We start from the raw sequence: 103576 nt of genomic DNA, 5'->3' as shown, positions 1-103576 counted from the left end.
CGTGGTTTTTATTGCTATAATTTAAAAGTTATCAGTCCAGGCTTCCCTTGTGGTCTGTGGAGAAAGCTGGGCCCTCCCAGAAGGGCCTTGTACCTTGGATCCCTCCATAACTATGTCAGCAGGCAACTATTTTAGAATAAATGCTCAGTTCTGAGGTGACTGACAGGGGGAGATGAGCGTCCTGTCTCCTGTTCCCATCCATTCCTACTGCCCACCCTCCCCAAAGGTCTGAGATACAATCTCTCTCTGCCTGGCAGGATGCTGGGCTGTCTTTGGTAATCCTGTGGTCTGTATATGTGAAAGGTTCAGGTGAAATCCAGGGAGTTGCTCTGGTGTCTCATGAAGGGCAGAAAAGTACAGTTTCTGATCAGAAAGGGTAAAATTCATCATTCTGAAAATACTGCTCTGATTTGAGATGAGGAGCCCTACTCTGGCTTTTCCTGTCAGCATGCTTTTTAACAGCTACATACATGGAACCTCCCTGCAGCCCAAWTGAGCCTCACCTTCAGCTCTCACCTTCTCAGTGTTCCTCCTCCCCCTTCCCCATCCTTGCCCCAGTTTATTTTGAACAAAGGTGTCTGGGGTGTCTTGACATGCTGGGCTTTCCAGTGGTGTGACTCACTGAGAACCTGATTGATTTTGTTAGCAGCAGTGGATGTGCTCTGGGTATCCTGCTGTGCCTGTTGCTGCAGTCTCTCCTTACAGACATCACAGTGGGTACCTCCTCAGCATGGACAAGTGCCACAGTAGCAGGTCTCTCATGTGAAGGAATAACATGAACAAGCCTCCAGTGGTGCTAGTTTTCTCCTGAGCAGTGAGGGGGAAGGAGAAAACCAGTGATTGCCTTGTCCTCCATCTCAAATCTCATAATGTTCGTTTATAGCAGGGTCTGTTGGTGAGCTGCGGGGTGTGTGGGAGAGAAAGCTGGCAGGCTTCCTCTAGCACATGCACAGGGGAAGGTGGGGACTGGGAATTCCCAACTACAGAGAGGCAGTGGGAAAGTGGAGGGCAAGGAAGTAGGTGTGCTTTGGAAAAGGTCAGAGGCTCTTCTGAGGTATCTGAGACACCGGGGGGAGGCTGTCATAAAGCAATGGCACCAGCAAGGCACAGGGTGCAGCTTTCCTGGGGAGAAGACCCCCTCCTTTACATTCCATCATTACAGCTGCTGCTTTATGGCATTAACTATTCTTCAGCTCGTTGTAGGGTGGCTTGTGCCAGATGGGAGCCAGATGGCCCTGGGACCTGTGTAGGCAGTGGCTTGCAGCAGCTGGTGAGGGCACTGTAGTGCGAAGACTGCGCTGTATCTTCCTGTCCATCATCRCTGCATTCCTCTGCCCCCTTCTCTGTTAAAATCAGCCTCTTCCTGCTGCACAAACAGCTCTGCTTTAGTGGTGTCCTGTCGAACRGGGCTAGCAGTGCTGAAAATTGATGCTGCCTCTGCTATTTAGACTTAAAGAAATATGTGATACATGAACAACAGATTCCTCTGGGCTTTGCAGTTGCCCTGCCCTCCAGGAAATGTAACAGCTGCCAGCAATATATGAACAGAACTGAGTATCTTAAACCACACAGYATGTGACAGTCTTTTTGCTATGCTACCCAAGAATTAAAATGTTTGTAGGTTTTGACATTGTCCAGATATTGCAGGAAATTTTTTGATTCCCTTTGCATATATTTTCTGCAATACCCTTGAGGTCCATCAGTGCTGTCAAACTGTTTCTTCATCAGTCTCATGGGTTAGCCAAAACATCCTCATAATATTCCTAAGCTGTTCACTGACTGAGCACTCAGATYGCAATTCTAACTGGGTCATCTGTAAGACTAAAAAGAATGAAGAGAAAATCCCTGGAGCCTGGACCCCTCAATCTTCCAACCTGTTGAGCTCAGCTGAGTCCCACTGGAGGTGAATGGCACTACCTCATCTGGGAGATCCCAAATCCATGGACTCATTTCTACATTTTTCTCTTCATTATCAGCCACRGTGTTCCCAGTTTTTTCCAGCAGGGATGGAAGGTACAACCTTTTCCCAGCAGAATTTTCAGTTCAAGGTTAGGATGTATTTTTGTTTCCTGGTAAGTAGCACAACCAAAGTGGACCTTCAGGAAAAGATTGTATATGGGACCTTTTGAATCTGATGAAAGAAGAGATGAGGGGACAATGGAAGAGAAAGAGATCCAGTTGAACAGTAGGATATGTGATTTTTGCTTTCTGTGGATGGATTGCTTTCTCTGCTGGGAACCTTTCAGTGCTTTGCTTTCCATGGGTTGGAAAGGAACCATGGAAAGGTTTCAAGTTTTGACAGGTATCTGGGTGCCCAGGACAAAGAATGGCAAGGAAACTATGACTATAATATGCTTTGGAAATGCCACTACTTGCTGATTTTTGTGTTGATAGAATCATACAATCACAGCATATGCTGAGTTTGGAGAGACCCATCCAGATCATTGGGTCTGCGTCTTGGCCCTTCACACAACACCCCAGGAGTCACACCCTGTGCCTGAGAGCATTGTCTAAATGCTTCTTGAACTCAGACAAAGCTCGGTGCTGTGACCACTAGTGTTTTTACCTTCTAGACACATCTGAATATCCAGACCTGTAACTCAGCTAAACCCTGACCCTACCTAACTGCAGGTACCTTAGTACAGGAACCAGTGACTTAGAGATGCTGGCCATACCCAGATTTTCACTCTCCACTGTTGTTGGAATTTACTTGAGATTACCCTCAACCTTGAAGTCACGGTTCTGTAGGGGAATGGAAGTAACATTGTGTTTTTTCTGTGTCTTCTCRCAGAAGTGGAAGATGAAAGGCAGTTTCCTTCAACACTTTGTCAGCGGTCTCTGCCTGGAAAACCAGACTGGAAGAGTGGTGACCAACCCCTGTCAAGCAGGTGTACCTGGCCAACAGTGGGAGCTGCTACAAGCAACATGATGGTAGCACAGAGATCTCCTTGTTTGTTTGTGCATGAGACTTGGAGAGCAGAGGAGGATCAGGAAGGGAGGAATGGTTTTGTATGTCTGACCCTAAATGTTTTCGTTGTGCCCTTCAGTAAGCCACTGTTTCAGCTGAGCACTTGATGGTTTTGAGCCTTTCAAAGAAGCTGGGGATGAGAGGGATCAGGAGAGTTGTTGAAATCTTCCCATCTGTTGTCTCTTGTAGCTGATGCCTACATCAGCTGTGCACAGCTGCACCTAGAGATAGAGGAGGACCCAGCCCAAAACCTGCAGTGACCAGAATTACCTTGCAGCTCTCCATATCCTTTCCTTTCTCTGCATCCAGAGTTTACAACCTTCAGTCCAGCAGCTTAGGCTCTGCTTGTACAAACATTGGTAGCTCTTTGGYTTGCCTGGCTTTTTGCTCTAACACCATGCATCATTTATGCACATGTCCCTCATCAAGGACTGGCTGAAGAGTCGTCATGGTCAGTGGAGAGGCTGGGAAAGGGCTGTCAGATCCTGGGGCAGGTTTGTCACCTCTTTTTGGTGGGCCCATTCCTTCCTCTGCCCACAGTAACTGCTCTACAGCCAAATGTGCTGAGGCTGGGGCGATGGTGACGAGAGAGATTGAAAAGGGACAATATGTTTTAGCAGCGTAACCATGGATTGTTTTTGGGACTATTCCGTGTTGAATTCTTCCTTCCAGCTTTTTTATGTGTGGAAAGCCAGCCCTGTCTCCAAGAGTGACACAAGCCTGCAGGTTCAGGGTACCATGTTCTGGGGGAGCCAGAGAGGTGCCAACACTTAGGGATGTCAGGGAAGCTGGGATTGTTCTCTGGCTGCTCATCSTGGTGCTACCAGCTACTGCCCACTGCAGTCACACCGAAGGTGGTGCCCAGARCTGCGTGGGCAGCACACACAGACAGATGTGCTTGCTGTGGCTCAGGCTGTGGCAGGAGCCCACCCAGATCCCCACTGTGAGAGACAGGAGGGGACAGCYCCTAGGTCATGGCAGACTTCCTGCTGGCTGGGCCGGGCCGCAGTCCTCATGCCTGCCTGTCCAGCTCTGCACAGCCCCTGTGAACACAGCCCCACCCAATCCCCCTGTCTAGTTGCTTTTCTTCCTCTYTTTGAGAAAGATGAGGCAAAAAGGCTGGGCTTGCTATGCTTTTGACACCCCTCTCTCTTCCCAGCGGGCACCCTGGGGAGAAGTTATTTGGTGAAGCTGAAAGTGCCCCCTGCACAAATGCTGCCACCATGCAGGCCTGCCCTGAGAGGTGTCTCCTTTGTATTCTGGGAATACCAGAGACACTGGTGTCTCTTGCTAACATCCCAGTCCTGCTCCCAATTACCAGGCAGCTCTAGCCGAGTGTGGGTKTTCAAACCTGGCCAAGGGATGCTTACCTAGTCAAAAAAATGCAGTCCCCATAACCTTCTTCTAACTAGATTTGTGAAATTTTCCTCTTGAGCTAGATTTTGTAAACCAATCCTCCTTTCCAAGAACCTGACAGGGGAACCAGATGGTGGGACCACTTTCATGAGGCAATTCCTTGCCTGGATCCTTTCTGATCTGGTGTAGAAAAAACAGGTTGTTCGTTTGGGATCTAAACAGCTGTTTGCTTTTGCTCATGTTTGTATTTCTTTTTAATTCTTTGTAATAGCYTGGTGTTAGCCCAAACAGTTGACAAAAGAACAGATAATGTTCTTYCTACATTGCATGTGCTTAGTGTGAAAACTGGACAATGATTTTTGCTCTTGGTTTAAAAATATTAAATCCATCCTGTGGCGGGAGCTCTTTTCCTGTCTCCCCCTTCACTTTGACATCAGCTCCCCATCTTGGCACTGATTAGCCAGAGTGCCTGCACTGTGAAAGCTCATGAGGGAATTTCTTTTGATCCTTGCAGAATGGTGCAGCTGCTCTTCTGTGTGGAAATGAGGGTATTGACTCTGCAGTGATTTCTCTTTCCCTGTATAGAGATGCTTTGAGCTGGAACCACTGGGGTCAGGAGAGGGCAGAGAAAGGAGGAAAATAGCCTAGGAATGGAAAGAAAGCAGGACAGACAGACCCATTGAGGGAAGAGATGCTATTCTATTGGCTACTGAATTTTAAAACGAGAATATGCAGTAGGAGACAGGAACAGTCAAGTTCTTACATACCTGGCTTGAAAAACRTTGATGCAAAGACAGATGAAGGGCCACTGAGCAGGTACTGTACGTAAGCTCCACATACAATGAAGTGTGAAAGCATTACATATTTTCATCTAAAGGGAACCTAAATGGACCATTGACCTGCCCCCATTTCACTCTCCAGCAGCTCGTGGGCTGCAGCTAACAGCATGTTCACTCCTCTACCAGGTGCTGCTTTCCTCCTCCCTGCTCCCACTCTGTGTGCAGCTTTCTTGCAGTTCCTTCTCCATAACCACTCTGGGACAGGACCCAGCTCCTCTACAAACGATGCTCCTGACTGCTGCAGACACAGAAGCTCTGCTTACAAACAGTCTCCAAGCTCTGGGCCAGCCCTAACTCAATGGACTCTTGTCAGCACGATGCCCACTGCCCTTGACTGTGTTTGGCTCCAGTGCTGGAGGCTGCTGCCTGCTCCTGGAGCAGCCATACCTGGACTGGCTGTGTTGATTTGTGCCTCTCTTCCTACTGCTCTCCTCCTGGCACAGTGTGAACTGGCATCCTTGGGCTGTAAGCTGGGGCAGCTGAAGGCTGGACACTCTCCTTCTTCAGGTGCCCTGGCCTGGGGRAGGAAAGGCCAAAGGTGGACATATGCTAGATGTCAATAACTCAAGTTGCTTGTGGAGTYTGAAGTTTAATTTTTTAATTCTACCTGGTTTTGGACATGTTCTCCTGAAGTCCCTCCCAATTGCTCATTCTTCAGTCAGCTAAAGCATTGCTTTAGCTCAGTGTAAACCTCCCCACACATCATCTTTTGGAAGCCATTGGTTTCCAATGTATTTTACCAGTTGCTGAAATGGAGGTACATTACAAAAGGCTGCTGTCAAGCATGGGCAAACTGAACAACTTCTTGGAATAAACAAAGTYTTGTCCAAGCTCATTATTAGCATACTTTCCATTTCCCTTGAAGGGAAGGATGAACAATATTATCTCTGTTTTTTTTTTCTCCTAAGTCCACACAGTGCCATGTTTTGGAACAAGTTTGTGTTAGGATTTTTTCAAGCAAACTGTCTATTTTTAACAGAACAAGCAGCTGCTCACCGTTGTTTTCCTGTTTACTTTAAACAGTTCCCTAGACTGTCAATACAGAGCATTTGCATTGGTAATACCTTTAAAGAAAGCTGTTCTTGTATCAGAGCATCCAGTGTAATTTCCTGTGCTGTGAACCAATGGAGGTTTATTTAAGAGGAGCTGAATCTACTGTTGTACAGAAATCAATTACAAAAGGTTTATTTTYCCCACTCACTTATAAGTTGCACTTTGCCAGATGTTAATTTATGTGGAACCCAGATTAGTTTTCCTTTTTCTTCATAAAAAAGCATGTGCCAGAATCTGTTTAATGCCTGGAATAAAATCCATTTTGAAATAAGCGTTTCAGCCTTTTCTTATTCCCCTTTGCTTCCTCTTTTGGAAAAGAGCATCCTTTCTCGCCTGGTGCCCTCCTCTGTCTCTCACTGCGTTTGTTCCCCTGATAGACAGACCCCAGTTCTTTGCATGGATTCRTGGATTCTTCAGGAGGATACTGTTGGAGCTGGCACAGATGTGACTAGGATATGATGATGTACCTTCATCAGTTGAATATGGCCTTCTCAACTGGATAGGGAGACAAGTATCCTTCCTGGCAATTAATGGACCAACTTACATGCTGAAAGAAAGAGCTGAGGTTGTGGGGAATCAATTCTTCCTGTTACTTCCTCCTTGGTATTTTCCTTAAGCTAGCAGCTTGCCTGTTTTTTACRTAAGGCTCCCAAAGACCCTTCTGCTTCTGGCTTGAGGGTGAAGAAGCATCACCACCACCCACATAGGTCTCCTGGCTTGTGCATTGCTGAGCTTCAAATATTGTGATTCCCCAAGGAGGCTGGTGAGCTTTTCTAACCTCATATTATTTAAAAAGAAAAGTAAATAAAAAAAAAGAAAGAAAAGGAGGGGGGGTAAAAGAGAGGGAAAAAAACCTCAGCCAGCATTGTCAATTTGTGGACTTTGAGTTTAAAATCAGAGCTCAATAGCCTGCCAGTTCACCTGGCAGAGTTTTTTTCAAACTAGAATCAGCTGGGTCTGCCTCTGCAGAAAGCAAGCTGTGCCAGAGCATCTGTGTAGGGAAGGAGGGTGAAGGTTTGCTGGAARTCTGCTGGTGTGGGGGGATCCAGTGCTTTTCTGTGCTGCCTGATGCTTGAGTGCTGGGGGAGCTCAGTAAAAACAGAGAGGAGTTGTTTCTCTGTTAGTGCTGCTTCTGAGGCAGGACATAGTTGGGCTGTGTCCCTGAGCCCTGCCATGCACACCCTGAGTGATGAGCACCAAAGTGCCCTGGAAACCAGGAGGCTCTCAGGCTGTAATGATGGCTGGGAAGACTTTAATCAGCCCTGCCTAGGAAAATGATGCACTGATCTTCTGAAGAGCCAACTGGGGGATTGGGAGGGAAGCAGAAATGAGTGAGAGACGGGCTACCCTCTGAGGGAGGATAGGGTCAGACAGGCAGTGGTCTGACACATACATAATGCACAGAAGAGTTTGGAGCAGAAACAGATGCCTCTGAAGGGACCAGAACCCAGACTGGGAAAATTTATATGCGAGTCATTTCTCTGCTGGAGGCTGAAAACATAGAGGCACCATGTCCACAGCAATCATACAGCTGGATCAAATTCAGCAATGCTTTATCTAGAAAAGAAAACAGTTGTTTGGATTTGTTGTCTGTTTGTTTAGTTTGTTTTTTTTAAATACTCAAGTACTTCACTTTAGAAATCACAAAGCAGATCATTTTCTTAGAAATAGAGGTATTCCCCAGGCTACATTCAGTAGCTACATTCAGTAAATCTAGGTACCAAGGGACCATAATTTTCTTGTTTTGTTTGTTAAAAGGGGTTTGCTTCATGCAGAGACCTGATGGGAATGTCTCAATTCTCAAGACCCTCTGTTGTTGGGCTGCAGGGTGTGTGGAAAGGGATCTCTCTAGGCCTTTAAATGGACTTCTTCAGCATTTTAGAAGTACATTCTAAGTTCAGAAGCATCTGGAAACCCGACTGCTGCTCTTCCCTCGGGCAGGCATCCTAACATGCTCCCTGCATCCTTTCTCCTTTGGTCTCTACTGCTTTGTGAGTGTCCAGATTRGAGCAGAAAAGCTCCTGTATCCCTCCCTTTTAGGTTGCCTGAGATTCATTCTTTCATSATGACTCGTGAGAACTTTAAACAGAAGCAGAGAAGCCCTGGAGAACTGCAAATGGCGAAATTAGATATTTAGATCTACCTGAAGCAAAACTTGTTTTCAATGCGTTTGTTTTGCTGCTATAGTAGCAAAATCTGCCGTGCAGTGCCCTTTGAAAATAAACAGGATATTTGCAGCATGCTGGGCTTCTGGCTCAGCWTCTCCAGTAAAGAACTCTGTGCCCATGCTCAGGCAGGAGGCATTGTCCCTCCCTTGCTCTCCCAGCTTGGGTGCAAGGTAGCAGCCATCCACGTTTCCAGGGCTTTGTTTCTGTAAAGTGTTTTGCAAACGCCTGTGATACAGTCCAGAGCTGTGTTAAAAAATGTTCCTTTGCTGCAGCACCTTGCAAAGGAGCCGCTGGGCAAGGGGAGCCTGGGGATGGGAGTGACGTGAACAACCTTTTGCTTTTTTGGCTGATCTGCATCTGCTTGCAAAATGCTGCTTAAATCTCACCAGTGACTGACCAGTAATTAACACCAGGCCAGAACAAGGTAATATTTATGTGCTGAAAATGACACTGGTAAATGTTCAGATTTGCCTGGTTTTGAGACATCCCATCTGAATGGAAATAGCTTCTACTTGATTTATTGATGAAACTTGTGCTTTACAAGTCGGAGTCATTAAAATAAATTCAGCTTCATCTGTACTGCATGTTGGGAAAATAAAGAATGAGAGAAAACAAAATAATCCACTTGGGACAAAATTATGTTTTTAATGTGATTTTGGTGGAAGCCAGCTTCTCTCTCTTTGATTTCCATGGAAACTGGTACAGCTTACCATTGCCTGCAGCAGAGCTGAGCTTGGCAGTAACAACCGCGGCGGTGCACTGGGTGATGAGCTGGCCAGTGCCTGGGGAAGGCACAAATTCATGAGCGTGAAGTGGACAAAGCGGGTTCACTGACCCAAAAGGCCACCCGTGGATCCCTCTGCACCTCCTGGTCTGTCTGCTTTATTTTCCCAGTGTCTCTTCTCCCTGAGTTTTGTGTTCAGAGAGCAGGGCTGCTTTGCCTTTCCCCATCTCAGACTCAGCTGACGGGTRGATCTCAGTGTCCCCTTCTCTGCAGCAGCCTCAGCTCCTGGTAAGCACGGTGGCTGTTGCCTGCCAGGATGGCTGTGAGCTCCAACAGGCTTCATCCCAGCTCTTGAGTTCCCTTTTCAGCTCTTGCCGTGGCATTTCATGTCAGTGCCCCATGGGGCTGCCCTGGGGTCTCCTGGGGGTTGTTTGGTTCTAACCTCTAGTCCAGCTGCTTGGGTGATCAGGACTGGCCCTGCAGTGTAGCTGTATTTTGGAAGTGCCCACAACAGTTAAAGAAGTGGGACAGCTGCATACAAAGTACAGAGAATGGTTTATTTGAAGASATGACATATTTTACAGTTCACCAGAGTTCGTGTGAATTTCTTTACCCACCAAAACACCTTGTTTCCCAGTTCTCCCAACATATGATGAGGGCAAACCAGAAACCGTGTCAATGCTGATATGTTTTGAAGGTGATGGCTTGCATTTGCGCCCTTGCTGAAGAGAAGSAGTGTTGTTCCCAGTGCTGTGGTGAGCAGAAAAGCAGTGAAAGGGGAAGTACTGAAATAAGTACGAGGATGCTCAAATGCGGCCATGTTTCCAGTGTAGGAAAAATGGGAAGATGCTTGATGAACGCCTTTCAGCCCAATCAGTAGTAGAGTACCAGGGTAAAGAAGAAAGATGTGAAAGGAGTAGGAGTCTTCCTGTGATGGCTGGGGGTGTTTCTAGTACAACGCTGGTGGGTCAGGCTCTGGGGACAGCACAGACCTGTCTCTTGTTTCTAGTGCCAGCTGCCCCCAGCCCTTCTGCAAGCTGTCCCATTTCCATTTCATGAGACAGCTTGGCCCGTGCCAGCCAGCCAGGACCTGCAAGAACATGTTCAGACTGTGACTTTCAAGCCTGGTCCCACTGGAGGGATGTTACACCACTGTCAGCAGGGTGCACTGGTGTGAGTGTATCTCAGGCTGCAGCAGGAATGGGGCCCTGGGGTGAGCTGAGGCTGATGTCCCAGCCCAGTCTTGTACCCCCCTGCTCCTCTCCTTGCTCTGGACATTGTTTCTTCAGTCTTGTTTCTCTGGATCTCACTGAGGATCAGGCAGACCAAGGCTGGCCAGGACTAGAACTTGAACTAGATCTTTTCCACCCCCATTCCAATGATTCCTTACAAACATAAGAACCATCAGTACTACAGCTGCAAGTTCAGTGGCAAGAACATAAATAGAGGCAGTTAATTCTGAGTTTTGCCTCATCTTTAGGAAGGCCAGAGCGAAAAAAATGTTCTGCTGTCAGCTGTGACTCTCAGTGACTGCAAACCAGTCACATCATCCCCATACTGCAATAGGAAGTGAACTTTAATTCAGCCATCTCAGAAAAGCAAATAGCAACCATTTTTGTTGGTGTTTCCTAATAAAGCTTCTCCTGTGAGTTTAGTTGACTTTTTTCTTTGCTTGATCATCGTCTGAGGTCTCTGTGCTTGTGGTGCAGCATGGAAAAAGGAAGCCCTCCCTCAGGCACCAGCCTTAGCACTGACTGGCACCACAGCTGGCACTGCCTGGAGCTCAGGCTGGGCTGTACAAGATGCTGGAGTCACCGTGCTGGTGCTGGGGCAGTTTGCTTGTCCTGCTTCCCTTACTGTGACCACTACAGCAGTGACCACCCTGCAGCTGGTCTGTGAACCTACACCCACAGCCCTGCCTGCCCAAGAAATTCTTGCACTATTTAGTCCTTGTGTGTTCTGCCATCACCTTCACTTACTTYCTTTCTGTCTTTCAACAGATTTCATGGGTGAGGAGACTGAACAGAGAAACATTTTTCTTAGCAGAAATTGATGCTGGGCTTTCTGCTCACTGCTGCATTTTTCTTTCTCATTTTGCAGGATTGTGTGGATGTTGTTCATTAGTGCATACACTTGTCAGATTTGGGAGACGGATTCAGCCTGAATTGTTCCTGCTTGGACTAAATTTCTGTTTGTGTATTTTAAGATTATTGGCTTTAAGAAATGTGAGTGGCTGGGAGAATGCTGCTGKGCAGTCCCTGGCTTTGTGGCAGAAGCAGCAATAAAGAGCTGGACAAAGGCAAGTGTGAGAYTGAGGGCTGGAGGGCAGCTTGGTGGTTATCCTGCTTGGCATTTCTTCAGCAACAGACACAGGGAAACTGGTAATATAAATCTTGAAGAGGCTGCTAGGAAGGAGAGAAATACAGCTAGTCCTTGAATAGAAATGCTTCTGTACTAGCAGCATTTGGGGAATGCTCTGTACAGATCCTCCCTGTGTCCAGCATCACTTCCCTTTTGAAAAATCCTACCCATCTCAAGGTGTTAATCTGCAACGCTGCTTAATACAYTGATACTTCTGCGCATTGAAATCATCTSAGTGACAGCTGCAGATGAAGRCTGGACTGTGTTGGTTTGTCACCTTTGCTGCTCAGCRAGCTGCAGGGCTGGGAGCATGCCAGTGGTGTTTCAGCRACTCAGGCGTGGAGGGATCTATTTGAACCAGAAGTMRTTTTCTTCAGGCCATTTCTCAGGTTTTTGAGGGAAAGTAGCAAATTGTAGCAGAGACTTATTCCAAATTGCTAGGTTTGTTCAGCCTGGTGTATGAGGTTTGCAGGCTGCTTTGTCCTTTTGGCCCGAGTGGTTTTAATCCATGCCCTCGACCAGGTTTACCAGTACAGCACAGCCTGGCTGTGGGTGGAGATGCTCAGCTGCCACAGGGGAGTTGGGACCTTTGCTTTTACCTCCTGCCGTATCTGGGATTTTCATGGAGCCTTTTCCTCCAGGAGTTTAGCCTAAATCACTCAGCGTGTGAGAGATGATGATGTGGCAGCCTGTWGATGAACACAGGGAATTAAAAATGCAACAGACTAAAAGACTAAAAAGCRTACCAAAGGATCTTCTGCTTGGGGTGGAATTTTGGAGTGTGACTTAGAGTCGAGTTCTTTCACAGATCCTCTCAGGGCTTCAGTGCTGTGTGTTCAATATTTTGTATTTTATCTCTCTTAAACGCTACTGTGCAGTTCCTTAACTGTAGGCTGCACTATAACGCTGTTTACAAGGACAACGGATGATGTCAAAGTCCCTTTAATTACCCCAAGYTGAAGTGTCACCTCTGCTTTTTTTCTGAGGATATGAAAGCAATGTTCRAAGAGACCCACTTGGTACCAGAGCATTTTTCAAGGCAATCAACTCTTCCAAGCTCTTCTTCCCCCCAAGCAATCTAAATGCTAAATAGATCTTTAAAATAATTACCATATCTAAGACGAGGAGCCATTTTCCCCTGCAAACACCTGATGCTCATTAGCAACATTTAGTGTCACTCATCACTTCTGTTTACTCTAAACTTTGGTGGCAGGAGTTTGTCAGGTGTCTGCAAGTTCTGAGCCTATGCTGAAGAGTCTGAGGAAGACTCTAGAGTACAAATCCTTTGTCTTGAGAGGGAAGAGGTCTMTATGTCTTTGAAACTCTTCCATTTGTCCCATCCAAATTTCATTTTGATCTTATTAAAAATAAATAGTGCCAGTAAAGTACACCAGCCTGGCACCCAAATTGGAGATGAGCTTAACCCAGAGCAGCAGGGTTGTAGAAAGGTTGGCTTCCAAGCTTCTCTTTGCCAGGTTAGAACAGGACACAGCAGCACCCAGGAGCCCTTGGCAGAAGCAGCAGGTGTCAGTGCAGCCCCTTTGCCCGGGGACATCTGGAGCACTCCTGAGCTGTGAATGCCCCGGGGCTGCCAAAGCTTCCTGCAGTGGCTGTCCCACTGAGCAGAGTGTCCTGCCAGGGGAAATCCACAGGAGGGCTGCTCGCTGTGCCTCATGGCTGTCAGGAGTCACTCCCACCCTTTACCTGTGCACAACAGACTCTGGGAAACCGAGGGTTCTCAGGGTAGCTGGAGCTATTCCTAGCACTGCCTGCTAAAGCTGTTCTACTTTGGACTTCACGTGACAATAAAGCTTGGTTTGAACCAAAGGTGTATGATTCTAACCTATGGTTCAAGAGCTTTTAGTCTCTGGAGCAAGGTCTGGACCCCAAGATTGCTTCAGGAATTACTTTTGCATTTTTATTCAGCAGCTATTTAATTTCAAGCTCATAAACAGCCTTTGGAACAGAGCCTGGAATGCAAGACCTTCCTGTAAACACCCCAGCTGCTACTAGAAAACTACAATTACTTTGGTGCAAGAGGCTGTGTTTCCATTCTCTGAAGATCCTCTGCATTAACTAATTAGCACTGTTTACTGCTAGTTAGGGTGAGTGTCAGGTTTTTGATATTCCATACCAAGGATTTCAAAAAAGCCTCATCTACATTCAGTGTTCTGTCCTCTAATCCCTCTCGTCAGCCCCAGACAAGCCTATACAGCTAGGAGAAAARCAAAGAAAGCAGTGACTCTTGTCTTTCCATTTGCAGTGACTGTGTTTGGAGAAGGCTTATCAAATCAAGCGAAATGGAGGAACACTTTGTTTGTGAGTTCTGTTCGTGCTTACGGAGGTGGTCTGAACACAGCTGAGACTGGGGTGCTTCTGTGTGGGTGTTGAAGCAGATCCTGATCTTTGTGGAGACTGAAATACCTGAGGTGTCTCCAGCTTTGGACAATAATCGAATAGAGACTTTTAATTCCAAAAATCTAATGATCCAAATGATTAAAAACCCACCTACACCCTTTGGATATGGGCTTCTGGACACCGTACATCATCTGGGGTGCAGCCTGGAAAAGAGGTTGAAATYATCTGCCTTTGAGTGGTGTTTTGGCTAGGATGCCACACATCCCTCTTAATGCACACTTCTTAAACTTCWTATTCAAATGTCTCATTTGAATATTGTGTGCTTCATTACCACAGGGGTTGTTATCCTGTAATACTCTGCAAACAAGGCTGCAGGTCTGGAGTGAGYGGAGTTGACAGGACCCTTTCATGGGTGTGCTGTGCATGGTAATACTGTCATCTGTGACCTCTGTGAACCTGGAGCCTCCAGACACCATGTTCATTAGTAAAAAGGATGATAAAATCTCAAAGGGTTTTTTTTTGGCTCAGAGGAAAAGCAAGCACTGGTGTAGAAATTTCCTCTCAATTAGAWAGTAATAAAACCTGACCCAGAGGACTGTGAGCATGTGTGAGAAGGGTTATTTGGGGGCTCTCCCTCATACCCCAGGGTCCCCACCAGCTGATCTGTTCAGTCCCATCTTGATCTGAACCATAATCCTAGCAAGTGAGTGAAACACACAGGAGCTAGCAGGAGAGGCCTGGTGCCTGCTGCAGTGATGAGTGACCAGGCAGATCCTGAAAGCTGTAAAAGGTTTTCAGAAGATCAATATTCCCTGTGCACTYGTTTCTAATTGGGCTTTATTGCAGGTCTCTGATTCATGTAGTTCATTAAATGGACTCAGATGGAGTTTCTATAACTGAGTTTATACTCCTAGGGCATAGGATCAAAATAGCAGCAGCAAGCAATTGCCAAGGCCCCTAGAACTCTYCTGGAGAAGTAATTGCAAGAGTGCTGAAGCATTAGACTTCAAAGAAATGTGAATGTGGCTAAATTAGTATTATTAATTACATCTAAGTTTACAAAAAGAAGTTATCTGCCATGTTAAGGGTCACTTAAAAAACCACTCAGTGCCATGAAGTACGTGGTTAAACTAATTTATTGTACCACTTGCATTCTGGGACAAGTATTTTCTGAGTTTTCATGAAGCCCATGACTAAACAGCTCCTAAACAATGAGTGTATCAGCTAGAATTACATCATCTCCAGCTCTCATTCTCAGGACACCATGCTCAAAACATCAAACTTGTGGAAATAACAGGGAAAATATATGGAAAGACATGGAAAAAAACCCCACTACTTTTCTGCCTTAGGTCTGCATAAACCCTTTYATCTTCCCTGCAAAACATCTGCAGAAGATGTTTGTCAAGTAAACAGAAACAACCCAACAAGCCCCCCCAACAGTGGAGTGCCTGTGTGTGTCTGATCAGATACAAGTGCCACAAAGCCCAYTATTAGCCTCTTTCTGCCAATGATCTACACCAAGTGTTTAAGGAAAGAGAACAAGGAGATTGCATGTTGCTACTCTCCCAAAACGCTGGCAGAGCCCTCAGTTACTTYTGATGCACTGACACCCGGAGCCAGGGCTGTCATCCTTGCATTTAACAGCCATCGGGGATTTCTCCTTGCAAGGTTCATCTAAGTAGATAGGAAGAAGGTGTRTTTTCATTCTCTGAGGATCCTCTGCATTTACTAATTAGCACTGCTTATTGCTAGTTAGGGTGAGTGTCATGTTTTTGATGAAGGTAGAGCAGGAGATACCAGTTAGAGGGATGCAGGTGTGAGGAGGGAAGAGGGGGAAGTATGAAAGTGCTCAGCAGTAAGCTGCTCAGCTGGTATGGGACTGGAACCTGCATTTCACTTTCATATTCCTCCAGGAGCTAAAGGAGAGTCTGGGTAAGACACACAGGTAATTTTTTCAATCTGAATTATGTGTTAGATACATTGAGGYTGAACCTCTCTCTATTTTCCCTGCAACTGGACTGGAGTGATGTCTAACTCGTAAAGACAGCATGCCTGGAGGTAGTCATGAATTTTCTATAGAAATAGTTTAAACAGAGAAGTCAGATTTACGGAGCTTAAAATSTGTTATTTGAGGTGTCCTTGGGGGCAGGTGGAAGCTGATAAAAATTCTGCTGGCTGCTACTCCCCAACAAGAAGCATCTGGGCTCTAAGTGAGCTGCCTAGGTGTCCTCTGCCTGAGGAGAAGGGGTCTGAGGAGTGAGGCAGAAATGGAAGCYGGCACACTGAGCAGAGAGCCGCCTATGCAACATGCTATCAACACTTTTTGTCCATTAATTATAAGATGGAGGGAGGTGCCATTTTCTTTGGGTTTTTCAGAAGGGAAATACCTCCTGGAGCTATGGCTGACCTGATTTGGGTGCCTTTCTGCCAAGGAACAGAGCAACACAGTTAAATGTAGCTCCCACTCTGCTTATTTCAGACAAGCTTTGAGTTCCCTTGAATAGCTGAGGTAAGTGTCCTCATTAGGATCAAATACTTGGTTATTCTCATGTGTTTCTTTCTCAAGCTTTCTAGCTGAAGTTATTACATTTTATTGGACTAACGAGTGCTTTTACTTGGAGATGATAGCAGCAAAGAGGAGAGGGTGCACTGAGTGATCACCAAACAATTGTGTCGTAAACAGAAAAACAAAACATGCAATTTTAGGGGGCATTAAATGATTTATTATGGGTTAAGACTAAGGCAGTATCATTACTACAGTATGAAAGACTGGTAATTTTTATTTAGAGCTGCAGATGCAGTTATTTAATTGAACAAGGTTCAAAGACAGGAAAATCTACAGAAAACCGCTAGGATTAGCAAGAAACAAACATAAAGTGGATAGAAATTGAAATTAAACTCACTAACCCAGAATTTAGAAGGATACTAATGAGCTGAGGAGTGTGTTCTAGAAGACCATTGCAAGGCAGGCACTGGTCTGGTACTAACAAAATTTCTGGAGATGATGAGGATAGAGAAAAAACAATTCTGTTTTTGAAAAATGCAGTCTGAAGAGGGGACTTGAACATTGACTCTGCTTTTTCTTTTTTTCCTTTTTTTTTTTTGTTTTGTTTTGTTGAGGGCTGGAAAGGTGTGGGAAGTATGCAGGGTTGCATCTGGGTGGTAAGTCTGGATGATCTCTAGGAACTAAAGCTCTGTAACAAGGTATTATTGTCAGTGTCCCACGTGAACCTTTATTCATATGAAGAGAATGAGAATTAAATCAGATTTGACTGTTCTGACAGTATTTCTCACTGTCTTTCTCACTGGGGAGCAGGTGCACTTTCTGTAGCCTAGTGAATACTACTCTTATGTCACCCAAATCCAGGTGTGTACAAAATTGGTGACAAAACCCTTGCTAACACTCACCAGGAATGGCACTCACAACATGCCAGTTTTACTTGTGTGTCATTGCAAACTAAGCACAAAGAATTGGAATAAMACCTATGAATTGGAGCTGTGCCAAAGCTTCATGCAGATAAACCATTCCTACAGGCATGGTTCAGATTACAGTAATGAGAAAACTAATTCCTAGAATCGAATGTTTTTCTGTAACAAATCAAGACAGGTTTTACTTTAAATCTTTTCAGACACAGTGAGGAAGAAGCATGTATTAATGGTTGATAATAGAGAGCTGCCTGGTACTATGCAAACGCGGACATCTCCATTSAGCGAGTTTCAGTGGTTCATTCAGAATCATTCCCCTGCTGTTGCCATGAATGGCACCTTGTATTTGGGCAACACTAAGTTACATTATAGCAGACAATGCACTCAGTGTAGAAAACCTGAGGGAATTGACTAGTGTGACAGAGGTGCAAAAGAATTTTCTATTTCAACAGATTTACTTTTGCAGTTTATCTATAGCTAGTATAAATTATTTATCATTTTACCTTAAGACAAATACTGAAGTCAACACTTTCAGACTTCAAAGAGTGAGTGGCTTCAGAGAGTGAGATGCATAATGAGGCTGAGAATCTCAAGCCTCCCCCACAGCCCATGTCCTGAAGAAATGCTGACTTTGGCTCCCTGGTCCCCCAAACATTCCCTGGCCTCCTCAARCTATCATAATGGTAAAACAATTTGTTCCAATGTGCACCAGGGTCTAGAAGACACCAGTTTCACAGCAGTTGAAAAAACAGGAGCTTTTAATTATTTTGCACTTGTGACCCAGCTACCCTTGTTTTCTGTTTATTAGCTTTTCTGATGAATTGTTTGAGTTTACAGTGTAGCTGAGTTCCAGAACAATCAGACCCTTACCTTACTCAGAGGGGATTGCAGATTGCAAATGTACATAACTGGTTATGTACTCTAAAGTCAAGCAGATGGAGGTTTCCCCTCTTCCCTCTGAGAGTAAGTCAACCTAAGAAGTGTCCATGCATTCAGTGCATCRTGAAGTAGCACAAATTGCTTGGCATATGGTAACGAGAGCCCAACCAGCATCTTTGCAACATACCCTTTTCTAATGCAAGGGAAAAATCTGATAGTTCTTTCAACCTTAAAAATACTGTGGGTAGTCACGTCTCCTCTTGCTGTAARCAGGTTTAGAAGCTACTAAGGAAGATAACAAGGTGGCCTTGGCTACTACTTTTTTTATCCACTGTATGTTGACAGTGGTGGTAAGCACAAAACCAGACTGATCTAGCAATGGTGCTCCTTTTCCTGCTGTGCTTATCATGCATTSTGTGGAGATTTCAGTCAGTTTTAAAAGAACGTGATGATAGAATTAACTGTAGACAAAGATTTTACCCACCTAGCTTATTTCACCCTCAAAGCAGGAATACAAACTCAATTTTGCTTTTCCCAATTCCCCTGCAGCCTACTGAAGGAGGCTGCAGAATGGGATTTCTATAAGAGTGATCCTGTTATTATTGTGGTCTCAAATACAACTAAAATTTTAATCTTAGTGGGATTACTCCCCGACTCAGTACATTACTGACTGGCAGGAGCATGCAATAGTAGATAAATTGGCATATATAAAAAGCACCTGCTTATCTACTGTGCTTGTTCTCAAAATCTCAGGTTGTTTTTTGTTTTTTTGAGGGACCAGCTGCTCTGCTTGTTGGTGCTGACTAGCGTCCTATCATCCCCTTCTCCACAACACCCAGTGTTTCTTTTGCAGATACTGTGAAGTAGCATTATGCCTTTCAACAGCAGGGAACTGCTAAGATTAGCTCAGCCATCTCACATAACTTCACCCTACTGTTTACTTACTGAACAGCCATGCCACAAAATGAATTGTGCCAGTCTGGTCATGCCTCAACTTGAAATCCATGGCAGGCAGACCAGGAACTGTGTGAGGACTTCTGGAGGCTGTGATTAACAAAGAAGCAGCATGCTCATGGCTCCACAAGGCAAGCAGAAATCAGGCAAGCACCTCTATTGCTCTGCAATTCTGGCAAATAGATGAGGGCTCATATCCCTCCTTAGTGTGAAGCAAGGCTTCCTCAATGGACTTGCCTTTCAAAAATTTAAGTATTTCCACACTTCAAAATACTAGGTCTCTGGATTCCATTCTTAATCCCTGTTTTAAAATACTGTACCACTCTCCTGCAGAAAGCAGCCAATATAATTTCCTTTATCATTTACTCCCACACTGTAACAGGCATGACCAGCACAGTTACTTGACCCATCCTTACGTAAGAAACACCAGRCAATTTGCTGCAGGCAAAGCATACATGGGATGAGATCCTTTTCTGACATACTTTCTGTAATCATGCCTTTTTTAGTGGCTTTACTTGCAAAATGCTGTTGTTGAACCTCACTTTTACAGTATCTGTATTTGGGCAAATTATCAGTATCTTTTTATCAAAGTGCTCTTTGATGCCTCTGAGGACAAGTGCAACTGCAGAAGGTACTAAACACCCTGCTATCATCCATTACTCCACAGGCAAGAAGTAAATTAAGTCATTTTGATGACCTGCTAGAGCAGACTATGTTCCTAGAGTATCAATCTTCTAGCATGTAGTAAGTTTCCAAGTGCACATATCATCTTCACTAAATTGATGAAGGCAGTGGTTAGTGGGAGACAACTTTCCAGATCCTCCTTTCTGTCTTAACRGACATCAGATAGATGCTGTAGCATTTTTAGTTCCTTTCAGTGTATTTGGTCAGCTGCTCAGCTAAGCAAGTCTTGTTTCATGAATAGTTAATCAAGTAAAATGCAACTCTAAAGGACTGTGGAAAACAGCAGCTCAAGAATTACGCACTGGAGTTTTAACTAGTAGCTTGTTTCAGAAAAAGACTTGTAGCTGGGTAAAAAAAGGGAAGAGATCATGCCAAAATCTCTTCTCTTAAAGTGGGCTACAGATCATASTCTGTCAGCAGAAGGCCAAGTCTGACTCCAGAGGTATGAAAAAGCTGTTTATTTGCATTTTCYAATTCTGTGAAAACTTCAGTTACTGAAATGATCACGGAAGTTTAAAAAAAGAAAAAAACATAAAGTGRATTAACTTTGGAGCTGMAACTTGGAATTTTYTCCTTTWAAAAAAAACTAAAAAACATACCTTCACAAAGTCCCTTTCAAAAAGCAGAAAGGTTAATTACCACTTGCTTTAAAGTACCTCCTTCCTATTTTCTGCTCTAATGTAAGAAATTTGTATTTTACACTTGTTTACTGGTCTGAGTTTGCAGTTATTATGCAACAGACAAAATCCAGGAAGATTTTTTTAAATCAGACCAAATTTAGGTTACCTTTGAAGGAAGAGCTGTGTTGTGCTTTAATGCCTAGAGTGAGCATATTCTTTGTACTTTTCACAATAGGAAAGGGCCTACRTGGCTGGTTTTCCTTAAATTGAAAACAATATTAAATTTAAATATTAAATCCCTATTTTTAAATGTGATAGTGAGAAGGGATGTTTGTTTGGCTTCGTTGAAAGACTGCAAAATTGCATCCATGAGAATATTGAAATTTTTACCAAAAAAATTAAAATTTGAAGTTAACCTTAAACAGGTTAGGAAAGATGTTATTTTAGTATATGCTATCCAGGAAGATAAACTATAAAAGCTGTTTAAATAACATTGCTTGTATTAAACCTGAATGTTATTAGAGGGGCAACAGTGAATTTTCCAAGTATTACTGTGTCAAGCTGGATATAAAACTTCCATGCCTAAGTGTTTATATATTTAAATACACTTTTTTTTTGAAAATCACCATTATAAAGGAAGCATGTTTTGATGTTAGCAGATTGAATTTATTCCTGGTCACTATAATTCTAGAGCTGGTAGGTCTGATCTCCAACCTGTATTTGTGTTGAGAAAAGGTTTTATCACCCTCAGCCAGTGTCTTTCTAAGAATCTATCTTCCTTCAATAATTCGATTCCAAGTATTCAGCAGTTATTACTTACCACTTAAGTAAAACAATTTTCATTAAAGCTTTACTATAGCCAGTCAATTTGACCTCAGATGCTTTTCAGCTAATGCATTTGCTAGGAGCTCCATCAGAAACTACTGATGTGTATTAGGAAGTGCATTGGAGAGAACTGCATTCCTCTGTCAATCCCAGAACTGCTCTTGGTTGAGTGTCTCTGTAGAGCCTGTAACTACAGTAGGCAAACTCTAAAGGAACTTAGTACCAAGCCAGCCTTTATTTTCTACCTGCTCTATTTTTTGGGCTGATGTCCAACTCAAACCTTTTCGGTACAGCAAAATAACAAAAATATCAGTATTCAAGATAGATGGGGACAGATATAATTTTAGAGTGTGTGCAAACAGCTAAGTCCTTATCTTTTGTAAAGAGAAAATGAAGTGTGGGGCAGATTCCTTTACTGGGGGGGAAGTTGTAAGTAGACTAACTCATGGGGCCTGTGACGTGATATATTCAGCCTGCTCTTATCCATCATCTATCCAGAATACACCTGAATACAAATGGCTCATGGAGAGATGACTTGTAGAGTGCAAGAGGGTTGCTATGTTTCTCAAACATACCCAGGGAAAACAGTATCAAGACCAAGCCAGAATTTGAGCTTTTCTGTAATACAGGAAACAACTGCTGGTTCAGTCCACATGACCTTTCAAGCCCCATCCCTTGGATAACAGGGAAGAGATTTGTGTTTTTTTGGCAAGAACCACAAAACTGAGCACTCAAATTTAACTAAAGGGTAGTWTTTTATTTCCCATTAAGACCATCTCAAGGACATAACTGAATGTTGAAAAACCCACAGAGGGGCACATACAGCAAAAGTGGTGAAGTACAATGTGAACAGCCCCAGGGGTTCAAATAAGGTAGGACCATTAGCAAACTGGAGGGAAAAAAACCCAAATTAAAACTCCGCTGAAGATGTTGTATTTTCTTCTCCATTTACAYTGAAAAAAAGTCAAATCCAACAAAATCCTTGTATCTCTAAAAATACAATCAGTCCTGGCTAACGAGTTTATCAAGATGGCAACAGGATGACTATAATACAAAACGTTCACTACTACACTCTGTACACACCTGTTGTCCAAACCCTCCCCCAACCCACATAGTGATGGTGCCCCATTATTTGCTCGCTTGCTGGGCCTGCCTGCGGAGGAGGACRTAGATCTTCTCCTTTATCCAGTCTTTGTTGTACGGTTGGTATGTCTGAGTATCAGCACGGTAACTGCACAGAAAACAAGAAGGAATGTCAGTTTGCCCTGTAGTACATTTCCCAGAAGAAAATTCACAATTAAATGTATGAGGCAGAAACTTGTGTACAGAAGACAGTATCAGAATCAGGTGGGAATTGTCACTTATCAAATGGATTTATCTTGTTCTCTAAGAAACAGTTACGCAGCAGATCAGTCTGAGCCTGAAACAAAACTAGATGCTCCAAGGATTACTGAATGACTGTGTGTTCACATTTTAATTCATGCATTTAATTAGAGACAACAGATAGAGAAATTCAGTATTCTAGAGCTCAGAATGCAGAATAGTTTCATCAGGGAACAATCTAACTTGTCTTAAAGAGTCAAACATTTCTTCAACATTACTTCAAGGATTTAAGTTTTCAAGTATTCAACTTCTGYCTGGAATTTTTTGAAAATTAGCAAAACCAAATTTTTTCCAGGAGCAAAGACAGACTTACAGATGGATGACAAAGGAGTCTTGCCAGTTGGCACAAAGGGCAAGCTTACATCTAACAAGGACACCATTTCATAAAAAGCAAACTGAAAACAAGAATCCACAGATTCATTTTCTTTGCTACTGAGAGTTGATAAAAGCAGTTCACTAGCWAGGGCCAGAGAATTCATTACTTGGGGCATATTGAATTGAAACAGAATTAAACTTAAAAACTAAACCAAACTGCATGACATGATCTGTGTAGGCTCATGCAGTTCTTTCTCCCTCAGTCTTTGAAGCTGAGTATTTTGTTCATGGAGATGGTACTTTCAGTGAATGTTTCAAGAACTACTAAAGTCCTGGTCAGTCCTTAAATTGGCTTATATTTATTTCTGGTAAGATAAGAAGGGTGAGATGGTCAGTGGTAAGAAGCTGAGTAAAAATCCAAACTTCGTAAGGACAAAAACCCTAAGCACGCTGTTTCTAACAAAGTCCTGTTATTTAAACCYCAGCATGACTGGATCAAGGCCAAAGAAAGAGCTTCACTATATGTAAATCCAGCTGTAGTTCTAGTACAGTGTAAGAAATGTTAGTTTCAGGAAAAGTTACTGATTTCTACACTCCACCCTCAAATCCAGTCATAATGCTACGCTGCAAGAGCAGAAATCAAGTACTTCAGGAGTTTCTGTGAGCACAAGACACATCTGATACACCTCGTGCTACGTGTGCCACCTGCTGGAAAACTGCAAGCTCAAGTAGAATTTGGCACGACACTGATTTTACAAGCCTCATTAAGAAAAGCACAAGACTTTCCTATAAAACAGTTGCTACCTCCTCAAACAAGTGGCTAGTTTCAATCTGTTAGCTAAACTAGTCTCTCAAATTCCATCAGTCCAGCACTGTAACACCTAAAGAACAAATGTGTCAGAATGTGTAGGGATAAAGTAAATCTGCAGAACTGTGAGCTCATTTTACTTGCTCTACTGAAAACTTTGGCAAATGGCATTTGTAATAAATCATTACCAATAATGGATTCTGTACTGCACTAGAATACAAAAGAAAATAATCTGATTTTAAATTAACTTTGTATTTTAAACTGAGAAAGACCGTTCACTGCTTAGCTACACAAGTACTTGTGCTGGGATTTCAGGCACAGCAGTACAGCTGCAGGAATACCTAACCAGAATCTGACTCACTTAAAAATTTTCAGTAATTTTGTGTTCAAAAGCTTAATACTACGTCTTTCATTACTTGAGTATGAGATTTTTATCCTTATTTCTACAGCATTTCTGCCAAGCTGATACCACTGTTGTATCAAAATATCACCTTGAAATTTATAGTATGGAAAGTATTCAACCTGRCATTGTAAATTTTGTTCTGAACAGTGAAATTTAACACTTGATTTCACTGTGAAGTTAGAATGGGAAGTACACAAGACCATCTTTGCTTGGTCACAACCTTGGCATACAAATGAGAACTGGAGATGTTTTCACAAGACCAAGTAAACCATTAGCTGGGGATCTCCAGAGGATTCACCAGTCACTCATTAATTTCATCAGGATTTACAGAAACCTTCATCTTTTGTTTCTTGATTAAAAAAAAAAAAAAACTTTTGGCTGCAATGCACTTGTGCAGCCTTCTACCCTACCACTAGTACTGCTCTCAGCTGAAAAAAAATCCTGTAACCATGCTGTCTCCTGAGGAATCAGAGTAACAGCACAAATTTAAACAATTTCTTGCAGTAATAAAGTAGGTAGCTGGATTTCAGTATGTGAAATGCTGTGAGCTTCAATGTGAGTAAAATACAAGTGGAACAATCTGTTTCTAAGCCTTCTTTAGAGATACCTTATTTCTACRCAGCTAATTAGACTGGGCAACATGTTATGGCCATTGCAATACTGCTGCACTACAGCTACTGCAAAAACCACATAAAACAGGATTATGTTAAACTCACATAAAAGAGTTCAGAGGGAAGGCTCGTGGCTTTCCTAAGTCACTGAAATGGACTTGTACAACTCAACTTACACAAGACAGCTGAGGTCTGCCAAGTCATCAATGAAGTCAAACAATTGGCTGATATCATACGTAATGGATGGACTGTTGGGATTCATTCTCTTCAGATGCTCTTCATACATTTTACAGACTCCTACAGAGAAACAAGATGAACAGTGCAATATTTAAAAAAAAAGTGTATTTGCTGAAACCTTTCCAGCTATTGATCCACAAATAAAAGTTTAGAGATTGTTTTTATGGTAGTAATCAGATTTTGCAGAGTTGAAGTTCTTTTGTTCCTAGTGATTTGCACTGAAAATAAGGTAAGATGCATGGAAAGAAAAGTTTTTACCATCTAAGAGAAAATGTTTTAGTTCTGTCAAATATGTAACTTTCCATGCATTAAGCTCCAATGGACACCTGGAACTCCTAATAATTTTAAGACAGCAATTACAACATATATTCCTACTGCACAAACACCTGATAAACAGAAGAACTCATAAGAATGATCATTCTTGATCAAAGAGTCAAACAGGGCTACAGAGGTAAGAGTGGCAGGACAAGCCTGAATACAGATTTAAATCACTTTTATTTACTTAAGCTAGCCCACTAGTAACTCAGATACATTTGAGAAGAATGTAATATTCAAGTGAGCACAGAGACTTTACATGGTCCTTCTTATACTTTTGTTTGTCTGACAAAACTTCCTGGAAGAATAATGTTAAGTCAACTACAGCTTTAGTATTTCAATCTTCTTTCCATGCTCATTATGTGCATCGAAGTCTCGCAGGATCTTTACTTTGGCACATGTACACTGAGACTGCAAATTATGTATCAATTGCACACAATCCTTTATTTAATATGTTATTTCCAAAAGCAATCTTTCCGTTACAGTGCTAAAACAAAGATTAGTGAGAATTAGGTGCCAATCCTGCAATGAAATGCGCTGAAAGTCTGCTGTGTGGCCCCAGCAAGCATATTGTCTACTTTCCCAAACTGAATGTGTTTTCCTCTAGTTACATCAAAACCAGACATTTAATACAAAAAGGAAATTTTGAGAAACAAATAATAACAAGGCTTTAGTTTGCTAGAACATTAATAAACTTAAAGCATGAGATTTTTTTTTGTGTGAATGCTCTTCGAAAAACATGAAGAGCAACTTATTTTCTTACGAAGTTTGTGAATATGTCAAAAATGGGGTTTTAGTAAGTTTTTAACTACCATTTCTGCATCCACCCACCTTCCATGCATTCATTCACCGATTCATAATCAGCGTATGTTCTGCCTTCTGGCCTCTTGGTAGGCTGGACAAGTAGAATTGTGTGAGACTGAAAAACAAAAAAATACAGGTTACTTGCACAATTTGAATTACTTCTGTTTGAATTAAGTTATTTATATGAAAGAAGGAGTAAACAGAAATATAATGCTAAAATATTAGACTAGCAGTCAAGGACATAGACATTTTGCAAATAGCATTTACTATTTATATAAGCTGTGTTAATAAGTTTTGTTTCTAATGAATCCTGTTAATCCTTATGGAACTTCAAAATGTGTAAAATCACCAGTAAAATAGCTACTGTGTTGAAAAAAAATCCTACAGAAATAGTAGTTTCTATTTAGACAGACAAGCAAAGCAATAAAGTCAATGCATAAAAGCTGTTGTGCTAGTGCATTTACTTATTTTGTTGCAAATTCAAGCTGTTAATAAAATTTTCAATGCCCCAATTGAAGAGCAAGGAGAGGATGCAACTTAAGCACATTGTCAGTCTCACCCTAAAGATTTTAACAGGAATAACTATTTTGAGTTATCCATTTAACTTCGAGGGAACGCAAATGATACAATAAATCTGCACTTAGAATTCAAGATTATTTCCTGCAAAACAGATGTACTGGTTTTTCACACTTCAATGAGTTTACTTAAACAGCAATTATGGCACAGAAAACTGTTCCAAATGTTGGAGTCCATAAGCTTGTTCTTCTGCAGGGAAGACTTAGATGATTGTACACTCTGCGGCTTCCATTATTTCCATAACATTTTTCACTTGGCTACAGCAAGTAATTTGAGCAAAGAAGCAAGATTTTTGATGTGTACACAATCTGTGATCTAATTAACAGGTTGCATAGCACAGAAAGTTTGCAAGCATGCTGCAAATGGCCGTTTCCAGTGCTGCTAATTGGATCCAACATTTTCAGTGCCAATATATGAGGTGAGCACATAATATAGAGACCACTGCAGGGTAAGCCATTATTTGGTGTAGATTAATCAGCTGCTGACGGAAAAATCTAACCCATACTTTGGACATCAGTGAAGATATCTGTTCAGTGCTCATCAAACACACTGAYGGAAAAAAGAAATGGCAAAAACAGGAAAAAAATATTAATTCTGACCTGCATACTGTAAAAAAAATGTGAAGGAGAAGAGATAATTCAAATCCACTTTCATGTAGCCAAAGAATGTTAGATTTGAAAGGAATTCCCCAGGCAGGGCTGGTATCTGGCTGTTCTGAAGTGCATTGTACTTGAACAGGCWTGTCTTAGCAGAGAGTCCAAATGACTTCCAAACATTATTAAAAATGTAGTTTTTTCAGCACTATAATTTTAATTAGCTGGTTACTGAGGAGCGTTAAATGAACGTATAAATTCTGAAATTATCCAAATAATCAGATTATAGAAAAATCAGTGAGCCAGACATGTAAGCCAGTTCTCTCAGAACTTCTCAGTGGAAATCATTTGGGCTTCTGACTTTCAGACATTTATCACTTCAGACATGACACATATCCATTATCAGATACTGGCCTGGAAAAATATCTAAATTAATGCCACTGGGATCCTATGTATTGTAGAATTAATGCTTTTCAAACATTTCTTTGGGAACTTGACATTGTTTTACTTTAAGGCGGGAATAATTTGATTTTATAAAATTGCTGATCCTGTTCCATCATGTAGGTACAAAAAAATGACACATTCAGAAGCCTGAAGGAAGTTTCCTCCAGTTATTAATACCTGCCCCGTGTGCCTAGGTCACATAAAAACAAAATAAGGGAAGATCCATAAACCTTCCTGCACTAGCACCAGGTTACCTGGAAAAGTCCACCATGGACCCTTATTACTGTGATGCATATGCTGGATTTCTTTGCATGTTCCCTAAATGCACAGTTGTACTGGTTGCTTTTAAGCAGGACATTGAATGAGGAACCACATGGTTTATATCATGCCAATTTTGAACTTCTACAGAGCGCTTTAGAAATCACTCCTGTTACTGAAGGCAGAACCCTGTAAAACTAGTTAAGGTGGTACCAACAGCCAAACCAGCAGGACTTAAAAGCTAGGCAGCATCTGCCCAAAGAGGCTTCCACCAATTGTAGTCTATTTGACAATAAAGTGTAAAAAAAAAAGCMAAAAAAAAAAGCCCCAAAACAATAAAACCGGAAAATAAACCAGTATCGTAATGGTAGGATATGCAGTGATACAAATACCAGTAACATACTGCACACACCTAAATGCCTCGCAGCTACCTGTGCCAGGTAGCAAAAGTTAGCTAGCCCACTAGTAACTCAGTAACTCAGGCCACCTTAACTCTAGCCCACTAGTAACTCAGTAACTCAGGCCACCTTTCACTTAGGCCAACAGGGACAGGACTTGTAGCTGTTCATCATGGCCGAAGCCAACTGCTTTTTTGCAAGGGCCGGTGTGGAACTTCGCTGCAAACCGAAAAAGCAGCTCGCTTTCCACCACCGGGCAACAACTTGCTTCAGCAGATCTTAATTTATCAGATGATCGTAACAAACCACGGTGATCGGGAGGCCTTTGAGCTTCAGTGTGCCATTCCGACAGCCCACCAATGCAAGCTCCCGCCTTTCCCTTCTCCGAGCAGAGGGGAGGAACAGGGAGAGCAGCATGGAAATAAAAAATCAGCCATTTAAGGCAGGCTCTCTCGACGGGCGAGACACACGATAAAGCGCTGCGCTTCCAGCAACGCCCTGAGAAGGGGCCGAAGCTGCCAGGGGAGGGGGACAGAAGCTTCCAACGCACCGCTCCCCAAGCGCAGCCGCCGTCTTTGTGCCCCCGCCTCGTCCGGCCCTGCCCCRCCAAAACGTGCTGCCCCCCGCCCGGGCCCGCACCACCAGCCGCGGCCTCTCCCGCCCGCAGTGATCCAGGGGCAAGGAAGAGAAAGGGGAGGCCCCCCGAACGGGCGCGGTGTGTTCGGAGCCCGAGGATCCCCGTCCCGCTCTCACCATGGCGGCTCCGCTCCTTCAGCACCGCCGGGCAGAAGTGGCGCGCGGCGATCCCCCACAGGCCCCCGCGCCCGCCGGAAGCGCCGCCGCGCCAACGGCCGCCACCATAGAGCCGCTCGCGCCAGAGCGCCGCCCGCGCGCRTGCGCACGCGCCCACAGGGCCGGCAGCCAGGCTGGCGGGGGCGGGGCGCGGCTCGCCGCCATCTTTGATGAGGGCGCCGCTCTGTTCCCGCCGTGGGACGCGGYCCCGCCCGCCATCTTGGAGCCGGGAAGCGCGCGGGGGCGGGGCGGGCCGCGGCCCGTCCCGGAAGGGGAAGCGCTGAGGTGCCACTTGGCCGCCGGGGCAGCGGCTGTGGGTGCGGGCTGGAGCCGTGGTTCCGCAGGGTCCTCTCGGCCGGAGGTCGCCCTGCCGTGAGCAGCTGCCTGCGTTCTCGCTGTCCCCCACCCCTCCCTCCCTCCCGCCCGCCTGCCCTGGGAGCAGCGTGGTGCGGGTGAAAGTTGCCCCTCCTCAGGTGAGAGCCGGGCCCGCCTGTCGCCTGCCCCCCGGCCGCGCCCGGGCTCTCTGCGCACCCCCGGCTGGGGGCCGAGCCGGCCGGAGCCGGCGGGCGAGAAAGACATGGCTGAAAGCCTCTCCTGGGAGCTCGGTGTCTGCACGGGTTAAGCCGTGCGGTGGGGCGAGGTGGAAAAGTTGCGGTTGGATTTCACTTCAAGGGACCAGACAGAAAGCGGCGAAATGGATGACTTTCCCTCCATCTGCCTGCTGTCCCTGGCCATGCTGGTCGCCTGCTATGTGGCAGGAATTATACCCTTGGCAGTTAATTTTTCCGAGGTAAGACAGCTCCGCCAAACTGCTCGTTGTTTGCTAAAGGAGAAACCAGAGAGCTCTCAGTAGGACTTGGTGCCGTACTCTTGCAATATGACAACGCTGTTAAGGATGAAGCTATAGCTTTAAAAGTTAGGAGAGCAATAGGAATTTTCATTCACAATTCCTGTGTAAAATTATGCTTGTTTCACAGTGTGTGTAGAAGATTGGAGTTAAGTCACTGCTACAGGTGAAGCAAACTCCCAGCCTGTAGTGTAAGACATGAATAGGCATGACTATTCTTAGAAGCTTGTGTAAGAAACTGCTGAAGTCAAGARATTATCTCTTATGTGCTTATGGGCTATTCAAGGATTTTAAAAACAATTGCAAGAATATTAGAAAACTTGATTCACAGTTTTGTTCACAGCTTGCACCGTTTAAAATTAAACTTTAGCTCTTTGACTACCATACAAATTCAAGTTACAGCCCTGTGTAACTCAAGGCATTCTTTTAGAAAAATATCTTGGGTAAGTAAGRGACTGTTAAAGGAGAGAGAGGCTTTCACAGATTGGGTGAGTTTCCAAATAGCACACAAACGTGCAGTCAACTTTGTTGTAGTATCTTAGGCTCTCAGAAACTCTTAACATAGTTTTACACTTGATTTAAATATTAGATATTTTAAAGGTTTGTATGCAATGCTGGTTTAAAAGAGGAGCAAAATATCTCAGCGTGTGATGTACAAATCCTAGCTAATCCTGGAAGTGTCTCATTAGAAGTTATGATTGTTTTGTTTAAAATTATTGCTTGGGATTCTGCATGCAGCGAAGATGATTTCAAACTGAAATGAGTGTTTGGAGTGTTCATTCTGTAGTTTGCAAAAAGTTTTGCATATAGCCAAAGTGCGTAAAAATGCCTCTTCCCACTGTCACATTTCTACTGATTGAGTTGAAAACCAAAGTGAATCCTATGCATAATGTGCCCCAGATACTGGAGAACAATAAAATTATTCATTAGTGTTAATACATTCCTTTAGATTATTTTTGCCATGGAACTTATTCCTTGTGTTCTGAGCTCATGCTATGTTCAGTTGTTTCAGTTAGGTTAGGATAGTCTTGAAAGTACAAAACTCTGGGAAAGCCAGATATGGCTAAACATGGGTGGTAAAAGGTACAAACTGAACAGAGTTTTGCCTTATTTCTGTGTGCAGAGGTACTCTTTCAGTTTAATCCTAATTTACAGTACTCTGTTGGTCTAATTTAGGGCTGGAAACAACACTAACAGTTCTGAGACAATCTCTTAAGCTGTAGTCTAAATGCAGAAAATTWAAAAAATGGAATTGTTAGCAGTTTGAATGTTTTGGTGGTGTAACAGTGGCAGGAACTGGGGCCACTTCCTGCTGAAAGTAGGTGTGAGTTTTTGATAGGTSCAAGTAAGAGTTTTAGTGCCATACAGATTTAAAAAAATACTGAGCAGTGGAAGAGTTTGCTAATTTGAGGAATTTGAGACTGTTTCCCATGGAGTTTTAGCACTGTTTACTGTGTTACTCTTGTTTTTTAACAGGCAAATGTCTTTAACAGAAATGATTTGATTTCTTGGCTAAAGCTGTATTACTTTTACCTGTCTATGTAGGCTCTTGTTATTAAATTCCCGTATTCACCAGCTCTGACTATTTTGTACTGAAAAGGATATATTTACCTTTAAATAATAACTTGTTAGTGTGTATTGTTTTCATGGCTCTGTAAAATTCACAGATGCTCAAGTGAAATAAGTGGTACTCTGTATTTGCAGTTGTAATGAATCAGTRTTACCTCTGACACTTTTCCCCATGTTTATGTGTATACAAAAGATACTTTAGTATTGCAGGTAAAAATATTTTTTTCCCTTGTATACTATAGTTTTGCAAAATTACTTTATGAACAGCAGATGCTGAAAATTTATCTTCTCATGTGGATTGCCCGTGTATAACAATTTACCAGGTATAATTATTATATATGCTAGTATACAGTGCATGTTTATGGAAATTTTACACTTGTTTTCCTCTCCTGCATATTACTATTTGGTTTTCCTCAGTAAGTTGCTCCCTTACGGCCACATTTGGCTTGCTTTCAGGAATCTGCTTCTCCATTTCCCTAGTTCCTCCAGCTTTTCTATGTACATGTTGCATATTTCGGTGAGACTGAACAATTTGTGTTGTTATGGTGCGTGAAGGAGAATGGATAGCATAATAAATATGCAACAAGTAATAATACAACAATGCATAATAAATATGCAACAAGTGGCTTCCTGTTAATCAGATACTGACCTCTGTCTCTAGGTCCTCAGTAGTTAACCTTAGTATTTTGGTAGCACTCAGACTTTTCACTGAGCATGGAAGATGATGATGGTTCTGCTGCAGAATGGGTGCTACACAGTTGTTAGGAGTATCTAAACTCCCATGGTTGCTACATGTCATGTGAGAGGGGTTCTTACAGAAATTGAGTAATGGCATCTGCAAACTGTCATGTTTCAGACTCTATGTTTATGTAATTGGATTTTAGTACGTGGCTTTGACTTTAGCCTGTCAGTGTAGTTACAAGGAAATGAATTGGTGAATGTATTGGTAAAACAGTTGRGAGGGGAGACCCCTCTAAACTTTTTGCCCCAAACTAGGCTATAACTAGGGAGATAACTCTAAGTAATAGCAGCAAGTAATGATAACTGTGTGTGTTTTGTGGTTTTGTTGTAGAAATTCTTCCCAAAATATGAATAAAACTATTAATCTTTACTATAAAAACATTGAGCTTATGTACTGTTAAGGTTTAATTGCAAATTCTCAATATTTATGTAACTAGTAACCTCCTTCCCCAACCTCTGTTAATAAGGGAGAGTAAAGAAAACATTTTCATTCTAAAGATGATGCTTGTTTTGTACTTGCTTGCAGGAGAGATTGAAGTTGGTGACTGTTCTGGGTGCTGGTCTGCTGTGTGGAACTGCCTTGGCTGTCATTGTGCCAGAAGGAGTACATGCACTTTATGAAGACATTTTGGAGGGTAAGAACCAAACCCAGGTGGCCTAGTTCAAGATAACTTTAAGTCATGGTGTTATGATGTACTGAGACTTCTTGTTAGAGTTTTTAACATGCGATTAATGGAAGAGCTTCACAACAGCATGACACAAAGCTGGCATAGAAATGCAAAACTGCTGTAGGCATGATATTGCACATTGAGGGATGTGATTAGACTGTAAAGTGACTATTCTTGCTGAGTTATCCAGTTATTTGTGGGTCTGGATACTGYACTGTTCATGGAATAACGGCCTTTTCTGACAGTTTATGTGTAGTGTTTCTTATTCTGGGGAGAGTTAACCTCCCCTGGAGCTTTGAAAGAGGTGTAAGCATGCCTTTGGCAGAGAATGTAATTATGGAGTATTTGCTGTTTCTTTTCATCGTTTAGATTGCTTCTCATTAAAGCAATTGCAGGAGGTGTTTTACAGTTCCATGTCCCTGCCCTCATAAGAATTTCACCTGAAGCTGAAGAACATTTTGGGATTAACATATTTAGCTGAAAGTTATCATTATATAGGGCTAGCTTACAGAAAAAAGCAGTCATTTCTTTCTTGGTGGTGGTGTACATTACACATCTAAATCTCTGTTTTCCAGTTCAAGCATCCAGTTCTAGTTTGCTGTCACTACCTTCACCATCTCATCATTTTTAATGAGGAGCTCAAAGTGAGCAGAGATTGTGTCTTGCAGTGATGTTTATGTGGAGCATGTCTTACAGCCAAAAATCTTAATAGAGCTCAGTTTATGACATTGTTTTAAATAGCCAGGGCTCATCCCCTCTGTTTGGGTGTTAAATTTTTCTTTAGCTTGGGGACTTGTGCTGTTAGATGATCATTGCATGTATGAAATTTTTCCAGCACGCTCAGAATCAGGTTTGAAGGTAAGTGGCAATGCCTTACAGGTTGCAGGGGAAAGGGCTATAAACCTGAGGCTCTAGAGACCTTTCCAAGCATCTGGTATACTGTTGTTGCTGTTCTGGGATTGAGAGGTATCTGTAGTTCTTTGCTTTTCTTGTAGTACTGGGTTTTGTGTTTCTAAACTTTTAAATTTCATTTTAGTAATATGCTTTAATGTATACTGTTTTAGCTTCCACTAAATTTATGTTGTTCTGCTTGGATTTAGAATAAATAGAAGATAATACATAAAATCATCCTTTATCAAGAAATGAAAGAAGCTCTGATTATGCTTTTATACTGTACTATAATTTGTGCACTCTAATGTCGGATGTCTCTAATGAGCTGTCGTTGTGGGTTTGCTCTCCATTYAATTTTAATTCTAAGTAGACTGATTTTCTCTTATAATGGTACTGCCAGCAGTGAATACAATTACTGTGAACGTTTGTGAGTTTTAATACTTTCTCAGTAAATGGGGAATACTGGTCATGTATGACATCTACAGCTTGCTGTGTAGAGCTGTGTGGGCTATACCTTTGTATAGTATATGGYGAAAAAAGATGCTTCCTAGTACTGCAGTAGTAATATCAGAAGTATTTACCTAGGAAAAAGAGTCTGTCTGTGAATGGGTTCAGACTCAATGTCTAAAGCACAGTATTGTGTCTAAAGCCAGTCTGTCTGTAAAGATTTTTTTTTATATTACAAAGGGGAAGAATTAATGGGTGTTACAGATTTAACTACAAAAATTATTTCTAGTACTTTTCTAAGAAAAGTAGGATATTCAAAATTAAAATTATGAGAACAGCTTTCTCTTTTTTCTYAAGTTCATGTATTTATGTAATTAAATCTAGAAAGGTGCAGCTAAGGGAAACGGAGGTATATTCATTTAAGGGGAGAAACAAAGAGAGGTCTTTGTTTTCCCTTTTTTTCAGGTAGCTTAACTCTGACTGGTTGCTTGTTATCAAGCATTTGAGTGTTTTTTGTTGATATGGAAGTAATTACTCTTCTGTATTTACCCACGGGCCATGGAATGAATAACTTCTAAGTTTTCACCTTGTAGGCTGAGACCATATCTTGACTTGGATTATTCTTTGATCATAAACTTGTTCATATGTGTAGTGAAACCTTGGTTTGGTTACTACCAGCAAACAAAATTCCTTTGCTGATTTCAGTCTTTTGTTTTAATTGCTGAACCTGTATAACCACTGTCAGAAAGATTGCCCTGAGTTATACACTGTGTTTTACGGCTTGAAATGATCTRAAGCAAAGTCAACTTCATAATACAGATGGAAACAATCTCGTGTGGTCTAAAGTAATTTTACTGATCARTCTTGTTCAGCAAAGGTGTGTTTGAGGTCTTTGTTACCAAGCCTAGTCTGCTGTGCTTTAACTGTAGTAATGGCATTGCGACATTTTGTACAGTGGGATGAACATATACTTGTCTCATCCAAGAAGATGTATGAATATTCCAGCAAGTGTAGACCATGATTTGCTAGAGTTTTTGGTGTAAGTTTCGAAAACTTCGGAAGAGTACTTGCCATCCAAAAGACCTACTCAAAATGAAAAAAGCATGGACAAGGTTTAGTAGCTTGTGTAGGAAAGGAAACAACCACACATCATTCATCCCCAGGGCTTGGTCTTTGGGTTTCTGGGATGGTACTGACATTTGTAGGGTCAGTRTGCATGACTTCTGTTCTAGTCCATATCAATGGGGTGTATCAATACTAGCTTGTTTATCTCTCAGAGCATCGGTTAATCCTCTTAAAGGTGGTATTAAATCTTTGAGTGGCTGGAACCTATTTTATCTCCCTCATCCTGTCTTTTCTCACTTAGATGAAGATAATGAYGTAACTGCTTGACAGTATCTCTGAATGCTGACAAAATTGGCAACTTCAGTTAAAAAAGGAATTATACAGCAATTTTATTAATTAATTTGTATTTAAAATGCAGCCTGGCTTATAACATATTAATGCTTTCCCAAGTCCATTATCTAAGAAAGGCCTTAAACAAGGTCTTATGTGTTTGTCCAGGAAAAGGTGAGGAAGGCTTTTGGCAAAGGAGGGAAGAAGTGACTATGTCATGTCAGTCCCCTGTCCCCTTATCTGTTTGCTTGCCTGTCACAGGGAAGCATCACCCAGCGAGTGAGATGCAGCACGTGATTGAGTCGGAGAAGGTTGCAAAAATCCCAGCTGTACATGAGCATGGCCATGACCATTCCAGGTTGCATGCCTACATTGGTGTGTCCCTTGTCCTCGGCTTTGTCTTCATGCTGTTGGTGGATCAGATAGGCAGCTCTCATGTACACGCTACAGATGGTAAGTAAAGAATCACTTCTATTAGACTTGCTAATTAGTCTTAATTAGCAAATTGCTTTTTTTTTTAATGCTACCAGGATTTAATTTGTCYAGTCATGTCCAGAGTTTCAGTAGGTGCTTTAAATCATAAAACAAGGTCCATGTGAAATGTTTATGCTGGAAATCTTATCTCAAAATTCACCATACTTTTGAGAGCTTGCCTYGCTAACATGAAATAATTGTATGAGTACGTATGGTGTAAGAATGAAGAGTGACTTGACACTTGAGTTATTGTCTGTTTTACAGTATCATCCATAGGGGATTTCTTTGGCTTTCCAAAAAACTTCACATTAGTCATATTCGTTTGTTTTTTTCTTACTTGTCATAGACGTAGGTAAAATTTGCAAAGAACAGTTTATCTTAAGTAAGATGGCAGAAGTTGTTAGMTGTAAGCTCTGGTACTTTACTACGCTGCATAACTGGACCTCCCCACTTGTCTAGAGCCTMACTTACTTCAAAATACTTTCTGCTTTATCTGAAGATTTGTCAACTTCTTGCAAGACTCTAAAAATGCCTACAGTTGCCTTTGTTTCCTGCTGTGACTTCATGCTCAGARTGTAGCTTGAAATGCACCAAAGTTGTTCTGTCATTTGAAAAGGTGTTTTGTTGTCTTTGGTTGCTTGTTTTCTCCCGCACAATGTCCTCTGATGGTGGAATTTGGCCCTGAAAAATTAAGGAATTGATCTTAAAACACACACAAGGAAGGGGGGATATGTTTTGATTGGCTTCTTGTCAATTCACAGTGTAGCTTGCAAGGGGTTAGTGTGATGGGACAAATGAAAGGCCAGCACAGGGGCTGTATCACCTATGTGCTCCTGAAGAAGTGTAAATGGACACAGCCATGAGTAGCTGATTTTCAGAGCTGTTCTAAAGAAACAATGGCAGTGAAGATGTCAGAGAGATGCAGAGTAACTTCCAACAGAATCCTTGGTTTGTATAGGTTATGACCCTTTTCTATGTCTCTGATTGTAGCAAATACCACGAGAAAACTGACTGTAATCTGTGTTGGAGATACACAATATAAAATAAGGTTGTATCTGGCCTGTACCTGTCACAGGAGATGTAGTAGTGTCTTTGCAATRTTTTTTTAAAGCGACTGAAGAAAAACATTTTTCCCTTGAACCACTGTCTTGTAGTTTTGTTTTCTGTCAAATGACTASATATTACTTGTCTAAACTAGAAAAATTAAGTAGGTCAGAATGAAGATATGAAGTCAGATGTGACTTTGATTGTTGTTTAGTAAYAGTCAATCCAAATGGTAAAGGATAAACAATGATAAAGGATATGGTTTTTGTATCTCTTCATATATGACATGAGAATACCATTTGCTGTCATGCAAGTTGAGCTTATGCAATGAATTGCTCACACAGGCTCCCCTTCATTCAGAAGTTTAAGTTGACCAAACAGAATGCATTAGTTTTTAGCCAACTCACTTCCCTGAKCTATCTCATTGGGAAACTACATGTSTGYCTGGKAATGAAGAAAGACTGGAGGGTGAGGGGGCAGGCAGGAGGAAAGAGCAGAACTGGAATTTCTGTTTTAGCTTCCCTGCAGACTTAATGAAGCAGCTGTGTAGGTGTACTTACAGTTGTCTTACAGACCACTGGGATAATTCWGTCATGGCTGTTCAACTGTCTGGAATTAAACAGTTGAATAATGAGATGTTTCTATACTTGGGTAGAGCTTACCCACCCTGCAGTGATTCTTTGTACCAGTGTCACCACTGATTGTGAAGTGATGGATATTATGGTGCCCTGTTGTGCTGTGTAATGAGCTAACCTGCAAATGTCCTCAGACCATTCTGGTCAAGACACTGTGTCTGAAACACCATTGGCTGCTTTTCTCCTTTGTGGTGTATAAYGTTGAAGGGAAATCTTTGAGACTGGTTCTGTGACAAGTAGACTTTATTGTTTACTCGGAACTGCCAGAGAATCACTGCAACAAAAACTGACCYGGATTGTCACCTGAARGAAACTAYGAACATTGAKCTGTGTGAGGGAAAAATCATCATGACTCTTGAATCAACTCTGGATTCTTGGGATCCAAAACCARTTTTTCTTTCCCTTGATGGCACAGACCTTTAACATTTCATTTCAGGAGGCTGAGAAAAACATCTGCTTCTGCCTGTGAGAGAGATCCTGCAAATTGCGAAGAATTGTCTGAGTCTGTCACTTGTTTGTTAGCAGAACTTCAGTTGTTTTGTGGGTGTTAAGTGTCACACTGTTTTACAGTAAATCTAATGCAGAAATACAGAAGCTGGTAGTTTTGAATAAACTGCCTAAGCAACTGGAGAGATATGCACAGTAATACTTGTAAATTTGTTTTCAGCATAATTTATTCRTTTGATCTCTTTATCCTAACTGTTCTCATGACTGTTTCAGATCCAGAAGCTGCGAGATCAGGCAACTCCAAAATCACCACAACACTGGGACTAGTAGTCCATGCTGCAGGTAATGTGGGCCTTATGGTTAGTGCTTGACAAGTATATGCATTGCTGTGTGGGTCATCTTTAGGTGTGGTGGAGACACTTGGGTTTTGCTTTTAAAGTTGGCTTTTTATAAAAACAAAAAAAAAAAGGCAGGGATAACTAAAGATCTTCCCCCAAATTAACTGGGAGCTCAGATGCTTCACTGAGTTTTATTTGGGTACAGAATTTTCTCTATTATTCTTTACTATACTCTTTTACTTTTCCCATCTGAAGGGTTGTGTGAAGCTCACTGTCTGCCACTTCAATTCCATTGCTGGCTTCTTTAGCTGCTACATTTCAATATATGCTAACACATTTGATAAATAGTGTGAAACACCTTCAGGTTTGCTTGTTTTTTTAAAAAAATCCTAATTTGAAAGAATAGTACCTTGTAGGGAAAAGACATTATGAGGTAAGAGCGCAAAGACTTGACTGAAAAACATTTGGGCTGAGTTTCAAGGACTTACTGTTAGGTATGTGTTACAGTCAAGCTATGTTCATATTGTAATTCTTCACTATATGTGTGTGGTATAAATATGCTTTTTCATGTTCTGTTGAAGGTTTTTGTCTAGATGAGTCAGAAGCTGTTGATTAAGAAGATACTTCACTGAACAAAATGTTTCTATTCATTTTTATTTCATTTATTTAATTTCATTTCAAGTGATAAAAAATTATATTACAATACTGTAAAAAGGTAAATTAAAGGGTAATAATTAAAATTCTTACAATGGTTAGTATTTAGACCAAACTTTTTAATTTAGACAGGAAGCCTCTTCTAGTACAAAGAGTAAAACAGCTAAACTTGTTCCTTGTTCAAATTTGAAGGATTGTGTCAATACTGAATAGAGTCTCAGTATGGTTTTTATGGCCTTGGGAAATATAAGACAGCTCTATTGAGGGTTGTTTGATATTCTGAAATGTTATGGCTTAACAAACAAGGGCAAATGAATCCTGTGTTGGGTTGCTATTGTTAATGGCAATTTTCTGTAACAGAACTTCTTAAATCAATGTGTTTTCTATTGTCAGCATTTAGGGGGGTGGGAAGCTCATGTGGAGGAATAATCCATGAATCTGCACTCCTTTTTCAGCTGATGGTGTTGCATTGGGTGCAGCAGCTTCTACTTCTCAGACTAGTGTCCAGTTGATAGTGTTTGTTGCAATTATGTTGCACAAGGTGAGTTACCATTAAAAATCTTTTGTTCTTCAAAAGACTGTTAAAGTTCATAGGAATTGCCAAAGATCTACAGTTTCATTAGTGATATAATACAGGAGTGTTTAATGCCACTGAAATTAAGAGGTTTGTAGTACAGTTTCAAGGACCAAAAAGCACCAGTGTGATGTGTGACAGAAGAGCATGTGATTGATGCTAAGTCTGAGTGGGGTGCAAGTGAGAATTCTGACTGCCTACTGCCTACCTTGGTTGCAGAGGTTGGGAAAAGTGTCCCAAAAGTGGGGAGAGAAGAGTATCTCATGAAGAAATGTGTCAGCTTCACACTGACTTCTTCTGAAGCTAGTGTGGTAGTGTTTATTTAACAAACAAAAACTCCTAGGTTACTACTGCTATAAGAGACCTATCCAGAGAAGTTCTAAAGGGTGAGGTACAGAGGTATATGCTAGTGTGTTCAAGGAGGAAAAGCAGTTTTATGCTGATTACAGCAGTCTTTTGGCTCTGTGATGTTCATAAGAAAATAGGAAGGATATTTGTTGTGAAGGGTTTTAGTGTTTAAAGGGTTAGTCTTTTGAAGCCACTGAATATCAAAGTACTAAATTACAACTGCTGATTATATCTGTTATAGTAGCTTCAACATCATTCATACCATTTTTGTCGGAAAACAAATGTTTTGCTGATGGTAACAAGCAAACAGTGCTTCTTGAAGATGGGAGGAGATCTTTGCTTAATGCTTGTGTGGATGTACTGATTTGCTGTATAGGCTCTAAACATGCATGTGCAGATGAGATTTGCCTTATGGTAGCACATACATTGATTACAGTGGTTCCTGATTGATGCTTTTGTCTTTCTCATCTTTTTTCCTTCACTCAYAGTTTCCTTCTTCTAAGGTTAAAAAGAATAAGGATTCTGTGTATAAAAATGTTTAATGTATTTTAGTTTTATGTCTTATCTCAGAAATGTCAGGGTCATTGCATTGTCTTTATGCAAGCAAAAATATAGTAAATTCTGTGAGTAGTGTGACATCTATGCCTTTTGGATAAGAAATTGGATGCCAGCAGGTGGAGAAAACTGAAGTATTTGTTTACTTCCTGGTGAGAACAGGAATGAACTGAATGATGAACTATCAAAAGAGCTCTCAAGTCTTGTTAACCTGGAGGCTGACTGTTACCTGTCTTTGGGCAACTTTTTCCCTTCCCATGTTAATTGTAGAATTTTTCTACTGCAGGTGAAGAACCTGTCTATCTAAGGATGTGTAATACTAATAGGATGGAAAAAGAAATTACCTAAATTAATGGAGTCTTAGGGATTATAGCAATGGCTCAAGTAAGAATGAATAKTTTAGTATTTATAATGACTACACAAGTACATGTTTTGTGATAGCCAGAAGGTGAGTTTCCATTAGGTTCTGTTATTAAGGTGGGGCAGTCTGCAGAATGTTCGTGGTTTGTATTAGCTGCAGTGTGCTAGTGACTGCCCTGAATGTCTTCCAGCTMAGTCCATTTCAATGTAGTAAGTAATATTTCAACAATATGTTTCTCATATTTTGGGAGGTTTTAGAAAGTATTGTATTGCCACTGAATATTGTTTTTTGTAGGCACCAGCTGCATTTGGCCTGGTTTCCTTCCTGATGCACGCTGGGCTAGAACGGAATCGAATCAGAAAACACTTGCTGGTCTTTGCATTAGCAGCACCTGTTATGTCGATGCTGACATACTTAGGGCTAAGCAAGGTAGGTCTGTGATTTTATTGTGCCTAAAATCTGGCTTAGTGGTGGAGTTTGGGGAAAGAGCTGTTATGAGAGTTTSAAATTACATAATTCCAAACTGCTGGAAAAATTCAGCAGAAAGAAAATTCAAGAGAAGTTGATGAAAAGGTAGCATTATGAATGCACAAACCAAATAATCACCTATGCTTTTGCATCAGAATCAGTGACATAACTCCCGTATAGAGTTTGGCATAGCTTTTATTGAAAAGTCTAATTTCTGTCATTATCCTTTCTGCTGCTCCCCACTGGGAACAATTTATTTATATACGAGTTTTTATCTGATGCCTATTTAAATAAGTAATTTTCAGCACTGATGCACACATTTTTCTTTTAATATGCAGGTAGGAAATAATCTCCCCTTGTTTCCCCCACCATCCCAGAAGTGGTCTTCCATATTCAAAGTCTGTGTCAGAAGTTGAATCCTCAGTTAAAACAGTTGTTTTGCCTTACTCTGTAAAGCATTGTTGTGTCTTGGGTCTGTACAACAAATGGCCTGTGAAATGGGACGCTGCACATGAGTTTATCATCTCTGTCCAACCTAAATGTTTCTGCTCCTCATAACATATCCCAGGATGATCCTGTATTTTTAAATTGTGTTGTGTCATACTGGTGACATGCTGTGGTCRTGTGTTGTAAAGGATATAACACATGATCTCACAAAACTCAAGGCATGAGAGGAAAGATTAAATAAATCATCTGTGCTAATCCTTTTTTTGCTGGATAGGAGTTGTATTTGACATTACAGTGCAAGAGACAACAGAAAAAGAGGTTTGGCTTGTAAACAGAAAAGAGAATTTTCTGAGCACTCTTGTGAAGTGTCCTCATCAAGGGTTGGATTTACATTTTGCCCTTCAGAAAGAACAGAGAATTGATAAGGCATCAGAGCTGTCACAGTAGTTTTATAGTTCCGGATGAGGTATCTTTGCTCTTTGGAAAAGTGACCTGAGAGTATACCCAAGAACTATGATTACATCTGAGTTCGAGAGTGTTCAAGAATCTTTTGATTCTGATATGAGTGGATTTGCATTTCATTGCATTTACTGATGTGTAGCACATTTTAGTCTTATTTTAATTTTGAAGATGAAGAGGTGCTCAGTTTTGATGCAGAAGATGCATTTATTCATGAACTTTGCATAGAAATCCTGGCAAAGTTTTGCATGTTTACTTCTACATACAAATGAAATATTGAATGAGTGATGTTTTGGGACTTGGTTCCAAAGAGCAGTGGCCCAAGTATTTAAAAGCAAACACCTTATTTGAACTCTTCGTTTAGAAAAAGCGAGGGGAAAAGTCAGTCTTGARCATTCTCCCCAAAATTTGTGGCTTTGCAATATGAACTTAGGTTTTTTTTCACAATGTTTGGTATGTTAGCTGTGAGATGGTCAAAAAAGGTGCTTCAACAGACTGTGACTTCTTTGCTTTTCTGAGGGTTCTTTTATTAGGATTAAGTCCAAAATGAAGTAGCTAGGAGGAAAGGTGTCTTTTTGTTCCCCTACAATTTTATAGTGTCAGTTTCTGCATATAAGATGCAAGACACAAAAAAACTGCACAAAACCATTGTCATTGTGAGACAACAAGAGTTGATAGAATTCCTACTGTGCCTGGATACTGAGAGAATTTTTTTTTTGTTACTGGTTGAAAAACTTTTGCTTATTCTCACTTTCTTTGCTCTTTGTGTTTCAGAGCAGCAAAGAAGCCCTTTCAGAAGTCAATGCCACTGGAGTTGCTATGCTGTTTTCTGCTGGAACTTTTCTTTATGTTGCCACAGTTCATGTCCTCCCGGAAGTAGGAGGAATTGCTCATAGCCACAAACCTGAATCAACTGGAGGAAAGGGACTCAGTCGCCTGGAGGTGGCAGCCCTAGTATTAGGGTGCCTTATTCCTCTAGTTTTGTCCATTGGACACCATCACTAAACACTCAAATTTCACTGCTCTCCTCCTCGATACGACATGAGCAGTAAATGTCTGCTGCTCCCTTTATCATTCTCTTACCCCTCATCCATCCCATCCACTTTATGGAGTTCAGAGGGAATCGATTGCAAAATGAGGAATACTGGGAAAGTTTTTAGTGTAGCAAAATGTACTTTGGCAGCYGGACATAAATTCTATGTAACTTTCTTTTCTGAAGACATTTGCTGTTTTAATTGTTACTTCTGGCCCTATTCTCAGGGAAGATGGAATTTGAAGTTTAAGAAAGGTGAACAGGGAAGAACATAGTGGCTCATCACAAAATTGCAATCACCAAAGTATCCTGCAGTTCTGCTTTCACAGCTGAGAGCAAAACCCAAGGGTGGCTACGATTTGAGAGGTTGAAGCCTCACTRATGAAGAATGGGGCTCTCCCCCATTGGTTCTTCGTTGTCTTGGCAAGGCGACTGACCCTTGTGATGCTTGTCATTTACTGTATTGCAGAAATGGGCTGCACTGGGAACTCTGGATAACACTGCTATTGTCACAGGAGTGGCACTTCATAGGAAAGGAATTATGTAGACTGTGTAGGATTAGGGTAAGAAATCAGCTAGTTAAGAAAGTGCAAACRAGTTTTGCAGTGTATTCCTTTATTTAAGACAAAGGATAGAARCAAGGAGAATAGTATTTTGTTTATGCAATTGTTAATAAATTCTGAAAAGGCATTGTTTCTTGGGAGATGGTCTGCCAAGTTAGTCAAGTGTTAAGCACCAAAAATGTTAGCAGAAATTATGTATTGGCTGCTATGATACACTGCTGCTTCTGTTGAGGGAGACACCCATATTGCCCTTTGAAACAGAGCTATTCTGGGCTCTGAGGAGTAGAAATCAGATGTRGACAGCTGTTGAGGGAGCAGAGAACATTGCCTAGCTCATTTTCAAAAACCTGAACTGCTGAAATCAGTGGGGGCTGTGTGGGTTTTTAACTAAATAACAAAACAAGATGTTTAGGTAAATGTTTATGCTGCAGATAGAATACAAAGTGTTTCTAAAGCACTTATGGACTAAAACAAAACAAAACAACCCACAAAYAAAAAAACAAATTGGTGGGTTACCAGTGGACCGGTTAGACATTTTGCCTTTCCTTTGGGAATTGTTCATTCGCCTCTTACCAACAAGCATTAGTTGGTGAATCTACTGGAGGACTTGTTACCAATTGCTGGTATGTCTAACTGCAGAGTGGTAAAAGATCTCTCCATTTCCAAGGCACAGCTTTGTCTTACCAGGCACAATTTCCCTTATGCAAAATAGCTTATACTCTAATAACTGTAGTGCATTGAAAAGTCAKGAATGCTTGACATGCACAGAATCAGCATAAAATTCTTTCTTTGGGRGGAAAATTTTTAATGCTGTACCCCTTTTAAGCTATACTTTGTCTGCACTTTTTGAAGATAACATTGCCAAATTTCTTTTTCTTTCTTCTTTTTGATTTTTTAAAATGAATTTTGAAGTCTTGAAATACCTTCTTAACTGAAGTGCTTTTTGTTTTCATTTGAATGAGTGTGACTCTTTTTCATGACATTTATTGCTTAAGCTGCATAGCCCATTGTGCCTCATAACATCTTTACATTTTGTTMTTGTCCTGTATGTCTGTTAGTAGTATTGGATATGGCCTGGCTCTTGGGCTAGTGATTACTTTGTCTGTTGGCTCTCTAACAATATCAATCCTGGGACACACCCAGGATTGAACCTAGTATTGATTCCCAGGAGTGCTTGTTCATTTGTGTGTTTTACTGTATAAGATCAATGCAAAATTGTTAGAAGTCGTATTTTCCCACGAGACAGTATTTTCAGGTAGAATTAGTGCTTCAGACCTAAAAAAGCTTTTTTTTTTTGATATTACATCTTCAATATTGTCATCWAAAAAGCCAGTGCGAAATTAGTGATGTGGATGAAATCCTCTTCTGTGCATTTTTAAATGGTTTTGCCTGTTTATTTTGGTTTTGACATTTTTACGACATAATGCAACTGGTAAGTTACTGATGTGAAAAGTTCAGCAGGRCAGGTTCCTAACACGTGCAAATGACACACAGGGATGTTTACTCCAGAGTTATGTTCCTCCTGATTATTTCCTTCGTCCTTACAATCTCACTATTTTACCACATTTAATCTTTCCACATAACCATTTCCAAAAGCTGGAGGGTTTGCAAGAGCAGGAGCAGGAGAAACTTTGGTGCAGCACTGGRTGCTTATATTTAGTAAAGCAGTAAGTTTTTATTCTTTGAACTCTGTCCTGTCACTTCCATGCACACCCCACCTTGGGAGTTAAGCTGACATCCTGACTGCATTCCCCTTCAGGCTCACTTTGTGCATAGCAATAGCAATGGTTTGGGAGGTAAGGTCCTGTTTCATGCCTTTTGTTCCAGGTTGAAGCATGTGGATAGTACCTTTTTACATGGATCAGTGTGTATCAGTAAGGATGTGGCAGTCARGCTTTTCACTGCTGAAATAAYCTCTGGTACATTWATCATAGGTGCCACTGCTAAGAGGTCTCGTCATGTTTCTGTTTTCCTGTCCTTCAGATCGTGTTTCCAGTTTCTGAGGCAGCCATCGGAAATAGTAATACTCAGTTTAATGATTCATGAAACAGAGGCCAAGTTATAGCAGCAGGTGAGGGAATTTGAATGAAAGCATTGGCAACTTCAAACTTGCACAAAAATTTTGAAAACAAACTTTTCATTTTGGCATTTACTTAAGTGATAGAAGACTCTGATTTTTTTTCTACCCATTTAGAAGCAGCAACAGCATTTTGTTTTGGCTGCCTCTTACCTCTGTTGAATTATTATTTTCAATTCTGTAACTGTAACGCAGTGACTAAAGAAGCTTTTGGTTATGTTGATACGGAGAATGTAAAATTTTATCAAAGCTTTCCAAATTGTTAGTACCACATGGAAGATTGTTTTCTTGATGCAGAGTATTTTAATGAGTTAAATGAAATGGTCTATTCTATTATAGACCTCTCTTTCTACCTATCTCCCCATCTGTCACAGTAAATCCAAGCATTGCGTGTAGTCAGGGCCATCTGGTATCATTTTCTACTCCTCAGGACACCTCAGTGCAAACAAACTCTTCTTTCTTTCTAATAGCCCCCTCTGCCTGTTTTTTCTTCTGTGAGGTAGGTGGCAGCAGGTCTAGCAGGTAAACACTTAAACCAAGTGCCAGCCATGTTCCCCTGGCTTCTGTAAGTCCTGCTAGGAAACCCATAATCTTCTCATCACCTGTTTCTTTTCAGTTAATGATTTCTTAATTGGCAATAGGAATTGGACTTTAACTGTTTCTGTTGATCCTGATGTCTTCAGGTACTTTCCTTACTGTTCTTAATGCTTTTATTTTTCCTTATATRAAGAAGGAAAGACTTCTTTTTCAGCACTCAGTGACAGATACAGAAGCTGCACTGACAATGGCAGAGCTGTCACACCAATACAGGATTTTTTGATTGTTGTGGCTTGTCAGAAGGCTGGGTGTCAAATGCAGAAACTCACTGTTGACTACAAAGAACCATTWCCAGGTGGATTATGTAAAAAGCTAATCTTATCCAAGAGGCCCAGGAAAACCACTGTGTTTATTCAGGAACTAGTTCAGAGCCTTCAAGGAGCTTTTGACAGTAGCAAGTGTGTCCATGTGATAACAGCTAAATGCAGAAAAGAGAGATATGACGTGGAATAAATGTTCCTGCTGCTCCRTTCCCATTCTGTGCTGGGACTTGGGAAAAAGAGAAGGGAAGTGTACGTCTATTCTTTTGAGGAAGGAGGAAGAGTGATTGCAGTATGGTGGGAAAGTTTATGATGAATATCGAATTCTTTATCAGAAATTTCAGATTCCTGTTCACATCAAACTTCTTTTAATTTTTTTTCCTTACTGTCCTTATATCTCTTAGCAGCCTTGGCTTTCCAGGGAAAAACATTGTGTGGTCACTGCTCTTTACCTGACTCCATGTATGGAACTGTAATTTTAATGTCTTTTTTTTCCAAACCATTTGTACACAAAATCATTCCATGAATGGCTGCCTTATAATTTTTCCACTTTAATTGTGAATGGTTAAAATAATATTGCCGTTTTCAATTTGTTTTATTATATTAAATTTTTACTAGGTGCAGTGCTTTGGAGTTGGCTTGTCATTTACTGCATGGGGTTTTGTGACAGCTCTGACAGAAAGAAATGAGTTTGAAATGGGATGCAAGCAGTGCAAGGCAGTGCATTTTATTTTTGTGGGAGTGCGTTTCCTGCTTCTGTTCATGATGTCTGAGCACCTCCGGCAAACCTGGAATGGGAAGCTGCATGTTGGGAGGCAATCTACCAGATGGGTTTGGATATGGCTCTGAATGTGTTTCAGAGGTATTAATGTAGAGGTGATGCTTGAGCAGGGCATTTGGCAAATTGTGTATCTCACAGCRTTTAGGGGTTGGTATTGCCCTGAAGCTGTCTCCTCACACACCCCCAGAGCACCCCCGGGGACCTTGCAAGGTTGAAACCTCTTTGGAGAGCAGCAAGGAGATGATGAGCTCAAGCCACCATTAAAAAGCCCAAGGACTTTTGACACTTGCAGGTGTATCCATACCTTTAGCTTTAGAACTAAAGGAAATACCTTTACTCCATCCTGTGTCCTGTCTGTCCCAAACCCAAAATGGAACCACTAAATCCCTCCATTCTGTTTGGAGTCTTTGTGACAAAGCCTTTCCTTTATCCATATGTGGGCCTCAGTGAAATTTGGGTGAAAAGTCAGCTTTAAAACCTAGCCTGCTTTTTGTTCTTGTGTTGGGGGGGAAAAGTGTTGGTGAAATGTTTCATGTCCCTGTTACGTGTTTAGTTGGGGTTTTTTTTCCTCCTATCTTGCTGTTTTCAGGTGCAGAGTCACAGCTCAGCTTTCCTTGTGACTGCCCAGTGATCCTACTKCTTACCTGTTGACAGCTCTTCAGTGTTGCTTTGCCTTCACTGTTGATGCAATTTCACTGGAAGGCAGCTCACCTCCCTCCCGCAKCCTGCAATCACATGGAAGCCTATTAAGCTATAGTTTCCTGTGTTCTCTCTAATGCCACAGTGGTCATTATAACTGAGARGGGATTGTGTTCTTGCTGTGGAGAAAACCTGTCTTCTCAGGCTCCTGAATTTCTCTGGGTTTTATTTTCCACCAACATAATCTGGAGTGGCAAAAAATAGTAGGATATTAATAGTGATCTCTGAGAGGCAGGGGTTAGGAAGAGTGCTTGGAAAATTAGTTCTGTTTAATCAGAGCTAMAGCTTGCAGGGCAGTTGGTTTAAGACACTTTAAGCCACATTTTTAGGGTCTATASGTTTTATTAAAAGATTTTTTAGAGACTCAGTGAATTGCACATTGTGTGCTGTGATCACAGAAGAGGCAAACTTTTAGAAAAAGAAATTCAATGGATTTATATGGCAAGATGCAACTTTAAAGAATGACCAACTTAGGCACATTTGACTAAAAATATTACTTTACCAGGTTTGGTTGGGACTAGATTTAACATTTTAAAACACGTGTAGGGCTCAAATAAATAGATGAATTGGAGGAGCAAATGGAAAGGTGTCCATTTGCCTGTGTCTTGCCAAAGTATCTGCCATTGTGTGTATAATATTACGGGTTTGTAGAAGCAAGTTATTACCACTGCAACATTCTTTTGCTACTGTCAGGTTTTAGAGCAAGGATGAGAATCAGAGTTGGGATACTTGGAATAATTAGGAAGTTGATTCTGTCACAAGGCAGTCCATAAGGAAATATCTGCATAGGCTTTTCATATCTATAGGTAGATCTGTGGGGTTTGGGTTTTGCAAGCCAGTGGTCTGCAACTTTGCCTCTTGACCTTGCATGACAAAACTATCAGCTGGAGCAGTGTAGGAAGGATAAAGCAGTCTGAGCAGCTTACAGATGGGCTTGCCTTTCCTTCCCTGGTGTGGGGATGGTACTTGGCAAGTTCTTCAGCACTTTGTGCAAAAGTGCTGATTGAATGTGGTCTAGAKCACTGATTGCAGAGTGATGGAGGCTGGAAGAGACCTGCAGGTGTAATCTAGTCCAGTAACACCTCTGCTCAAGCAGGGCCACCTAGAGCCACTYACCCAGGACCATGTCCGGATGGCTTTTGAGTAGGCCCAAGAAGGGAGACTGGACAACCTCCCTGGGCAACTGTGCCCAGTGCTCAGTAATGCAGTAAGAAAGCATGCAGAGGGAGTGCTCTATGTTTCAGTATGTGCCTGTTGCCTCATCCTGTAACTGGGCATCATTGAAAATAGTCTGGCTTCATCCCTTTTGCATCCTTCTCTCAAGTATTTGCATACATTGATGAGATTCCTCTTAGAGCTGTTGAATCGACATGTTGTATATATGTTCTCCATACTTTCCAGCGCCCCTGTAGGCAGGACTAGGTGTTAGGCCTGCATTTTCAGAAAAGAGAAAGGGGAATGTTGCTGTTACAGGATSAGTTATGTATGCATTTGCAAACTTCATGCATCCATTTAAGAGATTGTGCTTGATGGAGAGATGATTCATGAGCAATTCATTAAAAAAAAGTATGTTTTTCTGCTGCACTTGCTGTCTACAGATTTATCTGAGATTCTGTCCTAYAGTGTTTTAGCTCTTTCACTCCAGCAATAAGCAATCCTCTCAGCTGGTTGCTTGCTTTTGATTTTTCTGGCAGCTCATAGGACTTGTGTCATTAAGAAAGAGTGTAATCTCTATACTGGCTTAAGCACAAGAGAATATGATTAATGTAAAGTCAGTAGGAGAAAGTAAGCAAACGACAGAGGTGCTGTTAAAGCTGATACAAGCAGATGTAAAGCAGTAAGGATGGAAAGCCAGTATTTTTCCCAGTCTTAGTTTTTTGGCAAATAAACCTCAGTTTTAATGGTAAAGCATTAAGAAGTATATTAGCATTCTTTTAGTGTATTTAGTAAAATACGTCATCTCTGTAACTAGAGTCCTAATCACTGTAGTCTGTGATAAATCCTTTTGGAGATGTGAGGAAGTTCTGTAGGTACATTTACGTTACAAGAGTTAACCACTACAAACTTTAAATATTWGGGAGCTGTGGTGTTGCTGACTTCCTGATGATTGCTGTAGAGTGTTCCTTCATTTGTTAAGGCAATAAAAATGTGCATCAGCATTTTTATGAGAGACCCATTCGGGATGAGCACAGCAGCAAGAAGATGAGCTGTCATCTATTGTTCCAACTTACAAATTAAGCCATTCTTCTACTGATATGTGCAAGCYTTATCCAAATATGCCTGCAGGCACAATTGCACAACATTCCACCCTCCTYATCAYAGCACCTCCCTCTTGTCTGAGATGKCAAGAGATTAACAAACCCTTATGGTGTGTGAGGGGTAAAGAAAAATGCCTCATTCAGAAAAACTTGTAGACCTAATKAAAATAAAATTATATCAAGCTGACTGACACCAAAGCTACATAGTATTTAGAAAATCTAAAAGCAGATTGAAATTATTAGGGAAGAATGCTTATTCTCTATCTGTATGCCCAGCCAGTATCTGAAGTGGTAATTAAATTATGATATATGATTATAGTTACATTGCAGTCTGTGGAGGTTAATGAGCTTTTGCTGTCTGAGGAAACACCTTCAATGAGATACTCATGGTTACACAGGGTTGAAGAGGGCTGTTAAAACCCTGCTTACAAGSCTTACAATGACTCTGAATTACTCTTACTGTGTCATACTCAAGCGTTTCTTGCTCTCAGAGGGTGATGCTATCAGTAAAATGARTCGAGTTTTAGGACTGCAATGGATTTCCTGTGTTCTGTTGTCTCTTTTTGACAGAAACTGAGAGGGGACTGATCTTGAACAAAACTTTGTACYCCTGGTATCTCCTCTGTGCAGACACATCACGTGAAGGTGACTGGCTACAGGTGGATGATTAGGCAGTGGGTCATGTTTATCCCTAYAATCAAAACTTTAGCATTATGAAAGAAGCCTCATCTACAAAAAATGTGTGGCAGCACGGCTCACAGGAGAGTAAAAGGGATGGCCCTCTTAGCCTGCTGTATGTTGCAGAGGGCAATGTCTTCATGTCCTTCSTTGCCAGACAGTTTATCTTTCATCTGGCTGCTGGCTCTCCTCAACATTGCAGGGTTTGAGTTGAGCTGTCATGGTCTGCTGCTATRGTAGATGGCAGCAGTAGATCTTTGTTCCTCTGTACTTAGATAACCACTTGAGAATGTGGGTAGGAAGGAGGCAAGTGGTACATCTTGTGCCTGTCCTGTGCATGTGCGCAGCAGGAGCCCTGACCTTACTRTGACTGGATGAGCAGCATCAGGGAACAGAGACAGAAACTTGAAGTGGGCCTGCTGCAACTTCTTTCCTGTCCCTGTGTTTGGAGGTAGCCATTAAAAAGGAAGTAGCCTTTTTAATGAGGCAGGGTCCAAGCATTTTCTGTTTGTCAGCCATATGATCRCTTTGTGGTATTTAGGCTTGCTGGAGAAAAAAAAAACTGGTGCCTTGCAGGAAGCCTGTGGGTTATTTTCTGGAGGTAGCTTTCAAATGTAGCTGACCACTCTGATGTATTCTGAAAAATGGCTTTTTAGCAGAAATCTTTGTTTAACAAAACAAAACACCAGAGTAAATGAGTTTTCTTTCAGAAGAGATCTTAGTAGAATTTTTTGAAAAGTATCTCCTTTTCATGCTGAGAGAAATAGTTATTGAYTGCAGTGTCAATTCCTGAGAAAGCTACCTCCCAAAAGCCAGGCTGTGGGGCTGGCTGCTTGCTATCAAATCCCTTTGCTTCAGTGAACTGATACCTTGTTTTCTGTGTTCCTCTAAATCTCCTGAAGTGGTGCTATATGCACAGCAAGTAGTTGGATTAATATGACTCCTGGGCTATCCAACATTGATCTCAGTGGGTTTGAAGGGCTTGGACTAGAACAGGTCACTGAGATCACATAATTCTTACCAAGGGATGATGTCACATGGGRTCATACGTCTGTAAGGGTGATGTCAGATGAGGTTGAAAATCTACACAGGGACTTTAATGCCGTTTGCTGAGTAACTTTGATTTCTGCAGAACAGCTCTGACATTCCATCTGACACTGAAAATTTAATCATGTGCAAAAGAAACATGCTTTGTCAGTGTGTCTCACTAGAGGTGGATTGATGGTAGTTGCTTTTGTTCTATTTAAAATAGCCTCTGYACGCAACTGGGTATCTAGGAAGCTGGAGCATCACTTTGAGGAGTACGTGTGACATTTTGTCTTTGCAYGAAAGATACCATAAATGAAACTGCAACTGGACTCTTTCTTCACACTGTTCAGATACCTGCTAATATTTCTTAGGGTTAAAAATGGCTGTGGAATTCATTAGAAGCTGGAAAAGGAATCTATAATGGAAGGTAAGATCTGAATTTCTCCAACTCCAGGGTAGCTCTGAGGAATCTCAACTTACTGGCCCCAGCTCAAGCAGATTGTTTTTTTTCTGCATAGTGCCCTATTGTAAGGCTGCCCAGAACATGAAGTATAACTTTTCGCTTAAAAAAAAATTAAAAATGCAAGCCTCCTCAGCAGCTGAAGTTAGCCAGTATATATCTCCTTAGACCGAAAGGGAGCATCTTTGCGCTGGACGGTGACCTGTGGTGAAGGCACATGGTGTGATTCTTGGGCATGTCCTGTGCAGGGCTAAGATTGGCCTTGATGATCCTTGTAGGTCCATTCCAACTCAGGTTATTATGTGAAGGAGTGTTACTTCTGTATAGTTTGCATTGCTGTTTGCTTCAAAGGTTTTATTTTTAGCAAAAGTTTATTGGCTTGATGTGTAGGAAAAATAAAGACAACACATTAGCAAAGTAATTCCCATACCATTGCAACCTGTTGTTCCACAGAAAGGTTTTCTGATTAAAGCTTCAGTGTTTTCTCTCAAGGATGTACAGCTGTGTTTCCCCTTAATTAGGTTAGCATACACACAAAGGAAATGTTAAAAGAACTGCTATTACTCCAGATTACTGTGTCGAGACACCAGCAGTTACAAAATGCACCTTTCTGCTGTCTACTGTCCTAGCATTGCTAGCYTGTCACTTGATAAAAGCAAGTTGCTCTTTCCCTCCCCTGTACTGTTGACTTTAAAGAACTTGCTGTAGCTACTCACTGCCTTGCTTGTCTTAGAGGCCTCCAGAGGAAAAAAAAATCTCACTTTTTGATGTTCAAAGCCAGAAACCTCTTTAGTCTCTTGGTCTATATAAGGTGAAAATAAGGAAAGAAGCAAAGGATGAAAATATGCTTCTCCCCACCACAAGTCATTGCTGTCAGACCTTTGCATTGTTGGTGCAGTACAATGGCAGGGGCACTGGATTGTCCATACATGGGAGCTCTGTGGCTTTTTACTGCACATTTATAGAGTKAAGTGAGGCTGTTGGGCCCAGAATAATTTTTACCCTTTGTGCAACATAATTTGAGGGAAAATTGCCCCTCTCCTAGTTATGAGTACTATGTTCTTCTTGGTGCTGTATACAGAATGGTGTCTGTAGCATTAATTCTTCTCTTCTGCAATGCAGAGTTATATTCAAGAATTAGAGCTCCGGTGAGATGGAGACTGTATTTGCTGCTCTCTTCTCCACCCTCTGCCTTCAAGTCACTCTGAGATGGGACATGTCCTGTCTGGCCAAAAGGCTGGTCAGAGCCACGGTGATAGAAAGTAACAAATCACGGAGTTTACTGACTCTCAGCTATTGATCAACTGTGACTTTTATCAGGGACCTGCATCTCCAATTTCTCTAATACTGAATGCAGTCTGAATATGAGGCAGGCTGTCTGCATCTCCTCTCTTTAAAATGATTTGCAAGTGCCTCTGACCTTATAAAGCTAAGTGACCCCATGCCCCGTGGTGTGATCTAGCCTGTAACACGCCCCARGTTTATGACTGGGGATAGGAAAGGACCATGTGTCTGCACTTGTCTCTTCTGAACAGCTGCATTAGGAAGGGCTGACATCCAGCAATTACAACATCAAAATCAATTCACATAGGAAGGCACAGGTTAAAACAGGAGCAGGTGCCTCAGCCTCCATGCCATACAGCAGGTATGTGAATGTATTGGTTATAGGATATCCAAAAACCTCAGATGCTTTAGCAGCTAGGATTCTTCCCTAAATTCTAATCCTGGAGGGGAGGTAGACACAGTAAAGAACAATATGATGCTAATCTGCTTTCCTGTAGGCATTGCCAAAAGATGGGGTTTTTTTGGAGAACGGTGTTTGCGGCTGTGCAGGGAGGAAGGGCTTCAAGAGAGGAACACGGACTTAGGGGACCAGATTAAAAAGCCTGCTGTGGGAGTACTGAGCAGGAGATGAACACAGACTCACCCGAGCTGTATGACATATTCCTGTGTGTCCGTGTTGTGGCCAAGAAGGAGCTGRTACCCAAGAGGCAGGGTAGAGGCAGTTCTTGCCACATCTCCAAGATGCATGAAGGCAGGCAGAGTTTTAAGCTTCAGTTTTGATCAGCTATGGCCCTTTAAGGTTGAGCAAGGCATGCAGTGCGGACACTGCCCAGTCCAAAYCCAGCAGCCACGTGAACTCTCTCCAGGTGGGCAGTGCCAGGCTGGCACAGCAAAGCCTCCCCCCCCAGTTCCCCCACTGATGGCAGAGGGAGTCTGATTAAACTTGCTGGCTCCCACTCACTCTGCCCCAATTTTCCTCAGGGCAAATGAGAAGAACCTATCTCCAAGCGCAAGATTTTGGGAATATRTGTCAGAGATGCCTGCCAGTAAAATATCTGTCTTGCCCTAATTTCTGCATGGAGTGCTGCAATGTCGAGTGAAATAACCTTCCAAGCTGGCTCTGCTGCAGAGGTATTTTGGCTTATGCTGTTACTGAGAGCTTTTTCTCTGATGAGCGCTTTCTGCCTCTCTGTGTCTCTGATGTCTGACTCTCTTCGCTCTTCTTTTTCCCTTGGGCTGGGATGTGTGCTGTTTGCAATGCATCAGGAAGTAATACGCAATGAGAAAACTCTCATCATCTGTGCATCAGGGAGAGAATTACTGACTGAGTGCTGAGCAGTCAAGTTATTGATTCAAACCAAAGCCCAGTCTCTCTGTCTGCTGGGCTGGTTACGTCCTGCTGGTTCATTGCATTTAATCGGATTCCCTGAGCTGCCACGCAGAGGGGGAGAGTTAGAACCAGATCCATCTATGATGTTTGCTTCAAAATCCAGTTCTGTATCCCCTTCTCCGTCCATGGAACAGGCAGATTCGGATGCTCTGGACATCAGCACCAAAGTGCAGCTGTACGGTGTGCTCTGGAAGAGACCCTTTGGGAGGCAGTCGGCCAAATGGTCCAGGAGGTAAGCCACACTKCTGAAGGGGTGCTTGGGTGAAATACAAAGCCTAAGGGTGCTGGGAAAAGTGAAGAGCCTGAGTGCTTGACTCTTCAAGTGCAGCCAGCCAGCAGAGGCTTGGGGTAAAACTTGGGGCATAGCTTCCATGCTGTCCTGACTCTGCTTTCCACGTCTGGCACTCCACTGTCTGCTCTCTTCTTTATCTGTCCAGACCTTGTATTCTGYGTGCTTCAGGTGGGAATAGAGACTAGCTGCCTCCTCTGGATAATTATCTTACGATAGTTTCACGGAAGAGGAAGAGTCAGCTCATGTGTTTTGCCCCTAAACTGCCTGACTTTGTTCATCTAGCACTCAGAGCTCCGAGCCCTTAGGGTGTGAGATGGCTGGGCTGAGCTGACTGTGTAGGTCTGTATGTGCCTGTGTGTGGTCTGCAGGGGTCTGTGGACCAGCGTCAGCACTGCTGTGCTGCCTGACAGTGACAGCATGCTTGGAACAGCACATGCAGGCTCTCCCTGGGGAGAAGGTGGCTCTGAATTCTCTCCCATCTGGCCTTAGRGAGTTGTAAGCTGCTGTGTGTTGTCTGTCAGCAGTCAGGAAGTTTGGAGCTGGAAAGCATTTGCTATAACCTCTAACCAAGGACAGAGTATGTTTTATAATACTGAAGTGGTAGATTGATGTTTAAAGTTAGTGTAGTTTCTTTATGCAAATCACAAAGTCTCTGGTACTTACCTTGGTACTTACCAATTTGCTGCAGTCTGCAGTGTAGATACAAACAATCTGTTTCTAAAGCCAGCTTTCCCAGCTTTTCTGTGTAGTAATCATAGTGCTGCCCAGTCAGTGAAGATGGCATAGCCTATAAAAAACATTACTTGAGTAGCAGTTTCGTGTTTGTAGCAGTCTTTGACCTGTGTATAGGTTTTATTCCCTCCTCTGCCAAGAACAGCCTATTTTCACCCAGAAAAAGAATTGTGCTGATGCTCCCTACTCAGCTCCCAAATATTGATATTTAAATGAATTATGTCTGGGAACTGATGTGACTGTGTTACGGAAAAGAACTGGACAGAGCAACAGAGGGGAAGATAATTTGCCATGGAGGAGGCATTCTTAAAAGGCTCTCCCTAATAAAAATTTCTTGCAGGYACATGGCCCATCTCTGCTCCCTTTGTCATGATTTATTTAGTGCTGTTCTATTCCTAGAAGTCACCCCCATCTTCAGCAAGTGGTAAATATTTTAGCGATAGCAGCTGGGAACAGAAGGGGAGGTGACTGTGGGGCAGAGATGATATGGAAGATTAGTTGCAAGCACAGCAGCTGAGGGTCCTGGGGGACTACACATAGGTCAGTTAGAGTTGAATACAGGGAATTTGTAGGGTTTAGAAGGAAGTGGGTACTGAAGAAAAACCACTTGAACAGGAGGAACAGTGTGTTGTTGGTTTGGTTGTTGTTTTTATTTATTTTTTTTTTAAATCATGGGAGCGACTTGCTTTAAAGTGAAATAACCTTGCATATTATTATAACAAATAATTAAGGGGAAATAAGGAGCAATTCATCCATTTCCCCCTCTCACCCCCCATGCCCAGTAACACATRGCTGGTCAAGTGCATTTTTTAATGAAAAGGAGATGTTTCCCACTCCAGTTAAATTAAGAAAAAAATTAACTATTGCTTGATGGCATTGAGGATCTGATCTAATAAATGTAGGTTTTGTCCTGAAATCTTGGACAATAGCACTACTCCCAGTTCCAAGGAAAGTCCTAGATATGGGAGATAAAACAGTGTATAAAGGCAGGATTGATCTCATCAGGCCATCAGGCATGAGGATGGGTCTGTAGGAGATGCAGGCTRTTTACTGGGCTTGATCCCATTCATTTGGCTACAGCAGCAATGCTTCTGGAGGCACTGAGAAGAAAAGCAACTGCTTAAGGGAAGGATGGAATTTGACTAGAGAACAGATCAAGGAAAAAGTGTCCAGGCATGGTGTCCAGTGCTTTGGTGATTAAAATCCCAGGTTTTGGAATTTCGCAGCAGTGGAGGTTATGCAGGGAGCAGGGAGCGATAGAAGAGCTTTGTTTTAGTCAGTGCTAGATCTAATGGCACCTATGGRGACAGCTGAACTAAACCTGAGGCAGCTCTCTGGAGCACTTTCAGTCCTTTCTTTTGCCCACACAATGGTCTGCGCTGAAGCCCAAATATTTGTGTGCTGCCTCAGGTGCTGAGTGAGAATGGGCTGGATGCTTCTGGCACTGGACCAGTGTGACTATGTCTATCTGCCAGGGCTGACATCTGAGCATGCTGCCTTTCAGAGCCTGATTTTTGAAATTAGTGCCTATCTCTTAAAGAAAAGAACTTCTATTCCTAAGAATAGGAATTCCTAAGAATTTTCTTTCCTTGTAAATTAATATCCTTCCAACAGAGAAGCAACTGTCTTCTGAGTTTACTGGTGCTTTTGATCGGTCTAAGCCTGGGTCACTGCTGAAGTGGCTTTGGGAAATCATATTCTCAGTCCCTGACTTATGTCCTCCTCTTCCCAACAAACTGCACCCCATTCTTTCTCCCAATGAATAACAAGCAACTGAGTCTCTCCTACTACCAAAGTTTTACAGATAGTGGCATCAGCCTAGTGTGGAGGCTGGAGGGAAATSCATAATGTGCGTACCTGCCTTGGATATGGCATGAATAGGGTATCATCGCTTTCTATGAAGGAAGTGGCACATCCTTCTTTGCTGTGAATAATCCCAGTCCCATACAGAATTCCCAGACTCTAAATTTTCTGTCACCGTCCAGGTCTGAGACTTTAAGGTTCAGTGGGACTGTGCCAGGAGGGGGCGTCTGCTTGGTGGACAATTGAGAATCAGAAAAGTAAGATGGAGCATGAGAAATTGAAAACAGCAGAGAACAAAACACAAAATATGCCTATGATCTATGAGTAARTCCATCAGAGATGACAGGCTGGAAGGAGGGAAACACAGCACAGTTAAGAGAGATTTTTTTTTTTTTCTTTTCTTGAACCAGTCCTGTCTGTGGCATTGCAAAGCATGCACCTAACCTTGTTTTCCACAGCGGCCGCTAACAGTCACTGCGTGCAGTCATAGGACAGGCGGAAAAGAGAATTGTTTAGGACTGCTTTCTGCTCAGAAAACCCCCTGGGAATCACACAGATGCAGAGCAGGGTKTGTGTGCAGCACAGGGGCTGCGAGAGCTGCGGGGCTGCGCTTCCCTCTCGTCCTTGCAAACTCCCCCCTTGGCTGCTGCTGCCAGAAGCATCCACCTCTTCCCGCTCCCTGCCAGGCTGGGCGAGCTCCGGCTGCCGGGAGCCAGGGCAGGAGACACGCAGGAAAGCCTGGAGCTGTCAGGAGAGGAAGAGTGAGGGGCAGGTACTGCGGACCCTGAGCGCTGATCAAGACCATTCGCCCATCGGTTTCCTGAGCTGTCCCCAGGGACAGAGAACTGGGCTGATCTGCTAACTGGGATTTGCTGCCTGTGCTCCTGGACTGGTGCCCAGAAAAACACCATTGGAATAAAGGGCCWGAGAGACTGATGCAGTTTTGTAGTGTAACTACTTTATCTGGGCCATTGTCATGTCAAAAATTTGTGCAAAGGTTAGCTAATTAATTTCATTAACCCTCTGTGATACCAAGAGAGCACTTTTTCCTCAGAGATCAGGTAYCTAAACTTGTCCAGTACAGAGATGTTGTTTCTGCTTTACACCCGAGTCACTCAAATTGTTACAGTTCCTATGCTATCCCRGTTTAATTACATGGTGGTTTCAGTGGTTTCTCAGTGCAGGATCCAGCAGCAGGGATGGGTGACCCCAGAGCAGCTGACCACAGGAATGGCTCTTGTATTACCTGTGCTGCCAGTGGAATGTGGCTCTCAGCCTGTCTCACGTCTCTCACCTTTGCCGACGCTCTCCAAGGTTTTGAACTCTGCTCTGTTGTAAAATTGCTTCTTTTTTGGGTTCTTGTTTGTATTCATAATCTTCCCCATCTGTGCCTAATTCAGATACGTGTTTAGTGTCTCCAGTCCTCCAATCACAGTCCGAACTGGATGTCTCTCCCCATTCTCCCTTGGCCATCTTCTCCCATTCTGTTCTTGCTCACCTGGCTGCTGCTTTAGTCTTCAACCTGCTCTTGAGTCTTGTAACTCTCTCCTCTATTCCTTCACTGTGCTGCATCAGTTATCCCTGGATTGTTGTATGGAGACTTTGTCCTGAAGGTCAATTTATAGTCATGATCCTGGTTACTTAAGACAGATGAGGGAGTATGATCTGATCATAAATACATTATGTCCACAAGTAACCAGATTTTCACTTTGGAGAAGGTGTAAAATAGCTCCAGAGTTTGAGTTTGCTGCRGACTTCCATAAGTTTAGCTTTGTTCTGCATTTTTTTATTGCTACGAGAGCCATAGTTTCTGTTTCCATGGCATTTGGCAATTTTGTTTGTGTTGCCAGAGCCATGGCAGGATAGCAAGAGAYAGAAGCTGATGGAAGCGGTAAAGCTTTGACCCAAGTGAAATAATGATAATAATAATTAATAATTATATATATTATTTTATTAGAACTATGATATTTCTCTGCCAGCTTCAACACCTTTCTTTAGCTTTTGGAGTTAAACTGGTACCAAAATGCTGTGCTCATCTGTACTGGAGGCACAACTTGGCTCCATCTGACAGTCCATTCATTTCAGGAGAGGACTGGGGTGGGATGGGCACATGAAGGCATTAGAACTGTCCTTGTGGATCAGCCCCCTCGGCCTGCAACCCATCATTAATGGTGGCTTCAAGGAAAGGTGCAGGAATGCCCAGGCTGTAGAAATCTCATCTTGTTCCCTCCCAGAAACAGGAGGGTTTCCTGGGAATGTTCTTGTTAGTCACAAAAATGCCTTATCCTTTCCAGTTTCCTCATGATCTCTTGTCCTGGGGACCACATAAAAGTGATTTACACAGCTATGTTTTGTGAAGTGTAAAAAGGCATTTTAAAATAATTTTCAACTTACCTTTTGCTTTCTTCCCAAATCCCTCTTTCTCATGTCAGAAAATATGTACAAAGCAGTACAACACATTTTCTTTGTCATTTACTCTTTTGAAACCTCCCAGCCTAAACTTGTCCCCATTTTTTTCCAGCTGCTCTTCATAATTTTTGAGTGCTGCAGAGATTTAGACCAAATTCAAACTAAGTCAGATATCTCTCCCCTGTACCACTGCCTGCAGAGTACATGCAACCTCAATTTTTGAAGAGAGGAGGGACTCTCCCAGGGGCATTTCAAGAATCCAAATAAGTTAAAGGTGGCACTCATTTAATCATAGTTTTGAGGACATGCTCCAGTAAGTTAGAGGCTCAGCTTACAAAAGCTGTGATATTTTGTGGGTACTCTATAATGATCATAAGAGCATTCCTAAGGCTAAGTGAGCAGAACAATATTTTAATGTTGCACATATGAGAAGAAAAATACTAAATTTCCTTTGTAGTTGTGAAGGTCAATGACTGGAGACTTTGCCAGGTGCTCTGCTTAAAAATATMTCTTAAATTTTATTTCTGCTTCTGAGTGCTTTGGTGGCCAGGTTTTGCCTCAAGAATCGCTTGGGAATGCTAGCCTGTGATTCTGTGTTAGAGTGGAAACACTTCCCTTCTTGCTTATGCTGAGAAGGGAGGGAAGTGGGTTGCCAGCAGCAGGCTGCAAAATAAGCATTCAGTTGGTCTTAGCCCACGTCAGAGGCATTTAAAAAAAAAAAGAGCATCTCCCTCCAATAGGTTGAATTCAACACATGAGCTGGAGAGGGTGCACACGTAGAAATGCAAAAGTCTTTGGTCGTGTCTTGGGCACAGAGCGCTGTCCCAGTGCCCTGTGAGTACACGGTGCCATGGTTTGCCCTCAGCTSTGGTGTGTGCATGCTGGAGTAAACTGCAACTTGAACTTGACACTTGCTGTTAAATGCTACCTCCTGGCTGTGAGCAGAAGCGAGGTACCTCAGGCTCAGGTGRGAGTAGTAAACTTTTCTGCTCAGAAAGCAGCTTTAGTTAGGTGGAGATTTTCTTGTGTTGTGAACCACAACCTCTGTTCTAGCAGAGTTTATTTCCCTTCTGTCCCAAAGGTTCTTCATCATTAAGGAAAGTTTCCTGCTGTACTATGCTGAGAGTGAGAAGAAGAATTTTGAAAGCAATAAATACTTCAATATTCATCCCAAGGTGAGCAGTGTTTGCACAAGGAGGGGGTTTTTCTGTTTCTAGCTCCTCCTCCTCCATGGGTCCATCAAGCAAAGAAGAGGTAAGTCCCAGTAAGTCACAAATATCTCACGGATTGAGGGAAGCCTCAAAAGAAATAGAATCATAGGCACATAACCATTATCTTTTTTACCTGATAGTAGGTATATTCCCTTGTTTTCGTTATCTCCTCAACTATTCTTGTGGCTATAAAAACACTGTTGGCAAAGCCAGCAGTGGGGCTAACAGCTCCATTTGCATCTTGTTCCTAACCTGCACTGCCCTCGTTAGCAGCTGATAACCCACATGCCCTCAGTTCTCAGGAGTGGCTTCTGTAGCTCTGCTGTCTGGAGCTCTCACAGGACCCTGTGCTCTGAGTCTGCTTTTGTCCTCTGTAGTCACTGGAGGCTGATGAAGGTGCTGMTGTCACCCATCCTGGATAGGGGCAGCCAGCAGCCTGTCTGCCCCCATGCAGSACATGTGGGGTTTTGACTGCTGTCAGTGACTGTAATGAATGCACAGCCTCCCTCATGACACCACAATGAATGTGCAACGTTTGTCCCTACTGGGAGATCACTTCTTCCTTGATAAATGAGTTTCTGATCCCATGTTCTAGCTAACAGCTTTCCCTCCATGAGGAAGGCAGGACTGCCATCTTTGCCCCCTTTCAGATACTGGCTGGGGGTTCCTGGTGGTGATGAGAGTCCCTCTGCTTTTGGGGAACTGTGTGGATTGTCTCTTCTGGGGTAACCAAAACAGGGCAGGGGCCCACAATGACTGAACGTGCAAGTCCAGCTCCTGGTTAACTGATAGTTATACTTTGCTGACTGATCGGAGTGCTCTGGTTTATCTTCAGGGTGTCATTCCCCTGGGAGGCTGCATTGTGGAGCCCAAAGAAGAGGCCAACATGCCTTATGCCATAAAGATATCTCATGAAGACTTCCATGTAAGTAGATTCCTTTTCTTCTAGAAAGCTCCAAACACCATAGAACAGGTTAATGCTGATGAGCAGAGCTGGATTGCAGTCTTTTCAATCCCCACCAAGGTATGCCTGACCTCTCTGAACAGACTGTCCTGAGAGCAAGGGGGGCTTAGCATCCCAAGTCCCCTCAAGGCTTTGCTGCTGCTGCTTTGACAACCAACAAGGAAACTTGCCCTTTCTGACACCAGGTTTTATGATACTAGCAGACCAATAGACAGATTCTCAGGAGCCCTAGAGCTCATACTGACATATCAGTATTATTCCTACTGTGACTGTTTGCCATGTGCCCACTTTCCAGTGTGTGGTAGGCCTGGTCGTATTTGCTCCTATGTGATGCTGCTTGTAAGTGCTCCTCCCACCACAGCTGTGTCCAGCTCATGCCATGAGTGCACAGAGGTGCATAAGGCACCAGCCTCTCTAATCCTGGTTTTTCTCCCCTCCCCTCCCCTCTTCCAGGGTAACATTGTTCTAGCAGCCGAATCAGAATTTGAGCAGGCTCAGTGGCTGGAGATGCTACAGGAGTCTGGAAAAGTGTAAGCTTCTTTCTATTCCTTATTCCCTTTGATCTGCTCTGTAGATGTGTAAAGGATAAAGAGGAAGAAGCCTGGCTAGAAGGGCTACAGGGATTCAGAAAAGCTCCTCAAAACCAGTGAGAGCTTCACTTGCCTCCTGGACCTGTCCTTTCCCTAGACAGGAAAACTCTAAAAACCTGATCCAAAGCTTCCTGCCTTGGTGTGCAGTGTGTGTGCAGTACAGCTCTCTGCTCACGGTAGCAGGCTCTTACCTGTCAAATGCTGATATACTGAGCTCCTTCTGCCACCCTCCTCTCTTGCCTCAGAGACGTGGGGCCTGGGTGTGAACAGGAGCTCTCCTGGTCCATTTTGTGTGGGAAGCAAGGTTTGCAGGCTTGACAAAAGTGGGGTCAGAAAACCTCTCCGTATGAATTTGGGGTAAAGTGCCTGAGAACAGGCAAGGCACAGATCTAGTGAGCAGCTGCCCATGTGGCTCTATGTCCTGCAGGCACCTCACCAGCACAGTGATGATCARTAACAGTAATTGTGATGCAGTTGTGTGTCTGTGGGGTGTGAATTCCTTCTGCACAGATCTGAGGGTGCTCAGGCCATGCAGCAGCAGGATTTGGCCTCTCAAAACAGTTTAATTGTGAAATGTGGAGGAAGTCTAAATGCCAGGAGAGGCAGTGCTAGCAAAGCATTTCCAGCTCATCTACAGGGTGAGAGGGTTTGATTGCTGTATGCATTCAGTACTGGTTCCCAGTCTGTTGAGAGTGCTGGACAGAGATTTGCAGCTTGTTGGTCTCCTGCTTTGCAATCCCTCAGCATACAGGAGCCTGGCAGCCCAGTGAGCAGCTGTCCTGCAAAACCAGAGCAGGCTCCCTCTAAATCTCAGCAGATGCAGGGAGAGATACCACTTAAACGGGGATTTGACTTTTCCAAATGAGATGCAGAAACTTCCTGAGTCTGTAGAGCAGAGCCTACCATTCAGCTATGAGGCTTAAAGCAATGAGCACTTTGCTCTGCCCTTCCTGGCTTCATTTCAAGATGTGTGTGGGATCTTGTCACTATAGGGTCTTTTGTTCCTGCATCAGAGTGGTGCAGCTCCAGTGCCAGTCTCATCAGTACAGATGGTAGCCTGCATGTGAGGCAAAGCACAGATTATGTGATTTATAGTAACAGGGTCAGGCTGGGAGCTAAACAGCAGTCAGAAAGGCCAGTGTGGGCCAATAAATTGATCTGCAGTGAATAGAAAAGCTAAAAGAATACTGTTGAATTATTCTAGGCAATTTGTTATAATGTCCTGTTGTTCCTAGATGGAGATTGTACTGCTGATGGCACTGCAGCACTTAGTTGTGATCATCCTGCTGTCTTCATCATTCTTTAAAACTGAGAAAAAAAATAAAACCAAAACCCACAAACTCAAAAAAGCCAAAAAAAAAAAAAAAAAAAAAAAAAAAAAAAAAAAAAAAAAAAAAAAAAAAAAAAAAAAGCCCCAAACAAACTTTGTAGACTGAGATATGGAAATAGAGAAAAGAAGAAAAACAAACCCAAGCTTGGAAGTATCCTCTGTTCTTTGTTTCAATTTTGTCAACTGCCTCTTTATGTCTGGGGTGGGTCACATGTATATGCCTTTCTTCACTCCTTTCTAAGCCTCCTGCCCTGATAGGGAAATGGCTTATTCAGTGTGGAGGGGAACTGATGGTCTCCCCACACTTCTAAAGTGTTGTGACTTGGACTTAGCACTCTTGCCAGATCGTGAAAGCTTTTTGGAAATGCACAAAGCCCTGACTGCCAGACTACCAGGCTCTCTTCCCATCCAGAGAGGCTYTGCTGCTGCTTGTGGGGGAGAGGAGCACACATACACTCTCTGTCCACAGCAGCATTCCCCGAACTGGTAGAAAGTAAACTTGGTGGGCAGTGGGGGAGGCAAAAACCAATATGGTAATTATGTCCTGTGGAGTATAAAGTGCTAAGCATCTCCAAAAATTGGCTGTGGGTGCTCCCAAGAAAGATAAAACRCAGGCAAAGCTAAAGAGATATTCCCAGTGCTGCAAAAGGACTCAATCATCAAAATGATTGAGATGTATAAGTGATGGAGATACTCTACAGATTTGTGTTTTGTTTGGGGTGTTTTTCAGGCAGAGGCTTTCTACTTGTCCCATGAGCCTTCCTGGCCCTGTGCTTTCCAATACTTTCAGCAATGTAGCCTTTTCTGATGAAAACTCACTTGGCAAGAAATACAAAATGAAAAAAGCCTTGCTTGCCCCTCAGCTGAAGTCATAGCCTGTACCTCCCTGTAGCTGTGGCCACAGCAGCACTGGTTCTGTCAGATGAAGGAATAAAAGCTCTAATGCTGCACAGTGATACAAGTGGATTTTCTAATTCGCACAGCAGTGGGTGTAGTAACTTTTGAGTAACAGACAGGGAAACACCTTGCTAGTCTGGGAAAGGGAGGGAGCACTGGAAAGGTGAATCTATAAACAGACACCTTAAAGGGTGCAGCTGTTTTGAAACCCTCCATGTAATCATATGATAAACTCTCTTTTCCCCTCTATTCCCATCTTACCTGTTTGCTGTTGGCTTCTCTGGGATCAGATTCATCCTGTAACAGGGAATGTTAGTGAAGCAACACACTCACACCCACATATTCTCACTCAAGATGATGATGTCTACCTGTGGGCAAAACAGCACCTTTTTAATTAGCATTCTAATTTCCTTTGCACTTTACAAATATGCTCATTAGCTGAAAAGAAACACATTTATCTACAAAGAGCTTGGGCTGCAGGAGCTATGAGCTGCCTGATCCCTGGGATGGTATGTGTTTAATTTATTTATCTGGCTTTTGTAAGAGACAAAGTACAGGTTGCTTTGAAATAAGAGATTTGCAAATAAACTTCCAAAAGCTACAATTTCAAATGGTTCACAAAGAAGCCTGGTACAGGAAGCTTTACAGATGTTTAATATTAATAAGATCCTTTAGGATTTAAAAAAGATGGCAAAATTTCTGAGTGACAATTGCTGTTCCTTTATGCACATCTATATAAACAGATTGGGATCAAATTTATGTATGTTTTAAAGTTATGCATTTTATATGTGTAGATTTTTTGTCTAATGAAACGTGAATGGAAGTGAGAAGCAACCTCCATTTCTGGTTCTATTTTGATTTATGTGTCCTTGACCTTGGTGTTTAATATCTGTATTAAAGCCTATCCTGTCTGTCAACTCAGTCAGTAATGGGTATCTGCTCCACAAGCCCTTTTAATAACTTGGCTTCATAAAGTGTTTAGGAGACCTTGAGATCCTCTGGCCAATGGTCCTACAATAACACAAGGTGCTCTTTGACTATGCCTGCTTCCTTTAGCATTCCCTATTTGCCAGCATCTTGTCTGGCTGTTATCTCTGGTTCTTCACTGTCAGGGAAAAGCCCTTGACTCACAGAGTAGGGCCAGACATCAAGTCCTGGTGGCTAACAGCTTTAGCAGAGGAGGGATTGATTGGTTCCAGGATGGATGATAGATACCAGAAAGGCTGAAGGTAGAAGGCCATGGGATGGATTCAATGAATGGTTGAAGCCTTAAGAGGAAGAGCAAAATATTGGAAAGGCTGCAGAATACAATGTCACTGGCAGTGGCAAGTTAAAAGCTAAAATCTGGTTCTAAAGTCTATCATTAAAGGGTTCCAGATATATCCTGTTGCAGTTGGAAGCTGTGGATGTTCTGGATTGGTCTGGAGCACCCTTAATTTTAAGCTCCGTGTAGAAATTTCCAAAACACTGGAAAAAACATTTTAACAGCTGTGAGGTATTGACATACAGCTCATGTATTAAAAAAAAAAATCCTGAATACCAGGGAAATTTCTCCAATTCAATTTTTTTTGTGGACAAAAAAAAATTTAGAGAATCACTGTCCCAGCTAATGAGAGTCTGCATGTTTGAATTCCCTGGTAGTYTGCTAGGCTGAGTCCCCTGTCCTTATCTGTGGAACCTTAGCTCTTTTACATTGCCTGCTTTGTGTCTGCTCTCCCTAGGACCTGGAAGAATGCCCAGCTGGGAGAAGCCATGATCGAGAGCCTGGAAGCTCAAGGACTACAGCTGGCCAAGGAGAAACAGGAATATTTAGGTAGGAAACTCTTACTCTGAAAAGCCATAAGGGCCAAAACAGACATTTTGCTTTTCCTGGAGTGGTCACTGTGGTCAGGCCAAGCAGCTACAGATTTTCACTGGATGAAGCTTTTGAGTAGTCAGCAGCTGAAATTCAGGTCTGAAGGGAGTCAAAACATGCAATRGTTAAGTAAGATCTGGACATTTGTGTGGAGTATGAAGGAGGAATGTGCTTTGACCAACATGCTGTACTCCTGCAGCTTCTAATGGCTTGTCTGTACAAACATTTGCCACCCCTGAGACAGCTGGATGTCAAGCAGCTGGTTTCAGCTGCTTATAGGCAAAGAAACCATCACTTTGTGCCCGTGAATCACACAGGACTGATACTTCTGAGGCTGGTCACAGCTTTCCATGCATGAGTTTTCCTCATCTAGCTGGTGGGTTTTTCTTTTCTCGTAGTATCTACTCCCAATCATYGAGCCACTGGAGGAAGCTTAAGGAGATTTCTGCATCTGTACTGATCGGGGTGACCTCAGTACATGATCTCACATGTAACAGTGATCACAAATCAAGGATCAAGGCACGTTCATTGGGGCCATCTGAGCACCATTCACACACATGTGGTGATCAATGGGCTCGTGTGTGAGGCAAGCAGAGAGAAGTGGTTCCATACCTGGCAGAGGAATAACGGGATGCTGAGAGGAGGACATGAAGGGACAGAAACAGAAGGAAAATTAGAAACAGGAAAGTGTTGTAAAAACATTGTTTTGCAACCACCAGAGCAAACTAAAGGGATTAATAGATTAAAAATATCTTTAGTATGATAAAAGACAAGGTGATGGAGGAATAGAGGAATACACATTARGTGGGAAACAGGAGATACCTGGAATAGAAAATATATATTTCACTGAATTCTTTGGTGTGTGACAAGAACATTCGGAGCTGGTCAATTGTCACAGCTGGTTACTTTCTTCTGACAGGAACTGTCTATTTCTGTATAACTGCTGAGGCTTCTGCCTCATTAGCCTTGCCTTCAATGATCTGTGTCTGTCCTRTAGTTAAGCTTTGAGGTCAGGCACTCTTCCTGGCAGCAGGTCAAGGTTTTCTGGAGGAATATTGCTCTGGAGAATTTCCTGAATTCACACTGACTTACCTTCCACGCAGCTGAGATCTGGGTTTCCCTGTCAGACATGGACTTTACAGAAGCCCATCAAGTCCAGGGCTTGGACCCACCAGGAGGGGCCCAAGAGGGAAGATCAGAGAGCCTCTGTGTAATTACAGTGCATCTGCACTGGGTTCTGGCCAGAAGGAAAAGGGAGACAGTGGGAAGGGGAGGAAAGAGAGCAGTAGTGGTCAGAGCTTTAGTAATGTGACTGTTTCTCTGGCACCAGAAGCCCTACTTTGGGCAGGAGGTAGAGGTCWGCATTCCTCCCAGCAGGAATGATCYTGCCAGCAGTAGTAACCTGGTCAGGTCCCTCAGTGCCAGGGAAACCAGTAGCATCCCCCTTGCCTGACATGAGGAAGATAAAAGTGCTGTAGTGAATCTGCCCCTGCTCCTGTGGCAGCCCAGTGGCAGAGCTGAGAGCAAAACCGAGGTTTGACCATGAGGAGCGTTTCTGTCTGGGTTCCTGAAAGCATGGGCAGGAGCTGCCCGAGTCTCTGAGCTTAGAGCCCAGCCCAGCACAGGGACATCAGGCTGCAGGGTGAGGACCAGAGCAGAGCCTCTGGTGGGCCTGTGTGTCTTCAGTGGACAAGAGCAATGATGTTGAGGAGAACTGCTCCGTACAGCAGGAGTTCTGTGGCTAAGTTAGGGAATTGGTTTCTGGGCTTGGCTGGGACATTCCAGTGTGACAGTAGGGAGGTGGCAGTGCTGCCCAGRGGGCTCAGGAGAGGATGATGTGCTAGGCAGGTGAGGATGGGGCACTGAATTGCAGGAAAACTGACTGTTGTTACATGTTGTGTGACCCTCTGCACTCACTTAACCTTTCTATGCCTTGTTCTTTATCTGTGAAGCAGAGATAAGAATATTTTCCTGATTCAGCTGGAGGATGGTGAAGGTTGGTTCATTAATGCTCTTCAAGACCATTGAGAGGAAACCTTAGAAGGAGTACAAAGCAATATGGCTCRTTAGTTTATTCAGTTTTTTGGCAGGAGGGAAGTTACAGAACATCCCATTAGTGTTATCTCAGCCTTTGGAGCCTCCCAGACAGATACACACAAAGGAATAGGGAATGCTGCATTTTCAAGCTTCAAAAACTCAGTGTTTCTTGTTTGTAAATATCCCGAGGATATAAAATGCTTTTCTCTGTGGACTGTTTTTGTGTGCTTGCAGATAAATTAATGGAAGAAACAGAAGAGCTATGTCTGCAGAGGGAGCAAAAAGAGGTGAGTGTTCATCACAAGCCAGTTTCCTTCAACTGCCTTCAACTTCCCTTTAGTGTGGCAGGACTGGGGGGTTGGGAGTTGTTGGTTTGAAGGCATGTCAGTGTTCAGGGAGAGAGGCTTGTGGATGCACAAGAGCCTCCAGCCAACCTCTGGGCCCTGGGGATGAAGAGAGGAGTAAGTCCTGTGCCATGAGATGGGTCGTGGAGGTGTATCCCTGCTCCTTTTCCCTGTTACTTTCCRTGCAGTGTACCTGTGATTATGTCTCCAGGAGGACCAGGGAGGAAGATCAAATGAAATTCATACTCACTGGACTGAATTCCACAATTGTTATTTGGCAGATTCAAGAAGACTGTGGCAATTAAGACCCATCTCCACAGTTAGAAAGCAAGTAAACATACCTGACATCGTTCTAGTATAGAGAGACCTCCTGCCCAGAGATATGAAAAACAATGTGGTTTGTTCTTTGGACACACCAGAGATGGGGAGAATAATAAATGTCGTACTAAGGAAAAATCAAGAGAGTGCTCCCTTAGATGTGACTATTGTACCTTATCTTAGAATAAATGATTTGGGTTGGRAGGGACCTTAAAGATCATCTCGTCCAACCCCCTTGCCATGGATAGGGAGATCTTTCACTAGACCAGGTTGCTTTATTAAGTTTATAATTGCTTTCCAAACTATTCCTAACTTATATTTGCTTAATATAATAAAAGTAGTGCATTGTCATGTTTACACCAAATCTATACTGATTTTTATAGCATCATCATGAAGTCATGGCAAGATAACTGTGCAAGTGGATTGTTCTATTGCACTGCAGGAAGGTGTGCATGGGTATAGACCACCCTGCAAAGTGCCTCATGCTCTTTTCCAGTTAATCCAAAATGACTGCTGCCTCTGGAAGTATCACACTTCAGGCACAGAAATTTTGGTGTTGCCACATACTGGGGCTATCTGGGTTTTCTGTACCTGCACATGTGAGTGCCTGAAAATGGTATATACAAGTGAGTCCAGCATCCCCAGGGAGTTTTGGACCTTCTGTATATACATGTATTTGGATCTTCTGTGGCTGAGCTGACCTGTGCAGGGAGCATGTCTGGGATTTCCAGATGCTTGGTAGCCTGGCTGGGACTTCTGCATGTCTGAAAATCCTCAGCCAACCTTAAATCCTTCTAATTGCCCCTGACAAAAGTGGTGGAATCAGACACCCTGTAGCTCTCCACAGCTCAAGTAAATGCCATGCTAAGAGTCCCAGGCGTTGTTAACAGGGAAGCCTTTCCTAACTGGGTTGGCAGAGTGCATTCCTATCTTCTGTTTTGGTGCAGGAACTGGAGCGTCTGAACCAGATSCTGGAAGCAGAGAAGCAGCGTTTTGAAGAGGTGGTGCGGGAGCTGCGGCTGGAGCAGGAGGAGATCAGRCGGTACGGCAGCAGAATGTGCAGGGTGGGAAAAGGACACAAACTCCCACAATGGGCAAAAGTGCCACTGTGGTGGTGAATCAAAACAGTCTGGAAAACCASCTGTTTTGTGCATGTAGGAAGGAGATGCCACATTGACTGAAACAGGAATGGTTGTGGGCTCTTTACCTGCATTTGCTTTGCTTGTGYGACCAATAGGATACAGCTTAGTTTCGTTTTGCACTCAGGACTCCAACAATTTWATTTCAAAGGGCTGGGACATAAGCAAACCCCAGATTAGTTGGGGTAGCATGGCAATGGACGGGTGCAAGAGAGGATTTCAGAGAGGCAATTAGTTCAATTGACTGAGTAGCTGTGTGGGGTCCAGACCAGACCTGTGGTGGATCTGCTTTTCCACCATCAGCTGAATGACACTGTGTGTATGATGTTGCCTCACTAAGAATAGTTTTGTCATTCTAAAAGTTAACTATGCAAAATATGAGCAGCAAATGTATTTAGAAAGAAAAGGATCCAAGTGCTTTGCCCCAGGTGTTGAAAGAACAATTTTTGCTATCAACCTATTTTTTTTTAAATTACTTTTTTCTCTCTAAATTACACCTCAGAAAAGCCAGTGTGATTTTGCAAACCATTTTTGTTTTCATAGGCCTCTCTCATTTCGGCTTCGATGTGACTGCTGCATCTGATTTCTTTCAGTTGCACCCATGGCTGTGCCCTTGCTAGAGAAGCACAGTAACTGTTGGGTTGGGTTGGGTTTGATGATCAGGAGGCACAGTGAAGTTCCTAGATGTCCACGGTGTGTTCAAGGCACCATGTGATGCTTCCTGGCAAGCTCCTGGCTCTCCAGGGCTGCCCGCACCAACCGATGGTTGCAGGTCTGCACCAGGAGATCCCCAGCCTGAGCACAATCTGTGGGGCTATTGTTCCTCTGCAATAGCTGTACCCCTTTTCGCCTCTCTAGGGAGCTGGAGCTCACAGCCCGCTCCCTTAAAGGAGTGGAGGAAGAAAAGAAAGAGTTGCGAAGTCTGACACAGTCCTTACAGAACACCCTAGAGGTGAGTGACCACTCCTCCCCTCTGAGTGACAGCATTCTGGTCTGAAAGCAATGCTGTCCCATGGAACAAATCCAACATCTGCTAATGACAGAGTTGAAGTGCTGTACAGATGAACAGGTTCATTTGGTAGCTGATATGRGCACCAAAATCCCCTGCAGAAAAGGATGAAAAATGACACACAGCACAGCTGAACCAAGATTTTCTCAGCAATACCTGGTGACGTGATGGTGGAACAAGAACCATCGTAAATTGCASTTTGGGAAGCTTAGGTGGAACACTAGGGAGAGATTCTCCATCAGATAAGAGGCAGGCAGTAGGAGAAGCTGAGGAACCTTCATTGTGGATGGTTTTCACAACTGGACAGTAGACAGGCACAGCTGACCAYATCTTGCTGTGCTGACAGACTGGCTCTGAACAGCAGGCTGGACAAGAGCTTACTGGAGGGTCCCTTCCAGCCAACAGGACTGTAAGTCTGAGAGAGATTTCTGAGCTTTTTTTGAAGTGCAGCTTCCATAGCTTCCAGTGGAGTTTGGAGCAGCAGAGGGGYTCCAAATTCTTTATTCACAGAAGGAAGCATGATTTCCAAAGGAACATGGGAATCTAGGAAACATAGTCTTGATGTATTAAAATCTTTCCTTATTGGTGGATTTGTGGAAAGTGTCTTTTCTAAATGTATATTGTTTGTGAAATTTCTACACTTTGCCTTCTGAAGCTGCAAGGTCATCCTTAATGTTTGTGTCAGATCCTACMAATTTGTCCAAAAATCTTTTCCTTTGAGCTCTTCTCCTTGCCCACAGTTAAGAGTATGAAAAAGGACCTGGCAAACTATGGCAGTACCATTCCTGCCCTAATTGCACACTGGGCTGAACACTTCACAGGCAAACAGCGTAATGTATCCTTTGCCTGCAGTTAGAAGTACCACAGACGGGTGCCTCCAGTTCCCACTGAGGACCAAGCCAAGCAGGGAARKCAGGGAAGCTKCCTGCATCTGTGAYGTACCRGGGAAGCATAAGGTTCCAGTCCCTGAGCTGTGTTTTTACTGGAATAGCACATCAAAGGAGCCTGCAGGTTCACCCCCTTCATAGCAAAGAAACACAAATTTTGTTATTCCTGTGTTTAACCTGAATGAGGCATGTGGATGTAAGGATGGAGGGATCAGTAAGGAAGAAAYAGGCAGGAACAGGAGCAGAAACATTGGACTTGGCTGATACTCACAATCTCTGTCCTTCTTCAAGGAGCTCTCCCTGGAAAAACAACAAATGCTGGAGATGCTGGAAGAAAATGAGAATCAGGTCCCACCTCCAACCAGCTCCAGCAAGGAGCAAAGCCCCATCTGGGGACTGCAGTGCAGCCTGCGGCAGATTGAAGAGAAGATGCAGCAACTTCTGCAGGAGAAACTCCTGGCAGAGAAAAGGTGAAGTGGGTGAAGAGGACACTTCTGTCCTGCTCAGGCTTGATGGTGCCAAAAGACATGACTGTCTGCTGACTTGCATTTTGGTTGCCAGCACCAGACAAGTCTGGAGGCTTGTCTGGTTCCCTTGGCAGGAGATCAGATTACAGATGCTTCAGAGGGGACAGAGGGAGGCAGGGGAGCTGATCTTGCTCCCAGTTGGGCCTTCTCCTTTCAAACCAGGACTTGGGCATGTGAAGGGGTTCATGGCCTGTCCATAAGAAGTGTTTGGTACTCCTGGGCCTCATCTGGTAATACAGAATGTTCCATTCAAGAGCTTCCCATCTGGCTTTCTCCAGCAATGTCTGTATTATTGGAGYGGAGCACACAGTGCTCCTGTTAGCACCTCTTTGCTCTGGGCAGCCAGGTAGTTAAGCATGTCCCATCATGATACTGAGCTCCTTTCCTTCCTGTGAGTTGTGTTGGGGTGGGAATRGTCATCTTTCTTTGCTTGCCATGCACCAGGATGAAGGAGAATGAGGAGCGGTCCCGAGCACTGGAGGAGGAGCGGGAGTTTTACTCTTCCCAGTCGCAAGCGCTGCAGAATTCACTCTCGGAGCTGACTGCAGAGAAGCAGCAGGCAGAGAGAGACCTCAAGGTATCCCTTCATGTGTTGCATATTTCTGTCCCTGGGCCCAGAGTGCTCCCATTTTCTCTTTCAGTTCATTCCCTATCAAGCCAAACTCTTGGTTTTATTTAKTTTTCACACTGTGGTCACAAATCTTCATTAGCTGTGCCTCACATGGCCAGCTGTGTCCTGGCTGCATCCAGAGCAGCGTGGGCAGCAGGGCCAGGGAGGGGATTGTGCCCCTCTGCTCTGCTCTGCTGAGACCTCACCTGCAAGGCTGCATCCAGCTCTGGAAGGACCTGTTGGAGTGAGCCCAGAGCAGGACCACCAAGGTGCTCAGAGGGCTGGAGCACCTCTCCTGTGAACACAGGCTGAGAGGGCTGGGGCTGCTTGGCCTAGAGAAGAGAGGGCTCTGAGAAGGAAACCTTACAGCATTTCCAGTGCCTAAAGGTGTCTACAAGAGATCTGGAGAKGGAATTTTTACAAGGGCATGTAGTGATAAGACAGGTGGGATTGGCTTCAAACTAGAAGAGAAGCTTAGGTTAGGTATTAGAAAGAAATGTTTTAGTGTGAGGRTGGGAGGTACTGGAACAAGTTGCTCAGAGAAGCTGTGGATGTTCCATCCCTTGAAGTGTTCAGGAGTGGGTTGGATGGAGCTCTGAGCAACCTGGACTGGTGAAAAGTATCCCATGGCTGAGGGCTTGGAACGAGATATCTTTAAGTTGCCTTCCAACTCAAAACACTATGATATCATGGTAACACATGAATTTGCCATCCTATATCTGTGTAGCACTATTACTTATTTTCATATTCTGAAGCCTGTTTAATCTGTTCAGTACAAGTCTTTTAATTTGTTACTGTGAAAGCATTATCTATAGATGGAGGAAGACAAAAAAGTAAAAGAGGAAAGGAGACACAGTCAAGAATAAAGATGATTTGAAAGAACTACTTAGATGTACATTGCAGAACTGAGCAGACGTCTTTCCTCCTCATTTGTGCTTAGAAAACCAGCATTAAAACTTTTAAATCTTTAGTAACCTCTGCAGGAACTTGGGTTCAAAAGCAGAGGAATTCAGCTGAGGGACCAGCCCTCCTTTGTAACAGACAKATGTTAATCTATGTAAAGGTAATTGGACAAAGGATTATATTTTATTTACATCTAAATAATGTAAAAGTTTTGTTAATAATTGGACGTTTGACACTCAACCTACTTATACAAATATTTTGTAAAAAAAAAAGAACAAACCCTCGGTTCCTCTTTTTCCTGCATCTCTAGTATTTTCTTATCCTGTAACCTTCTGTTTGGCCAAATGAAACTAAGTTGACCTAAGTTGTGTAGTYTCTCATTTGCTAAACAAGTACTGTATTTCTAACTTCTCTTGTGTTTTGTTTCTGGAACTAAGCACTGTACACCCCTTTGTGGGAACTGACTGCCTTTATCTCAAGTCTGTTTCAGTTGGAATGATGTCCTTCTGTTCCTGCTCAGCTGAAAGTATTTGCATTAGCATAAATTCATGTGTTGAAATACCATCTYTGATTCCATATGGTTTATACAATGGGAGGAAAACTGTGAAAAATGAAGTCACTAAAATAGCCTGGACTTCAAATTCAGATTTTGTCTAAAGATATGAGGAACAACTTTTATTTTGCCTTGCAGTATTTCTAAGGATTTTCATCACTGTTGTCTTTTTATTTTCCATGGCAAGTCCCTCACACACCTTGTGAGTTACCAGGATGATTTTTGAGAAACAAGCTGATTTTCAGCAATTCTTATGTCCTTGCTCAGGCTGAGGTGAAGGTACGCATGGATCTGGAGAGGAGACTGAGAGAAGCAGAGGAAGCATTGCAGAGCTTGGAGCAAGGCTTAAATTCTCTTGGTTGCAACAAGGAGAAAGAGAAGAAGATGAAAGCAGATGTCAGCAACTTGAGAAGTAAGTTAGTCATCCATCCTCTCTATTGATAAGCAAACTAAAGAGAGGAAATATTTCTTCTCAGACACAAAAAGAAGATTCCAAATTAGCAAAGCTGCACATCATGTGCTTTCCCAGCTTCTTATACCTCCAGCACACCTCCCTTGTGAGGAGCCATAATGTGCTATGCAGGCAGGTGGTGTTTYGCCCTCAAAGGAGGTTGAAATTATTCCAGCCTTCTCTGTTGGGTGGAAAGCAAACCTAGAGATGAGCAAATGCTTTCCAAAATGTCAAACAGGGAAGCTGTGGCAGAGCAATAAAGACTGACTAGGTCTGAGTTATGAAGAGCCCTCTGATTCCCTTCAAGGCTTTATTTTCTCAGCCTTGGTTACAAGAATATCACCATTTCAGGGAGGCCCATGGTTGCTGTAGCAACGTGCTGGTAGGTGACCCAGCAGGTGAAGTTTGGATCTTTACTGGGAGCTGAATCAGAGTATCAACCTGCAACTGCAGTCCAAAGGTCAGATGTAGGACTCTTGTTCCTCACAGCTTATCTCCATTTCTTTGCCTTTTTTTTGTTTGTTTGGGTTGGGTCTTTTTGGTTTCTTGGGTTGGGTCTTTTTGGTTTTTCTTGGGGGTCATTACCCTGGCATTTGGTTTGATTCAGGCTTGGGAACTGACATTAGCAGCTTCAATTGAATGAAATCTTGCTTGTTTTCCATACTCAAGGTATAGTGCAGGGAGAAGCAGTTATAAAGATGCTGTTTCTGTACAGTTAAAGTTTCATTTCAGTGAAGGGTGGGTGTACTTGGCCAATAATGAAAAGTCAAAAAGTCCTCTGGTATTCTGAGCACTGTTAGATAAATAGGGATAAAWACATGTATAAATAGTTTCATATATATTCACATATTTATCATTTTAATGTATTTAAATAAAACAAGTATTATTTAGTAGTTTCTACATAAGATTTCTAAACTGAGAAAAATGGGCATGATTCTGAACTTCATCYGACTGGCTCAGTGCCATGGTGAGAAAATAGAGCTAAAGTGGCTCTGTTGAGCTCAGCATTCAAGTAGAGCTTCACAGCGCATGAGTTGCTGGTATTGAATGTCTCCTRATATTTCCAACCTTAGATTTTGGGGGATGTTTTCTTCAAGAGTGTAAAAATGTACTGATGAGCAGAGCACTAGAGAAAAAAAGGAACCAGCAATGTTTCCAATAATGTTAGACTCAGCACAGATTGCCTCAGTCCTTCCAAGTGGTTCCTGCAGCTCTGCCCTGCCCTTTGATGGAAGTGCTTGGGCACATTAGCACATGAGGCCTTTGGACAGCAAGGGACCAGCAACAGGCAAGACTGGAATGGCAGAAGAGATGCTGGTTAGACCATAAGAGCGGAAATGGGAAAAACAGTTTGTGTGGCGGATCAGGGCAGAATAACATCAGAATTTGGACATGGGGCTTTGTTTGGAGTCTATAATATCTGTAACTATGTGTTAGTATGTGCTATGCTGTTAAGAAATCCACACCATGTATGGCTTGGAGGTGTGTGCCTGTGCTGATGTTGCCAACATCTTCCTTTCCCAGCTAGACTTGACTGGTTTAAAAAGTTCTTCGAAGAAAGTATGATGAGCAAGGCTTCAGAGCTGAGAAATTTTATCRCAGTATCAGAGGCTTTTGGCAGTTGAATCATGAACAATTCCCCATCKACTGATGTGGAATGGATGGCTGCAGTTCTTTCTAAAATTTGAGTATATATTTATTGGGAACTGGAAGCTTTTGTCCCTTTGAAAATATTCATTCTGWTAGTATTCTGGAGCTTTATGGATTGTTGTTTGTGAAGATCATCATCACCCAGCTCAGCCCATCAATGAGTGCAGTCCCTGTGACTGGTTGACTGCTTGGAGCGTCTGTCCCATCACTCTTACAGTGGTGTCCTCTCCCCAGAGTTCTTTGAAGAGTGCATCCGCAACGCTGAGCTGGAGGCCAAGATGCCCGTGATCATGAAGAACTCGGTGTACATCCACAAGGCTGCCACTCGCCGCATAAAGAGCTGCCGCTTCCGCTGCCGGAGAACCAGTGCTTCATGGAATGACAGTAGGTGTTGGGCAGCCTCCTACTCGATATCCTGCAGGAGCAGAAGTGTGCARATGGGGCTGACAGAGCAGCAAAGTCTGCAAATGTTGTTCGTATTTCATGTTTCTTAGTGGTATATTGGAGCTACAGTGCTACTTGGACCTTCCTTTCCCAGAGAGCAGGCACTGGGCTTGTGTAGTTGTTACCCATTTCTTTATATATGTTGAAAGCTGAACTTCTGTGATGGTCTTGGGTCCCTAAAATAACATGCGTATATATGACTTCATTGGAATGCCTAATCACAGACTGAATTAGGCTCAGTCATGTTGACCACGTCTCATGAACTCTAGTGAAGCTTTATCTTCAGTTTGTGTCCCTGATGGAGAGTGCTGACCTTTCTGTGCTCTTCTTGTTTCAGTGAAACAGTCCCAGTCCTTCATCTTCTCACATGCAGAAGCTGAAAACATTGAGGAGYTGAAAGAAGCAGCCAAAAGACTGAGCCGGGACCAGCGCTTTAGGAAAACTATCTATCAAATCATGAGGTCACAAAAGGATTCTGCTTCAGGGGACAAAAAGTGACTCTTCTTGGGAGGGGGCATCTGAGCTCAACTTGCCATTCAGCTCTGCAGAAGTTACAGCCTCGGGCACTGGGGTCAGAAGGGAGATCTGGCATTTGGTGGGGAAGGTGGGGGAAAATTGTGTGTAGGCAATCCCTTCAGTTACTGGCTTTGCTTTAGTTTGAGTGCTCCCTGCAGCCTGGCAGACCTTCTCTGCTGGTCACTCCAGACCTGTTTGCTTCAGCTGCTTAAGTTAAGCCATGTTTTGCCAAGATGCCACAGTTGGTGTTAAAGTGAACCACAGATTGTAGCTTAGGAAGTGCCTCTTCTTTCCTTCCCTGTCAAGTCTGTCTGCCAGACACAAGTGCTTCTGAGAAAACCCTTTATCAGCCTGTGTTCCAGCTCGTGTAACTTCCTCAGCTGAACACAGCTCACCCTGTTCTGACTGATCCTCTCTAGGAGATGGCTTGCTGCACACCCTCAGTCAGTCAGCACTTTGGTGGGGCACATTACTTGGAGACTGCAGCAATCCCAGCCTCCCAAGCACAGGCAAAAGTATCAAACACAGGGCAACTTCTTGTCTTGATGCTRGGTCATTTCAAGCAAACAGCAGCAACACAAGGTGAAGACAACAGGAGGATGCTGTGGATTTGGGTCCAAGGAGGATCATGCACAGAGAAGCGCTTATAGGTAACTCAGTGGCACTGCTGCAAGCTGGAGGGTGGGCTGTGTTGAATGTGGGCAGAATATTCCAGGGCCACCTTTGCACAGTTTTTGCACTGGSACATGTAGCTGTACTGGAACAGGGGAATATGTGCTAGAAAAGGTGTTGTCTATTGGCTATCTATTCATTGGTGYGAAGAAGCTTTGACTCAGCTCTGATGGCTTCCTCARCAYCTCTGTGAAACAAGCTGGAGGGCARTAGGGTGAGGACTGTCCAGCAGCAAAATCCACTACCACCTCAAGAATTAAACATTTCCAGCAGCAAGCTGTCAGAGCTGTGGAAATGGGGAAAGCCATCTCTGTATGTGCTGCAGTGGCTGAGGCTTTGTAGCACTCTTTTCCAGTCCTCTTGATTGCAATCCAAGCTGTCTGGGTTGACTCTGTCAAGTCAAAGCTGGACAGGGAGCAGTGCTGTGACCAGCCTGTTAGAGGAGAGCTTCTCACCAGCCTCTGAGCCCTCCCAAGTGCTCACCATGTGGTTATTGAAGGGGAGAATTTGCCCTGCACCTAAACATCTTATATGGTGCAGGAGAGGAATCASTTTGTTGTGGAGCCCCTTGCAGCCTCTCCTGCCAATTTTAAGCGAGCAGCTGGCTAATAATTACCCCTGCTGGGGAAACAGCACTGCCTGGTGCTCACAGAGCACARGAGGAGCGCACTCACAGTGACACCCTGTTTGCTCCTGGGTATTAATTGGGAAACAAAGAAATGGACTATACAAAAGTGAATAAAGTTACCTGCAGAAATACAGTCAGAGGTCRGAGCGTGTTAAGTGCAGATTTACTGTTCCTTCATGGTGCCAGGACCCCTGGGAGTTATTTGTGTGCAGTGACACACAGGTAGTTGCTTACTACTGTTCCAATCAGGCTGTGACAGTCCACTCACAGCCTTTGGCTTCTGGCCACCTACATAATTCCCTACCAATTTAGTGTTGTTCCTAGGCAGAAGTCAAGGAGGAGGTTGGGAAGCAAGCCCTGGCTTACCAGCCAGAGGAGAGRGGTTGATGCTGGGTGGAGGAGCATCCTGTGATGGTGTGATGCTCCTGGATGGAATCACTCTGGAGTGACCAGAGGAAAAGCTTTGAAGGCACAGGCTGTGCTTCTCATTTCAGTCAGCTACTGACTGGTATCCTTCTGCCAGGCACTGGGAGGTTTCATCCAATCAGAGGATCCAGCTCTGAAGGATGATGTTTTTGTGATAATAGTTTTTGTGATCTGGTAAGAGAAGAATACTTCCATCCTTCCTTAGCGTACTGGATCTGTCTGTGGTTTTTCTACTTGTGTTGATATGCTAGAAAACCACAAATGATTTCTTGCTCCTACAAGGCTGAAGGGCTGTGATAAAGCAATATAGAAATGGTTTTTCCCTTTATGCTRTTCTCACATCATCTCTAGCTATTTTCCAGTTCTGAGGTCTATATTATGTAATGCTGGAAGGGACAGAATAAAGGATAGCCAGGGAATGTATCTGTAATTCAGGCAGTTAGAAGTATCGCCCTGTGGCCTGCAAATACAGCATTTTTGTTCTATTACCATGAAAGCCATGCCATCAGATTTCAGAAGTATTGTATGCAGGAGGTAGCCACATCAGGTCTTCCTTTACTGTGCATATTGACAGCAATAAATAAATAAAAGTTATGCTGACACTAGAATGAATTCCTGTGTGTTCTTGATACACTGTCACCAAAATGATGTTAAATTGTCTCTGCAGGAGTTCAAACAAATCATTGTGACATTCATTTACTGCCAGTGCAGTTCTCTGCTTCACTGAGTTGTGTTATATGCTTAACATCGCCTCTCAGAAGGACTGGCTGTATGTAGAAAAGCTTTCACCCTTGCTACCCACTTCCACTCTAAAGCTGTGTATAAAGTTAAGCAGAATGTATCAAATCTAAAGACAAAAGCCCCCACTCGCTCACCCAAAGTCAGTGAGCAGCTCTCTGTGTGTAACCAGCGAGACGTGCCCTGAGCCGCCTGTGAGGAGGTGCTGCCATCAGTCATTCCCTGCTGCACAGGAATCGACTGTCCTGTAATCTCCCTGGCAGAGTCAGCACCGAGCTGTGCTGTGYGCCACAGCATCTTAATTTTGTGACTGTCTCCTTCCAAAGGACACGGAAATTACTGATTTCTGTGCTCTCTRGGTATTTTTAACGCAATGCAGTAACAGGAAGGTGGCTTAGGGAACAACTTACTTGTGTTCAAATAACTTCCACTACTAATCCTAGGCTGCTTTCTCCTGCTGGGAAAACTGGAAATGAGGTAATAACTCCTCCCACTGAGAAGAGTTCTCTAACTTGTTCTCTTGTGTCTGAGGATAGAAGAAAATATAAGATGGTTTGCACCTTTTAAAACTTTTCTTCAGGAGTCGCAGAACAGGTAGACTAGCTCCGAAAAGCCTGTGGCCATTCTTCTACCACCTCCACCTTCTGGGTAACATCTGGGAACTCCTTTTCCCTCTGGAGACGTTCTGTGTTGTTCCTGTCAGAGACATTGCCACTGCCACATGTGAAGCCTGCTAATTCTCCTCTGCATTGTCTTGGCTRCTTTTCACAGTGTGAAGGATGGCTCCTGTTAAAGGTTCAATTAACTGATTTAAGGGTTAMGGTTATCCTCCTTCTAAGATGCACAGGCAGTTTCAGTCCCCAGTGAAGAGTGGTTCCTGCTGAAGGACAGGCATTTTTCAGGTCCCCTAGTGCCCACTGCCCCAGGGCTTTGCTCTTGCACAGAAGTAAACGTCAGAGAAGGGAAGGCAGCCCTAGCCCTGCTGCCCCCAATCTGTGCTGCTTCTAAAGCAGAGAAAGAGGATAAGAAATGGAAATTGCCCTGGGGGTCAGAAGTCAATAATAAAGGATAAATGGTTGCTGGTGYGTGTTCTGCATTGCTGTGCATGGCACACAAGTGACACAGGCTGGCTGGTAGCAGTTTTCAGCTACAAAGTATGACTTCTTTTTAGCTCCAGATCGTAGGCAGGCTTTCTGATTAGATCTTAGTATAATATTAGTGTATCTCTATGGAAATAAGAGGATAGATTTTCATAGGAACAGTTCTGAATACTTTCAGTGCAGTCACTTTTTGTGGTTAGTATAGGGACAGAAGCTGGCTCATGTTGTATCTAGTAAGAAGAAGTTTGCTCCCAGGAAAGTGGCCATGCTCTGAAAGTCTTGTCCAAGGCAGGGGCTTGCCTGGACACTGGGTGCTCCTTGGTGCTGGTGTGCCTGTGGAGGATGCATTAATTCTGGCATCTTCTTCCTCATGCACAAGACAACTCTGCAGTTTCTCACCTAGTCTGTGCACAATTTTTAACTCACCTAGTYTGAGCATGGCCTTGAATGTGTGAAATGGCCAAGCCAGAGGAATTGCTGTAGTGAGTCACCTGAGAGCTGGGTCTGGGGTGGCCTGGGGTGACAGTCACCATGAGTTCAGCCACTACATGTGGTTTGTTAAACAACCTGCAGTGTCCTTCTGTGCACTGAGATAACATCYCTTTTTCTATATTAAGTAACACTTCTTACTGCAAGCTTAACTCCATAGCCAAAATGCAGAAAAGATCCAATTGTGTACTCGGTCAGGTCTGTGAGTCTGCTCCTTGCAGGATACACTGTAGTGCTTGAACTAAAATACACATTTTGGGTTGTTTTCTGTGTTGGCAGATCTGGCACTTCAGAGGAAGAATAAYGATAAAGGCCATTTTGTGGAGGTAACAAAGGCACCTTTGCTAACTCAGAGGTGTTGTAATAAATAACTCAGCAGGGTCACATGTTCTTATTTTGCTGTATCCTGAGAAGTGCAAACTTGGCATTGCTTAAAATACTAAGTGAACTCTGCTTACCCTTGAGTTCTTGACTGCACTGCTGCCTCAAACCTCTCTGTGAAAACCACCCAAGAGTGGAGGAACGTGTCCTCTCCTAGTGCTGCTGTTCCCATCAGTTTCTTCATCATTAATTCTGGGAGAGAGCTCCTGTTTTCCTGTTCCTCCACACATGGCTGCCTGCAGGAGGTGCAGCCCATGACTCTCCAGCATGAGGAAAACAGGTTCTGGGTTTTGTTGTGGTTTGTTTGGTTTTTTTTTTTTTTCTTTTAAGTTCTGCAAAACAGGAATTAATACTTTTGACATCTCCATGTTAATAAGGAGGCAGGAAAACAAGCTGTTTTTTTAAGTTCTGCAAAACAGGAATTAATACTTTTGACATCTCCATGTTAATAAGGAGGCAGGAAAACAAGCTGTTTGTGGTGGGTGTGATAAAACCAATTCCCTGCAATGGAATTAGGCCCTCTTCAAAAGAGGTGCTGGCTCTCAGCCCTGATGGAGGATGGCTGGAGTCTTCTGTTTGTCACTGCTGAAAGCTGACTGCAGAGATAGCGTGTTTGGCAGAACTCTGTCTTTGGGACAGTTCACAAGCATTCAAGGTCCCTGGGTGGCAGAGATGGGCTGTGCTTTTAGGTGCACTAATCTTACCAGCAATAAAAATGGCACAGCAAGAAGGTGGGAATGCCTATGATGCAGGGATATGGCTTGTGGTTATTCTTCTTTGTGGGCAGCTGTGTTTATGCAGAGGCTGCTCAGGGGAGAAGTCAATCTTTTGGGGCTGGAAAGGTTTTGGTATCTAAACATGGACTGGAAGAGATTGGAAATTCCTGCAACAGTCAAGGGATTTGGATGTTCAGAAACCCCTCTAGCCTGGAGCAGCAGYTCTCTGATGAAGTGTGTGGTACTTCAGAGAGATGCTGCAACCCATGAAGGGATGTGGGGAATGGCAGTGAAGGCAGACACTGTTTTGCTTCTGCTCCTTCTCCTAAWTTTCTCTTGCTGTGGTTACCTCCCTTACACAAATACAGATCAAGTGGTTAAATGTGGAATTTATTTTAGATTAAGAAAAAGAATGTGCAGGCAGAGCTATATTTCCTGCCTGTGTAGGGGGARTGTGGGCTCCAGAATGAGGACAGAAAATTCTCAGCCATTCAAAGGTATCACAGATGGGTAAAATAAGTGTGCTTATCATATACATCAAGCTTGGATGAGGGGGAGGAGCGGGACACACTGTATTTGAAGGTTCAAGCTAGCTTGCAGTAAGGGAAAATGAATCTGTTTGGAGAAGGATATGTTTTAGTCCCTTGCTCTGGCTGATGCTGAAGGAGCTGGAAGAGAATGTGCACACTAAGTCCACCTTAAACATGTGGTTGACTCCCTGGTGCTGGCATGGGATTAGTTTTGATGGCTGCTCACTACACAGAAAATCCCTCTAGCTGTGACAAACTGCTGCTGAGGACAGCCTTGTGCAGAAGCAGTGGTGGAGGCTGTGGCTCCAGGGAGTACCCTCAGAGCTGGACACCCCAAAGGATGTGCATGGCACCCCTCCAGAGGCATTCACGGTGTCTCCATGTCTCGGGAGCCTTTGGCTTCCCCTTGCAAGTGGGCACCAGCTCAGCCTGCAGCTCTGCTGCCCCCAGGAGCAGAGAGCCCCACGCCCACAGCCTGAGCTGCTCCTGCATCCCAGCCTCCTGATGCCTCACTCCCGTTTGATCCAGCTGGGCAGGCCCTGCCACCAAGCTCTGGGCAGCAGAATGGAAGGAAGCAATTCAGTGATCCAGCCTTAGGAAAGCTTCCTGGGAACAGGTGGTGCTATTCCATTCCCTTCCTCCTGATCCCAGCCCCCAAAGTGCTCTGCTGCAAATACCTGGTTCAGCTCCTACGTGCCCTGCAGGGAGGATTCAGACCTGGCTGTCAGGGGAGCTGTGTGTGGGCGCTGCTTCATCCCCAGATGATGCAGGGGAGCAGAGAAGGGCAAGAGAGAACAGCTGCTTTCAGGTGAATGTGAAGGGAAGAACAGACCTAGCAGGGAAGCAAAGGATAGCTGCTGTGGAAAGGACCCTGTGAAGGAATGGAGTGTCCTGACGACAGGAGGGAACAGACCCAAAATGTGCTTCTGAGCCTTGGTTCTGGTGCACTGCCCATCCCAGGAGCTGCTGTCCTGTACTTGAGGGTCACAAAGCTAGCAAATACTGCTTTACACAGTGAGTGTACTCCCCTCCCTGTCTCTCCAGCTCTCCCTAGCTTGGAGCAGGATTGCAAGCTRGCTTTTCCTCACCTTCCCCTCCAGRMTGCTCCCTCAGCTGTTTATTCTTCTTCGCCTAACAGGGCTGTCTCCCCAAGGTGGAAATTAGCCTCTCCCCGGTRGGCTTTGTGGCACCCAGGAGCAGTGAGAGGACAGTTCTGCCATGGTGGAGATGCAGGGAGGGCTGCTYTCCTTGGAGTGCAAAGGAGGTGAGACACGCCCTCAGAGCTGCTCATGCTTTTTTCATAACACTGGCTTCCTGTCTAGAAATATTATTCATCCTGCTCCAAAGTCTTTCAGACTTGAGTGTTTCATGCAGAAAATGCACAGTGATGGGYAGTGAACACCCCAGGCTCTTAACCAGCACCTTCCCTCCCAGCCTCACAGCCCACCTCACATGTGGCTGTGGGCCACGTGTGGTCACAGAGCTGGGCAGGGTGGTGCTGGATGTCCCCTCACCTCGGACATGCAGCGTGAGCYGTTTTGGAGTCTGTGTGCCAGGTCCTGTCCCAGTGTGTTTCACAGGGGTGGGGGACAAGTAGAGGAACCAGTCCCCTCCACTGGACCTTCACTCAGAGGACTCTGTCATTTATCCAAGGCAATATTTCATAATGAGGTTTTTTCTTTTTATTGTTTTCCATGAGAATAATTCATCCAAAAGTAATTATTTCCAGTTTTTCCTCATGGGCAGAGAGGARACCAGAAAGTTTTACCTTCAGATGAAGCTCGGTGTTCTTTGTAACTGAAGGTGGCCCTGGAGGCTGYCTCTCTGCTGGAGCTGCATTGCCAGAGCCTCAGAAAAAGCCGTGYGTGGGCAAACAGCCCTGGCAAGGACAGCAGCCTGTTAATCCTGCATTAGGGACACGTCTGTGCCTCCACTCTGCTGCTGCCAGGTCAGCTGTGGCCTCAGCTGTTCCCAGTCAAGGGGCAGTGGTGGCAGCCCTCGTGCTGGGGAAGGGGGCACGCAGCCTGTCCCAGAGCAGGGGCTGGGGCTCGGGACTAACGTGGTTTCTGAAACTAAGTGCGTAGAAAGCCTGATATGCCCTTTCCTTGCTGCTGCCTTTCCCTGGATAAACAGTCTCAAATCACTAGGGCTATAAAACTAATGCATTTCCTAGTTCTAGCATCATGTAAATAAGTCAGGTCAGACAGCTGGTGTGCCAGAAATTTCCTCAACATTTTCCTATCTGCATGATTTAACAGACTGCAGCTATATCCTAAGAGCCCTGGAAAGACATCCCTCTTACATGCATCTGGGATGTTTTAAGTATCTCCAAMTGTCTCTGAAAACAAGAAACTGTTTCCTTGGAGGAGATGGCGCTTGTATCCTGGACAGTGGGCTCATGGGGAAGATGGAGGGATGAAGCTGCCAAGTTCTTGTAGCTGCAGTGCAGCAAGGGAGAGGTGCTGTTATTAAGAAAGATTTCCGGGTTTTAGGCTCTGAATTAATTTGAATTGTTTTGCAGAATAATGTGCTTGCACTTACTACTGCTGTAATGGGATAGCCAGAGAATCAGAAGCTGTGGCTGCTTCTGCAGCAGGAGACATCAATTATGGAAGAAGGAGGCTGTGTTGTWTAAGGTCAGAAGACAGTAGGACAGGGAGCCTTTTCTCTGCCTGCCCATGTGATGTTTACCATGGCAGGGTGTGAGCTCCCAAGCTAACACGAAATGAATCCTGTCTTCTTTCTAAGAAGTGGGTCAGTATTTGCCATCCCCATAGCCCTAACATCACAGCCTGCCATGTTATGCATGTTACAGTAGTAAAGCCATTACTTCAGTTCACTTTCTGGAGGTTGTGTGTGGAGAAATGTGAATTGCACTAAAGTGGGATGCGGGTACTCATCTTTAGATGGACAGCTGTGCGAAAGACAAATCAGATTTCACTTTTTGGAATCTCCTTTTTCCTTAATCTTCAGAGATTTGTTGAAAATAGCCTCTAATCTCTTCTCCTGCTTCCCACAGAGAAGTATGTTTAACTGATTTACCATAGGGTGAATTTTAGTGCCATTCTTAATCTATGGCAAAAAAAGGCCTGGGGACAGGATCTGCAGCATGTGGTCTCTGGCACACACCAGGGATTTCCCCACCTGCAGTAACTGCTGTGGAGAATCGACAAACTGCTGCTTGGACCAAGGCATTCCTAGCAGAGGATCCCAGGAGGGATCCCAGCAGAGACCCTCCAGGAGGCATTCAGGAGCAGCAGCTGGCTCAGGGAGCACATGGGCTAGCAGACCTCTACGGCTTGGCTGTGCACTGAGAGCCAGAAGGCAGAGGAGTTCCCAAGGGAAACCTGGCAAACCCAGCTGGCTGAGCAAGGGGAAGGAGAGGAACCAGGGTGTTTGGTGGGAGGGAGCCCATCTCACATAGCAGGCATGATGTGGTACCACTAATGGGGAGAAGGAAAGCAGTGGCTGYACCAGGCCCTTAGACTTACTACTGGAGGGGCTATATTTAATTACACACATTTTCCAAGAGCTATTTGTATCTAAACATATATATACCATCTTTGGGGAAGATGAATTGTTATCCAGGCTAGTTGCTGTAACTTTTGAGGCTGAAGGTTGCTGAATCTCTGGAAGAGATGGTCCTGKTTTTGCTGTCTTCTGGAGCATGGTAGAAATGTAGAGAAGTTATGAGTAAAGTCTGCTTGTAGGGAGGAGGAAACTAAATGGAATGGAAAAACTAGTAAGTAGAGGTGGCTGGTTGCTGCTCCATGGGAGGAGAAAGGAGCTCATGCCATTTCCCAGTTGACCTGGTGAAGCTGTGGAGCCATTGCCCTTTCTGGGGAGCACCTTGTGGCTTGGTCAGACCAAGCTCTGGGTTGCGTACCCAGCCACATCCCACAGCTGCATCCCAGCAGAGAGAAGCACACATGAGACAGGTAGAGCTTGCTTGATTTCCACATAGTCAAAAGGGGTGCTTTCCTTTATGTGCACTAGAGCAGTGATGTGGTTTTCCTAAAGTGGTTGTGCAGTTTTCTGCTATGGACAAAGTGATATTGAAGCTTGAATTGTGCTTTCTGCAGATCCTGGGGCTGCAGGGACAGTGGCTATGGGAGAAGAGGGCCCCCAGCAGATGTAAGGCAGACAGTTCTCAATGCATGTCTCTGCTCTTGAGAGTCATTTAATGGAGKGAGGTATTTATTTTCCCTAATTAAGAACAATATGGAAAAATAYGTAATGTCTGATTTCTCCAAAGGCACAGAGAAATGCAGGTGGGAAAGTGAGGGGAGCGGAGGAGCAGCAGTTGAGTGGAAAATCTAAAGATTTATTAGTGCTCTRTTTTCCACATAGAGCACTGTGGAGTGTTGTCTCATTTGCCTGAGATAAGAGATGGGGGAAATAACCTTTATTTGCAGCTGGCTCATCCAGGTCCCTTGCAGGGTGGGCAGGTTACTTACTCTGCCTGCCATCCTGCCRGTGTCTCTGCTGAGCCTTGGCTGTCAGATTGGAGGTAGGTGTGGGGAAAGGGCTCTGCTGTCTGTGCCCTGCCCCAGGAGGATGAACAGCATGCACATAACCTCAGCGAGCTCTTTGGWGGATCCCCCAAGCTTAATAGAGACAGACATCTCAAAGACAATCAGATCCTTCATGTTAGAGCTGAAAAGTAATAAAAACATTTTTATTTTTGATTTATAGCTGCAGAACAGTGGAATTTGCTAAGCTGAGTTAATCTTGTGCTTTAAGGTGGGAGCTGCTTCTCTCACATTCCACACCAGTGCTGCAGGATGCATCTCTTGGTGGGAAGATGGAGAAGAGCAGTGCCTCTGGCTGCAGGGTGGCCCTTGCTGTTCACAGGTAAGGCACACAGCTTTGGGAGGGTGTGAATGTTTCACATACAAATGGTAAGAACCAGAGCTTATCGGCAGCAGCTGGGCTGCAAAAGGTGAGATGTGCTGAGGGAGGTGAGAAGATGTCATTTGATTGCTTAGCTGCTTTTGAAAGGCACAAAAAGGAAGATTTAGCAAGCATGTAATTTCAACCAGAGTCTTAGAGATCTGGGCTCTTGGAGAGATGATGATTTCTCTTCTGCAGTTCCTGTTACATATGTGACCGTGAAGGGGTCACCTGGAGAGTTGCAAACTATTTGTATTACCCAGCTTTGGGTAGAGAGCCTCATCATCTCAGCATTTTCCTGTAGTCTCAGTTTGCACCTTCCCTCTCTAAGCAAAGGCGCTGCTCTCGGCAGGCACCAGGCAGGAGACCGTGGCTCATCGTGCCCGGCTCTGTGCAGAGGCTCCGAGGCACTCACAGCAATGCTGTGGGGGCTGATGCTCTGTGCTAGTGCCTCATAAGAACCTCACTTTGCTGCTCTCTGTGTCAGGAGTTCTCCTCACTCTTTTATGGTGGCAGCAGACCTGGGCTCTCCATATTTAAATCTCAAATTAGGAGTTTTTCCCCCCACTGGTGCGAGTGGCCCTCTTGCAGACCATCACCATAGAGTGAGCTGTGGGGCTGGCAGMCCCTGCAGCTCTACCCCAACAGGCCAGCTTACACAGGAATAGGATTTCCCACCTTCTGCTGGAACTGATGTGTAGAATCTATGTCCTCTGAAAGTGTATTTCTAGATATATATGCTTCCCCAAAGGTCAMTTCTCACCCAGTCTTAGTGCTCCGTTTGTTCTTCAGTCTCTTTAGTACACGGTGCCAAAAACATCCAACCACCAAAACCTTTTGCTCTCAGAGGGACAGGTTTGGAATAAGGGGTACGTAAGAGAGGGGATGTATGTACCTAAAACTGATACAGGTTTTTCTGGTTTTATCTTCCCCGGACACTAAGAAACATTTTGARGCAGGTGGGTAGAGTCATGCTGCACTTTCATAGCATCACTTACACGAAAACAGCAATAAAGCTGTGACCTGTGGGCTTGCAATGACAGTTCAGTTCCTCATTTTGTTCCAAGCCCTGGCTGCGTTATCTGTCAGGAAGATAATTCCTTGACCTTGTGGTCAGGGGATGAGTGCTTTGCTTAGTGATTAAGCCACTGCAGTAGATAACATGCCGTGTTTAATCCCTTTGGTAGCTGGTCCTGGAGGGGGGGCAGGAGGGGCTGCAGAAATACAGTGGCTTGCRATAGGTCTGGAGACCTCAGAAATGGTGGCAACAATGCAGAAACTGTGGCTGTATGTGCCCATCCTCCTAAGTTAATTTGGAGGCCGACTGGAAAACAACCAGCCTATCTAGGGCACTATTTTGTCGAGCGATAGAGCCATATGGTGCAAAAACCCCACAGTCGTCTGAGGGCTTAGGCATGTCAGAAATCAGGGAGTTCCTTTGCGTGCTGATCCTGTCTGCTAGCTGGCATATATAAAAAGAAGGTTTAYAATGATTTTTCCTTCACTCTGTCAATGGGGGAAGGGACTCCTGAATAAACAACTAATCCTGCTGATTTGAACTGGGAAAGAATGAGATAGAACCTTCCCCGCTGCGTCAAGGCTGTGGCTGGGATATGGCTGTGAAGTATGCAGCTGGCACACTGGAAAACCCCAAAGCCTGCCTCATGTCCTAGCAAGTGCAGCAAATGCATCAGAGCACGGATGCATGAGCAGCTTTCAGGTTGTACAAACTGTACAAACTTCCCCAGTGGTATTCAGGGTTCTGCCTGCAAGTTAAACTGGGGAGAGCTTTGACTGATAGGGTCAGAAAGCAGACCTCGGAGGTTTTATCCCCACWACCAGACTTCTGTCCCCTGCTTTTYGCTGAAATTCTGTTTCTTGCCTCTGCCAGAGAAAATGGAGACATGAGCCCACATCCAGTTTGCCAGAAGTGAGACACTACCATTCTTGAGGGAGGACCCTTGGGTTTTTTGAGCAATCCTCTCTTCCTGGGCTGTCACTGCATAGTTAAGGGCTGTGATTCCCCTTTAATCTGGCTTTTCCCTTTCAGAAGATCCCTTGCTCTCTCTGGAAACAACCCCAGCCTCAGGTTACCTCTGGCTGTGGTGTCACCTCTGTTGGACAYAGGAATGTGCTAGTTGTCACCATGTGCTTGCCTTTGGGCAGTTGACATTAGCTGGCAGGAACCAATCCTGGGTCTGGTGACTGAATCGAAATGGTTGCTTACAAATAAAGGCGGGTATGGATCTGGTCTTTGGGAAACACTGCCAGCCAGCAATCGGCTTCCCTAATGAAAACTGGTCTATGGACATGCTGTGGGTCTCTACCAACCGCTGTCAGTTTGATTTTAAATTTGATCTTTAAGGACGAAAACCCAAACAACTTAAAAACAAAACCCCAAAACCAGCCAAACAAAAACCACAAAAAAACCTAAAACCCCACCCCCCCCCCCCCCCCTTCCCCCGGAAAAGCAGAATTAAAACAGTCTTTAGCAGAACTGTGCTTCTCCATCCTGTGGTCTTGAGATACATATCTCTTCTCAGCACATTCTGCTGATCCCAGCACTGACACATGGTAAAATCCTTTCACTGCTAGTCGAGGTTCAAATACTTAAAGAAATATTCCTCATCACTCTCTGCCTCATAGGAGAACACACACTTGACTGCTGCCCTAGAGCCCAAAGGGTGGTGGTTTAGCTCAGGCTCCTTCCTAACATTGTGGAGTGCTGCCTGACAGATGCCTGTAGCAGCARCCACGCAGGCCTGGGGTAGAGGAAGCCACTAGGCTGGGGTGCTCTAGAATGCATTTCTCTGCTTCTGTAATGAAGGGGCCTTCAACAGGAAGGAGACCTAAAAACATTCAGAATTCATCATGACTTTAATGTAGGGTCTCAGTCTTATTATCATTATATTATACATTTGTTTAAATCCTGTATATTCTTATCCCAGGCTTCTCTTTTCTGTCCTTACCCCCACCATGCATTCAGGACATKTCTTTGCTGCAGTGGTATGAGAACCATCATAGTTGGAGATGTCTAGAACAGCTTTTCTACAATTTCTACACTCTGGCCAACCCCAACCCTTGATGGAAAACATCATTCTTTTCTTACCTGAGTTCTTAAGTACTTTCCACCATTCTTCATACCCAGGAGGGTATCCAAAATGTGTGAAGCTTCTTGGCCACGTACATCCATTGCATAAGACATATAAACCCTGCCTCCTATGAATTTAAGGTTATTTAAATATCTCCYTTTGTTATTTCTTTCTTCCTTCACACATTCTTTCATTTTCTCTGGGGAGTCATTTTCTCCCTCTGCTTTTGTGCCTGAAATTTCCCCACAGAAAAAACTTGTGKTTAAATTATTCTCTATACATCTGATACATCAACTCCCTGGCCAGCCTTGCCTGCTTGCAGGATGCCTCCCTGTACTTGGGGACACTGCAGTGCGTTGCCATGGAGAGGACTCAGCCTTACTGGGTCAGCAGGTACTGTACAGAATGTGAGTTCATACAGCACTGGCATCAGGATGGATGGAAAGGGCCCTGCTGCTTCCAGGAGACCCTGCAGAAATTCCCCTGGTAATTCACAGCAAATTTTGTGTGCGTTTGGGGACTTGCAGGCTATGACTGAATCACGTGGCATCTACATTATAGTACAGTGTCTTTGCAGGGAGGGATCTGCAGGTTCCCAGAGATGGCAGGAGCTGCAAGAAATCTCCAGTAACACAACGCAGTCTAATAAGAGACACCTAGACAGGACAGTAGCTCTGGGTGTGGACACCATTGCCTTCAGGAATCTCTACTTCTACAATTTCTTTATGGAACCGTAAGTAAAATGCATTGAAATATCTGATTCTGCAAACAGATTGTGCGGGTTCTTTGAAATATTGCAGGAATCACAGAAAACTTCTGTTACAAGACAGAGTGCCTTCTGCCTGGAAAATATTAGGACTCACAGCACTCAAGAGATGTAAATTAGAGTGACATCTACCATGAAAAATGATATGGAGTGTATCTACAGCTAACCTGTCAGGTGCTCTAGTGTTGCATAAAGCCCTGAAGCCCTCACATTGCCTACCTGCCYAGCATTTTCTGAGCAGGCAGGTTACCTCTGCTTTACTGAAACAATCTTCCCTGGCTTTACTTCCTCCTGAGCAGCAGTAGGTGAAACTGACAGCAGGAAAAGCAACATCATGGCTTATAGCTCATACAATACACCTAGAATTCCTGTCATGACAGGTCATGCACACCTATATATGAGATACATCGAATTTACTGGTAGAGTTCAGTTCACAAGGGGAAGTTGGTGATGGTGRTGACAGCGTGGATATATCTTAGGATGCCAGCCTGTCCCCGGAGCACCTGTGCATGACACGATGATGGTTCCAGAAAGGAAAGCTTTGCTCTCAGGCAAGAAGGGACACTGCTTCCCATGCCAAGCACTGGTCTAAGTGGGGAGGGCAACAGCTGAGCACTTCCTCTGGAGCAGTTAGGTGTCGCCCCATTCATGGTACTGTCTGGGAAAGCAGTGCAAGGGAAACAAATCAGCGGCAGTGTTAATTAAAAATAAATCAATAGCATCCATYTGCTGTGCCACCACACCCTGGTTCTTCTGTAGGTTTTCAATCTATGCCACCCAAAGCCTGGATTCAGGCAGTTCCTGTAGCTGCTCATACACAGACATGCCCCAGTTTAAGGAAGAGCAGGCAAATTARTTTTCTTGAAACCTCTGCAGACAAATGAACACTTGGCTGCACCCTGTGGTCAGCTCCCCAGGTACCTAGCTGCAGGCAATGGGAGCAGGAGCCTCAGGACCAAACTAGGAAACAAGGACAGCTTGACAGCTTCAGATGGGAGCTAAAAATGGTGCAGAGGCTCCTAGAATGTCTRGGTGAGGGCTGCTGAAATTCCCTGATGAGAACAAAGTACCACTCTTCCTTCAAGGTGCACATCAGATGTGGACCGAGTACACCCAGGATGGCTGTGTAGCAGTCCCTCTACAGTGAAAATRGTGCCTGGTCATGGATCTCACCTTTTCCTTGAAATCTGAAGAAATAGCTGTTGCTGGGAGATAAAAATGAAGCCTGTCTTGTCAGCATGTGCAGGAGATAGGTGTRTAAGTAGAAAAGCCTGTGAACAGAGTGGTCCCCTCCTAGGGTCTRAGAAGTTGCATGCAACCCGGCACTTAACAAAACTCTCACCTGCTGGCATAATACTGCTTTTTTCAGGAGGGAAAAGCAAACCTCTTTCAGCTTCAACTACACATCTGTGTTTTGAGCTCCCTTCCTCATTTATTTTCCTGTCTCTTATAAATCATTAAATAATTGTCAAAAATAGCACAGCTTACTTTGGAGGTGATTAAAAAAAAAAGAGATTAAATTATCACATCACCCTCCTACAAACCAAAACATTCCCAGTAGCCCCAACAGACAAAGAGTCAAATCTCTTACTCCCCAATGTTTACCTTGCTGACTGACAAGGTACTTCTGGCCAGCTGCTCTTCCCCTCAGCTGCACTGAGCAGCTTAAGCAGACACTGTGTTGTAAACACCCAGGAACACAGTGTCCAGCACTGGGGTATTGACAAATTTGTCACCCAGTCTAAAAATATCAACTGATATGTGACCCTCCCATCCTACTGCCCCAGTATTGCTCAGGCAGGAGGAAATTTCCACCAAGCTCTTGAAAGCATAAGCTATCCCAAGCCACTGTGATTTACATAAATAATGAAAAGTTTAATATATCTAGGCTGCATTCAGTCCTGGAATAACTCTGCTGGCCCTAGAGAGGTGACTAATGGGATTAACTTGGCCCTGTAAATTTAATGTGCTGAAAGAATGTTATTGTATGCTGTCATACATAGAGATCTAAGTGATTCTAGCTAGCCAGGATGGTATAAGGATACTCARCCTATGTTTATTCATTCATCTGTAGCTCTTTCCCTTTTCTGCTAATGCATCTTCCTCTCAACCTGCCCCTATCGTGGGCTCCTAGTGCAGCCTTTATCTAACCTTCAGGGCCCCCATTTAAAATTGTTTCAGGGTTTGGGGGCAATGCCCAGAAGTGGTGGCTGATGGCTTAAAACCTTCATCCCCCATGAAGCACCAGCCACAGATCAGGAGTCAGGGGAGCTGCCACAGCAGAGGCACAGGGAATATCCCTCCACTGCAACCTGGAGAGGTTAATTAGAGGACTGCGTGGGGATTAGGGAGGATGGGAGTGAGAGCTCAAGCTAGATCAGGGAGGCCAACATGGCCCGGGGCAAATCACATCAGTTCTTTCTGCTTCAGTTTGCTTGTACTTAGGCTGGGGGCAATAACTAGTTTACCTCACAGTCAGGTCCTCAGATTAGATGCAGGGAGCTGTGTGAAGYGCATAAGAACAAAATAGCACTGGCAGTTTGGTTTTGTAATACAGGATAATTCTTGCTGCCAGAGTGGTTCGTAATAAGGATGATTCTTTGCTGAATGGCAGGGATGTAGGAGATGAATGCAAAGTTAACAGAGAAAGATTTGGATCCTTTCAGACTAGAATCTTACAATAACAAGGTAATGTTTCACACTGAAGCAGCATGCTCAAGCAATGGGCTAAGGACACAAAAGGCAGATCTAGAACTGAATTCTTTTCATGCCCTGGTGTTAAGAGGCATGTGGGGCACATTCCATTACGAAGGTTCTGAWGACTGGCATCCCCAGAGTGCTGGATGCTCTCCATAGATGGGGAATCTGTTTCTAGGTATCTTGTGTGGAAGAGTTTTGCATTTTTTTTCTTCTTCACAGTATTTTGTCTTAAAAACACCCCTTAGTAATATCTCATCAAAAAGGAGAGCAGAGCTGCCACCTGTCCAGAATCATGATGTTTTTCTTAYCGTGTCTCTGTACTGGCTCATTACAGTGAGTGCTACTTGCTTGCCAAGGTCTTGTGGGGCTGCACTCCCTCAAGTTTGTATTAGGGCTCCTTCAGCTCACACTGCAACATYCCCTTGCTGCGCTGCACAGTAGATGTCTCGGGGCTGATTTCCAGAAGGGCTAAGTCATTGTCTTCCTCTTCTTTGCCTGTGACAGCCTTCTTTTACAACTGTGAAGGGTAAGTCCAATCCTAACAAACTAAATTCCCTGTGAGCTTGACTCAGCAAAGCATTAGAGCTTACATTTGATTGCTTTGAAGGGAACCTGTGTGATCTGAGAACAGATCCCAGTGCACCTCTGCTCTCCTGGTTTTAGTGGCTGCTTTACTTAAACAGCAGCACAGCTCCAGGTGCACAGAGCAGAACTGTGTGGAGACAGTCACTGTAGTCACTGTTACTGTCTGTAATCCAACTAGCTTTGTGTCAGATCCTTGCATCTCCCTGCATCTTCCTTAAAACAAAACCCCAACAAAAACAAAAAAAGCCCAAACCAAAAAAATCACGCTCAAAATGGCATTTCAACTATTACGTTTTTGTCTCTGACAGCAGCACACTCACAGCTGAAAGCAAGTCTTTGATGCAACAAACGAAGCAATGAGAAGCGATCCTCAGGTAGGATATGATCAGCCTGGCTGACTATATATTGCAAATTCTATGTTTCCCACACTTCCCTGTCCAGCTTTGGCTTAACAAAGACTCGCACATCAAACTAAGTCCCCTCTCAAATCTGTCTGTGCTGCACATTCAGCATTTGTTTAGTGAACAGAATTCCCCTGGCATCAGGAGAAATTTTAGCACAGAATGAGCCTGGAGCTCCATAAGCATCCTAACAGGAAAATATCAGGTAATCAAAATGAGAAATCTAATCCTCTGGTTCATGTGGTGAAAGAACTTACTGTAAACTGGCTTAAAATTTACAATGTAAAATATTAACTAGTGGTGGTGCAGCTGCTCCTCCTAATAGCTTTTGAATGTATCTGCCAAATTCAACCTTGACAGAGAGACTGTGTTTTAGTGATGAGTTTTGTGTAAAGAGGAAGCATGCAGATGAGATTGTTGGTACCCTCTCTGGCACTGAAGAGCTCCAGTTTTAGCCCAGATGCAGTCAAAAACTAGATAATCCACATAAACAAGATAGTTTGTGAATATGCAAAATGTGTTCCATTGTGTTCCAAAATTCCTCCCGAGCTCAACCAAAAGAAACTGCTCCTTATTCAGTGCTTCTGCTCCATGTTGTTTGCTTTGATTTTTAATTCTTTTTAATTTATTTAATTCTAAATATATATTTTTTTAAATTTCAATAGCAAAACCACCAAATAAGCCCCATCTGAAAGAGCCATACTTTTACCTGGGACCCAGGGTTTCATTTCTGTTTCTACAGAAATCCAGCAGTAGAATTCTAGCTCAAATAAACAGAAGCGTAAGCAGACCCAAGAAATACCTCTCATGCCTCCATCCAAACTGCTGACTTAAATTTGCCATGCTGCAATTTCAAATTCATAAACTCCACTGTATTTCATTGACTTTGGACTTAAACCACTACAGAAATAAAAAAAAAAAGATCCATACACAGATCAGTGTCTTTTGAAAAAAAATATTTTTTCTTAGATTGCACATTCAAAACTTGACTGTACACTGCACAGTATAGRAACACTAGTTTGCCAATCCAATTACCACCATGTAKGTTTGTGTTGATTAGTTCAGCTGTAGCCCCAAGGTGTCAAACTCAGTCAGCAGCAGGAGATGGACCCCAAATGTAATTACATTCAGTGGCCAAGACACATCTCCTGGGCTGCAGAATGTTCTCAGTCTGGAAATACCCTTGTCAGAGGGAGGTTTGGACAGTGTTCGGATAGATTGCAGTAGAGCTTTAAGGAAAAAGTGCTGCCCCAATTAGAGGCTGCCTGCTCATTCACCCACTACCATTTGCCTACTTTCTACTGTTTCCCAGCTCTCCCCATTTTCCCTCTGCTAACCGAACCAAGCACTGAATTTCAACCACAGTGGGATGACACAGGAAGCAAAAGCCCTCACATCCATGCTGGCAGACTTCCTCTGCAGCCCCAGGGRCTACAAACCAGAAGAAACATAGGCTACACTGGAGTGACTGCAGGTTTCATCCGAACTTTAGAGCTGTCAGGGAACAAAGGAAATTTTGTACTGGCTGTATTTGGATCACTGGCCATCTCTTTTCTAGGTCCTTGCAGCTACAAGGGCAAACATAGATCACCGTGGCATGGACAACACRTGGAGAAGACTGTTTTTTCAAGGACCTCGTCCAGTGTACAGCAGGATTTGTTTCACTGTTCTAATTGCTGCTTTGAGGGTGAGGGGACAGCCTACTTGCTGGAAACAGTAAGGCAGCTGTCCTTTCCACAGCTACCAGATTTTGGTGTTAATTAATGCTTCTCACCAAGGGATGTTTTACTTTAATAACCACTCAAATAAATAAATAAATAAATAAATAGATACATAAATAAAATATTACTTTGTGCTTTGTAAGCAACATTTGTCCAAAGTCTTTGAAGTGCTTTGCCAAGCCGAGTCTTATTATTTCCTGTGAGTTCCAGCAACCCAAAGAGCCCAACTCCACTTCCGTTTATACCAACAGAATCAAGTCCAGCCTATAAGGACTTGTCTGGCATTACAGAGTGAGCCAATAACTGACAGAGAAAACATTGCTCAGGTGCCCTAATTCCTACTTTTGTGCTGCCTGCCCTTAACACCACCAATCGTACCACGATTCAAAGAGCCAAGTTCTATAAAAATAAAAAAAAAATCCCTTCATTTTCAACACTTTTCGTGTAATGTCTCTAACTTTGCAGGGCACAAGGTGTGTTTGGTCTATTGTTGTTACTGTTCATTTGAGACCTTCCTTAAAGCCTTCTAGGAGGGTTTTGACCTGCTGTTACCTCCTGGGAAATTCTGGTAAGCAATCCACGCATGAGAGACAGCATGTCTGTGCCATATGTCAACCTTCTTCTGGTTTTCTCTTCTACTGTGTTGTACGTCAGAGGCATCCGCAAAGAAATGAGATCCTGTCTGTTCTTGCTGCTTCTCCTCCACGCTCCAGGTCTGACTGCTATCACCAGAGCAACCCAATACGGCATCACGGATGGTGAAACACAGAGCTGATGCTGCCCCGAGCCAGAGGAAAAAAGCAAAGTAGCTGCTTTGGATGTGTGCTTGCAACTCCAACTCAACAAAGAGTAAAGGTGAAAACCTGGAGCAGAACACTGTTGCATTTGAATGCTGCACACAGGGTACAGGTAGGCTTTTCACATTACTGGTGCATTTAATTGCAGCAGGACTCAGTTCTCTCTAAGCAGTATTGATTTAACTGTTATAAAAAAATACATGATCCTCACCTAAGAGAATCTGTAATGTACCTTATTTTGTGCAGCTACTCTTGTGCCCTGTATAAGAATTCAGCTGTTAGCACCAGTGAACAGAGAAATGCTGCCCTGCTCAGTAGACAATGATAAGAGCTGGGTCAATGTCTCACTATATGCAGCCTATAAAATGTTTGTAAGAGAAACTTGGAAAGAAGGAGAGGTGAGGATACCTGGGAGGGGCAACAGTTACAAACAGCAAACACAAAATAGTGTTTGTGAGCAATTTCAGACAGCTTCTGCCCAGCTCTCATCATGATGTCTACTTACATGGGCCTTGATCTGTGCTTTCCCTAGCTTGGTACCAGCAGCAGGCAAGGGGCACCCAGGGCATACAGCATTCTGTACTCCAGCCTTCCTCCCTTCAGCATGGGAGTGCTGCAGCAGCTTTGAAAATGCAGTCCTGTAATTCAAACCAAACTGCCYATCACTCCTGGCAGAATCAGTTTGGGTGCTTTTGGTTCTTCTTCAGCAGGCTCTAGTATCAGTAACCTCTGCTTGCACTTCCAGCTGGAGAATGCAGCAGTAGCCATCTCTGACTACTAACAATCAACCAGTAACCCAGAGGCTTCAAGCAGACTTTTGCATCCCTCTCTGAGAAAATACATGTGCTTGTGGGGTGGAGGACACAAAAACTTGCTTCCTCTCTGTAAAGATGACTGAGGTCAGTCCTTAATAYACACCCAGAATGAAAAACAAGATTTAAAACAGTATGTGAAATAGCTGCCACGTTTTTGTGCGGTACCCTGCTCCCCCAAAATAAGAAACTAGGGTGGATGTTGGTTTTCCTTGTTTTTTAAATGCTCAGCCAAGGAGCTTTCTGTCACATTACRATGGGCAACCAGTGATGCATCCTCACTCATCCATGATGAGATCTTTCACTTCTTACTAAGGTGAGCATGCAGTTCTGCTTCGAAAGCCATCTTGTCAAAGGTGCGCATGTTTGTCTCCTCCCGCACCTTTTCTCGGACGTGGAAGGATGCTCGAGCAACAGACCTGGCATTTTCTAAGACAGTCTTCTTCTCCTTGAAAATCTGCTCACTTCTCTCCAGCTTCCTCTCTATAGAGAGGAGAATTTCCCTGCGCCTTAGGTCCTCATACTGTTCCACCTTTTGCTTGTTCATCTTCTGCAGTTTTTCCTTTTCCAGACGGCTCATGACCACTCTGCGGGCTTTTTCTTGTACAGCCTCTTCAGCCACCTGGGCAGCATGCTGGAGCTTTCTCTCTGTTTCTCTAGCCAGTGCTTCCAAGTGCTCCTTCTGCTCTCTTTCCTTCTTCTCTGCTGCCAGTTTAGCTCTCTGGATCTGCATCTCCTCACGCCTGGCCTTCTCCCTCAGCTCCTGGTTCCTCTTCTCCACAAGCTGCTCGTAGTTCTCCTGAGCCTTCGTCAAACTCATCTTCAGGGATGCCTTCAGCATTTCCTTCTCTTCTGCCTCTTGCTTGGCCAGTTCCTTGAGCAAGGCCTCGTGCTTTAGCTTCTCTGCTTGGTTGAACAGTCTCTTCTCCTTCTGCAGCTGCACCTCCTTCTTCAGCCTCTTCTGCGCAGCGATGGACAGCTTCTCTTGCAGGAGCTGCTCCTCTCGTTCCTGGTGCTCCTTCTTGACYTCCTCCTTTGCCTTCAGGTTGAGCTCTTGATGGAGCTTTTTCTGCTTATCCTCCTGGATGGCCCTCTCCAGCCTCTCCCTCCGYAGTCGCTCCTGCTTCTCCGCTTGCTCCCGCCACCTCTCCTCACACACCAGGAGCTGCCTCTGCTTCAGCAGGGCGGCTTCCTCCTGCTCCTGGTTCAATCTCCCTCGCCGCTTCTCCACCTGGCTCTCCCACATCCGCTGACCATGCAAGAGGGCCCGCTGCTTCTCCTTCTCCTCCTGCTCCTTCCGCTGCTCAGCCAGGCGCCGCTGGCTGTCCCACTGCAGATGGGCCGCCTGCCGCTGCTCCCGCAGGATGTTGGCCTCCTGGTGCTTGGCGATCATCAGCGCCGCGATTTTCTTGTCTCTTTCAGGCACCTCTGAGAGACCCTTCTTCCTCTTCACCTCCCTGACGATCCTCTCGACTCTCTGGGCAGTCTGTGGCGAGTGGCTGAGATCGCCCAGRCTGAAGCTGCGCCCCAGCAGGGTCCCGTTCACGGCGGCTGCCCCCCGACCCCGGCCGCCCACCTTGCCCCCGCGCTCCCGCAGGCTCTCCCCGCTGTAGGACGATGAGGCGCCCGACTCGGAGGAGGTCTTGCCCCAGCTACCCTCCCGGCGCTTCTGCAGCGAGTCCAGAGAGTGGCTCTTGCCCTTGGCACCCCTCGATGCCCTAGCCTTCCCCCCGCCATGGGTCCGGGGTCCACCGGCAGCTGCGGCCGCAGCCCGGGAGGAGACGCGGGCGGCGGGTGAAGGCGGCAGGCTGCCGAGGGGCGCGAGGATCCGCCTCTTCTCCTCCCGGATAATCCTCTCCCGCTCCTCCCGGCACTGCTGCAGCTTGCGGCGGCGCTCCCGCTCGTAGGCCTCGTAGAGGCCGGCAGCGACCCGCATGGAGCGCCCGGGCGCCTCTCTCAGCAGGTCCCCCAGCGCTCGCGGCAGCAGCTCCACGGGCCGCACGGCGCAGCGGGCGCAGGCCTCCAGGGACCGCGGGCTGGTCAGCACGTACCGGCTGCCCTCCGCCGCCGCGCAGTCGAAGTTGTACAGGTCCAGGTGCAGCAGCGGCGACTGCTCTCCAGGACGGGCCGGCTCACCCCCCGCTGCCCCCCCGGGCGCCGGGCAGGGCTGCGGGGGAGGCTCGGCCGGCGGCTCCACCATGGCTCGGCCTGCGGGGCAGAGAGCGGCGGCGGGTGAGCGGGCGGGCGGCGGGCGCACAGACCCCTTTGTGTCCCCGGGCAGGGGCGAGAAGCGGCTGGGAGGGGGCGGCGGCGTCTGCACCGGGGAGCCTGGGCTGGGATGTGTCTGTGCAGGAGGGGGCAGGTCGCGGGAGGTGTTGTGCGCGGAGGGGCAGTGTCCGGGGGCGGGGGTGCCCGGGGCGGGGAGCTGTGTTTGGCCGGTCGGGCACAGGGGCGGGGTGGGGACACTTTAGGACGCGCGTGTTGTGTCCGGTGGTGCGCGCGGGGGTGTTCGGGGTGACGGGGGTGTTCGGGGTGACGTGGGGGGCGTTCAGAGTCCTGCGGCAGGTTTGGGCAGCGGCCGCCGAATCGTTCGGCAAGGAACAGGGGTGCTGGGACGCACGGCGTGTGTCTGGGCCGGCAGGGCAGTCTGGGCTTAGGGTGGCCGGGCTATGAACGCGGATGCTTTAGGTGCGCCGGGCTTGGCGGAGTGGCGGACGAGGGTGTCCGCGCGTCAATGGAGAAAGGGGAGCTCGGGGGTGTCAGGCAGGGCTTGGCAGCGGGACCGGCACCTAAGCCCGGCTCGCCGCCCGCGGCGCAAGACGGAGCCCCCCGCCCGCCCCGGTCCCCCGCGGCACTCACCGGGCGGGCGCGGCCGCAGCCCCGCTCTTTGTCTCGGTGCCGGCGGCCTCGGGGATCAGGCGGGCGGCGGCGGCGGCTCGTCCATGGCACCCCGAGCCCCGCGCGGCGCCCCCACCTGCGGGGCGGCGGCGGCGGCACGGAGGCCGCCCGCAGGCTGCGGCGCCCCGCGCTGCCCG

The 103576-nt window shown here is 44.2% G+C and overlaps 5 protein-coding genes across 7 annotated transcripts in view; 3 read left to right on the top strand and 2 right to left on the bottom strand.

Moving 5' to 3' along the window:
• Nucleotides 1–9025, top strand: part of GALNT16 (polypeptide N-acetylgalactosaminyltransferase 16) — a 69690-nt gene extending 60665 nt beyond the window's left edge. The window contains exons 15-16 of one of the 3 annotated variants that reach the window (XM_057367142.1): nucleotides 2792–2931; nucleotides 5290–9025. In XM_057367142.1, the coding sequence (XP_057223125.1) occupies nucleotides 2792–2929 (138 nt within the window). In that variant the 3' untranslated portion in view covers nucleotides 2930–2931; nucleotides 5290–9025. Of the gene's footprint in view, nucleotides 1–2791 lie in introns of all 3 variants that reach the window. The other 2 variants (XM_057367133.1, XM_057367151.1) reach the window with 2 other exon arrangements.
• Nucleotides 9026–21943: 12918 nt separating this feature from the next.
• ERH (ERH mRNA splicing and mitosis factor) lies at nucleotides 21944–29227 on the bottom strand. Its single transcript, XM_057367121.1, has 4 exons — nucleotides 29114–29227; nucleotides 26119–26206; nucleotides 24912–25032; nucleotides 21944–22446 (listed from the first exon to the last, which is right to left on the bottom strand). Exons 1-4 carry the CDS (start codon nucleotides 29114–29116, stop codon nucleotides 22344–22346), a joined length of 315 nt encoding a protein of 104 aa, XP_057223104.1. The 5' UTR covers nucleotides 29117–29227; the 3' UTR covers nucleotides 21944–22343.
• Nucleotides 29228–29424: 197 nt separating this feature from the next.
• On the top strand, nucleotides 29425–45639 carry SLC39A9 (solute carrier family 39 member 9). The gene is made up of 7 exons (XM_057367108.1): nucleotides 29425–29942; nucleotides 32836–32944; nucleotides 35972–36163; nucleotides 38584–38652; nucleotides 39758–39843; nucleotides 41435–41569; nucleotides 43289–45639. Exons 1-7 carry the CDS (start codon nucleotides 29847–29849, stop codon nucleotides 43517–43519), a joined length of 918 nt encoding a protein of 305 aa, XP_057223091.1. The 5' UTR covers nucleotides 29425–29846; the 3' UTR covers nucleotides 43520–45639.
• Nucleotides 45640–55614: 9975 nt separating this feature from the next.
• PLEKHD1 (pleckstrin homology and coiled-coil domain containing D1) lies at nucleotides 55615–80149 on the top strand. Its single transcript, XM_057367096.1, has 13 exons — nucleotides 55615–55855; nucleotides 61941–62034; nucleotides 62906–62995; nucleotides 63488–63564; nucleotides 67573–67664; nucleotides 69978–70030; nucleotides 71353–71447; nucleotides 72403–72496; nucleotides 73732–73910; nucleotides 74412–74544; nucleotides 76301–76445; nucleotides 78369–78518; nucleotides 78916–80149. The coding sequence occupies exons 1-13, from the start codon at nucleotides 55704–55706 to the stop codon at nucleotides 79074–79076; spliced, it is 1515 nt and encodes a 504-aa protein (XP_057223079.1). The 5' UTR covers nucleotides 55615–55703; the 3' UTR covers nucleotides 79077–80149.
• Nucleotides 80150–99985: 19836 nt separating this feature from the next.
• On the bottom strand, nucleotides 99986–102882 carry CCDC177 (coiled-coil domain containing 177). Its single transcript, XM_057367039.1, has one exon. The coding sequence runs from the start codon at nucleotides 102739–102741 to the stop codon at nucleotides 100843–100845; it is 1899 nt and encodes a 632-aa protein (XP_057223022.1). The 5' UTR covers nucleotides 102742–102882; the 3' UTR covers nucleotides 99986–100842.
• Between the last annotated feature and the right edge of the window lie 694 nt (nucleotides 102883–103576).

This window comes from Malurus melanocephalus, unplaced genomic scaffold, assembly GCF_030028575.1.
Source record: "Malurus melanocephalus ecotype Western Australia unplaced genomic scaffold, MMel_1.1 scaffold_2, whole genome shotgun sequence".
Lineage (NCBI taxonomy): Eukaryota > Metazoa > Chordata > Aves > Passeriformes > Maluridae > Malurus > Malurus melanocephalus.
Note: the sequence above shows the minus strand (reverse complement) of the source record. Positions and strands in the feature narration are given on the sequence as shown.

Coding starts and splice junctions, on each gene's coding strand:
- SLC39A9 (XM_057367108.1), top strand. CDS start 29,847: ATGGATGACTTTCCCTCCATCTGCCTGCTGTCCCTGGCCATGCTGGTC. Junction 32,945..35,971: donor TTATGAAGACATTTTGGAGG/GTAAGAACCAAA, acceptor TGCCTGTCACAG/GGAAGCATCACCCAGCGAGT. Junction 38,653..39,757: donor ACTAGTAGTCCATGCTGCAG/GTAATGTGGGCC, acceptor CTCCTTTTTCAG/CTGATGGTGTTGCATTGGGT.